Source organism: Papio anubis, chromosome 3 (genome assembly GCF_008728515.1).
Source record: "Papio anubis isolate 15944 chromosome 3, Panubis1.0, whole genome shotgun sequence".
Taxonomy (NCBI): Eukaryota; Metazoa; Chordata; class Mammalia; order Primates; family Cercopithecidae; genus Papio; species Papio anubis.
In genome coordinates, this window is record NC_044978.1 from 29149895 (window position 1) to 29294073 (window position 144179).

Genomic DNA, 144179 nt, shown 5'->3' on the forward strand with positions numbered 1-144179 from the left:
TAATCCTAAATCTATCATACCAAAATGAGAGGCCTAAAGCATATTTTCTTATGAGGAAGCAAGAACACTATCAGGGTCACTTCATAAGGACATCGAAACTAATGCTTAAGAGGCTCCACTGGCTAAAGTCAGGAGAGCTAGTGCATCTGTGGAAACAATAAAATGCAGTGACTTGAATGATAGCTTTTCAAATTTATAATTTAAATTTATAACTTAAATTTATAAGTTATAAATATAAATATACCTTATAATTTAAAATATAACAAATTTATAAGTTCATAATTATAGTGATATTGAAAAATATCAGTGACCTTCTACTGCTAAGAAACAATTCAGTATTGTTGAAATGATAAAGGGAAAGAAACCACATTTGAACTTGATTTCCTATGTGAACCTTATACTTCATTTAGAGTAATTTTACAGTTGATGGGAGAATATATTTCTTTACAGAAGTATTCCAGTGCATAAATAGTAATAGAATTATAAAATCAACATTTTTTTCCAAACACTTGGAAAGAAAACATGAATCTAGGTAATCTGTTAACATAGCAGCAAGACTTTAGATCTAACTGGTACTCTGCAGAAAATACAAGTCAGAGAGAAACATGTTAGCATAATGGAGATAAAGACAGCTAAATGCAGAAACATGATCATAACTATTTTTTAATGAAGGAGAGAGGAAGAGAAGCAGAGAGACTATAGATGGGAAGACTTAAATTTTATTTAAATATGTAGAGCATCTTTAGATTTTTATTCAAACTAAAAAATGTAACAATTGACATATTTAATATAAATGAATGATATTATGGAACAATTACTCCTTTTTCAGGTATAGTGATATTTTCATGGTTGTATTTTTAAATAATTGCTCCCTTTTAAAGATATGTTTCTACATATTTATAGATAAAATTATAACGTTGCCAAGGATGGAGGTGTTAAAGAGATGAGAATTATAAAGAAACAAATTTGGACATAAGTTGATAGTTGTAGATAATCTTCAATTATTTCTACATTCTCAGTCTTTGTCTGAGTTGATTTGTTGCTGTGATCCACAGTTTCTTGCATATTTACAGGTTTGCACCGGAAGTACATGTCTTTCTTCTTCTGGGTCTGAGGGCTTTCTTCCCCAACAGTAGGGTCTTTGTTGACCCTTTTATGGATAACCCAGAACTGTGTGGAATTAATTCTTTCAAGAACAACCCTCAGAGGTGGCAGTAGGTAAATCAATGCCACAAACCCCCAAAACACATTTCTCAGAACATCCCAGTTGGGTAGACAGGATCCCAGAACAGTAATTCATTATTCTGCACATTCATTATTAGTGTTACCCGTTCCTTGATATTTCCAAGATCCCTCATTTGTGCTTCTTGGCATCATTTTCCAAATGAACCACCTGTGCTTAAGGCCTTTTCTGAGGTTCCACTTTGTATGAACCCAATTTAGTATAATTCAAAAGTAATCCTTGAAAGCAGACACTCCAGATGGGATCCTGAAATTAGATTAGTTACTAGTCAGATGGCAACAAGCACCCCATTGCTGATGATAAGTGGGATGGCAAGAACCTATGTCATGATATAGCATCGTAATTACCACAACTCTCATCCTTAGCAAATGAGATGAGATGCAGGTGAAATGGCAAGCACTGGCTTGTGAAGTACCTCTAGCACTGGAAAGATATAATGGCAAAAGGTAATTATGAAGATTGTGGAGATGGCTTAGCGGTTTTGAAGAAAAATGAAAGGCTCAGATCATAATTATCAACTCAGGTAATGTCGTGAAAGCCAGGTGTCCTACATAGCTGCATTTAAATACATCATCTACTGGGAAGAAATTCAGGCACAGCATTTTAGCATAAGTATAACCAAGTTGCAAGAGAGAATGAATGAAAAGACTAGCAGGTCTTCCATGCTAACATTGGTTCTCACATATGGAAGAAGTGGGAAACTGAGACTTGAAGGAGGGAGCATATGGGCTAATGATCTTGAGAACCTTAAAAAAAAACAGCTGGAAGAAAACTCTCTTTAGCTGGAGAAAATAAAAAGGCTTCACCTGAGTTGCATGCCTCGTATGATGATGCTTACCCTCCTCACGATCTGTCCTTGCCTATCTCAATTTCCTCTTCACCAGTAATTAGGGTCAAGACTCAGCATGGACCATGCAAGGAAATGTGGTTCTTGTTGTAGAAGGAACTGGCTTATTTACCAAAAATAACTGCAGGTCCTGGACAATAGAAACAACATACACAAAACTTGTTCTTTTAGCAATTTGGAGAATATGTTTGGGAGTAGAGGAGGGTGGTTTACTCCAGTATTGAGATATAGAATTAAATGACTGGATAGGGAAGATTTTATTGGTATTATGACACCCTCCTAGGATTCATAATACAATGTCCTGACAAAGGGCTTACTCTGACCTCTTGCTGAGATGGCTCCTTGAAACTTAATAACGACAGTAGGTATAGAAATGGCAAAATTGCCTTCACTCAATGATGACAATAGCTTATACTGAATGCTGTAGAAATGCCAAAATTGCCTTCAGAATTGTGGAAGGGGTTGTTAGGCTGATAGGTTTGGTCATTTCAGAAAGGATTTATTGGAGGAAACCAAAGAACATTAACTCACTATGTTCCCCAAGAGGGCTGAGGGAAAAAAAAAATCCCCTTGCTAAAACTATAAGAAAATCACTAGTGAGAGATCCTATGATAAGAAGTTTCCTGGTGGGTTTCCTCTGAAATCCAGGATTGATAATAAGAGATGATGCCTTGAAATGAGGCTCCCTACTACTAATGGGATGAAAGGACTATGGAATATGAGAGGCCAGATGGTGGTAATTAACCTGCAAAAAGAGTTTTTTTTTTAAAATAATCATTTAAATGGAAGCAAGATTGAAGGGATAACAAAGCGTCCTTGACCCCTAAGTACCTGTGGTGGTGGAAAACAGACCACAGAATCCCTAAGGATGAAACAGAGACTAGGCAGAGAGCATTACTTGATTCATACAACCAAGGAGGATTAAAAGCTGAATGCTGATGTCAGTCACTGCAATGGAAAACTTTTATCCCTTGCCCAATTTCTAGGCCTGAGCCAGTTCTCTGTCACAAAACTCATCAAGACCCCTGCAAGGGTCCCTGTAGCAACACAAAGGTATCAGTTCACCAAATTCTTCTCACAATGGAACATTTGGCCATTTTCTCCAGATCGTGACTTGGATTTTCAGTCTTTTGAGGTTTCTAAAATCATACATTTAGAAATAAAATAACAACATGGGATATGCTTTAACTGGAAAGAAAAATACACCTTTTCATATATAAGCCCAATTCTGTCAGACAATTTTTGAAAACAGGAATATTTGTAGATCTAGACGGTCACATAACTGTTGATTTTTCTTTTATTCATAAGCTTGTTTTAATTTTAGCAACTGTTTTTACAAACAATGTGTATTAGCTTTTCATATTGTAATTGGCAAATGTTAAAATAAAACTCTAAACCTGTTACATTGCTATGTGGCAAACAAATTCTCAGGGCGATTACTAGAAGTGACTACCAGGTTTGAAAATGAATGCTGAAAATTTATCCAATGAAGAGTGATGAAAGTTAAGTAACAAAAAAAGCCTAACTATAAAAAAGATAAAAGAAGACCTTCCCTAGTCATCTTGGATTGTTCATGCTAAATAAAAACACAACAAAGATGTCCTTGGAGAGATCTTCGCCTCAGAAATGTACATAATTCTGATCACAGGCTTTTGGGATAAGATTTGGTGGATTTGTGTGCATTTGTGTGTATTGTGGCGTATTTTCGGGGATAATATGTAATTATGCACACAGACACATCAAGGATCACATGGATATCTGTTATCCTACTTAAGCCCATAATACCTCCTTCTCTTCTCAGAGCAGTCCAACTTTATGAAATTTGATATTTCCCTGATCTGAATGGGCCCATTTATTGCTAAGCCCACTTTTCTCTTCTGTGACCTTCCCAGTATATAAGATGCAGAAATGGGCCTTGTGGTCAATGGGAATCCCCTGTTATGCACAGAATATTCTGGAAAGCCACTTGGGTAGCCACAGATCCTTAAATTTTATCAGGCTGTTGATACAACAGTAAATACTGAAAAGAAAAAATAAACAGATGGGATCTACAATTTTAATAGGAAGGGTTGATAAAGAAATACTTTTAAATCTTGATTAATATATTAAAATATATGATCATAATTAGAGGTTGGTGTGTGGTGGCAGTGGAGAAAACAAAGGCTGTAATTTTGGAGCAAACATCTGTTACCACCTAGATTGTGCTGCAACAAAGATCCCACCATAATTTAGTGTCTATGTATGTTCAAAGTATCTCATTTATAGGCTGGAAAAATAGGAAATCTTGGTCATCATGTCTATTAGACAGACAGGAATAACCTAGTGGTAGACCCTATGCCTTTGGGTCTAAAAATATTTCTAAAAATATTAAATCAGATGCTTAAACTACTTCATGTAAGCAGCCTCAAAAATTGCCTGACACATAATAAATGTTGCATAAGCATTTGTTCTTCTTATAACTAATTGGAGATTCTAGCAAAGAAATAGGTGTCTAGAGAAGACATTTATAGGAAATCCAGACCGTTAAAGTGAGATATGAATCATCCAGAAACAGAGGAATCTCCAGAAGAGATCCACAGGCAGCAGACTGTAGCACCCTCTTCGTGCAATCCCCTATGCCTACTCAATGAAGCAAGTGTTACAGGTGTGAGGTTCCTTGTTTGTGTTTGATCCCATGTGAGTAGGCTTTGGTTGAGTGGTAAGTTGTTCCAGAAAACTCACCAATGTATTCAGACCTATTCTGACCTGTGCATAGAGGAACTTGAGAAAAAAAGGAACAGACAAACAAAAATCAAGACAGATGCCAAGGTAAAGAAGCCATAGAAGAGTGTCCAAAGATGTAGAACTTAAAAAATATAGCAGGCTAGAAAACCAAGCTACTGAATTAAATTCCCATGTAGAAGGAAGAAAAAAACTCGCAAGTTTGGCAATCAAATAACAAGCAAATAAAGGCATAGTCTATGCCATCTCTGGCTGAAAACAAATAAAAAAACGCTCTTTTGTAGTATGATGTAAGTGGTCGAGGTTTAATTAAATAGCCATAGAATAAAAAGAATTAAGACAGTTTTATTCTAGAAAGAGAACAAAAGATCTGTTCTTTGAATTTACAATCTTGCCATTAATTCCCTTTGATTTAGCAAAAGTCTCTGATATGATTTGGATGTGTCCCCACAGAAATCTCAACTTGAATTTTATCTCCAAGAATTCCCATGTGTTCTGGGAGGGACCCAGGGGGAGGTAGTTGAATCATGGGGGCCTATCCTTCCCTTGCTATTCTCCTGATAGTGAATAAGTCTCACAAGATCTGATGGGTTTATCAGGGGTTTCCACTTCTGCTGCATCTTCATTTTCTCTTGTAAGAAGAGCCTTTGGCCCACCCGCTGTGATTCTGAGGTCTCCCCAGCCATGTGGAACTATAAGTCCAACTAAACATTTTTTGTTTGCAGTTCAGGTGTGTCTTTATCAGCAGGGTGAAAACGGACTAATACAGTCCCTCAATCTCTTTAGGCCTCAGTTTCCACATTCATGAACAGAGAGAGTTAAATAGAATGGTCATTAAAGTTTCCTTTGAGAAAAAAAATGTCTACGTTCTATGGTGTGAATGAAGTCTATTCTGATTTCCACTGATTTAAGCAAACCTTAGAACAAACAGCTGAGATCATGACTAAAAGAATAACAAAAATCTATTAGGGAAAATGAACATCACAGTTCTTATTTTGCATTCTACTGGCAAGCATATATTACAGGGTGCTGAATGCAGGGTGAATAGTGTTCAGTGGGTTTGACGTGTACAATGGATTAAAGGACAATCTTTTATATCTTGTAAAACATAAAGTGTGGATCCCTAGAGATTGGGACATTTTTAGCACAATATATGAAAGTTCTAATATTCAACACTGGAAAAATGATTTCTACCTTTTTCAGTCAATAAAACCTTTAGAAATCTCAGAAAGACATTTGTTTAATATTAGGAATTTATTCACTTGTATCAAATTGAATTGTTTATTTCATGTGTCTCTCTAATTTCCTTTTCCAAAATAATAATTACAAAATAACCATACAGTATTTTGAAACTACGTAACGAGAGTGTCACATAAATGAAAAGTGATATTAACTATATTAAATTATTTTACACATTATTGATACCAACCAAGTTGCATGTTTTTCAATTTATTGTTACAATCCACACATACTGCCATGAAGGAAAATCCACCAAATTAAAATTCAAGAGAGTTGAAAAACTATTCAGAACTTTGCAAAACTGTCATTATTTAAGGAGTTTAGAGAAAACTGTGCTTAAAAAAAAATAGAAAAACAGCCAATGCACATAAAAAAGAATTAGGTTGATGCAGAGCACCTCATCTGAATGCAGAGAGAGGGAGGACACTAAACAAGTCAGATTAATATAGAGAAATGGGTTGTTTTCCCAGAATCATTTTGTAATCAGGTAATGTATCACATTATCCAATCATCCCTGACAGGAAGGCTGCTTTCTCCTACCTTCACTAAGAAGAGTGGTGTAAACAGTATCACCTAAAATTATAGCTTTTAAAATTGAATTATATGATTTTACATCAGCCATGTCAGGGTTTTTACAAATTGTTAATCTCCTGGTAAACATTCTCACATCTAAAACACAATTATTATTTATAAACAAAGTGAATGTGTTAGGAAAATGTAACAGATAGTTATTTTGCATAAATTGCCTGCTGTCCCTTAGGACTAGAAAATTAGACACTGCATCTCTAGGGCCATCCTAAAAGGAATATTGATAAGTAAATAGAATAACTGAACATTTGGTAAATTACCATTTCAATGAATTATGTTCTTCCTAAATTCAATAGGCAGCACCTTTCAGGAAATTGTAGAAACTGGGAAATGGATAAGAAAGCATTCTAAAACGAATTAAGAAAACATTGACATTTAATACTAAGAGTTTACATTTAGAAATAAAATAGAATATTTTTCTTTAAATATAACCAACTGTATACTTCCTACAAGGCTGGCATAGGTCTCAGAAAACCTAGCACTTACTCAGCACTCTCCTTGATAAAATGTGGAAATTAAAAAAAAAAAAATGCAATGCTGTAGTTCTAAGTAGTCAATAGAACCAAGAGCCTAACCCGTTGTGATGCTTAAGTAAATATATATGCCAATATAAATAAAGATCCCAAAGCCCCATATCCCAGAAAGTGAATAGAATATATTCAGAATATTTTCAATTAAAATTGAACTTTCATATGCTGAAAATGTATTATTTTTTCTTATCAAGTGTATATGTGCTTTTTAATAACTATGTACTTCCAAAGGCAATTATTTTTAAGGTTTATGAATTTTCATGGACATGTATGTTCATTTTTATTACCCCAATTTTTCATTAACTTTTATAAAATGCTTATCATTGTTCTCAAATAATTTTTAAATAATTCAGTACTTCACCTTGGGAAGTACAGCTCCTAAGTTTTCTAAGGAAAAACTTTGACATCTTCCCTACAGCTTTGTAGAAATTACATGGACAGAATTGTATTTATGTGATTTCTTCCCAGTACACATTGTTATTTATGTGATTTCTGACACTATTTAAAAAAAAAAAAAAAAACTTAAACATATGTTTGTCAAAATCCATCTGAATGCTTAGGTAAGCCACATTGGGTATGTTTTACTTCTAACTCTTCATCTTCCCATTTCCATATTATAGATTGAATGAGATCTTAAGTAACTTAGGATCTAAGAAACAGGTTTTAGATTTTCAAACAGTGTACAAAAATCTTAAATGACTGTTTCAGGCATTTGATTGTATTTACATCACATACATAGAGGAATATAATATTCTAAATATGAAGATTCCTCAATAAGTATGTTGGAATTGAATTGTATTTTAATGACGAATTTTGCCCACTCTCTCTCTCTCTCTTTCTCTCTTTCTCTCTCTCTCTCTCTCTCTCTCTCTCTCTCTCCATATATATATATAAAAACACTAGGTTTTATTAATTTCTATTAATACATTAATTCCTTCAGTAAACGTTAAGTTTTAGTACCCTTCATCTGTCAAGCACTGAAATCAACATTGACGTTGCAGAAATGAGGATTACCTACTGCTTTCAAAGAATTCACAAAATTCGTTTATCTCTAATCGTTTTAAACTGTCTATATCATATTCAGAACTTTGCAAAACTGTCATCATTTAAGGAGTTTAGAGAAAACTGTACTTTAAAAAAAAAAAGAAAAACAGCCAATGCACATAAAAAAGAATTAGGTTGATGCAGAGCACCTCATCTGAATGCAGAGAGATACATAATACTTTCTAGCCATGCTTCTGTTTTCTAATTCCATCATATCTTGTTATCTAACCAACTAATGGTCAACTTTTACTCATGGCAGCTCAGCTACCAACCCCACTTCTTTTAGGCCCTGCTTTTTCATTTCCCTGCTTTGTCACTTGCCTGCTACCTTGCAGTTATTTGAATCTTCTGCAAGTCAGTATTACAATTGGATATTCATTTATCTCTAGCCTGTGATTTTAATGAGTTATGGGACACAAAGCAGAAAGATAAGAATTACTGCTTTGGAAATCATCTTTGATAGCTTTCTGACTAGTGATGTAAACCATAGTAATTTGGCACAGCATCAATGAATGTGTAAGGGTCAAGGTTGTACCCCTACAAATGCAATGAACCAATTTGTGATACAGAATTGTCTTCTGTATACAAGGCTGAATGAATTTCTTTGGGGCTTTTGGGCAAGTGGCAGGCACCCCGTCTTGGTGGGGAAGAGTTAGGTTCATCAGGGTATGAATGAATGAGTGATTAGGATATGCATTATTTCCACCTCCCAGTGCATGTCACTGGGCCTCGCATACAGTTGGTGTTTTCCTATTTTCTTACTTTGAAGGGCTTATGAAAATTAAAACATTTCACTATCATGAAATATCACTATATAATAATAAAATTCCCTTCTTTGACATGAAAATGCTTATGTTCATATTTCTTTTTTTAAATTTTTCAATTTGACAAGACTCATCCTATATCCTTCTTTGAAATTATAATATTTTTAAAGATTTTTTTCGTAAAGTAGAACAGGCTTCAAATAATATTTCATTTCTGGTTATAAAATCTAAAGAATACAAAAAATAGAATTTAATTTGAAAAGTCTTCGAGATAAATTTTTTCCTGTATACAGAGCCATTTCTTCAGGGATAGTTCCATTATCAGGTGTGCACGAAACCCTGGGGATAATGAAACTATTTCATTTTCCATTTGTTTAGGAAGGGCTAGAAGGCTATTTATGTACTAATAGGTTTATTAATAAAACTGAAAAAGTAATAACCTCACCTGTATAGTGATCAGTGAAGCCAGAGATAATGAAAAACCCACTTTCTATAAAAGGAATTTTATGGCTCTCATGACCATCTTTGATATTTTTAATAATGATTCAATTTAATGAACTTTTCTTTTTTTTTTTTGTTTGCATATGTCCCTCTACATTTTATTTTAAACTAAACGAAAAATATTTTATTTGCATGGCTATTATAAAATGCAAATAAACCTCTTGCAAATTAATAAAACTCCTTCATGTTAGTGCTACTCATTATAATCTATTTATTTGGGGACTGTGGTAGCTACATATTTTTCAGCATATGTCCTTAGCCAAGTTTTCAATGATATCCTTCCAAAGAAAGTTGTACTTTTTGGGGTTTTTTTGTTTTTTGTTTTTTGTTTTGAGATGGAGTCTTGCTCTGTCACCCAGGCTGGAGTGCAGTAGTGCAATCTCAGCTCCTGCAAGCTCCACCTCCCGGGTTCATGCCATTCTCCTGCCTTAGCCTCCCGAGTAGCTGGGACTACAGGCGCCCGCCACCACGCCCGCCCAATTTTTTGTGTGTGTTTTTAGTAGAGACAGGGTTTCACCGTGTTAGCCAGGATGGTCTCGATCTCCTGACCTCGTGATCCACCTGCCTTGGCCTCCCAAAGTGCTGGGATTACCAAGTTATACTCTTTAATGACAGGCCTACAATAAGGTGAACTGGCTATTTCCAGTACTGTATCTCTGTTGCAGTACTATACAAAGTAGAAAATTAGGGAGGAAATAATTTTAAAAATACATTATTCTATGTGTGCTAAAATAAAATTATAGATTCTACAGCTATGTTGGTATACATGTGACTGACTATTATGAAAATTTTTTGTTTAAACAACCTGTTAATAATACTAAATTTACTTTCCATAGAAGTTCTATCATATATTAAAAACATCATTTTGTAAGATGATTATTCCTCTTTGAAAGGAAATATAATAAATAGTTTATCATTTACCTTTTAAACTTAAATATGTTGTTACCATCAAATCTAGATCTCAAGCTGTATCCACTTTTAGGCCAACGTGCCCAAATAAGACTCTACCCACATTGTCTGATAATTTAATGTAATGTATTTTAACTAGCAAATATTACCAGCCTGATGTGACTATGCCATTGTAAATGTAGTCATTCTATGTACAAAGAGTCTGGGACAACATAATGGATAAAAATTGATAGAATAATGGGTCATTATATTTAAAATGATGAAAGAGAGATGGATTTTGAGGAATTTAATTATGGTAAAATTTAGACGTGCTGCAATTAGCAAAAGAAGAAACTTAGAGATATAATAAATTCAGGATAGCTAGAAGGCAGAACTAAGCAGAACTATAAAAGGAGGCAAATGATGGTAGTTGGCTAAGCAAAAGGATTCATAAAGCATGAGACAAAATGGATCCTGTCAGCAAAAAAGGTAAGGATGAGACCAGTTAAGACAAAAATACCATAAATGCTTTTGAATAATTTTAGTTCTAGAATATGAAATGTGAATGTATATTTTTGTGAATCCATCAAATAAATATTTAAAGTATATATTTATTAATATATTATTAATTATTTGAAGTTATTTTATTAAAAACTTAAAAATAAATTTGTTTTTCTTAAAAATTGGCAGTGAGTGTACAGAAACTACTTTTCAATAAATGAACTTAGTAGCCAGAGTATCTCATACTTTAACAAATGCCAAAGGAGTGCAATATGGATCATTAAAGGTAAGTTGAAACTGTTATAAAGAATGGTAAAATACATACATGTACTTTCTACAGGGAATAAATGATTCTTTACCGTTAGAAAAAAATGAGCCTCTGCCACAGAAAATGTGAGCTAAATTTTATTCAAAATAAATGATAAATTCGGTATGCCTGTCACTGGAAAGGAAAATTCCGAGATTCCAAGAGTACTGGAGGAATTTACAAAGATAGATGATTAACATTAATTTCCAGAGGTTGAAGAAAAATCTATAATTCAATTTTGGGAATATTTTATTGAAAATTTTTCTTGATGTCTACCAGATTCATGATTCTCCATGATTCTTTGAACAAAGAAACTTTAAGAATGTAAGAATGTAAACACAAGGTGTTTTTAAATTCATGAAACAAATGTGTCCTTTTCCCATTTTTAAAATTGTTTATTCATAGTTCCCAGCGTTTCTCAACTATTTTTGGAGAATCATGGGTGCCATTTTTGGATCTGATAACAATATCTGTTCTTTCCCCAGAAAAACTTCTTACTCTTATCAGACTATTTGGCAAATGAGTTCATAATGTTCATAAATGCACTGAATTCAAGTTGATAACCACTGATGTACATTTTAAGTTTCCAGGAACAGGCTTATTAACCAACGTTATACTTGCTTTAAAGAAACATTAAAGCTTCTCTGTCAGTCTTCCCTATAGCCACACTGGCATTCAAGGAAATGTATTACATTCTGTTTACAAGCAAAGAAAATGAAGGCACAAGAATTGACCCCTGATTGAAAATTGTCTGCAGACTACCATTCTATATAAATCCACTTCAAGATACTTATTATCACTTCCCTCCTTGGAGCCTTTCAGTTTATTTTCTCATAATTGTCTAATCAGATAAAAAGTAATCACAAATGTGTTCTCTAGATTCATATTTATTAGCAATCTAGACAATCAAAGCTAATGTATTTTTTAAGCCCGTATTTTGGATTTTTTAAATGCCTATTGTGTTGTAAGATATCAGAAGATGAAAACTGGATATTTTCCAACAGTACCATCCTATGTTCCCAAATGAAGAGAAAATTCATTTATATTCCTGAATCAGGTTTTGCCTAAATAATCTAGATTTTTTGCAGCATAATTTCAATGTATGTCCCTCGGACAATGCTTATAACTATATTGAACACAAAAGAGCTACAGTTCTAGTCAATTAAAAAATAATTAAACATTATTTAAAAGCTGATAAATCTTTTTAGAATTATTAGAATTACTATACTTTTAAAACTTTACATTTTCCATTTTGAACTATGCAATGAAAATCATATATGTCTTCATTTGAACCTATAATAAATTGACAACCTTGTTATTTCAGTTCTATCCAGTATGTTTTTTTTTATTTTTTATTTTTTTATTTTTTTATTTTTTATTTTTATTTTTTTTAATTATTATACTTTGAGTTCTAGGGTACATGTGCATAACGTGCAGGTTTGTTACATATGTATACTTGTGCCATGTTGGTGTGCTGCACCCATCAACTCGTCAGCACCCATCAACTCGTCATTTACATCAGGTATAACTCCCAAAGCAATCCCTCCCCGCTCCCCCCTCCCCATGATAGGCCCCGGTGTGTGATGTTCCCCTTCCCGAGTCCAAGTGATCTCATTGTTCAGTTCCCACCTATGAGTGAGAACATGTGGTGTTTGGTTTTCTGTTCTTGTGATAGTTTGCTAAGAATGATGGTTTCCAGCTGCATCCATGTCCCTACAAAGGACACAAACTCATCCTTTTTTATGGCTGCATAGTATGCCATGGTGCATATGTGCCACATTTTCTTAATCCAGTCTGTCACTGATGGACATTTGGGTTGATTCCAAGTCTTTGCTATTGTGAATAGTGCCGCAATAAACATACATGTGCATGTGTCTTTATAGCAGCATGATTTATAATCATTTGGGTATATACCCAGTAATGGGATGGCTGGGTCATATGGTACATCTAGTTCTAGATGCTTGAGGAATCGCCATGCTGTTTTCCATAATGGTTGAACTAGTTTACAATCCCACCAACAGTGTAAAAGTGTTCCTATTTCTCCACATCCTCTCCAGGACCTGTTGTTTCCTGACTTTTTAATGATCGCCATTCTAACTGGTGTGAGATGGTATCTCATTGTGGTTTTGATTTGCATTTCTCTGATGGCCAGTGATGATGAGCAACTTACAAGGGATGTAAAGGACCTCTTCAAGGAGAACTACAAACCACTGCTCAGTGAAATAAAAGAGGACGCAAACAAATGCAAGAACATACCATGTTCATGGATAGGAAGAATCAATATCGTGAAAATGGCCATACTGCCCAAGGTTATTTATAGATCCAATGCCATCCCCATCAAGCTACCAATGACTTTCTTCACAGAATTGGAAAAAACTGCTTTAAAGTTCATATGGAACCAAAAAAGGCCCCGCATTGCCAAGACAATCCTAAGTCAAAAGAACAAAGCTGGAGGCATCACGCTACCTGACTTCAAACTATACTACAAGGCTACAGTAACCAAAACAGCATGGTACTGGTACCAAAACAGAGATATAGACCAATGGAACAGAACAGAGTCCTCAGAAATAATACCACACATCTACAGCCATCTGATCTTTGACAAACCTGAGAGAAACAAGAAATGGGGAAATGATTCCCTATTTAATAAATGGTGCTGGGAAAATTGGCTAGCCATAAGTAGAAAGCTGAAACTGGATCCTTTCCTTACTCCTTATACGAAAATTAATTCAAGATGGATTAGAGACTTAAATGTTAGACCTAATACCATAAAAATCCTAGAGGAAAACCTAGGTATCCAGTATGTTTTTAAGTACAACAATGTAACACTTCACTTTCCTAGTGATCTAAAAGACAGTATTTTAAAATTGGAAGAGTCCATTAATTCTACCAAACGTTGGAAAGTGTTAATCTTTTGGGTTTCTGCACTATATTTTTTCTATGTCTAAAAGCACTTCTTCAACTACTCACTTTCAAATAAATCCTTTCAAATAATTAAAAGATGCTTGGACAAATTACATTTGATTTAAGAACATTTTGAGTCAAAGTAATAGCATAGTAAGGCCACTTCACTTAGCATTCTTTTTCATTCTGCAATTTCAATGGCACTAGTATTACTATCACATCAGAGAATGCTGGTAAATGGTTTGGCTGCCCTGGCATTTAAAAACAGTAAATGCAATTAAGCTTGGATACATAGATCACTCTTCAAATACTTGGCAATCTTTTTAAGAAAATACAAAAGTAAAGAAAAGTACTTGGAGAAGCTTTCTCAACAACTTTGCAGAAAGGTTGGAAAAGGAAATACTTCACCAAATAATTGAGAAGAAGCCCACACAAGCCAACGAGTGCATTCATCACATTTTCCTACTAAAAATATTCTGTAACAAAATGCTCTTTCCAGTAAAGAACAACAAAGTAAATCAACTCTTTTTAAGACAAACGTGGCAAAACAAATCACTTTTCCAAAAAATCATTCTTCTAAAAAGAATGTAAAATGTTTTATCCACATATTTGTGTATCAAAGATCATAAAGATAAGAGTCATAGATAAAATTTATTTCACCTATGTACCCTGAGGATTAATATTGAGAAAATATTTTTAATTAAGATTACTGAAGTTTGGTGGTTTTATGCTACACTAACATTGATTATGGAGTCTCTCAACCAAGTGGAACTCTCTTGTCCTCTGTGAATTTTACTGGGAATTTTAGTTTCCTCTAGGATTCTTAGTATTTATTAATATTGTAAGATACATTCTTGGAACATCAGTTTTAAATGTGTTTATTGAGACAGTTAATACAGCGGAAACATGAGTGAGCGCTTTAATAAAATCAATCAATCAAACTTTTGTTAGGAAACAGAAAGTCCCATGGCGACTGTGCATACATGACTCACTGTTCGGGTGATTAAGAAGCATATATTAGCATCTTCTAGAACCATCTATAAATGCCAGATTTATATCAGAGACAACAAATGAAAAATCTCCCTTTAAAATTGTGACTTCACATTAGAGAGTTTGTTTGTCCTCATTCATGAGACACTGAGGGTTTGAGGGCACATGTGGCCTATATATATTGCAAGTAAATAATTATCCAATAGCACTTATTTGGCGAATATGTATTGCATGCCTATACACTAGCAATAAAACTGATATTCTAGTGGAAAATACAAGAAACAAGTGAATAAAAAGTTAAAACACAAATACTTGAGAAATACTAGGTGACTAACAACATGGTGTCATTTGAGAGAATTACAGGAATTGACTTTAGATAAGAGGGCAGACAAATGCCTTTCTTAAGTAATGTTTAGGCTGATTTCTAAAGCTGAGAAGATCTTAGGCATATACAAAGATATGAAAAAGCATTTCCATACAAAAGCAGTCATCCAAAAACATATGTAGTATCTACTACATATTGCTGTGCTCAACTCTATACAAGGTCAATACAAAATTGCTTTTCATTACACTTTACTCATATTTTTTATTATCTTACATAGCAAGTCAAAAATGAAACATTGGATCTAAGTGATTCTGTCTTCACAGTTTTGTAGAGAATATTTTCTACTATCTAGGCCACAAATCCTGTCTTCTTAACATCATCGACCATCAATTAAAACTAGGTCAGCAACTATAGAGGTTTAAAAAAGCCACATTAATATCCCTGACACTTCTGCTGATGTTAGTTGTACTTCTCTTTGCTCTGGTGCAGTGGTGAATGCATTCTGGAGTCTCAAGTCATTAGTGACTCTCTTCTACAATTAATACACCAGGTAAGTGACATCAGACATTACAGTCTAAACTTTATGCTCAGTAAAAAACCGTAATTCACACTAATTTATATTTTGTTGCATTTACATTGGAGTCACGTTCTATACAAGCAAAAAATATATTTTTTATTTTAACAATAAAATAAGAATATGATTCAGAATTAAAAAGCATGTTTTCTTCTACCATTTAATTAAATTATTTTTATTGGATTATACAGTTATATAAGATGAGTGGTATGATTATTATGTAATCAGCCAAAATAAGATCTGATACCAGTTCCTCTGCAGTATTCTCTTACCATACAATGTTTCAAATCTCATTCAATTTAAATAAAATATTTTTCAGCAAGAAATACAGTTCTGTGCTCCCAAATGTAACATGTACTCATGTTTTGGTCATGTATATCCTGATTTGGGTCATTGTTCTCTTAATATTATACACACGCAAAGGGGATGGACAACAACACTTAGGACCTCAAGCTCTACAGTCAAACAGGGCTCTAAATTCTAGCTCTTCAATTTACTATTTGTAACTTCAGGTGAGCTACTTAACATCCCTGCCTCTTTGCAAATATGCAAAATGGAGGTAACAATACCTGGTTTAAAAGATTATTATCAGGATTAAGTAATGTTACATACTTGATGTATTTAGTATATTGCTGGCACATGGTAAAGATTAAAAATTGAAAGTTATTAATTACTATTATTGCACATTGAAGTTAAAATTGTTATATAAAAAAGTAAAATTTTCTGATATTTTTAGCACTTTTTATATGCTGCAATCATCCAAATCCTACCCATCATTTAGGATCTCTCAAATATAAACTCATTGATAACATGAGCCATCTTGCTGTATTTCTACTCAATGTGTAGAATAATTGGAATTAACCACAAAGAAAAACTTGATCAAAGCACTCACTTCAACCTCAAAATATTAAAATTAAAAATTAGCAATATTTTAACATTTTTCAAAGAAGGTGCTATAAAATACATTTTTCTCAAAAGTTTTTAGTTACTCTTTTCAATGACTTTTCAAATGTTGGGGAGACTTCTTTCATAGAAAATTCTAATATAACAAATCACATGATTTGGTAAAGAAAGAAATGAGAGTCACCTACAAAATATTTTTTGAAAAAGTTCAATGCTGACCTATTGTTAAAGTTTTTTAATGCAACTCTCACATGATGTAAAACAATTTTAAAACTTGGAATCCATTACTATTCAGAACTACAAAATTTTACTTACCTTTATTACCTTTATAAGGGCACATTTTCAACTCAGGGTCCTCTTTTCCTCTAATCCCACTAAGGGCTTTTATCCCTTTGCTTATCTTGACTCTCACCAGGCTTGCCTCACTCTTCAGAGTTTAGCATGAATATTGTCTCTTCACAGATGCCTTTTCCCCTGCCAATCCATCACAAGTATCTGAACCAGAGTGACATGATCAAAATCAGCCCTAGTATCTCCACAAAATCAATATGTAACAACCACTCAAGGTCAAAAACAGCTCTAGGGGAGCTCTGAGTACAATTAAGAAACTGCAGCAACCCTGTGGAGCATAAAAACTGAAAGTAGCCACACAAAAAACGTAAGAAGCATTACCTGCATCACCTCATCCACCAAGAGGTCACAACTCAGGACAAAGAGGAATCTTCATAGCTGTGACTTCTCAGTCCCCAGGGGAAAAGAACAGCAGGAGGACCCTTATAGCCTAGCTGCTAAGGTACCCCACAAGCCTCACCCTTGATAACCCCCTTGAGTGCCCATCCCCCAAACCTGGAGCACATTAAATATCATATTAAAATGATTACACAACATGACCATGTGGGATTTATCTTTGGGATGCAGGAATAGTTCAATATATGCAAATCAAACAATGGGATATACCACATTAACAGAATGAAAGATAAAAAGTATAAAATCATCACGATATATTCAAAAAAAGCACTTGACAAAAATTTAACACTCATTCACATAAAAACTCTAAACAAAAGAGGTATAGAAGGAAGTTATCTCATTCACAATAAAGGTCACACGTGAAAAGCTCACAGCTAACACAAAAATCAATGGGATTATTATGGAAGCTTTTATTTTACAATCTGGTACAATAAAAGATGCCCACTCTCACACTTTTGTTCAACATAGTACAGTAAGCTTCAGAGAGAGGAATTAGACAAGAGAAAAAAATGAGACATTCATATCAGAAAGGAAAAAGTAAAATTATCTCTGTAGATGACCTGATAAAATATGTGAAAAACCCTAAAAAGTCCAGCAAAAAGCTGTTAGAACTAATTGTTTTAAATTCAGCAAAGTTGAAGGATACTAAATCAACCTATGAAAATCAGTGTCTTTTTTGGTGCCAGTACCATGCTGTTTTTGTTACTATAGGCTTGTAGTATACTTTGAAGTCAGGTAGCATGATAACTCCGCCTTTGTTCTTTTTGCTTAGTATTGTCTTGGCTATACGGAATATTTTTTGGTTCTATATGAAACTTAAAATAGTTTTTTTCTAATCCTGTGAAGAATGTTAATGGTAGTTTAATGGTAATAGCATTGAATCTGTAAATTACTTTGGGCAATATGGCCATTTTCATGATATTGATTTTTCCTATCTATGAGGATGGAATGTTTTTCCATTTGTTTGTGTCCTCTCTTATTTCCTTGAGCAGTGGTTTCTAGTTCTCCTTGAAGACGTCCTTCACATCCCTTGTAAGCTGTATTCCTAAGTATTAAATTCTCTTTGTAGCAATTGTGAATGGGAGTTAATTCATGATTTGGCTCTCTGCTTGTCTATAGTTGGTCTATAAGAATGCTTGTGATTTTTGCACGTTGATTTTGTATCTTGAGAATTTTCTGAAGTTGCTTATCAGCTAAAGGAGTTTTTGGGCTGAGATGATGGGATTTTCTAAATATATAACCATGTCATCTGCAAACAGAGACAATTTGACTTTCTCTCTTCCTAACTGAATACGCTTTATGTATTTCTCTTGCCTAATTGTACTAGCCAGAACTTCCAATACTATGTTGAATAGGAGTGGTGAGGGAGGGCATCCTTGTCTTGTGCTAGTTTTCAAAGGGAAGGCTTCCAGCTTTTGCCCATTCAGCATGATATTGGCTATGAGTTTGTCATAAATAGCTCTTATTATTTTTAGATGTTTCATCAACACCTAGTTTATTGAGAGTTTTTAACATGAAGGGATGCTGAATTTTATCGAAGGCCTTATCTGGATCTATTGCGATAATCATGTGGTTTTTGTCCTTGGTTCTGTTTATGTGATGGATTGCGTTTATTGATGTGCATATGTTGACCAGCCTTGCATCCCAAGGATGAAGCAGACTTGATCATGGTGGATAAGCTTTTTGATGTGTTGCTGAATTTGGTTTGCCAGTATTTTACTGAGGATTTTCACATCGGTGTTCATCAGGGATATTAGCCTGAAATTTTCCTTTTTGGTTGTGTCACTTCAAGTTTTGGTATCAGGATGATACTGGCCTCATAAAATGAGTTAAGGAGGAGACCCTTCTTTTCAATTGTTTGGAATAGTTTCAGAAGGGGTGGTACCAGCTCCTTGTTGTACATCTAGTAAAATTCCACTGTGAATCCATCTGGTCCTGGGCTTTTTTGATTGGTAGGCTATTTATTACCACCTTAAATTCAGAACTTGTTATTGGTCTATTCAGGAATTCAACTTCTTCCTGGTTTAGTATTTGGAGGGTGTATGTGTCCAGGAATTTATCCATTTCTTCTAGATGTTCTAGTTTATTCACATAGAGGTGTTTATAGTATTCTCTGATGGTAGTTTGTATTTCTGTGGGGTCAGTGGTGATATCTCCTTTATCATTTTTTATTGCATCTATTTGATTCTTCTCCATTTTCTTCTTTATTAGTCTAGCTAGCAGTCTATCTATTTTGTCAATTTTTTCAAAAACAGAGCTTCTGAATTCATTGCTTTTTTGAAGGGTTTTTTTGTGTCTCTATCTCCTTCAGTTCTGCTCTGTCCTTAGTTATTTCTTGTCTTCTGCTACCTTTCAGAATTTTTTGCTCTTGCTTCCCTAGTTCTTTTAATTGTGATATTAGGGTGTTGATTTGAGATCTTTCCAACTTTCTAATGTGGGCATTTAGTGCTATAAATTTCCCTCTCAATACTGCTTTAGCTGTGCCCCAGAGATTCTGGTACATTGTCTCTTTGTTCTCATTGGTTTCAAAGAACTTATTTATTTCTGCCGAAATTTCGTTTTTTGCCCAGGAGTCACACAGGAGCAGGTTGTTCAAGTTCCATGTAGTTATGTGGTTTTGAGTGAGTTTCATAATCCTGAGTTCTAATTTGATTGCACTGTGGTCTGAGAGACTGTTGTGATTTCAGTTCTTTTGCATTTGCTGAGGAGTGTTTTACTTCCAATTATGTGGTCAATTTTAGAATAAATGCTGTGTGGTACTGAGAAGATGTATGTTCTGTTGATTTGGGGTGGGGAGTTCTGTAGATGTCTATTAGGTCCACTTGGTCCAGAGCTGGGTTCAAATCCTGAATATCCTTGTTAATTTTCTGCCTCATTGATCTAATACTGACATTGTGGTGTTAATGTTTCCCACTATTATTGTGTGGGCATCTAGGTCTCTTTGTAGGTCTCTAAAAAATTGTTTTCTTAATCTGAATGCTCCTGTATTGGGTGCACATATATTTAGGATAGTTAGCTTTTCTTGTTGCATTGATCCCTTTACCATTATGTAATGCCCTTGTTTGTCTTTTTTGATCTTTGTTGGTTTAAAATCTGTTTTATCAGAGACTAGGATTGCAACCCCTGCTTTTTTTTTTTTCTTTCCATTTGACTGGTAAATTTTCCTCTATCCCTTTATTTTGAGCCAATGTGTATCTTTGCACATGAGATGGGTCTCCTCAATATAGCACACCAATGGGTCTTGACTCTATCCAAATTGCCAGTCTGTGTCTTTTAATTGGGACATTTAGCCCATTTACATTCAAGGTTAATATTGTTATGTGTAAATTTAATCCTGTCATCATGATGTTAGCTTGTTATTCTGCATACTAGTTGATGCAGTTTCTTCATAGTGTCATTGGTCTTTATATTTTGGTGTGTTTTTGCAGTGACTGGTATTGGTTTTTCCTTTCCATATTTAGTTCTTCCTTCAGGAGCTCTTGCAAGGCAGGCCTGGTGGTGACAAAATCCCTCAGCATTTGCTTGAATGGAAAGGATTTTATTTCTCCTTTCCTTATGAAGCTTAGTTTGGCTGTATATGCAATTCTGGGTTGAAGATTATTTTCTTTAAGAATGTTGAATATTGGCTCCCAATGTCTTCTGGCTTGTAGGGTTTCTGCTGAGAGATTGGCTATTAGCCTGATGGGCTTTCCTTGTAGGTGACCTGACCTTTTCTCTCTGGCTGGCATTAACATTTTTTCCTTCATTTTGACCTTGGAGAATCTGATGATTGCGTGTTTTAGGGTTGATCTTCTTGTGGAGTATCTTGGTGGTGTTCTCTGTATTTCTTGAATTTGAATGTTGGCCTGTCTTGCTAGGTTGGGGAAGTTATCCTGGATAATATCCTGAAGTGTTTTCCAACATGGTTCCATTCTCTCCCTCTCTTTCAGGTACTCCAATCAATGATAGTTTTAGTCTTTTTACATAGTCCCATATTTCTTGGAAATTTTATTTGTTCCTTTTCATTATTTTTTCTCTAACCTTGTCTGCATGTCTTATTTCGACAAGATGATCTTTAAACTCTGACATCCTTTCTTCTGCTTGATTAATTTGGCTACTGATGCTTCACGAAGTTCTTGTCTGTGTTTTTCAGCTCCATCAGGTTATTTATGTTCCTCTCTAAACTTGTTATTCTAGTTAGCAGCTCCTGTGACCTTTTATCAAGGTTTTTAGCTTCTTTACTTTGGGTTAGTACATGTTCCTTTAGCTTAGTGGAGTTTGTTATTACTCACCTTCTGAAGCCTACTTCTGTCAATTTACCCATGTCATTCTCTGTCCAGTTTTGCACCCTTGCTGGAGAGGTGTTGCAATCATTTGGAAGAGAGGAGGCATTCTGGCTTTTGGAATTTTGAGCTTTCTGTGCTATTTTTTTCCTCATCTTAATTGGATTTATCTACCTTTGATCTTTTAGGCTGATGATCTTTGGATGGGGTTTTTCGGAGGGCATCTTTTCGTTGGTGGTGGTGGTGGTGTTTTTGTTGCTTTCTGTTTGTTAGTTTTTCTTGTCAGGCCCCTCTTCTGCAAGTCTCTGCAATTTGTTGGAGGTCTATTCCCAACCTTGTTTGCCTAAATATCACTAGCGCAGGCTGCAGAACAGCAAAAATTGCTGCCTGCTCCTTCCTCTGGAAGCTTCATCCCAGGGGGGCACCCACCTGATGCCAGCCAGAGCTCTCCTGTGTGAGGTATCTGTTGACCCCGGTTGGGAGGTCTCACCCAGTCAGGAGGCACAGCATCAGGGACACCCACTTGAGGAGGCAGTCTGTCCCTTAGCAGAGCTGCTGTGCTGTGCTGAGAGTATTCCCCTTGCCAGGATCAGCTGCTCTCTTCAGAGCTGGCAGGCAGGAAAGGTTAAGTCTGCTGAACCTGCGACTGTAGCCACCCCTCCCCCAATGTACTCTGTCCCAGGGAGACGTGTGTTTGGTCTGTAAGCCCCTAACTGGAGCTGCTGGATTTCCTGCAGAGATCCCCTGCACCCAGTGAGGAGGAATCTAGAGAAACAGTCTGGCCACAGCCACTTTGCCACACTGTGGTGAATTCTGCCCAGTCAAACCTCCCAATCTCCTTAGCACTGTCAGGGGGACACTGCCTACTAAAGACACAGTAATGGCAGTCGCTCCTTCCCCCATCAAAGTGGATCTTCCCAGGCTGACTCCAGACTGCTCTGCTGGCAGTGAGAATTTCAAGCCAGTGGTTCTTACCTTGCTGGGCTCCTTGGGAGTGGGACTCATTAAGTGAGACCGCTTGGCTTCCTGGCTTTAGCCCCCTTTCAGGAGAATGAATGGTTCTCCTGTCTCATTGGGGTTCCAGGTGCCACTGGAGTATGAGAAAATTCTTGCAGCTCAGTGCCTACCCAAACAGCTGTCAGTCTTGTGCTTGAAACCCAAGACTCTGGTGGTATAGACTCATGAGGCAATCTTCTGATCCGTGGATTGCAAAAATCCATGGACAAAGCATAGTACCCAGGGTGGACAGCACAGTCCCTCACTGCTTCCCTTGGCTGGGGGAGGGAGGTCCCCTGGCTCCATGCACTTCCCAGGTGAAGCAACACCCCATCCTGCTTCTGCTCACTCTCTCTGGGTTGCAACAATTGCCTAACCAGTCCCAGTGAGATGAACTTGGTGCCTCAGTTGGAAATGCAGAAATCATCCACCTTCTGCATTGGTCTAGTTGGGAGCTACAGACCAGACCTGTTTCTATTTGGCTGTCTTGGCCCCTGCCAGGTCATAATTTTTTTCCCAGTGGAGTGACCCAAAACTTCGTTTCTGAAGGGTCTGGGCCATTTACAGTGCTGTCTGGATTGGGTTGTTTTAGTTACCCATTGACCTTAATCCCAGGGCATGGTAATACTAAGAGACACCCCAGTAGATCTCCGGTATTCCATGCATACTCTTCCTTACCACTGTTGTGGAGTAGTAGACTGATTTCATCTTGATAGTCCGGGTCAGTCACCCCAGCCAACACTGTAACTCCCTTCTTGGCCTGTTGACTTATAGGTAGGACTCCCAAGTGTTCAGGTGGCAATCTTAACTTCCAGTTTAATGGAATTGTTGCTGTTTCTCCTGGTGGCAGCATTTCTCCCTCTGGAACTAAGACCTCTAGGCCAGCAGAACTTAATGTCATGGGAACAGAAAGCAAAAATTTTGCTAGTGGATCACTAGGGGTGATGGTGAGTGGTGCCATTTCCACTTCTACCCCTTGATGCCTGCACTGATGAATCCTGGCTATGGGAGAAACAGTACCATATATTGGACACTGATTCATAGCATACACGGCCTTCTGGAGAAGTTTGGCCCAGCCGCGCAAAGTATTGTCACCTACTTGGCATTGTAATTGTGAGTTCAAAAGGCCATTCCACCATTCTATCAATCCAGCTACTTCAGGATGATGGGGAACATGGCAAGACTAGGGAATTCCATGAGTATGAGCCCACTGCTGCACTTCTTTAGCCGTAAAGTGAGTGCCTTGGTCTGAAGCAATGCTATGTGGAATACCATGATGGTGGATAAGGCATTTTGTGAGTCCATGGATGGTAGTCTTGGCAGAAGCATTGCATGCTGGATAGGCAAACCCATATCTGGAGTAAGTGTCTAGTTCAGTGAAGACAAACCTCTGCCCTTTCCATGATGAAAGAGCTCCCATATAATCAACCTGCCACCAGGTAGCTGACTGAACACTCCAAGGAATGGTGCCATATGGAGGGCTCAGTGTTGGTCTTTGCTGCTGGCAACTTGGGAACTCAGGTGTGGCCATAGCCAGGTCATTCTTGGTGAGTGGAAGTTCATTTTGCTAAGCCCATACATAACCTCCATCCCTGCCACCATGGCCACTTTGTTCATGGGCCCATTGGGTGATGACAGGGGTGGCTGGGGAAAGAGGCTGAGTGGTGTCCACAGAATGGGTCATCCTCTCCATTTGACTTTTAAAATTCTTCTCTGCTGAGGTCACCCATTAGTGAGCACTCACATGGGATACAAATGTCTTCACAGTTTTGGACACTCAGAGAGGTCCATCCACATACCACTCATCTCTTCCCCCAAATTGTTTCATCACGAATTTTTCAATCATGCTTTTCCCAAGTCCCTGACCATCCAGCCAAACCATTGGCTACAGACCATGAATCAGTATATGATGACACATCTGGCCATTTCCCCTTCCATGCAAAGTGCACAATCACAGGCACTGCTCGAAGCTCTGCCCCCTGGAAAGATTGTCCTTCACCACTGTCCTTCAGGGATGTCCTAGAAAGAGGCTATAGTACTACAGCTGTCCACTTTCTGGTGGCGCCTGCATATCGTGCAGCCCATCTGTGAACCAGGCCCTAGTCATCTCTTCCTCTGTCAACTGATCATAGGGAACTCCCCATGAGTCTATTGATGCAGGCTGCGAAGAGAAGGAAGGGCAGCAGGAGTGGAGACTATGGGCATTTGAGCCATTTCCTCAGGTAATGTACTTCAGGATCTGTTCAAGCTTGATCATATATATCCCACTTCCATTTGATGATGGAATCCTTTTATGCACGACCCACTTCTTTGTGGATAGATGGGTCAGAAAGCAAACAGTTCATGGCAAGTTCAGGTCACATGATGACTTGATGACCCATAGTCAAACGTTGAGTTTCCAACAAAGCCCAGTAACAGGCCAAGAGCTGTCTCTCAAAAGGAAAGTAGTTATCTGCAGAAGATGGCAGTACCTTGCTCCAAAATCCTGGAGGCCTCCACTGTGATTCACCTATGGGGGCCTGCCAAAGGCTCCAAACAGCATACTTATCTGTCACTGATAGCTCAAGCACCACTGGATATGCTGGGTCATATGACCTAAGTGGCAGAGCAGCTTGCACACCAGCCTGAACCTATTGCAGAGCCTTCTCCTGTTCTGGACCCCACTCATAACTGGCAGCCTTTGGGTCACTTCATAAATGGGCCAGAGTAACACACCCATATGAGGAATGTGTTGCCTCCAAAATCCAAATAGGCCCACTAGGCATTGTGTCTCTTTCCTTGTTGTAGGAGAGGCCAAATGCAACAACTTATTCTTCACCTGAGAAGGAATATCTCAACAGGCCCCATACCACTGGACCCCTAGAAATTTTACTGAGGGAGAGGGTCCCTGAATTTTAATCCAGTTTAAAATTCTGACATGCAAATGTCTCACAAACAAGTCCAGTGTGTTTGCTACTTCTTGCTCACTGGATGCAATCAGCATAATGTCATCAATGTAATGGACTAGTGTGATACATTGTGGAAGCAAAAAGTGATCAAGCTCTCTCCAGATATAAATATGACACAAAGCCAGAAAGTTGAGATATCCCTGATGTAGGACAGTAAAGGTATATTGATGGCGTTGACAGCTGAAGATAAATTGCTTCTGGTGGGCCTTATGGACAGGAATGGAGAAAAAGGCATTTGCCAAGTCAATGGCTGCATACCAGGTACCAGGAGATGTGTTAATTTGCTCAAGCAATGAAATCACATGTGTTACAGCAGGTGCAGTTGGAGTCACCACTTTATTAAGCTTATGATAATCCATTGTCACTCTCTCTAAGATTCATCTGTCTTCTGCACAGGCCAAATAGGAGAGTTGACAACAGGGATGTGGTGGGAATCACCACCCCTGTGTCTTTTCAAGACCCTGATGGTGGCACTAATCTCTGCAATCCCTCCAGGAATGCAATCTTGTTTTTCATCTACTATTTTTCTAGATAGATGACACTCTAATGGCTTCCATTTGGCTTTTCTCACCATAGTATCCTTCACTCTACCAATGTGGGGGTTCTGCCAGCTCCTAATTATAATTATTTCTTTTTTTTTTTGAGACAGAGTCTCACTCTGTCACCCAGGCTGGAGTGCAGTGGCGCAATCTCAGCTCACCACAAGCTCCGCCTCCCAGGTTTACGCCATTCTCCTGCCTCAGCCTCCCGAGTAGCTGGGACTACAGGTGCCCGCCGCCTCACCAGGCTAGTTTTTTTGGGGTTTTTTTTTGTATTTTTTAGTAGAGATGGGGTTTCACTGTGTTAGCCAGGATGGTCTTGATCTGCTGACCTTGTGATCCACCCATCTTGGCCTCCCAAAGTGCTGGGATTACAGGCTTGAGCCACTGCGCCGGGCCTATGCTTATTATGCATTCTGGCACTGGGGAAATGACCACAGGATAAGTCCAAGGACCCACTTGTAAGTAGGACCTGAGATAAAACTCCATTAATTACCTGAGCTCCATAAGCCTCTAGTTTAACAGGAGGACAACAATGATGTTTTAGGTCCACTGGAATCAACCTCAGCTCAGAGCTAGTGTCCAGTAATCCCTGAAATGTCTGATCATTTTCTTTTCCCTAATGCACAGTTACCCTGGTAAAAGGCCAGAGGTCTCCTTGGGGAAGAATGGGAGAAAGATTAACAGCATAATTTGTCAGCAGTACAGTGGGGTTCTATCTGAAGAGTATCCAGCCTCCCCTTTATTCAAGGTGTTCTGGGTCTGTAAACTGGCTCAGATCTGGAAATTGATTGAGGGGCCATGATTCTCTGTTTTTATAATTCAAATTAGTTTTTTTGTCCATTTGACCTGTAAGTTTTCTGCTTATATAAATTAAGTAGGAATGAAGTAGGCTTCCTATCAGTTTCACTTCTAGGAACACTGTGATTAATTAGCCAGTGCCAGAGTTCTACATGAGTCAGAGTATTCTAACTACTGCTTTGCCTCTTCTATCCATTATGGTAGCTACACTCACCTTGTCTTTGATGATTGAGTGCTGCCACTTGGCCCCCAACACCTGGGGATCCAATTATTCTCTTTGTATTTATAGTTTGTAGTTGAGTGACTGTGGTTCCCACTGTTAGATCTTACATATAGGGAAAGGCAATTTCAGGGCTCTTCAAAGATGCAGGTATTGCCCTCACAAATCTATTTCACAAAGCATTGGTCAAGGGTATATGTTTTGGACACTCCCAGCTGGGATGAGTAGATTTAAAGTGAATAATCCACTCCACCATACCAATCTCCCTAAGCCTTTGGATCCCTTCCTCTACATTAAATCAAGGAAGATCAAGCATTTCCAACTCACTCACAGTGGTCCATCTTTTAATCCATATTTCAGCTAACCAAGCAAATAAACTATTAGAACCTTTTTTAACTCCCCAAGCTGCAACATTAAATGCAAAATCTCTACTTATTGGGTCAAAATGAATGAATTCAGCCTGATTCAACTTTATGTTCCTCCATTATCATCCCACACCCTTAATATTTATTCCCATGACTGTTCTCCAGATTTCTGCTTATATGAATTAGAAAACTCAAGCAGTTCTTTTTGAATGTAGCACACTTGCTCATAGGTCACACTCTGAACCTCACCTCTAGGGCCCTGCTGGGATTTTAGTCTAGTTATAGATCTGGAAGCAAACAGGAGTGCTGGTGGTAGCACTCGAGGAGAATCAACATTATCTTGCCTGGCAACTGCCTCAGGCATTGCAGAGTTTATCTCCTAAGACAAAGGTGGAAAGACTGATGGCAAGATGGGTCAGGGAGGGGATGTTGCCACTACTGGGGATGGGGAAGCTGTTTCTTGGCAAAAAAGCTTCATCAGAGTTTACAAGTTCAGTGTCCTCGGCTTCATCAAGGTCCTCCCATACATCCCCATGCCAAGTTGCAGGGTCCTAATTCTTTTCTAATCAATGCCCTCACTTTAGCAGTAGATACCTGGCAAGGCTGTGCATGCACCTTTCATTGCAAGTCAGCCACTTGCATGATAAGATCTTGTGTCTGCTTTTCTACAATTTCAGCTCTTTCTCCTCCAGGAGATAAGACACTCACTCAGGGCAATCTTAGCACATTTGAGATTCATTCTCTGCTTCTGAAGCTGGGAGTCTGAATCGCTGAGTTCAACATTTTCTTTTATCACTTTGTCCACTGATCTTAGGAGCAACCAACCTGCTTCATTACTTTTATTGGTTCCCCACATATGGTCAAACGTATTATGTAACAGAGTCACTAAACTCCTTGCCTCTCAGGAACAGTGAATTAGGAGTGTCAAATGAATTTATTTTGCATAACTCTCTAAACAGTCCATGCCAAGGACTCTCAGTGTTCTCCACGCTATTAGAAGTAGAATCCTTAGTATTTTGGGGGTCTAATCATATTAAGCAGCAAACTCCAGAAACCCCAAAACCAAGGAAAGAACTCCATCCTTCATATTCTGTTCCTCTAGAACTACCCCGGTACCAAAATCTAATTAGTCAGGGTTCTCTAGAGGGACAGAAATAATAGGATATATATGTAAAGGGGAGTTTATTAAGCAGTATTAACTCACATGATCACAAGGTCCCACAATAGGCCATCTGCATCTGCAAGCTGAAGAGCAAGAAAGCCAGTCCGAGTCCCAAAGCTGAAGAACTTAAGATTTTGATGTTCGAGGGTAGGAAGCATCCAGCACAGGAGAAAGATGTAGGCTGGGAGGCTAATCCAGTCTAGTCTTTTCACATTTTCCTGCCTGCTTTATATTCTGACCACTCTGGCAGCTCATTAGATGGTGCCCACCCAGATTAAGTGTGGATCTGTCTTTCCCAGCCCACTGACTCAAATATTAATCTTCTTTGGCAATACCCTCACAGACACACCCAGGATCAATACTTTGCATCCTTCAATGAAATCAACTTGACATAGTATTAACCATCACAGTACCTATGTGAGGTAATGGATATGTTAATAAATATGATTGGTGATTATTTCACTATGTATATGTATATTAAAACATCAAGTTATAGACTTTAAATATACATGATTTTGTCAATTATATCTACAAAAACCTGGTAAAAGGATCCAGAGCAGGAGAGATATTTTGACCACAGCAATGCATTACTTTACTTCATTCCACTTATAAACAGTTGTGAGATGGGAATACATAATTTATTTTACATATGTGTGTATATATGTGTGTGTGTGTGTGTGTGTGTATGATTTAGCAATCCTGTCTTCTCCATGCAGAGAAACCACAATTATCTCTTCCACTTACCTATCCCAAGTACCTAGAATACTTTCTAGTAAGTATTCAATTAAAATTTTCAAATAAAATAATGGATAAAGAATAGTTTTAGTTTAGTTGTTCTGTTGAAGGAGGGCACAAGGAAGAAAATAATGAGTTACATTCAAAGCAAAAAAAGTTTGAAGTGTATATGAAACATCCAAGGGAGACTCCACATACTGCATTCGATATGAAGGCTTATAGCAATGGCAGCTGTAGAGTTTGTGTATACATTCGGGAATCCTTATTCCAGAGACAGGCCAGGAGGGAGGATGAAATGCCCAGTGTTCATGAATGTAGAATGGTAAGAGAACAGTACAGAAAATTGTAAGAAACACTTATCCTCAGAGGCTGGGCAGAGAAGCTTGTTTAAAAGACTGGAAAAGAGCAAAACAAGCGTGGCCTGAATTCCCAGGGAAAGAGGAACATTGCAGGAAGCAGGGATTATCAGCTGAGTCAAATGTTGCTTCCCAGTTTAGTGTTTGAAAACATGGAAAATGTCCTTAAGAATTGTCAGCATGGAAAGGGTACCTTAGCAAGAATTGTTTTGACAGAAAAGGCTGGGGTGAGTTGAATGATAAATTGGAGGCAATACAGTGAAAATAGCATGTGAAGGGAACCATTTTGAGAACCTGGATCAAGCATGAAAGAGACAGTCCATAGTTCTTTATATGAAAACTTGGATCTCAAGTATGTTTTAGAACTTCAAATATTCATATTTCAGAAAGATGGAGAAACGTTTAATCTATACACATAACATCTTTGTGACTTCTTCATAGCACCTCAAATCAAATATCACATTAAAAATTACATAGGCCAGGCGCGGTGGCTCACGCCTGTAATCCCAGCACTTTGGGAGGCCGAGACCGGCAGATCACGAGGTCAGGAGATCGAGACCATCCTGGCTAACACGGTGAAACCCCGTCTCTACTAAAATACAAAAAACATTAGCTGGGCAGGGTGGCAGGCGCCTGTAGTCCCAGCTGCTCGGGAGGTTGAGGCAGGAGAGTGGCGTGAACCCAGGAGGCGGAGCTTGCAGTGAGCAGAGATCGCGCCACTGCACTCCAGCCTGGGCGACAGAGCGAGACTCCGTCTCAAAAAAAAAAAAAAAAAAGAAAAAGAAAAAAATTACATAAAGTATCCTGGAGTAAAATAAATGAATATTTACACAAAGTTAGATGATAAGATTATAAATGAGCTTTTGTCGGTCAAAATTAGGTAAGGTTTTGACCAGTCAAATGAAATAAAAAGAAAACATAAGCCTTTGGTTTTCAATCTCTTTAGATATCTGGACCATGGTTGAAGACTTATGTCAAAAGATAGGGTGCTACTGAAAGAGATGTTCTTATAAGAAATTTGTTTTGTTTTTCTTTTGTTTTAGTTTTATTTCCTGTTATAAGAATTACAAGAACATATGTTAAAAATGATATTGGGGATCTTAATAATGAAGTTGCTGAAGGTTGGGGAGAGACAGAATATTTCTGATGGAAATTGAGATCTCTGAAAAATCAATTTGCAAGAGAATCCAGAGGACACAGAGAGGGGCTAACATTGCAGGGAGAAGATCCTCCTTTAAATTATACCCAGGGATAAGGAGAAGAAGGGTTTAATGCAGGGAGTTTATTGACTTGGTAGAGGGAAGATAATGGTATCCATTTTAATAGTTTTTATTTTCTTTATGAAATGTGATAAAATGTCATTGCCAGAGAGTTTATAGAGAGCAGAAGGAGGGGTCATTGTTTGAGTGTGGAGTAACCATATGAAATAGTTTTTTAAAAAATATTACTGGAAAATGCTTTAAGATGTGAGATTTGCATCAGCAGAGTTAGACTTGATAAATCAAGATTAATTCAACTATTCTCTATGTACTTATAAAGACCAGTGATGTTACAGATTTATTCTAGGCATTTAAACAGAGGAGACGAGACAACGGCATTGCCCATCTATAAATTAAATTCTAGTGGGAGAGAAATTGTATATTAAAAATATTCAGATATGAAAACCTTAAAAATAAACTAGTCATATTTCTCAATTCATTTAAAATTATCGTGCAAAAATACCTGGAAGTACACTTTTAAGTTCAGGATTTTAAGAACTGCTGCTGAAATACCATATTATGACCAAATGAGAAAAAGAGAAACTAGTAAAATAATTCATATAAAAATCCCTTGCTTTTGCCTCACATAGTCACATAATAAAAATTTCTGCAGTATTATAAATATTATCTGATTTTTAAAACAAAAACAAATAGAAAATATCAACATAATCAACAAACTTTTTACATAAAATAGTCATTATCATAGAAAGTTTACCTAACCTTCCAATGCCACATGCTTAGCTGATAGAGAATTTGAACCATGTGTTACAGAAAACTGGTTTTATTTCATAAATTCATCTGGGGCAGGTACCTGAATCATATTAGCAATTACAAATCATGTAAAACACATTTTCTTCACTAGCCATGGTGTTCTCTCTATGAGAAACATCTTTCCTCTGCTCCTGAGGGAACCATATAATATAAACTAATCTCACTGAAAATGCATATCAAGAATTGTTTCTTGATTACAGTGTCATGCATCATGGTGCTGTGGTTTAAAGTCTTTGTGCTTCCCTTCAAAACACTAGTTTTGGAGCACTTCTATATCAGCAACTCAAAATGTAATGTTCTGAAACCTGGCACTTGAATTGTAAACTGAGATGAATATTTCTTTGTAAGAATTAGTGCAAGGCTGTCAAGCCATTTCATTTTTTTTAATGTAGTTTCTACGACTTTTCGAGTCATCCACAAATAAAACATGTTCTCAGTACTTTTAAAGATTAATAGTTCACCGATATGTTGTGCAACAGCAAGATAAAAATTAAATGAAGGCTGATGCCAAAGAACTTCCTTTTTTTATTCTTGGATATAAAGAACAAAAAAGACTGAATATTGGCCTCAAGTGCCTTTCAACTAGCAATGAGACAGCAACTATTCTCAACATACTAAATACAAATCAAATTTATAATCTCTGTTTCAGATCCTCAAGTTATTTCGTTTTTATTATACCCAGAGCATTGAGGTCTACACACATACAAACACACACACACAGACACACACACACACACACACACACACACACATATTGCAAAAGAGGATCTGACTTAGAGGTTTAGGTAGGACCAGGCGATACACATGTAAGCAGTGTTTTTGGTTCTCTAGCATTTTCACAAGTTTTGACATTGAAAAAAATGGACATATGGACATTTTTGGACTATCATCATATGCTTACAAACCCTATTTTATTTTAAAAATAAAAACAAAGAAACATCAACAATACATCTCACTTGTATGTTGGATGATCACCCTGTGGGATTTTTTTTATCACAAGTCATTCCATTAATTCCACCACATTGTGCAATCTTCTAATAGGGCAATATGCTTCCAGCTAAGGATGCGGTCTTAGACAACTCTTTCTTAACTGATTGCATCACATGCAGGTTAACTCTATTGGGACTTAAACCTACCTAAGAAAGGTGAATTAAGTGTTGAGTAAATGATCTTCACTAGAGACTATATATCTGATAAGGATGAGTGATCACAAAGAAACAATAAACAAATCAAATAGCTTTCATATCTAGGTTACTAGATTTTATATATTTTACTGAATTAGACTTCTAAATGCCCATCATATTATTTAAGCATAATGTTGATTGTTTTAGTCAATTTTTTTCTACATTGGAAAATAATACATGTTTTTATTCTCAAAAAATAAAAAGAATTAAGTAAGCATGGATTGCTAAAACCTACAACTTTTAGCACACTCCATGTGATACCAGAAAAAATTATTTGAAGTAAAATGTTTCACTTATTAGTTATGCAAACACACACACACATACATATAAATTATATATGAAAAGTATATATATATAAATTATATATGAAAAGCTGATTGCCTATTCTTGCTGTCTCTTTTCCATTAATGAAAGCACTCTAATCTTTAATATTGAAAACATTCACAGTGCACTTTTTCTGGGTCAATATCTTACAGAGTTGGGATATGAACCCATGAATATAGCTCTAAAGTACATGTTTTTAACCAACAAATTTCTTAACAAATACTTATTAAGAATTTCATTAAAATCTACTGCAGTTTAACCCCCAAAATGTTATTGTGTGATGATCATCAAGCACTGTAGCAGATACTTTAGAGTCTCTAACAAGAAATGGACTCTGGAACCTCAGACCCTAGTGTACGGCAAGGTTGCAATGTGATGCAGCCTATAAGTCATAGGAATTATGGGGCTGTTTCTCAGTTTAATAAATGATTCTACATAAAATTAACCAAAAAGATTTCCCCAGTTCAACTGCCCTGGTTTTTCCAGGGACTGTCCTGGATTTTGCGCTGAGAAGTCTGTGTTTTGGAAAACCAGGGTGACTAGTCATCATAACCTGGCCTGGCAAAAGCAGAGTACAACCCAAGAGAACTGAAAACAGACACTCAAGCAAATAATTTTACTCAACACAGTAGCTGAAAAATATAAACAACTCAAATATCCATTAAAGGATAAAGGGATAACTAATATGTGGTATGTACACGAAATATTATTCAGCCATAAAAAGGAATGATATATTAACATAGGTGAATCTCAAAACACACTAAGTGAATGAAGCTAGACACAAAAGGCTACATATTATATGATTTCATTTATATGAATGAAATATCCTGGGCCGGGCGTGGTGGCTCAAGCCTGTAATCCCAGCACTTTGGGAGGCCGAGCGGTGGATCACGAGGTCAGAGACTGCACCATCCTGCTAACATGGTGAAACCCCGGGCTTCTACTAAAAATACAAAAAAAAAAAAAACTAGTCAAGTGAGGTGGCGGCGCCTGTAGTCCCAGCTACTCTCGGAGGCTGAGTGGAGAATGGCGTGGAGGTGGAGCTTGCAGTGAGCCGAGATCGCGCCACTGCACTCCAGCCTGGGCGACAGAGAGACTCTGCCTCAAAAAAAAAAAAAAAAAAAAAAAAAAGAAATATCCTGAATGGGTAAGCTTATAGAGACAGAAAGAAAACTGATGGTTACCAGGGAACACAGGGAGAGAAGGTGGGGAGTGACTATTTAATAGGTATGTAGTTTTCTTTTAGAATTATGTAAAATTTTGAAACGAGACAGGGTTGATGGTTGCCCAACAATGGTAATTTACTAAATGCCACTGAATTATGTGCTTTAAAATAGTTAATTTTATGTCAATTTTTAAAAATACAGTTGACCCTTGAACAGCACAGGTTTGAACTGTGCAGATCTCCTACCCCTCCTCTCCCTCTTCCTCTTCAGTCTTCTCAACATGATGACAAGCATGAAGACCTTTATGTTGATCCACTTCCGCTTAATAAATAGTAAATACGTTTTCTCTTCCTTACGATTTTCTTAATAACATTTTTTCTCCAAATTGCTTTATTGTAAGAAGACAGTATGTAATACATAAAACATATAAAAACATATATATACACATTATATACATAAATATATAGAGAGATCTCTCTCTATATATATATTACATATCTACTTCAGATCCTATATATATAAAGAGAGAGAGAGTGAGAAATTCAGTCTTGTTCTGTCACCCAGGCTGGAGTTCAGTGGCACAATCTCAGCTCACTGTAACCTCTCGCTCCTCCCAGGTTCAAGTGGTTCTCCTGCCTCAGCCTCCTGAGTAGCTGGGACTACAGGCATGCACCACCATGCCTGGCTAATTTTTGCATTTTTAGAAGAGATGGGGTTTCACCATCTTAGCCAAGCTGGTCTTGAACTCCTGACTTCAGGTGATACACACACCTTGGCCTCCCAAAATGCTGGGATTACAGGTGTGAGCCACCCTACCCAGCCATACACAAGATATTTTTAATCCACTGTTTATGTTATCAGTAAGACTCCCAGTCAACAATAAGCTCTTAGTATTATAGTTAAGTCTCGGGCAAGTCAAAAGTGATATGTGGATTTTCAACTGCATCAGCTCCCCTGACCCCTGCATTTTTCAAGGGTTAACTATACTACTAAAAATACTAGAGAGCAAATAGAAGAATTTTAAATAATCATCACTACACAGTGCTTTACAAAACAATGAGAAATTACTCTTATGAGAAACATAATTATCAGTACCTAGAATAATCTATTTGAGTTAAAATCTGAAAAGATTAATACTTTATTATAACATATGCTAGCTGCGTTTTCAAATTTTGAGATTTTTCTGTGAAAAGGGGAAAATAACTGTTTCTGAAATCATATTTTGATAGTAAATTACTAAGATATCCAGGAGTACTTCTAATTGTTGCCTCCTTTTTCTGTAACTCTGCTTGTGCTGTAGTGGCTACAGTGTTGTGAAGAGTGAGATCAAAGAAGTCACAGTCACACTTACTTAAAAGTATCACTAAATAAAAGTACTGGAAAAGCCTTTGACTATTACTGACTGAGTAGCTAAAAACCATGTGGTAATAGTGTTCTAGAAAATTCCCTTTAGGAAAGGAGTTTCATTTTTTTATGTTTAGGATTTAGTGAGGAAAAGAATGTGCAGCTATTATAATTTGCATGAACTGAAGCATTACATCTCATGATTTATTTGTTCATGGAAGCATATGAAATCAGATGTAATAGTCCTACCAAGAAACTATATTCTTACTACCTTCTAAATATTCTTATCCACTAAGCCAATGGGAAAACTGAAAATTAACCTTAATACCGAACCTGTATTACTATAAATCTCACTTCCAGGTCCCGATCTTCTTTTTTTCAGCTGAAATGCAGTTTCCAAATGCATCATTGATTTTTCTTACAACATATCAACCCATCTGTACATGAGCTAATAGGCAAATGAAACTCTAGATCCAAAATTAGATTTGGTTCTCTCAGTTTAGCTGCCAGTGCCCCATTACCAGTCCTTTGCTGACAAAATATATTACCTTAAAATAAGCACATGATGATTAGAAATTGTTTTACAAAAATTTGTCTTTATTTTGAAATATTGTTGTTTTCAGCATTGTTAAATATTCAAAAGGTTTTTTTGACAGAATATGTGATTGCTTTTCTAGTAACATTTTTTACTGATCTTCAGTTTACACTATCCCATCTACAATTCCTGAGTTAATCCTAACTATTTATCTCAGCACTCATGATAGCAGAAAAGCCATTTTATTGTGTACTACTCTGATTGTCAGGCTTGGATTTGCATGGAGTACAGCTCTGATGTGTATTCTATCCTCAAGTAAGCAATATACTGAGTACAAGCTGGCTTTTTCATTTCCTATTTAATTAAACAGTTATTTTGTTTGTTCACCTTAATTTCTCTTGACTTTATTATCTGCATAATTATTCAATAAACACTAGATAAAAGTACATACAAAGATATATTAAAATTATTACTAATCTCAGATGCCTCACATTATTAAAAAGTGACAAAATCAGTAAAAAGTAACTTGTGTGACATGTTATATGCAATATACACTATAGTAATTTTGGGGAAAGAGAGAGATGACTTCTTGTTGAAACAATGAGACAGTTCCTCAATACTTTTATGAGGAATTTGAGATGGTGTAAACAAAATTGTGGAATTGGGACTAGTCAAGCTATGTTTGCCTGGCAACAATAGGACCAGATGCACAAAATGCAGAAAAAGCTAATAAAAAAAAATGTAATAGGATATAGGATTAAAGACTTAAATGTAAAACCCAAAACCATAAAAACCCTAGAAGAAAACCAAGGCAATACATTCAGGACATAGGCATGAGGAAAGACTTCATGACTAAATTGCAACAAAAGTCAAAATTGACAAATGAATCTAATTAAGCTAAAGAGTTTCTGGACAGCAAAAGAAACTAGCTTCAGAGTGAACAGGCAACCTACAGAATAAGAGAAAATTTTTGCACTCTGTCCATCTGACAAAGTTCTAATACCCAGAATCTACAAGGAACTTGAATTTACAAGAAGAAAACAAACAATCCCACCAAAAAGTGGGCAAAGGGTTTGAACAGATGCTTTTCAAAATAAGACATTTATGTGGCCAACAAACATGAAAAAAGCTCATTATCACTGATCATTAGAGAAATGCAAAGCAAACCACAATAAGATATCATCTCATAACAGTCAGATGGCGATTTGTAAAAAATAAGGAAACCATAGATGCTAGTGAGACTATGGAGAAATAGAAACGCTTTTACACTGTTGGAGGAAGTGTAAATTAGTTTAACCATTGTGGAAGAAAGTGTGGCAATTCTTCAATTCTAGATCCAGAATTACTATATGACCCAGCAATCCCATTACTGGGTATATACCCCAATGATTATAAATCATTCTACCACAAAGACACATGCACACATATGTTTATTGCAGTACTATTTATAATAGCAAAGACTTAGAACCAACCCAAATGCCCATCAAAGACAGAATGGATAAAGGAAATATGGTACATATACACCATGGAATACTATGCAGCCATTTAAAAAAATTAATTCACATCCTTTGCAGGGACATGGATGAAGCTAGAAGCCATCAGTCTCAGCAAACTAACACCGGAACAGAAAATCAAACACCACATGTTCTCACTCCTAAGTGGTAGTAGAACAATGACAACACATGGACACAGGGAGGGGAACAACACACACTGGGGCCTGTCGGGGGGCGGGGAGCAAGGGGAAGGAGAGCATTAGGACAAATAACTAATACATGCCGGGCTTAAAACCTAGATGATGGGTTGATGATTGCAGCAAACCACCATGGCACATGTACACCTATGTAACAAACCTGCATGTTCTGCACATGTGTCCTGGAACTTTAAGGCAAAAAAAAAAAAAAAAAGCAATGAGAAATAAAGCCAGAAAGGTGAATGTGGGCTGGATTATCAAATAGTTTTAATCAATGAAAATAAGAAAATCTAAAATGTAATATGTAGGCAGTGATAAATTTTTGCAAGCTTTTCAATTTCCCCCCAAAATATGATTTAAAAAAATAATATGGCAATATAATCATGATTCATTAGGGGTAGGGAGAGAATAGAGGCTGCAAAGCCAGTTAGAAGCCTATTATAATGTTCTGTATTTAAAGTATAAATCACTAATGGAGTGAAGGTAATACATTTAGGAAAATAAAAAATTGGCCAGGAGCAGTGGCTCATGCCTATAATTTTAGCTCTTTGGGAAGCGAGGTGGGTGGATCATGAGGTCAGGTGTTCAAGACCAGCCTGACCAACATGGTGAAACCCTGTCTCTACTGAAAGCACAAAAACTAACCAGTCATGGTGGCGGGTGCCTGTAATCCCAGATACTCTGAGCCTGAGGCAGGAGAATTGCTTGAACCAGGGAGTTGGAGGTTGCGGTGAGCTGAGATAGCACCACTGCACTCCATCCTGGGTGACAGAGCAAAATTCCATCACAAAAGAAGAAAAAGAAAAAACAAAAAAAGAAAAAATTATTTACCTAGCAAAATACAAAATATTGTACCTAGAAAATTAAATATCATGGATACTAGGAGTACTGTGTTGTAATTAGGAACAATGTAGAACTCAGAGGGCAGGCTTCTTGGTGGGGAAAATGATAAATTTTAGATAGGATGACCATATGTCTAGTTTTCCTGGGTCAATCTCAGTTTATATCTGTTGTTTAGGTATAGTTATTAAGAAGACAATTAAAATATTTTATTCTCAAAAAAAAAGGTCATGGCCAGGTGCCATGGCTCACATATGTAATTCCAGCATTGGGAGGCCGAGGTGGGCAGATCTCTTAAGCCCAGGAGTTGGAGACCAGGCTGGGCAACACGGTGAAACCTCATCGCTACCAAAAAAAAAAAAAAAAAAATTGGCTGGGCGTGGTGTTGGCACCTGTAGCTCTATCTACTCATGAAGTTGAAACCATACGATCACTTGAGCCTGAGAGATCAAGACTGCCATGTGAAATAAGCTGTGATCCAGCCACTGCCCTTCAGCCTGGGCAACAGAACGAGATCCTGTATCAAAAAAAAAAAAAAAAAAAGTCATAAATTACATGGAAATGTTAATTATACTTAATAGAATAACATCCAAAATAAACTGTAGAGTACATAATAAGAAAGATGAGAAATTAAAATAAAGATAAAGATTAGAAAGAAAGATTGGAGGTGTATTGATATAGAGACAAACTTTGTTCCTGAGAATACACTCACTGAATGAAATGATGAAAAAAGTGGAGGTTGAGAAATTGCTTTCACAGCATGAAAACAACAAAGTCATTTAAGGATTAGAGAAGTTGTCAGTCACAAGAGGCAAGCCAAAATGGTGCTCTATTGTGGAACCAAAAATAAAAGAGATTTGAGAAGACAGCAGCAGACTCCTGGTAAAATAATGCAGATATCAAGGAGATTAAAGACCAAGATGAGTTCATTGATTTTATGACTTAAAATCTGTGCAAGAGTAAGCCTCTGGAATCTGAAAGTTATTATACAAATAGTATTATATCCAACTGAGTGCTTGATAAAAAGGAGCTAAGAAACTAACTCATGTGTCAGTGTAAAACAGATATTTCTCCTTGCCCTCTCCCTCCCAAATGGTGCAATAAAATTATCTGCTACTGTCAACAGGCAGCACCACATACACCACTGTCAAATGTTTCTAATTCTAAAGGTACTTTGTTGGAATGGGTTATATCTTTTATACGGGCAATATGACGGTATTTCTTGAAAGAACAGCATCTTTTGCTTAAGTATGGTGAGAACAGAATCCAGATATTAAAGTAATATTAGGTGAATGGCTAGTGGTGAGTTGCAAGCAGCAATTCAATGTTTTGAATTCGGTTTGGAATCATCAAGGTTAAAAAGACCTGTAATGCTTGAAAAAAACATATGTGTGAGAGAATAAGTTGACCATACAGAGAGACAAATTGGACTGCTGAATGCTTGAGGAAAGGAAGACTCAGTTCAAAGGCTGGGATGGAGAGTTCACAGAGGTGAGGAACATGCAAAACTCTCTGGAACTGAAGAAACAGAAAAGTGGTGGTAATGCAAACAAAAATTGAGGAGAGAAAGGTAAGATGAGGATGCAAAAGCACATTTCATGAGTTTATGTTCATCCAATTAAATCGAACAGACTTTTTGAGAAAAAGAATCTGTATGGTATTTAAAACAAAACACTATATAAAATTTATGCTTGGTGATGATAACTTTACATATCCGCAAACTCACTGAACAAACCTTATATCCAAAAATGCTGAGCAGCTGTACTTGGCATACTGTCTCCACACCTCTTCATCTATTCAGGTACAGATTATTCTTTAAGACTCATCTCAAGTCTATGTCCTTCCCCAAATCTGTCTTTGCTGGTCTAGCACACAGTAATGTCTCACTACCCTGAATACTCATAGCACTTGCTGTGTGTCTCATACATTGGAAACATCACCATCTGTGGCTCTTTCAAAGTGTAAATATTTCTTGCTTGTATTTCCAAAATGATTACAATCTCATATGAGTTAGAGACTACATAATTTTTTTTGTTTGTTTTACACCATGGTGATTCATCTCATTCCTTGTAAGTGAATTAAATGAAAATTTAAAACAATACATACACACACACAACTGAGAGATTGGAAAACTGAAAATGGAGACGTTTTTCAACTGCACAAATATTGTTAACTAACATGAAATAAAATAGAAAATGCATTTGCAGCATTTCAAAGGCAGCCAGTAAAAATACATCCATAAAAATTCTTAGAAGTATTTAATATTGATATTGTATTCTACATGGATCTTATTTAATATTTATATTCTATTCTATACAGACATCTAAAAATCTTTTACAAAAGATCTTTTCATCACATCTGATAATAATTGAAATATTTCTTTTAAAAGAATATTCAAACATATTTACTTTATAATGGTTTTGATGGGAAAAATAAAAGTATGTTTACCTATGAGACAGGAAAATATACAACAACCAATATGTGCTATCCTACATTAGTACGATACATTACAGTTGCCTTTTGGCACCTTGAAAGTACCTTTAATGTTTTCTAAAGTGAATGTTTATTATTTATGCAATTAAAATATTCATGTATTTTAAAGTACTTAATTGCTAATCTTATAAAACAATTCTAAAATTCATCAAATGAGATCTATGATCATAACTTGTACTAAAGAGGAAATATACTAGAATTGTGCAAACATTAGATTGTGCCACAATATGTAACAATCCTACATTGTTTTAATGTAATTAATCAAGAGCTCATGAATTTGATTACTTCTAAATATATCAAAAGAAGATATGATATGACAGGCCTTAACATAGCACTTGATCGTCCACAGAGTTACTGTTATATGTAAGGCACAGTGATAAGTACTAAGAATGTGTCACAGAAAGAGTTCCTGACCAGAATTTATTCACAGTTTGAATTTCTTTTTAATTATTTCTTTAGTACAGCGTTATCATTACCAGGGCCACAAGGTATAAGAGAAGGATAAGATGTGCAACGGTTTAAACAAGGGTCAGAGAAAAACTTGATCTTCTTTACTCAGTTTTAAAGGTTCTTTTTTTTTTTTTGCAAAGATATCTAATTTTGTCATAGTCAAAAATGTTTATTTTCTAACTGCAAATTCTGTAGAGATGCTGAGGTCATTTATAGCAATATATGAATTTGGGATTCCATGATGATAAAGGACACTATTAATTAAATTGGAGTGCTAAAGGAGTTTGGAAAATTTGGAAGCACCCAACTGTAAAGGACAGTTTATGGGAGAATAAGTTGTTTGCATTGTCATATAGGGTGTAAAAATCAATGAGAACCATTTAAGCACAATAGAAGTAATCTGAAAATATTAGGATTTTAGAAAGAATATTCTGTCCATGATATAGAAAATGGAATGTGGGATCTTGAAGCTAAAATAGAGCAGTGAAGATGCTTTTGTAGCTGACAATAGGTGAAAACAACAAAGGGACATGTATGAAGTGAGAAGACAAGGCCAAGATTTAGAATCCCAGGGAATGGCAAACAAACAAACAAACAAAAAAAAAAAAAAAAAAGAAGAAGAAGATTAGCAGAAGGACACCATGAGAGGAGAGGGTGTGTATGATACCTAGAAGAAACAACCAAGCAGGTAGAAAATTTTTCATCCATTCATTCATTTATTAATTTAAAAACTACTCATTGTGTACCAATCATGGGGAGGCATTTTTGTGGAATCTAGGGATAATGAATCAAATAGAAACTATACTATCACGAAATCTATTGTTTATATCTTAAGGAAAGTTTATAGTACTCTAAGTAAAGCAAAATAGGAAACAATTAGTGATCTAGACAACAAAAGAAAGAGAAAATGAGTCTAGAAAATGTGGGACCAAGGAGAGGGAGCTTGTTTAAAATAGAGCACACTGGGAAAGTCTCAGTGAATTTGACATTTGAGCAGAAACCTGATGGAGATGAGGGAGGAGGCCAGATGGATACAATGGGAACCAAGTTCCTGGCAGAGGGACAGCAAGCAGCAAAGGTACTTGAGACAGGCGGAAACTTGGGGTATTCAAAGAACAACAAAGAAGCTGTAAGGCTGGATGAGAGTGACTGCAGGGAGAATTAATAGCCAGCATATCACACCGTTGTGTCCTTGAGGTAAGGATCATGGCCTTCTCTCTGAGAAAGACAGGAAGTTTTGAAAGATTTTAAGCAGGAGTAATGTGATTTTAATCAGATTAGATTTGAAAAACAATCATCTGACTTCCTGCTATGAGGGCATGGGCAGGGAGCAGTGGAATCAAGGCATAAGGCAGAAACACCAGTCAGGAAGTACTCCAGTGACCTAAGCGAAAGAGGATGGATGTGTGGGTAGTAGCAGTGAAAGTGATGAGAAAATTATTTGATTCTGAAAATATTTTTGAGAAGACAAACAGCAGATGATGTTTCAGAAAAACAGGAAGATCATTTTTAAAGGGTAAAGGTGTAAAATAATGATTTAAATATTATTATGTGGTATTTCAAAGTGCAATGTTTTTAGAGGAATATAGAAACAAGAGCTGTACTTGCATAATCTGAAAGCGAATAAGAATTTGGTCTAGATGACTTCTACTTTCTTTAGCTAGTTCTATAGAACTATTTCTAGCTCCTGTTCTATAGTCATATATTTCAGTTATCACTTTGTTTAGGATAAATATTTTGTTTTCTTTGTCTTGTTCCAATTAGCTTTGTATCATTTCTAATTTTAAAGATGAGGGAGGGAGAGAAAGAAGGGAAGGAAGGAAGGAAGGAAGGAAGGAAGGAAGGAAGGAAGGAAGGAAGGAAGGAAGGAGAAAACCAGAGATTGAAATGTTATATAGAGAAGAGAGAACATACGCGAGTGAAAGTTGGTTAAATCACAGTCTGTCAGAATTTTAAGTCTGACAGACAAGTGCCAGTTGACAAATCTCAGGGGACTTCGCTAACTGTGAGTTGGGGAGACATAATGTTCTGAAACTATCTTTGGGAATCAAACAATCTAAGGAGATGGTGTCTAAGTCAGTCACAGTGTAGTCAGTTTCTGTATCCTTTATTCCAAGGATGCAGAATGAGGGGAAAGGACTAAGTTGCAAAACCATTAGTGATAGGAACTACAGAGTGGTGAGACAGGCTACAGACTTTGTAGAAATTCCCCAAACAGATCTTTGGCAATAATAGAAAGGTGTAAACTGAAGTTTAAAGGCTAGTACCTTCTTTATTCCACCCAATTCTATGTTTGGAACACATGGTAGGCAGAATAATAGCCCCCACTGATGCCCAGACTCTAGTTATTTACCTGGTAAAAGAAGCTTTGCTGAAGACCGTCAAAGGCCTGAGGCTCCTATGCCATATCAGGTACTGGAACTTTGTAGTTGGTATTTTTACATTGCTTCAGGGACTTAGGTTTGAAACAACCCCACCCTGCAGGGTCTTCATGAGATATGCTACTAGATAATCCAGTAAAAGTTAGATATCTTGCTCTGATGACAAACATCTTCCAATGCATCTTGTTCTCTCTGTTTCCCAGGCACCAGCACATATCTCTGGCCCTGTGCTATAGTACATAAGCAGGATTTTCAGTAACTTAGTATACTTAGGTTTTAAGAAAAGAGGTATAGATGATAAATAATGAAGTTAAAGACATGTGGAAAGGGGACACTCCATGCGTGGCCTGGGACAGCATGCTAATGGGTTTGCAGGTTATACTCACAAATGGGAAGCCAAGAGAGGACTGTCAACAGGAAGCACCGTGATCAGTAACGTAGGCGAGCACACGGATATTAGAAGAGTTTCTTTCTGTATAGGTTGAGACTGATGTCCCCTATAGGAATTACAGGAAGAGTTGCTCAGATGGCAATGGAATCAGTAGTCTTAGAGCTCCAGAAAGTGTTGCAGGCTATTTAAGGACACTGAAGTGGCAAAGTTCCCACATGGAAAGAACATAAAGAGAGAATAGAAAAGCCTCAGGACAAACCCCTCAGGAAGAGATGCACTTAAAGAAGACAGAAGAGCAGGACCTCCTATAAGCAATCACAAAAGAGCAAGCTTAGACAGACGATCACAGCCTGAAAAAATAAAAAAGAACTCTCCTAGAGGTCAAAGAGTTCAAAGAAGAAACCATGATCCACAGTGACAAATAGCTAGTGATGTCTTTGTATCTGTTGCTAGGAAAAGAGGGGAGAACCCTGATTGCTAGCATTTGCTGATTTCTGTATTATAAATATTCCCAATATGGTCAATTTGAAACATGATGTCAATTGGCTCTCAAAATTCCTCAAATTTGAGAAATCAGCTTTTTTGAGTGGCTAAAAGCCAGCTCCTACACACTATCACAACAAGTTGAACTAAAGCAAAGCTGAAAAGAATTCATTAGATTACAACTTTCATTATTGAGGCTCTTTTATGTGTGCGTTGGAGAGGGGATGGGGGCAGGCACAGAGAGAGAGAGGAGGAGTACATGAGAGGCTTGAGTACAGTGTCCTTTTGCACAGCACAAAAGCCTGCTTCATTCTTCATTCTTCATTCTCAGCCATGGCAAAAAAACAAACAAACAAACTTGAGCTTGAACAAACACTGAGCTTGATAAAACGTATGTCAATTACTTACCACACTAAGCAAAACTTCCTTCATATTCCAGGTGTTTATAGTTGTAAGTTGTATACATTTCTCTCCTGTCCATTGAATAACAGACAAGTTTTTCATTTCAGAGATATATAAAAATACAGTGACAGCTGTATTTGAAATAAAAAAACAAAATAGTATCTCATTTTAAAGTTTAGTAGTACAACACGTACAACACTGTTATGCCCAGACCGTTTGTTCCCCAAAGAAGACCACCAGAGTCCAGAGTCAAAGCCAAGCGGCAAGGATCTTTACTACAAGTTCGAACCTGGTCCCTCCATTCCAGAGTATACAAGAGGGCCCCGAACAATGCGAGCGTTTGCTTTTTATAGCCTGAAAGTTGCAGGGGAACAAAGAAATTTTTTTGGCTCCCGCGCTTTCAGTAACCTTGAACGGCTGTCCCCTTATCGGAGACTTTCCAGGTGGTGTTTGTACTGGGCTCAGGGAGTTTTGAGCCCGGGGCTGAGGAATGTGCCCAGCTCCTTTCAACACCATGTGTAATTAATACTTATAAAGGAATAAAATCGAGCCTTGGTGTTTTAGTGACTTTTTATCTTATTCCTTTTCATAATTGGGACCAAGTTATTGACATATTTGAAAAACATATATACTTGGACTGCACCTAACCTATAAACTTTTTTTTATGACAGAGACCGTAGTTTCAATATCTGAACACTGCTAAACTATAATATATCCTATGGAGATCTTCACTTAGCAATTAACTGTGTATTCCCAATTTAATTCTATTTGATATCTAACACAAATTTTTACAGGGTTTTCTACTAAAGGCATTTAATATTATTGCTAATTAAGTGGCTGAATGGAAGAAGAGAAAGGAAATAATGACTTTAAAGGACAAAATACTTGTCCATGAAAATATTCAGTACAAGTTTACATCTTCCTTAAGAATGATTCATGTACAGAAGATCATCCTCTAATAAAGCCAGACAATTTCATGTTCTTAGGTGTTTTAATTTTATTGACTGACTGCATTTAAACAAAACCCAACCACTGTGTTTCTGTTGCAGTCAGTTAACTGCACAACGTTGTGAGAATTTATATTGAGAAGAGTGACTGGCTTCATGCTATGACTTCGTATATACATCACCTACTTGGCTCATTTACCTGGCACTAGCTCACAAGGTTTCCTGTTACCCAGTTCATCTTCACATGCTTCATCTTCTCCCAGAAAATATATTTTTTTTCTGCTTTGAAATGGGGACAAAATACATTTTACTTAGGCTACTGTTTAGTGTATGTTGCTTCCCTTTTTCAAAGTACTAAAACTGCTGTTGGGCTACTGTTACTTCTTGTAAGTTTCACTAAAGTTTTTGTCATGGGCCCAAAACGCAGTGGACATTCAGCGATTTATCTCCAGATATCAAAGCCTGTCCTGTGGCCATCGTAGTAAAATATCCTTCTTTGTTATTGCTAACATCACTCTCTAGAATTTCTCATCCTTTTAAAGGTCTACTAAAGAGTCAAAAAGTTTAAGGTGTTTTGTTTTGGGTTTGGATTATATTAATTAACCCATTAGACATGCCTTCTTCTTGATAATATGTAATTTTCACCTTGATTTAATGTTAGCTGGCCTTAACTTTGTTGTTTAAGAGATTCATTAGTCTATGTTAAATATATACCTACTAATTGCTACTCACCCTAAAGCATCCTCTGTAAGGTTGCCCACAGAACTACAGTTTGATCCTAGATAAATATCTGTAATTCAGAATGTTTCACCTCATGATTTTTTTTAAATTTTGGTTTATGTTGAAACTATTGTTTATTTTTCCCACTCATGGACTCTTTTCAACATATTATCAGTACTGTAACATAGCTAGAGTAACAAAAATGCTTATTACTTATTAGTGACTTTTGAAGATGACTATTTTTCGTTTCCAAAAGTGAATTTCCTGTGTGTCTCATAAGCTCTACTTTCAGAAACACATGGCTTTCTAAATTTATTAAAATTTTGATTTCATGTAATTCAATAATAAACCAACATCCTCAAACATATTTTCATTAATTTAGATTCATAAGCCCTGCTAATACATGCCATGCAGGGAATAATTTTGACTAAAAAAAAAGTCACTTCAATGCGACTAATGCAATAACATTCAAATATAAAATTAACTTCTGCTGCATTATTTTCTGTTATTCTAATCACAAGACAATTTTTGTACCATTCCTTTTTGCAAATAATTTGTACAGTCAGTAAACTTTCCCTGACATTTTACATAATAACATTTTAATTTTGATGCCAAGTGAATTTACATGATTTTTTGGTTTGCTGTCCTAACAATATATCTACTATTACCTCGTTCTTTCTCATGGTCTGTCATCAAGCCAAATTTTATGCATTTGAAAAACAAATATACAATGATCACAGAAAAATGTAGCATTGAAGTCAAACAGTTGTGTAAACTTAAATTGCTCAAAAAGAGTTAGTGGGAAAATGACCTACTAACAGAACATCTACTAAGACAGAAAAAATATTCTAACTTGAGAAAGTTCCTAAAAATTTTATCATGCCCAGGCAGCAAAGAACCTTTCTAAAATCAGCCAGCATATCTTTGCTCTAAATTGAAATCTTTGTATGTAAAATGTATTGTCTTTTTATTATAGGTTCATTGACATCAATTAGCTTTTTAGTCTCTCATGCTATTTGATGTTGTTATATATAAAAAAAATCACCTTTAGCCACTTCTATATCCCTGAAGTAGAACACTTGTGCACACTGACAAGGAGACAATATCAGGGGAACTATTCATGTATTTAGCTATCAGGCGATTTGTAAGAAAACGGTTGTTGTTGTCAATATAAATTAATTATTATTTTGTTGCCACAGTCATAGGACTTCTTTTGCAGACTATAGTTTGCTTTATAATTTAATGTCAAAGCCAACTTAATGGTAGAATAAAACCGATCAGTAAATTTAATCCTCAACACAAGGCTTAGGATTTTAAATCTGTTCTCATCCTGGTTTTTTCCCCCCTCTTTCCAAATTTTCAGTAAGAAAATGAATAACTTTGTAGTCTTTATTGAAACATTTTGAAGTAGTCAGCTTTGTCCACTTGCTAAGAGTATGTTTTTGGATGTGATATGCATACATTTGCTTTCAGAGGTATTCTTTTTATATGTTTAGGGTAGAAACTCTGTCTGGAAAGCTCAGAACAGGAGTCGACCTAGAAAAAAATCTTAAAGCATCATAAAATGTAATTGTTATTTTCCCAGTGTATATTTTCTTTTTTAATACTTTTATAGCCACAAGATTTAACGTACACAATGTAACAATGTCTGAAACTCCATCCCTACAAACACCATTTTATCAAATATAACTTCATTAAACAACAGAAATATTCATATTTTTCAACAATAGTTAAAATATGTGTTCGCATTTTTAAAATTATAAATGGGTCTATAATTGGCATACTAGAACTGGAAATGATTCATAATATAAACCAAATATACAAAGTTTTATGTATGCTTTTTATTTAGTTAATTCTTTGCATAATCAACATAGAAGAAGTAATGTTGTAGGCAGGCAGTTAAGCTCTCTTGTTCAATCGGTTCATCATCAGTACAACTTATTAGGTAATCATATGTTTTTTGAAAAATATGTTAGCATAGCTTCTTTTTTTGTTGGGGGGGGGGGGACGGGGTCTTGCTCTGTCGCCCAGGCTGGAGTGCTGGAGTGCAGTGGCACGATCTCGGCTCACTGCAAGCTCCGCCTCCCGGGTTCACGCCATTCTGCTGCCTCAGCCTCCCGAGTAGCTGGGACCACAGGCGCCCGCCACTACGCCCGGCTAATTTTTTGTGTTTTTTAGTAGAGACGGGGTTTCACTGTGTTAGCCAGGATGGTCTTGATCTCCTGACCTCATGATCCGCCCGCCTCGGCCTCCCAGAGTGCTGGGATTACAGGCGTGAGCCACCACGCCTGGCCAGCAGGCTTCTTACTATAATTGCAGATGTGGGTTTGTCTCCGAAATGAAGTCTTATGTAATACAACATGGTTAGGTCTGGTCATATTGTATACAAAATCTTAAGTAACAGTCCAAAGACTTCTTAAAGCAAATAAGTAGACATTTAAACAAATATAAAAGTGGCATCACATGGAGAATTTACCAATTTAGGAAAATAAACCTGGATATGAGGGGTATGTAAATAAGAATGCGGTCAGGACTTTAACGGGGTTATGGCAAGAACAATGGATAGAAAATAACCATATCAAAAGAAACTATGAAAAATAAAAGTATTGCTAGGAGAATAGAAGCAAGCGGAGGGAGTAGCCATGAATTAACCTAATAGTTCTCTGCTTAGGAAATAGAGGGATATGAAAAATTTTACATCTGCTAACATAAGAAATTACCAGATAAATCAAACTATTATACTATTGTATAATATATATTATATTATATATATAAATAGTATATTATACTGTTGTATACTATTATACAAACTATTTTTAAAGCCACTTAAAATTGTGGGTAGTTTTTTTGTGTTTGGTTGTTCTTGTTGTTGTTTCAAGATAGTGGATTTGAGGCATTACTAACATTTCTTTCCCACTTGAAGGACAAAATTGTGTGTTGAGATTCATGTCATGAAGTGTTTTTCAAGAAGCAATGCAGAAACTCTACAAGAAAATCTAAGAAATCTATGGACCCCTTGAAGGAAGCAGGAGGCTACAGCCTACACTGAGTCAGGTGAACAGCTGTGAGTTCCCAGATCGTGAGAGAGGCAGAGTTTGCCTCTAGGATACACACTCCCACCGGGGACCCTGAAAGACCAGGCCCTAACCCCATGTAATGCAGGAACCGACGTGGGCAGGGTCATAGAATACAGAAGTAGAAGCAGCAACAGAAAGACACTTGCATGGACCTCAGATTCTCAGATTCCAGCATGGACTGCAGACAGCCATTCCTTACAGTTCCTCACAGGGGACGCTGCAGAGGACAGCCACAAATTTCATGTGGTGGTCATTGGTGGAAAGAAGTTCCCAACAGGGTTTCATGATATAAACTTGGGTAGGGATGAACTTCTTTGGTCAGGGCCAGAGCGAGGTAAAGTAAAAAGCAGGGTGCAAGTGCAGGAGTCATGAGTGCAGGAGGTGCCAGTGCAGAAGCCAGTGGGTACAGGAGCCAGTCGTCAGCTCTGCGGTGCACAGGGAATAGCTTGCCCTGAAAGCCACAGCTGAAATCTCCAAGGGAAAAGCTTATGACTCCAGGCAGTGGCAAGTTCTGATTACAGGCTGACTGGAACTCAGCTTGCTGCTGCCAGTGGAACACTGTGGGAGTGGATCTGCCTCGCCAGGTGCGTGGGAACTGTGGGGCTCACCACTGCCTGCTATATCCCACTCCCTGCACAAACTCTTCTGTGCAACACGGGCAGCAGTGCTCCACTCTGGAACATCATGCCAGTGACCTGAGACCCACTCCTGTCCTCCAACACCGAGGCTGCTGCTTGTCCTGCATGCAGAGACTCAGAATGCAAACCTACCTGACCCAGCCCCTACCTGGCTTTACCCTGCCACCTGCCCTGGTAGCTTAACACAAAGGACAGAATCTCACGGGAGTTCTATGGCCCCACCTATTGCCTGAGAAACCAGAGTATACCCACCCCTCCCTGCCATACCTGCCAATATAAGGCAAACACATATCCCATGGCTACTACCATAGCCGGTGCTCTTTTGCCAGCACCACTTCGTGGCTGGAGACAAATTAACACAGTCCACTACAGCATCTCTTGGTAGAATAACGCTGCACCCAGGGAGGAGAAAATGGCTGCACCATCTCAGTTATCACCACTGCCTGCACCACTCTGCCTAACCAGGAGGTCCTGAGTCCATCCACGTGATCAGTTCATTTCTACTATCACTGTCATTCAAGAAAGCCAACACAACAAGGCTATCAATAACCAAGGAATTTCACAGAATCTCTGTCACTCCCCTGACATCCCCATTGGAGTTGGTGCTGCTACCCACTGCTGGGGAACTTCAGGACAGGTCACATCACCAGATCTATTGCAGACATTCCCCAACACCAGCCTGGAGTGTGGCAAACTCACTGGGCAGCTAGACCCAGAGGAGCAACAACATTCACAGTAGTAGTCTAGCCCTCACAGCCTCCCACTCCTAGGGAAAGCGGAAGTGCACCACATCAAGAGAAAAACCTGTAGGGCAAAAAAATCTCAATGGCAAGCTTTGAGAACCAGATCTTTCCACTGGTGGAAAGCTTCCTTCAGCAGAGGCACAGTTGAAGAGCTGGTTTCAGCAGGGAAAGACTTCAGCTCTATCCCAATAGTCAGACAACCCTGGTGCACAGGAAGGGTCTTGGAGGAGAGGAAGTCTTTCTGCCCCTGTCCACAACCATAGGCATAGTTGAGGCTTCTCCCATGGGAGCTTGGCATGCGTGCAACTATAGACAGCCTTTCTGGAACACATCAGGGTGACTGCATACCCACAGGAGGAGCACCCTCCAGGTTCAGGCTTGCATAAGAGACAGAGTCACAATTCCTCTCTATTTGAAACATCAGCATTCCTACCATTGAAAACAGGTGCTTGTCTGATCTTAATAGCTGGAGCACTGGGACAGGAGTGTGTCTGAGATGTGCATAATTTTCTGCTGACCTGGCAGGGAAACTGAGGTGGCTCCAACCCTTTCCCCTGATAAAACCTCAGTCTGATTCACTGAGCTCCTCCAGCCACCTCTGTCATGCCTGGGACATCATTTACCCACCTGCTTTAGCCACAACCTATATCTACCCAGGGACACCTCCCCTACTGGCCTGAAGCCTGAACCATCAAACCAGTAATAAAATACTAGGGGAAAATAAATAAATAAATAAGTGCACAAGATGCAGGAATTAAATAACCTTTAAGAGACCTTTACCATTCCAACCCCATAGGAGATAGTAAACTTGCTCTCACACAGAGCACATTACTACTACAATCAGCATATGAGAAAGTCATCATACAAAGACTCTCTATAATGAAGGAACTCATACAGAGTCTTCTACCCTGAAAGCACCAAGAACTGAATTAGGCTATAACTACCTATAAGCATTAAAGTCTTATCCTTAAGGGGAAAACAGAAAAAAAGTCAGATCAAACATAAATTCAAGAATAGAAGTAGTCTGCCCAAATGAGAAGGAACTAGAAAAGTAATTCTGGTAATATAACAAAACAGGGTGCTATAAAACACCCAAAGATCACGCTAGCTCTCTAGCAATGAACTTAAACTAAGATGAGATCTTTAAAATACCAGATAAGGAATTCAGAAGGTCAACTATTAAGCTACTCAAGGAGATATCAGAGAAAGGTGAAAGCCATCATAAAGAAATTTAAAAAGGAGTTCATATGAATGAAAAATTATATATATACATATATACACATATATATGTATATATATAATATACATCAAAATAGAACGTTTTGAAAGCTTAGAACTCACAAGGTCTACAAAACCGTAACACAATGGGAGGAAAAAAAAACCAGTTAACAACAACAACAACAACAACAAAAAAAAACCAGGTAACACTAGGTAACAATTACCAACAACAACAAAACACTAGGTAACAATTAACAAAGAATAAAATAGTGAAGAGAATAGTACCTTACAACTCAATATTAACATTGAATGTAAATGGTCTAAACGCTCCACTTAAAAGATAAAGACATCAGCCTAGACAAAGAATTTATGACTAAAATCTCTAAATGCAACAAAACAAAAATAAATAAATGAGACCTAATTATTTTTATTTTATACTATATTTTTACTCTTTCTATGTTTGTATATGTTTATATACAAAAATACTTATTACCGTGTTACCATTGCCTACAGCATTCAGAAGAGTAACATGCTATACGTGTTTGTAGCCTAGGAGCAATAGGTTATATATCCATGTAGCCTAGGTGTGTGTGTACTTTGTACTATGGAGCTTCGTGTAAGTACACCCTATGATGTTCACACAATAATGAAATCAACTGAAGACACATTTTTCAGAGTGTATCCTTGTCATTAAATGACACATGCCTGTATTTTAAAACAGAGGTAAACTGGGTCTAACCAAAGCTGCAACTAAAGTGCTACTCAATTAAACTTCTGCTATACAATTATAAGCCCCTTGGCAGTACAGAAAGTTGAGACTCGATTAAAAGCAAAGAGAGATCTATCTTCTTAGACTCTTTTTGCCTAAATCCATAGAGGAAGTAAAATCATAAGACCATGCCAATATATCTCAACATCTAGTTATCTGTTTGGATCAACTGACCCTACCTTTATGTTGGCATTTAAGTTGCTTAACAAAGGAAAGAAAATCAGAAGAATGTGACTCCACATAAATGCAAAATTAGACACTATAATAGAAAAACCCCAAAGATATAATCATCAATAAAGAATTTTGATATATCTATTAAAAGTATCTTAAAACAAGCAGAAAAATAGATGTAATAGGAGGTGAATTCCCAAAAATGGAAACTGTATAAAGAGAATCAAATTGAAATTCTAAAATTGAAAAATATAATATCTGGAATTTAAAAATGAACAGCAACAGGTAATGATAAACATTACATAATGTCCGTTATTAAAAATATTTAAACTGAAGAACAGAAAAAAGTCTGAAATAAAATAAATAGAGCCTTTGTGACTTGTTAAACAGAACACAACAGTCAAACATGTAAGTAGAGTAATGGATAAATTACATAGAATAAGGAAGGAAAAATGATTGATAAAATTATAAATATTTGTTTCAAATTTGATGAGATAAGAGCAAACCATTAATTTGGCAAGCTTAACAAACTATTAGCACAATAAATATAAAGAATATTATCCCTCAGCAATTCATAGTCAAACTGCTGAAACCAAAGGTAAAGAAAAATTCTGAAATGCAGAAATAAAAAATGAAAACTACACTAAATGGAAAAATAATAAGCAAGACTGCATATTTCAAGTCAGAAGCAAAAGATTCAGAAGAAAATGGAACATCTTTAAAGTAATTAAAGGAAAAATGTAATAAAACAAACACTTGTCAAACCAGAATTTTATATCCAGCAAAAATAGTTTTCAAGAGAAAGGGAGCAATCTTCATGTCTGAGGATGATGAAGTATCAGGAATTAGATTTTTTCTCCTAACTGAAACATTTAAAAGACTGCATTTAATATATGTTTCATAAATGAAATGTATTACATAATGAGTATCAAGACATTGGATATCAGGAAGAGGAGGACTATGAGTCCCAAAAGACATGAAACAAATGAATTGAGCATGATGGCCCTATCTCACTGACTGGAGAAAGTTTCCAGGATATAGCACAGGGAAGATTCAGGCAGAGCTCACCCTGAGTAAAGAAGATGGAGCCTATTTGATATTTGAAGAAAAAATAGTAACAATACGTTGGGTATTTGTTCTATTTGAAGAAGTAAAATATATGACAATTATAGCACAAAAATGTAAAATGGATCTAAATAGAATTCTATTGTGATATATAAAACAAAATAAATGAGAGTAAACTGAATTAAGAATTACATTTAGTGCAAACAGGCAAAATGCTAAAGTTATAATGGAAAATAAAAATTGGCAGACTATACATAAAGCAAGACTTAACTCCATGGTGTTTATAAGAAATATCTATTAAATATATCTCAAATAGATTGAAAATGAGAAGGTGGATAAAGGAAGCATTAAGCATAACAACTATGGGGTAGTATTATTAACATTTTACAAAATAGAATTCAAGACAAAGAATTTTGTCAGAAAAAGGTGTGTCTTTTTTACAATGATAATGGTTAAGTCATCAGGAAGACTCAACCATTCCAATGATGTGATAAGTGACAGAGCTTAAATATGCACACATAAAAATTGGCAGAAATGGGAAAAAAGGTAAATCTATTGCCTTGGTTGGAGAATTTTAACATTCTCATTTCTGTGAGAATAAGAAAATAAAAGAAAGTAAAGATGTAGATGACTTTAACAATACTACCAACTAACCTGCTATAATTGACACTTCTTTGTTTTGTTTTGTTTTGTTTTCATTGTTGTTTTTTTTAATTTTTTTTATTATACTTTAAGTTCTAGGGTACATGTGCACAAGGTGCAGGTTTGTTACATATGTATACATGTGCCATGTTGGTGTGCAGTACCCATCAACTCATTATTTACATTAGGTATATCTCCTAATGCTATCCCTACTCTCTGCCCCCTCCCCACAATAGGACCCGATGTGTGATGTTCCCCTTCCTGTGTCCAAGTGATCTCATTGTTCAATTCCCACCTAGGAGCAAGAACATGCAGTATTTGGTTTTCTGTTCTTGTGATAGTTTGCTGAGAATGATGGTTTCCAGCTGCATCCGTGTCCCTACAAAGGACACGAACTCATCCTATTTTATGGCTTCATAGTATTCCATGGTGTATATGTGCCACATTTTTTTAATCCAGTCTGTCACTGATGGACATTTGGGTTGATCCCAAGTCTCTGCTATTGTGAATAGTGCCGCAATAAACATACGTGTGCATGTGTCTTTATAGCAGCATGACTTATAATCCTTTGGGTATATCCCCAGTAATGGGATTGCAGGGTCAAATGGTATTTCTAGTTCTAGATCCTTGAGGAATTGCCATACTGTTTTCCACAATGGTTGAACTAGTTTACAGTCCCACAAACAGTGTAAAAGTGTTCCTATCTCTTCACACCCTCTCCAGCACCTGATGTCTCCTGATTTTTTAATGATTACCATTCTAATTGGTGTGACATGGCATCTCATTGTGGTTTTGATTTGCATTTCTCTGATGGCAAGTGATGATGAGCATTTTTTCATGCCTCTGTTGGCTGTATGAGTGTCTTCTTTTGAGAAGTGTCTGTTCATACTCTTTGCCCACTTTTTGATGGGGTTGTTTGTTTTTTTTCTTATAAATTTGACTGAGTTCTTTGTAGGTTCTGGATATTAGCCCTTTGTCAGATGAGTAGATTGCAAAAATGTTCTCCCATTCTGTAGGTTGCCTGTTCACTCTGATGGTAGTTTCTTTTGCTGTGCAGGAGCTCTTTAGTTTAATTAGAACCCATTTGTCAATTATAGCTCTTGTTGCCATTGCTTTTGGTGTTTTAGACATGAAGTCCTTGCCCATGCCTATGTCCTGAATGGTATTACTTAGGTTTTCTTCTAGGGTTTTTATGGATTTAGGTCTAACATTTAAGTCTCTAATCCATCCTGAATTAATTTTCGTATAAGGAGTAAGGAAAGGATCCAGTTTCAGCTTTCTACTCATGGCTAGTCAATTTTCCCAGCACCATTTATTAAATAGGGAATCATTTCCCCATTTCTTGGTTTTGTCAGGTTTGTCAAAGATCAGATAGCTGTAGATGTGTGGTATCATTTCTGAGGGCTCTGTTCTGTGCCATTGGTCTATATCTCTGTTTTGGTACCAGTACCATGCTGTTTTGGTTACTGTAGCCTTGTACTATAGTTTGAAGTCAGGTAGTATGATGCCTCCAGCTTTGTTCTTTTGGTTTAGCATTGTCTGGGCAATGCGGGGTCTCTTTTGGGTCCATATGAATTTTAAAGCAGTTTTTTCCAATTCTGTGAAGAAAGTCATTGGTAGCTTAATGAGGATGGCATTGAATCTTTAAATTACCTTGGGCAGTATGGCCATTTTCACAATATTGATTCTTCCTATCTATGAGCACAGCATGTTCTTGCATTTGTTTGTGTCCTCATTTATTTCACTGAGCAGTGCTTTGTAGTTCTCCTTGAGGAGGTCCTTTACATCCATTGTAAGTTGGATTCCTAGGTATTTTATTCTCTGTGAAGCTATTGTGAATGGGAGTTCATTCATGATTTGGCTCTCTGTTTGTCTGTTACTGGTGTGTAAGAATGCTTGTCATTTTTGTACATTGATTTCGTATCCTGAGACTTTGCTGAAGCTGCTTATCAGCTTACGGAGATTTTGGGCTGAGACGATGGGGTTTTCTAAATACACAATCATGTCATCTGCAAACAGGGACAATTTGACTTCTTCTTTTCCTAACTGAATACCCTTTATTTCTCTCTCTTGCCTGATTGCCCTAGTCAGAACTTCCAACATTGTGTTGAATAGGAGTGGCGAGAGAGGGCATCCCTGTCTTGTGCCAGTTTTCAAAGCGGATGCTTCCAGTTTTTGCCCATTCAGTGTGATATTGGCTGTGGGTTTGTCATAAATAGCTCTTATTATTTTGAGGTACGTTCCATCAATACCGAATTTATTGAGAGTTTTTAGCATGAAGGGCTGTTGAATTTTGTCAAAGGCCTTTTCTGTATCTATTGAGATAATCATGTGGTTTTTGTCTTTGGTTCTGTTTATATGCTGGATTATGTTTATTGATTTGCGTATGTTGAACCAGCCTTGCATTCTAGGGATGAAGTCCACTTGATCATGGTGGATAAGCTTTTTGATGTGCTGCTGGATTTGGTTTGCCAGTATTTTATTGAGGATTTTTGCATCGATGTTCATCAGGGATATTGGTCTGAAATTCTCTTTTTTTGTTGTGTCTCTGCCAGGCTTTGGTATCAGGATGATGTTGGCCTCATAAAATGAGTTAGGGAGGAATCCCTCTTTTTCTATTTATTGAAATAGTTTCAGAAGGAATGGTACCAATTCCTCCTTGTAACCCTGGTAGAATTCGGCTGTGAATCCGTCAGGTCCTGGACGTTTTTGGTTGGTAGGCTATTAATTATTGCCTCAATTTCAGAGCCTGCTATTGGTCTATTCAGGGATTCAACTTCTTCCTGGTTTAGTCTTGGGAGAGTGTAAGTGTCCAGGAAATTATCCATTTCTTCTAGGTTTTCTAGTTTATATGCGTAGAGGTGTTTATAGTATTCTCTGATAGTAGTTGGTATTTCTGTGGGGTCGGTGGTGATATCCCCTTTATTATTTTTTATTGTGTCTATTTGATTCTTCTCTCTTTTCTTCTTTATTAGTCTTGCTAGCAGTCTGTCAATTTTGTTGATATTTTCAAAAAACCAACTCCTGGATTCATTGACTTTTTGGAGGGTTTTTTGTGTCTCTATCTCCTTCAGTTCTGCTTTGATCTTAGTTATTTCTTGCCTTCTGCTAGCTTTTGAAAGTGTTTGCTCTTGCTTCTCTAGCTCTTTTAATTGTGATGTTAGGGCATCAATTTTAGATCTTTCCTGCTTTCTCTTGTGGACATTTAGGGCTATAAATTTCCCTCTACACACTGCTTTAAATATGTCCCAGAGATTCTGGTTGTTGTATCTTTGTTCTCATTGGTTTCAAAGAACATCTTTATTTCTGCCTTCATTTCGTTATGTACCCAGTAGTCATTCAGGAGCAGGTTGTTCAGTTTCCATGTAGTTGAGTGGTTTTGATTGAGTTTCTTAGTCCTGAGTTCTAGTTTGATTGCACTGTGGTCGGAGAGACAGTTTGTTATAATTTCTGTTCCTGTACATTTGCTCAGGAGTGCTTTACTTCCAACTGTGTGGTCAATTTTTGGAATAAGTGCGATGTGGTGCTGAGAAGAATGTATATTCTGTTGCTTTGGGGTGGAGAGTTCTGTAGATGTCTATTAGGTCCACTTGGTGCAGAGTTGAGTTCAATTCCTGGATATCCTTGTTCACTTTCTGTCTCATTGATCTGTCTAACATTGACAGTGGGGTGTTAAAGTCTCCCATTATTATTGTATGAGAGTTTAAGTCTCTTTGTAAGTCTCTAAGGATATGCTTTATGAATCTGGGTGCTCCTGTATTTGGTGCATATATATTTAGGATAGTTAGCTCTTCCTGATGAATTGATCCCTTTACCATTTTGTAATGACCTTCTTTGTCTCTTTTGATCTTTGATGGTTTAAAGTCTGTTTTATCAGAGACTAGAATTGCAACCCCTGCTTTTTTTTGTTCTCCATTTGCTTGGTAGATCTTCTTCCATCCCTTTATTTTGATCCTATGTGTGTCTCTGCATGTGAAATGGGTCTCCTGAGTACAGCAAACTGATGGGTCTTGACACTTTATCCAATTTGCCAGTCTATGGCTTTTAATTGGACCATATAGTCCATTTACATTTAAGGTTAATATTGTTATGTGTGAACTTGGTCCTGTCATTATGATATTAGCTGGTTATTTTGCTTGTTAGTTGATGCTGTTTCTTCCTAGCATCGATGAACTTTACATTTTGGTATGTTTTTGCAATGGCTGGTACCTGTTGTTCCTTTCCATGTTTAGTGCTTCCTTCAGGATCTCTTACAGGGTAGGCCTGGTGGTGGCAATATCTCTAAGCATTTGCTTGTCTATAAAGGATTTTATTTCTCCTTCACTGATGAAACTTAGTTTGGCTGGATATGAAATTCTGGGTTGAAAATTCTTTTCTTTAAGAATGTTGAATATTGGCCCCCACTCTCTTCTGGCTTGTAGAGTTTCTGCCGAGAGATCTGTTGTTAGTCTGATGGGCTTCCCTTTGTGGGTAACCCGACCTTTCTCTCTGGCTGCCCTTAAGATTTTTTCCTTTATTTCAACTTAGGTGCATATGACAATTATGTGTCTTGGAGTTGCTCTTCTCAAGGAGTATGTTTGTGGTGTTCTCTGTATTTCCTGAATTTGAATGTTGGCCTGCCTTTCTAGGTTGGGAAACTTCTCCTGGATGATATCCTGAAGAGTGTTTTCCAACTTGGTTCCATTTTCCCCGTCACTTTCAGGCACACCAATCAGACGTAGATTTGGTCTTTTCACATAATTCCATATTTCTTGGAGGCTTTGTTCATTTCTTTTTCCTCTTTTTTCTCTACACTTCTCTTCTCACTTCATTTCATTCATTTGATCTTCAATTGCTGATACTCTTTCTTCCGGTTGATCGAGTTGGTTACTGAAGCTTGTGCATTTGTCACGTAGTTCTCATGTTATGGTTTTCATCTCTGTCAGTTCTTTTAAGGACTTCTCTACATTGGTTATTCTAGTTAGCCATTTGTCAAATCTTTTTTCAAGGTTTTTAGTTTCTTTGCACTGGGTACATATTTCCTTCTTTAGCTCTGAGAAATTTGATCGACTGAAGCCTTCTTCTCTCCACTCGTCAAAGTCATTCTCCGTCCAGCTTTGTTCTGTTGCTGGTGATGAGCTGCATTCCTTTGGAGGGGGAGATGCGCTCTGATTTTTTTGAATTTCCAGCTTTTCTGCACTACTTTTTCCCCATCTTTGTGGTTTTATCTGCCGTTGGTCTTTGATGCTGGTGACGTACTGATGGGGTTTTGGTGTGGGTGTCCTTTCTGTTTGTTAGTTTTCCTTCTAACAGTCAGGACCCTCAGCTGCAGGTCTGTTGGTGTTTGCTTGAGGTCCACTCCAGACCCTGTTGGCCTGGGTATCAGCAGCGGAGGCTGCACAAGATAGAATATTGCTGAACAGTGAGTGTTGCTGTCTGATTCTTGCTCTGGAAGCTTCGTCTCAGGGGTGTACCCAGCCATGTGAGGTGTGAGGTGTCAGTCTGCACCTAGTGAGGGATGTCTCCCAGTTAGGCTACTCAGGGGTCAGGGACCCACTTGAGCAGGCAGTCTGTCCATTCTCAGATCTCAACCTCCATGCTGGGAGATCCACTGCTCTCTTCAAAGCTGTCAGACACGGATATTTACCTCTGCTGAGGTTTCTGCTGCTTTTTGTTTAGCTATGCCCTATCCCCAGAGGTGGAGTCTACAGAGGCAGGCAGACCTCCTTGAGCTGTGGTGGGCTCCACCCAATTCAAGCTTCCCAGCGGCTTTGTTTACCTACTTAACTCTCACCAATGGTGGGCGCCCCTCCCCCAGCCTCACTGCCACCTTGCAGTTAGATCTCAAATTGCTCTGCTAGCAATGAGGGAGGCTCCATGGGCGTGGGACCCTCTGGGTCAGGTGTGGGATATAATCTCCTAGTGTGCCGTTTGCTAAGACTCTTGGTAAAGCACAGTATTAGGGTGAGAGTTACCCGATTTTCCAGGTGTTGTGTGTCTCAATTTCCTTTGGCTAGGAAAAGGGATTCCCTTCCCTCTTGTGCTTCCCAGGTGAGGCGATGTCTTGCCTTGTTTCAGCTCTTGCTGGTTGGGCTGCACCCGCGGACCAGCTCCAACTGTCCGACACACCCCAGTGAGATGAACTCGGTACCTCCGTTGAAAATGCAGAAATCACCCATCTTCTGTGTCACTCATGCTGGGAGCTGGAGGCTGGAGCTGTTCCTATTCGACCATCTTGGGCGCGCCGCCCCTCAACACTTCTTATACTACACATAACAAACACAGAATATGCTTTCTTCTCAAGAAAAATGGAACAGTTGCCATACTTTGGACCAAAAAACAAGTCTAAGTATATTTGAAAGATTGAAATAATATGCAGCAGTTTCTCTGAACACAATGAATTTTAATTAAATAGTAATTAATTAAATTTAATAGAAATTTAATTAAATAGTAAGTTATCTGAAAAATTTCCTGCAGTTGGAAATGAAGCAACACATTTATAAATCATCTGTGTATCCAAAAAGAAATTACAAGGGACATTTTGAAAAAAATCAATCTAATTGTGAAAATACAACATATCAAGGTGTATGAGATTCAGCTAAAGTGATTCATGGTAAATTTGTATCTTGAAGTGCATATGTTGGAAAAAAGAAATTATTAAAATTAAAATCAATGATATATGTTTTAACCTACAAAAAGAGGAAGAAATTACTTTTAAAAAGTGAAGAAAAAATATTTTAAAATATATTTTAAAAAATATTTTAAAAGATTCACGTTTTCAACACAATAAAATACAAATAAAAAACTGTATTAAAAAATTTGGCTTTTAAAAAATTAAATAACATTGCGATTCCATAATTTCACTCCTAGGTATTTGCTTAAGAGAAGTAAACCGTGTCCACAGGGAAAGAAAAAAATAGAAGAAATAAGGTTACACATAACAAATGTATCCAGAAAAGCCAATAACTGCATCAGGCAAAAATATCCATTAAAGAAAAACGTGATGAAATCAGTTGTAGTCTTAGCGTAATGTAACACGACTCAGCAATAAAATGTACAAGCTACTTATATATGCAACAACATGGATGAATCTCAAAATGGTGTAGAGTGATTGAAGTGTGGGAAGAAACTAGAAACAAAAAAAAAGGATATGCTGTAAGATTCCATTTATACACAGTTCCAAAACAGGCAAAACTAAGTTATTATAACAGAAACTGGATCATGGTTCTCTCCTGTGGCAGTAAAATTAACTTCGAACTTGAACGAGAGCTAGAAATATATTATCTTGTCTTCAGTGATAGTTATGTTGGAATATACATGAGATAACACTCATTGAACTGTACACTTAAAATCTTTGAATCTTCTTGTATATAAATTATAAACTTGATAAGGAATAACTAATGCACAGTATCAGGCTGGAGGACAGTGAAAATGACAGAATAACTTACTGAAATAGGGCAGATATAATGGAGAATTGACTTTGGAGAGATACCTTATAACCACATGGCCCAAGGGCATAGTGGCTAAATATGCATTTCAATGGAGTTTCCATCTCTTCCTCAAAATCCAGTCTACAACATAATGTCATTTATATTACTATTCACATGATGTACACCACCTTTAATATGGTTTTGTAAAATATTTTTCCAAGTAAATAAATGTGAATGTTTTATATTCTCCTTTTTGATATTGAAAATAATTGTTTTTATTGAACTGAATGAATACTTATTATAATTATTCATTATTTATTTTTACCTTATTTTCTAAAAACTCATAAATATGTGAACCACATCTTTTAAAATACATTAATTGGGGGCTTCAAACACCTTCCACTTAGCTCCCCTCAGTAGAATATGGCATTTTAATGTAATATGTGCTTAATTTTTTTTTAGAAAAAGCAAAATACACATAATACCATTAGAGTAGCCCCCACGTATCCATGAAGGATATGTTCCAGAACCCCTAGTAGATAGCTGAAACCATGAATTGTACCAAACCCTATATATACTATGTTTTCTTCTATGCATATATACTTGCGATAAAGCTTAATTTATGAATTAGGCATAGTAAGAGATTAACAAAAACAAGTAATAATAAAATAGAACCATTATAACAATATATTGTGATAAAAGTTACTTGAGTTGTCTTTTTCTCTTCCTCTCAAAATATCTTATAGTATTGTATTGTGGGCAACTGACATCACAGAAAGCCAAATTACGATCGGGTGGACTAATGTAACAACATCAAAACTATGCTCATTTCAACATGTTGTTCAGTTTCAGTGAAAAAGACTCCACTTGAATAATGTACTGTAAGATGCCTAAGCCATTCCTCTCAGGTGTATTTAAGTGCTAAGATTGTAAATAGGGAGTCAGAATCATCCTTTACAGAAGTTTACACTTAAGTTCAGCTATAGTTCTATGATTATTAATTCCAATGCCCACACTAGCTTGATAAAGAGAACTCAGTGGAGATAAAATTGTTGGTTTGTTTGTTTTTCTTTTCCATTTATATTTTAGACAGAATACAAATAAAATGCCAGATCTGAATGCACACCAGGTACTGCTCATCAGAGCTGCAGTGACAAATCAAAGGCCAGCATTTCTAGGTAGGAACAATGCAGAAGCGTTACTGGGCGTCAATTCGAATCCTCAATACACATCTTGCTGATAGATAATGAGCATGTTGAGCGGCATCCGCTTTATAAAAAAGTACAAAATATATTAAACATGGCATTGAAAAATCTTTTTTATCCTCTTTATTCAGACAACTAGATTAAAGATACTGAAATGTAGAAATTTGCAAATGATAATTAGGATATTCTGCTTGGATATTTGCACTAATGTGAAAGTGTTGAAAAGCTAAATGTGCTCTGTCTCTCTCCCTCTCTCCATCTGTCTCTCCCTATATGTGTGTGTGTGTGTGTGTGTGTGTTCTGTGTGTATACACTTAAAGATAGATTTATGCATAGATACATATAAACATGTATACTTACATACATACGTGTGTGTGTGTATATATATATAATATTACTATTCAAATATGTTATTGGTCAGATTATTTGTTTGCAAGTGCAGACAAGTGAGTAAAAGATTTCATTTCTGCCCAGTTAGTATTTGATTTTTCATAAAAGGACATATTAGAGTTCATAACAAAGGCTGGACCTGTAAATTTTGTAAAATTCACTTCATATACCTGAGAAGAAGAGCTATTATTATAAAGTAGCTTTAACTCCTTCTTACTCCTAATTCTGTTGAATAATTCACTAATAAGCCATAATTTTTGTGAAGCATACCTTAGACAGCCTTGTCTCCTCTAAATGATTTTAATTCCTTCCACAGAGAAAAGTGTATATTCAATATTGATTTTTATATTATAAGCTCCCTATGTAACCTAAATATAGCCAGTTCCCAAAATGGTTCCTTTCTCTGAGAAACAGTTTGATCAATAACATGTCACATATTGTTTAGTCTTCTTCTAGATTGAAACTTGATACAAGTATCACATCTTACAGATAAGCAATCTTCCTCAAATAATGTTTTTTTCCTATTCTGTAGGAAACAAGTACAAAAAGAAAACATTTTTCCCCAAATTACTCTGCAAACACAATATGAAATACACACTAATCTTCATTACACGGCAGAAGTTATTTAAGCTACTTAGCTCTTAGGATAACAATGATTTGAATTTGACTTTAATGTCGAAAACAACTACAGTACATTTTCCATTTAGAATGAATGTAGTTTAAATGAGGTTTAATTTTAGAACATAGTTATAAGGCACCTTCTGTTTAGAAATCCTGCTGTTTGGATGTGATTGTATTTCAGAAAATCTGCACTTACAAATTCCATTTTCTTCAGAATGCTGCCATGTGAATGAGGCTTTTGAGTAGAACACTTGCTGTTACCAGCTACCTTCCATTCACAGGGCTGCCTTGTGAATGTGCTTTCAATTAGGAAATCTCAATAAGTTCATTTTAAAATCAGAAAAACCGGATTCAACTCCGCAGCTTTGAATTATCAGGCCATTTTGAAACCCGGTTCCCACTGTTCTTGATGTTGAGAGTCATCCAAATAGGGAAAAAATAAAAATCATGTGCAAGGAGAGAAATTTTTAAATTACCCAGTTTTTAACATTTTTTGGCCAAAAGGACAGATGGTGCAGTCAACACATACAGGGTCATACATTTTTGGAAATCTAACCAGAATAGCCACCTCCTAATGTGAACAATTCTATCTGTAAGCACTTGTACCTGTACTGAAAGAAGAAATGAAGCAAGTAAGCATAAATCTGTACTGCAGTCACTCAGAATGCAGAGAAGCTTTCCTGAAAAGTTAGCAAATAAAAGAAAGAATAAAGAGCAATAAAGAAGCATCACAAGAATATCATCCTTCCATTCTAACAACTGAAAAGCACAAGAATTTACAACATAAAAATCTATGCCACTTTCAATTTGTTGTAATTCCTTCTTCATCTAGTTCAAATAAGCCCTGTTTCAGAAAATTCTCTCGTAATCATCATATTGACACTTCATCTAGACTGAGTGCTAATGAGCCAAGATTTTTCTGCCATAATTTTTACCCAAGAGCTCACACTGTCACAGCCCATCAGAAAAACAGTGTCAAGCGCACTTTCAATCTAAAAGCAGTTTCCTCTTTCAGAAGCTTGGGTTTTCAAGTGTAGGGGGTTATTTGTTCCTAAATATCTTTTTCCTTACTCTATTTCAATTGTCTACATGACTTGCAATGATATGAAGAAAGACTAAAAATGTTCCCTTCACTGTCAATTTGTGTCTTTCTTTATCCTTTCAAAATCTGATTATTTTCGTTTAGACCAAACACTTTAGAAATAATTCTCCAATGACAGCCATGTATATTCCTGACCTTAAAATAAATTATGGAAACTTTCTTAGGTAGGAAAGAAAATAATATTATGATAAAGGGAGACAAAGAATTTCTAGTAAGAAAAAAAAAATTTCAACTGTCTAGAAGCTTCTGAGATACTGAGCAAATCTATTTCATATTAATGGTACTTCCCTGACTGTATCTTCCTTTTGTCTTTTTTCTTTTCTCTGATTTTGTTAGAATCATCACTGACTTACAATTCTTTTTTTTTTTTTTTTTTTTTTTTTGATAATGTCTTCAGAGCTCTGAAGCTGGATATTATTCTAGTGTAGATAGCCAAGCCTTACTTTTAAGATGAATAATCCTGGTACTCTCTATTTAAGGTATTTTCATGGTTGATATGTTAGAAATTCAGACAAAGAGAGAATCATTAAGTTGTGTCATCATCACTCTCTGCCCTTCCAAGAAAATACAAACATACTCATATAGACTACTTACACACACAAACACACATACATACTCTTGGAAGTTTTTTTGTTTTTCTTATTGTTTTGTTTTTGCCGGTGGTTAGACTACCACTTCTAAATAAACAGATCAGGGTTTGGTGTGGTGGCTCATGCCTATAATCCCAGCACTTTGGTAGGTCGAGGCAGGCAGACAACTTGAGCCCAGGAGTTCAAGATTAACCTGGGCAACAGAGTGAGATTTTGTCTCTATTAAAAAGAAAAGAAAAGAAAAGAAAAGAAAATTGTTTTAATTAGCCAGGTGTGGTGGCATGCACCTGTAGTCTCAGCTGTTCTGGAGGTTGTGGTGGGAGGATTGCTGGAGCAATTCAGCAGTTCAAGGCTGCAGTGAACCAAGATGTCACCATTGCTGTTGAGCCCGAGCAACACAGCAGGACCCTGTCTCTAAAAAATGAATACATCAACCAGCATTTTCCTCAGTCTACCAATGTTTATCTTTAGTCTCTTTCTTAATCTGTGGGTCACCCAGTTCCCATCACAGCTATTCTGGGCATTTTGAATGGACAGCCAATTGACTTTCCCCTGAGCTCAGACTACATCAGATTGAGAAGAGAGGAGTAATACTTTCCTACTAAACTCTATGCATGGCAGATCAATATTGGACTGCATTTTAGCTATAGAATCTTAACTCCAGAAATAGGGATGTTTCCATATATTTTTGTATTTTTCTGTTGTTCTCTTTGTATTGTAGTAAAAATTCCTGTCAAAATATTTCTAAGTTGAACTGTGTAACAATGAGACCACTCTTTATGCAAGTCTAGGTGATTTAAAAAGTAAAGATATCAGAGAAGCCATGTTCAAAAAATTTGCTCAAACACACACACACACAAACACACACACACACACACCACACACACACACACAAACTCAAAAAGGCAATGAATGATACTAAAGTAAGAAATAGGATGTGGGGTAGTAAAAATAAATAATGATGTCAATTCCTTCATATGTTTATTTATTTTTTCCCACTGAAAGTTCAGTATCATGATGTTGATGAAATAATGCACCACCCATATCTTAATGAGTTAGCTCATTACAGAAAAGTCAAGTATTTCAATGTGTATTTTTTCTAAGCATCGCATACATTGACTGTAGTGCTTGCCTCGTAGAGGATTGCTATGCCCTTAATATACAACTCCTCAAATGAATTGCTAAACTTTCTGCTTCCATTTCATATCTGCCCATTCGCTCTTAAATTTACTCTAAACAAATACCTTACTTACTGCTCCACAAAACTGTCCTTATTAAGGTCATGTTGCAGATTTATGATGAGATCGGGTATGTTTGGGGTGCTGTGGCCATAGACATGTTGCAGATTTAATCATCAATTCTCTGAATTTACCTTACTCTGCTTAGCAGTAATCTCTGATACAGTTGATTACTTCCTCAGCCTTAAAATATGTTATTCACTGAGCTTCACGGAACCATGCTCTCTTTGTTCTCCTCTCTGCTCACTGACAAATTCTTTCAGCGTTCTTTGCTGTTTGACTTCATCCACTCAACCTGTAAATACTGAAATGACCCAGGGCTTGGGATTCGGATATGTTCTCTTTTTAACCTATATACAACCCCTTAGGAAACCTGATGCCATCTCATGGCTTTGAAGGCCATATATTCACTGAAGACTCTCCAAGTTATTTCTTCATCACAGACGTCTCCCTTGAATCCCAGATTACATAGCCCATTGGCTTTTTACATCTTCTTCACTTGAATATTTAATAGAACTCTCAGACTTAACATGAATGCAGCAGCTATGACTTGGTGGTAGGCAAAGATGTATACTTTCACCCTGAAGTATAAAGCTGATGAGGATGAGGTGCCTGTACAGGGACTACTTTTCCCTCTAACCCTCCCCCAAACTTCCTTCTAGGTGAACTCATGTCACTGCTTCTTAGCGATAGAATGAATACGAAAGCACTGCAGTTTCGTTATGGGCTGGGAGTAGGTATAAAGTGTGAGGTCCTGCTCTTGTCCACTGGTAGAGGGCAACAGCATCATCTTGAAGTCACAGGATGGCAGAATCAGGAGACAGAAGCAATTCAACTCTCGATCAACTCTTAAGGGAGAAGTATCTAGAATAATTGCCCGACTTGGACATCTATATTAGATTATATGTGAGTAAGAAATAAATGTTTATTGTGACAAGTCATGAGATTGTTGAGAAAATTGTTACTGCATTAAAAGTGATAATCACTGGGTTCTGGTGCAGTCCAAAAAGCAAATAAATTATTATTATTATTTTATTTATTTATTTATTTTTTATTATTATTATACTTTAAGTTCTAGGGTGCAAATAAATTATTAACTGACTTGCTCATTCTATCCCCCCTCCCCCCACCAAAAAAAAAAAAAAAAAAAAAAAACCAGACATATTTGGATCATCTGTTAGTTGCTTAGGCTGAAAACCTTGTAGTGATCTCAGACTCTCTTTCTCGCACACCCACCTCCAATTCACCTACAGATCCTGTTGCAGCACATTCTGAGTATTCTGCGTGTCTCATCACATACTTTGATCTACCCATCATCATATTTTGTCTGAAACTACTGTAATATTTTTATTCATCTTTGCTCCTTGCATACTTGCCCACCTATAATGTCCTTCGCATTTAGTGGTATTTTTCATAAGCAACTACATATTGCTAGTCAGCTTCCTAGGGAAGCAGACTGCTAGAGATGAGTATGAGAGAGATAAATACAGTGCACTGGGGATTATTACCTGTGCAAGAGATGAAGCAAGACTGGGCAGAGGGAGAAGGTGAGCTGTAATGCAGTCTCAACGAAGACCCCACTAACCCCACAGGGAGCTCTGAAATTGGCGTGGCCTTACATAGTTGTTCCAAATTTGAGCAGTTAAGATTAAGGCTTTATACTTCCATATCAACCAGACATTGTTGCAGACTGGCCCAGGAATGAGGCATGGCCTTGGGCAAGGCCACTCTCTTGTTAAGGCAATTCTAGGAGAGGACTGATGGCTGAGGATTTTCTGCTGCTAGCATTTCCGTTCCCTGAGGGAATAAAACTGTCATTCCTGAAGAGGGTCTGGAAGGCACATCCCAGTGTCCAGTACATCAAATCATGTCACTTATACGCTGACAATCTTTCAATGGCTTCCCATCCTACACAGGATCAAGGTCAATGTCTTTTTCAGGTCTGTCAAGGCCCCTTGGTGATCTAGCTCCTGACTGCTTTGATACCATTACAACAATCCCTCATTCATTTGGCTCCAGCCACTCTGGTCTATTCCTCCTCCTTGAGTATGTTCATCACAGGCCCATTTCAGGACTTTTCCACTTGTCCTCTCTTCTCCTCCACTGGCATTTTTTAAATCTATGTATCATCTGGCTTGACCATTTACTTTAATCCAGAAGTTGGCAAAAAGTGATTTGTTTTGTTTTGTTTTTTCTATGAAGGACCAGATAGTACCTATTTAAAGTCAAGAGCCAGAGGGTCTTTGCCACAGCTACTCAGCTCTGCTACTGCAGCCTCAAAGCAACAACAGACAATATGTGAATAAGTAAGTATGGCTGTGTTCCTATATAACTTTATTGATAAAAACATTTGCCTGTGGGCCATAGTCTGCTGACTCCTGCTTTTGTCAAATCTTGGCTCATATGTGGCCTCCTCTGCAAGCAGCATAGCAAGTTAATTTAAAAGCTTGGTTTGGAATCTGTTTGCTCCAGTGTCTCTTCTGGCTCTAATGATTATGACCTAGATAACTTTAGGTTACCTGTGCCTTACTTTATTATAACATGTTATAATAAGATCTTCTACATAAAGTTGATGGTTAAATGAGATAGTACATATAAAGCAATTGTAACAATGCATGGCACAAAATACGTGCTTAATTAACAAACACCTGCCCATCACTCTTAGTTTCCTCACATTGCTTAGCACTTATCTTTATCTAGCATTTAGTTAGTCATTACCTCTTCCCTTCCTACATAGAGAATATCAGTATCTCCTCCATTTCTCCACTTGAATGAAGATCTATGACAAGGACTGTGTTATTGAATTGTAATAGGGTTGTTGATGATGTTATAATGGGCTTATGATTTCCTGGAAATGCAGGAGCCTCCCTAAACTTCTTAGGATCAGACTGATCTGGGCAGAGTCTAAGTAATGTGTTCAACTTAATACATCTCTACCTTACCTTGTTGGTAAGTCATGACCCCTATTATAAGCAACTGAACTTTTAAAAATGTATTTGACAATCACTGCTTTATCAAAGTTTCAAGAGGAAAATTTGAATACTTCCTATTTACAACACTGTCTACTGTTCATATCCTAGAAAGTAGCCCTCTCTCCTGCTGGGCGCAGTGACTCACACGTGTAATCCCAACACTTTGCGAGGCTGAGGCGGGTGGATCACCTGAGGCCAGGAGTTCGAGACCACCCTGGCCAACAAGGTGAAATCCTGTCTCTATTAAAAATACAAAAATTAGCTGGGTGTGGTAGCGCATGCCTGTAATCCCAGCTACTCGGGAGGCTGAGGCTGGAGAATCACCTGACTCCGGCAATGGAGGTTGCAGTGAGCCAAGATTGTGCCACTGCACTCCAGCCTGGGTGACAGAGTGAGACTCTGTCAAAAAAAAAAAGAAAGCCCTCTCTCCTTTATCTACACATCAAAGCCCCATCCAGCTTTGGCTGTACCTCCTCCTCTAAGCTACCGCTCAAGTCCATAGTGAACTCCATCCTCCAAATGCACTTCACTCTACCCTGATCACTATATTTAAAGTGCAGTCCTTCTCCCAACACTCCCAATTTTGTATGGTGTTCCACTTCTTTATTTATGTGTTTTCATGAAAGGCTTATCTTTTAATATGCTATAGTAATATTATATAGTAATATAGTAAGTGCTATTTTCATAAGTTTATTTTTTATTGCCTGCCTCCCTAGAATATAAGTTCCATAGGGCAGGGATTTGTCTGTTTGAGTAACTGATATGTCTTGAGTACCTGAAACACTGTCTGAGATGTAGTAGGCTCTTAATAAGTATTTGTTGAATATATTGTCCTTAACACGTTGTCATTCTTTTCATTTTTCATTTTTTTATAATAACCAAATGTGTGTGTCCTTATTTTCATTCCCAAATTACACCATAAAATTGAGGATTGCTGGGTTTCTTCTCAACACCTTCCCCTGACAATGGCAAGAGCAATATTATATGATTAAAAGAAATTTAATAAACATTTTTTAATGATTAGGCAAATAGGCAAATGAATTGTGGCTTTGGGAGGTTATGTTGTCTTTCACAACAGGAACAGAACTGAAACCATGGGTGTTCGTTGTTGTCGTTACTATTTGTTTCTGTCTGTTATAGGATAGATGTACGATTTTATTAATTTGTTTTTCAATATTTTGTTTGAAGAAACAATAACCGCTAGTTGGAGATAATTATTTAGCTCCAAAGAACCTGGGTGGATCATTTGCACAAGTGAATGTTTTTAGAAGCCCTGAGGCATCAACACTGCTGTGCCAAACTAAAGATTTGGGGGAAAGAAGTTATTACTCCAGAATACTGTTTCCAACCACTTCTGGAAATCATTGAGCAACATAGAATTATATTAATTATATTCTTCTTTCTAAGAGAAAGATGTTTATTTTCCTTCTTCTCTTTAGGAGAAAAAGAAAAGGTAAATTGCATCATTGTTATTGTGAAATTGCATGGTTAAGGAAAGTTTGAATAACATATTTTTCTATATAATAATGGAGGGACTAAAAATTTCATTAAAATACATCTGATACCAATTAAATTATAGAAATGAGAAAGGTTCAGGGTTTCAAAATCTAACTTCCATCGATTTAAACTTATCAAGGTAAATTCGACAGGATTTACAACAGCTACAATAAGATTAACAATTCTAACCAAAAAAAGAGTTGTTAATCCTATTGTAACTGTTGTAAATCCTATCAAATGGATATTACTCCCTAAATGAATTAAGGTAGAGAGTTGTTTATCCTATTCATAAAGATTCCTAAAAGCAAAGATTTCAAAAAAATTTTAGTTTATCTTCAAATTGTAAGGTATCTGGAATATTGCTTTTATGCTCACATAAATTCAATTGCTTCATTGATGAATTATTGAACTCTGAGGAAGAGAAAGATGCAGTATTCTACATATAAAACAATGCTATGACTTTTAGCTTACTATAGTTTCAAAATAATGTTACCAAATATAAAGATAGTGACAAAGACACTTGCTAATATATTAAATTTCAAGCAGTAGAGTAATTCTGATAATTCTATGAGAGTCAACAGATCAATAAAAATTTATTTATAGAATGTTAGATTTTCTTCACACAACTGCTAAGAGTGGTTTAAGATTGTATATTTTGAACTCTAAAATCATTAAAAACGTAGTTTGCATATTTGTGCTATGTATTAACACTTTCTCTAAATTAGAAGATACGTCCTTTTTTTCTAAAAAAAATGTTTCCATGATGATAAAAAAATTCATTCAAAAGCACAAGTAAATTATAAATATTTATTTAAGTAAAAATCTGAAACTCAACACTTAAGCATGCCACTTCCAGTGTTATATTCTCCGATTCTAACTACAGAATAAACTCAAGTTGTTTCTCTAAGGCTTTCTGCTTCCTGGAAAAAAAAAAAAAAAATCTCTTTTTAATAGTCTCTTCATGTCTACACTTTTACTCATGTTTAATACAGACTTCCAGTAATCTTGATTATGCAAACTTAACAATGTTCCCTAGTGTTTCATGCACAGGGATAAGCATAAAATATGTGATTCTGACATAATATGCAGAATCTAAGCAAATCTTAAATGTTACAAAATATATTCATTAGCCGAGCATTGTGGCTTATGCCTGTTATCCCAGCAACTCAAGAAATTAAGGTGGAAGATCCCTTTAGCCCAGGAGTTCCAGACTTCCATGAACTATGATCATGACGCTGCACTCTAGCCTGGGTGACAGAGAAAGATCCTACTCTAAAATACATATTTTATTTATACACACACACACACACACACATATTCTTCCTCTTTTCCTCTCTTTCCTTCTCTTCTTCAATCTATCTCTTTGTTTCATCCTCCCTTCCTTTCTTCTTTCCTTTTTCTTTCTTTTTCGACTTATCAATTTTATTGTAACCACAGTTGACCAACTTATCCTTTTCAGGTGCAACTTATAGTGAGTCCAGTGTTTAAGCTCTGGAGGGAGCATTCAGCTTTTTGTTATTTGTTATTTTTTGTATGTGTTTATTTTCAGTGTCTGTAAATATATATCTTGTCTATCACTGTGATACATTTAGAAATGAATGCAATTTTTACTACATTTGTACATAATATAAATATTAAAATAAATAGTATGCTTAAAATTACATATTACAGAAATACTGGGATCAATTTCGTCAGTATTAATATTTATAAGTTAACAGGCATATGCATTAATTGATGTGATGACGATGAAGTGAAAAATTCTGTCCTGAAGATACTTGGGATAACATACATTAAGTGTTTAGTAAGGCAGATAATGGAAAATAGCAAGCTGAAACCTATCAGGCCAATATCCCTCCCCTGAAACACACACACACACACACACACACACAGAGTAATTTGGTGTATACAAGAAAATCCCATGGTAATCAATAAACAGTTAGTACCTCCCCTGGAATGGCCACTGTATATAGGACATCATTTGTTCTGGGTGGTATATCTGAGCTGGGTGGTATATCTGAGCTGGTTGGTATGTTTGAATTGTCAGTGTAACTGGACTTGAGGTTGACACTCTGTCCAGGTTATTGGTGTTTCAAGAGTGATTCTTGAACATGGGCTAATTGATAGGTCTTCTGTGCCCGGTTAATCTCCAATGGTGAATTTGTCTGAAATAGTCCTTCTATTCTAACCCTTGTATCCCAACACAAAAGGAATGTTCTTTCATTATGAAAGTTCAGCCTCATCCCAAAGTCTATGATTGAGGGTCCAATACCTTTGCTCCATCTATATCCTACCCTTCCCCAACAACGAAGAGATAACTCACAAGTAGATAGTAGGAATGTCATTGGGACTAATCCAACATGAACATATCACTCTCTTCTGTTTACCTACAACTCATCTCTATTCTCTTACCCTCACAGATCCTTACTTGCAATGTAATCCTCCCTTACACCTTCTGAACTTTGTCAGTGAGGCATGGGATGAGATATTATATCTAGAAGTTTAAAAACAAACTTCAATACCAGTCAGATATCTGGGGTTTGACCCCCTGTTCACTCCCTACTTACTAACAGTCCTTGGCCAAGTCACTTTCACTGTCTGAGTCTTATTAGTACTTTCCATTAAAGAGTGGTGACCATCACAACACCTATCTCAGGTTTCTTGTGATGTCTGACTAGTATCTCTTAGCACAGACCCTGAAACAGTCTAAGCACACAATAAAAGGTACTTGGCATCATTTTTAATATGCCAAATTTATATTACTAATGTTAAATTCTTAAATATTAATTAGCTGGATTAATCAGGTACAAATCAAGCCCAGCAGAAATTTTAAAACGCAGTGAAGAGTAGGTATAGCTAAACATGATGAGCATGATGTAAAAACATACCCAGTGGACCTTCACAGAACTATAGCTCAGCATCTGATAATTGAACTGGTATAGTCAGCTGTGTCTGTATCCTCATTTTATTCTATCTATTGAAACCATATAACCTATATCTAGATTTTCCCTGAGGTCATGATGTAGTCTCCGTAAATATTCTACCCTCTGTCATCAGCTTTTATTCCTGCTTTCTAGCCTATGGTTGCTTTTTCTGCAAGATCTAGGGATCTAGGTCTCACTATTGTCTTTTCTAGTTCTCTTCAAATTATCATTACCAGAGAGCCAATTAATCTTTTTTCATAGATATAATCCTTTGAAATTTTTTGAGAAAGTTTATTTTTCTTCACATCCTTTTATTCTTTTTTCACCATACCATAATGAGAATTAAATAATAAATACATCAAGAATTATATCAACTACAAATAAAATAATTTACCACTATTAAGCTTTATGTGATTATCTTTGTAATATTTCAACTGTATGATCCCAATTTAGCCAAGGATACTTAAGTTAGAATATGGTTTATAAATAATTGAGAACCAAACAGAATAAATATTTTAATACTGAATATTATAGTTGAAAAATATTTTAAGACTTCACTTCATATAATAAGTAATGTACAAAGAATTTTGGAAAATTATAGTTTACTTCTCGCCATTTTGCAGAATTAATGGCTAGTTTCAAAATAGGTTAAGAAATTATAATTTTTTTTTCTAAGGTGGCAGATTAGAGGCTTTTAGTGTGCCTCAGCCACTCGGAAATCACAAGGTACTGCACAAAGTAAACTCTATGAGCTTTAATTCAATATGAAAAATGAAACCCCACTGGAATCATGAAGGACATCCAAGATCACAGGGAGGAGACCATGGGCAAACAGCCCCCATGACAGCATCCAGCTGATAAAAGTGAGTGAAACCCCAGTACGTGAGAAAGGCAGAGTTTCCTCTGTGACTCATCTTTCTATTGGGGATCTGAGCAACCCAGGCCAAGGGAGAACACTTTGCTTCTCCCAAACCCTGGAGATAATTTGGGGAGAGAGATGAAGATGCTGTGAGAGAAAGACCACAGGAAAAGCTGCAAGAATTTATCCAGACCAAAGACCAAGAGTAGAACGCCATTTTTAATCCAGGTACATACAAAGTCAGCCATTCTTTTGAGACCCTGCAGTGTGGCCATGCAGGGATTTTAGTTTTGGGTCAGAGATTGGAACACCTGCTCTGGAGTGAGGTAGGGGCTTCCAAAGCCAGAACTATGGAAAGCATCTCAGAAGTAGACATTGGAACTGTGGCCTTCCCCATTGCAGGCTTGGGACATGAAGAGAGCTGCTTCAGCTTCGGTTTCTCCTGGATGACAAGACTTGCAACCAGGGCCAGTTAGGAAACCTGGAACCAGCCTGCATGTGTCATTGCTGGGTCCTGCACCCCAGAGATTGCAGTGCAGTGGGACCCTCTCTGTTCCACCACCAGGCAGAAATGCAGGCATATGGAGCATCTGCTTGCCTAGGCCAGCAGCCTGAGCCACCACCCTTCACAGACATAGATCATGGTGCAACCTCCCTGTTCCATGCCCAGGCATATCTTCAGGTATTCAGAGTAACCCCTCACCGGGATCAGCACCCTGATCTGCCCCACCCTTCTTGTGCATAGATCATGTTGTAATGGGGCCCTCTCTGCTCCACGTGTAAGCAGGTCTCCAAGCATTTGGAGTAGCCACTCTCATGGGCTTACAAACTGAGTTGCCCCACACTTCCTGTGCAGGAGCTCCCTTTTTGCTTTATACGTAGGCTTATTTCCAGGCATTCAGAGCACCTGCTTGCCTGGTTTAGCAGCCTGATTCACCCCACCCTTCCTGTGTAAAGATTCTGGTACAAGGAGACCCTCTTCACTCCACACCCAGGCAGATCTCCAGGTATCTGGAGCACCCAGTCTCCTGGATTAGAAGTTTAGGCCACCTCCCATCCCCATAAAGAGAAGTTGACATATAGTAGGTTTCCCAGTTCCATGCCTAGGCACACCTCTGGGCGCTTGGTGGCCATCTACTAGATTCCTCCTCAGTGCTGATGCTTGTGCCTGCCACTGGGGGACCTGTAGGTGCACCTGCTCAGTCCAGCCCTGCCCATCTTGTCCCTGGTCCCCTGGGCTGTAGAGGGAGCTCAGACTACTGTGTGCTCCATGAATCACCCTATTGCCTGGGGCAGAAGAGAGCTTCTCTTGGTAAATAGATCTCAGAGCTTGATCTCAAGATCGAGTATATGCTCCACCACATTGGCTGCAGCCAGCTCTTACCTATGAGGATCATCCACTGGCTTGTAGGTCAAACTGCACAACCCAATACAAAACCTTCTGACAAAAGTGCTTAGGGCTATAGAAGCAAAGCATCTCACCTAGCATTCTCTAAATTTACAACCACTGGGGAGAGGCGAAGGGAAAAGAAAAAAACAATAGTATAGAAAAAAAAAAAAGGAAAACATCCTAACAACATAAAATTAATTATAAAATTAGAAATGCCAGGATTCCCAGATGAGAAGAAGTTGGAGCAAGAATTCTAGCACAATTAAAAATCTGAATGTAGTGATACCATCAAAGGATCACACTAGGTCCCCATCAATTGTCCGTAACCAAAATGAAAATAACAAAGAAAGAATTCAAACCATGGATTGCAAGAGAGGCTGAGATCCAAGACAATGCTGAAAATCAACACAAAGAGACTTCTAAAGCAGTACAGGAAATGAAGGAAGAGATAAACACATTTTAAAAATCAATCAGAGCTTCTAGAATTGAGAAACTCACTTAAAGAATTTCAAAATGGAATCCAAACTTTATGAATAGACTGGACCAAGCAGAAGAAATAATTTCAGAGCTTAAAGATTGGTTTTTCAAACTAACTGAGTTAGACAAAAATTAACAAAAGAGACTTAAGAGGAATAAACAAAGTCTATAAGAAATACGAGATTATATAAAATGATCAAACCTACAAATTATTGGCATTCCTGAGAAAGAAAAAGAAAACAACCTGGAAAATGAATTTAAAAAATAGTTCAAGAAAATTTTCCTTATCTTGCTACAAAGGTAGACATTCAGAAACAAGAAATCCAGAGAATGCCTGCAAGATACTATATAATACAAGCATTACCAAGGCATACAGTCACTAGATTGTCCAAGGTAAAAGCTAAAGAAGATATCTTGTCCTGGCACAGTGACTCATGCCTGTAATCCCAGCACTTTGGGAAGCTGAGGTGGGTGGATCACTTGAGTTCAGGAGTTCAAGACCAACCTGGCCAACATGGTGAAACCCCATCTCTACTAAAAATACAAAAAAAGCCAGGTGTGGTGGAAGCCTCCTGTAATCCCAGCTACTTGGGAGGCTGAGGCAGGAGAATCACTTGAACCTGGGAGGTAGAGGTTGCAGTGGGCCAAGATTGTGTCATTGCAATCCAGCCTGGGCAACAAGAGTAAAACTCCGTCTCAAAAAAAAAAAAAAAAAAAAAAAAGAAAGAAAGAAAAAAGAAAATATCTTAAAGGTGGTTAGAGAAAAAGGTCAGATCACATACAAAAGGAATCACATCAGGCTAACAGCAGACTTCACAGCAGGAACCTTATGAGACAGGAGACATTGTGAACTTATTTTCAGCCATCTTAGAGAAAATAAATTTCAAATAAATTCCAAGAATTTCACATTCCAATAAACTAAGCTTCATAAGCAAAGGAAAAAATAAAATCTTTCTCAAACAAATGAATGCTAAGGACATTCACTGCCACTTGATCAACCTTACAAGAGATCTTAAAGGGAGTTCTAGACATGAAAATGAAAGAATGATACCTGCTACGATGAATCACACTTAAGTACATAGCCCACAGATCTTATAAAGCAACCACACAAGGGAAACTACAAAGCAACCAGTGAACAACTTCATGATAGGATCAAAATCTCACATATCAATATCAAACTTGAATGTAAATGGTCTAAACATCCCACTTAAAAGCCACAGAGTGGAAATTTGGATAAATAAATAAGACCAGTCCATCTGCTGTCTTCAAGAGCTCCATCTCACACATTAGACAACCTCAAAGAAAAGGGTTGGAGAATTCAATTATACAAATTAGAAATGGAAAAACAAATAGCAAGGGTTGTTCTTCTTGTATCAGATAAAACAGACTTTAAACCAACAACAGTAAAAAAGGATAAAGTAGGGCATTACATAATAATACAGGGTTCTATTAAAAAGAAGAAATCTTAAATATCCTACATATATATGTACCCAACATTGATGCACCCAGATTTGTTTTTAGAAAGTACTTCTAGACCTACAAAAATACTTAGACAGCCACACAATAATAGTGGGAGTCTTCAACACACCACTGACAGTATTAGACAGACCATCATGGTAGAAAACTAACAAAGAAATTCTGGACTTAAATTCAACACTTGATCATTTGGACCTAATAGACATCCACAGAATACGTCACCCATCAACCATAGAATATTCATTCTTCTCATCATCACCTGGGACAGACTCTGAGAACAGTCACATGCCTGGCCATAAAGCAAGTCTCAATAAATTTTTTTTTAAATTGAAATGTTACTCAATTTTAAAAAATACATACTTTGGATGTGTGTTCCCACCAAAATCTCAAATGTTATTCCCAATGTTGGTGGTGGGGCCTGATGAGAGGTGACTGGGTCATGGGGTGGATTTCTCATCAATGGGTTAGCACCTTGGTATCTTCCTCATGAGAGTGAGTGAGCTCTTGTGACATCTTTTCTTTTCAAGTGTGTAGCACTTGCGCCCCTCCCCTTGCTCCTGCTTTCACCATGTGACGTGCCTGCTTCTACCACAATTAGAATCTTCCTGAGGCCTCCCCAGCAGCAAATGCTGCTATGCTTTCTGTACAGCCTGCAGAATTGTGAGCAAATTAAACCTCCTTTCTTATAAAGTATCCAGTTTCAAGTATTTTTATAGAAACGCGAGAATAGAATAATACAGAAAATCAGTAATGAAAGTGGGGTAGTTTTATAAACATACTTGAAAATGTGGAAGCAACTTTGGAATTAGGCAAAAGGCAGAGGTTGAAAGAGTTTACAAGGCTCAGAAGAAGATATAAAAGTGAGGGAAAGTTTGGAATTTCCTAAAGATTAAATGGTTAAATGTTTGTGACCAAAATGCTGATAATGATATGGACAGTGAAGTCCAGGCTGAAGATGTCTTGAATGGAAATAGAAAACTTATTGGGAACTGGAAAAAAGGTCACATTTGAAATGCCTTAGCAAAGAACAAGGCTGCATTGTGCCCCTGCCTGAGGGATTTGTGGATCCTTTAACCTGAGAGTGATCATGTAGGGTATATGGTGGAAGAGATTTCTAAGCAACAAAACATTCAACATATGGCCTGGCTGCTTCTAAAATCTTCTGCTCATATGATGGAGAAAATAAATGACCTAGAGCTGAAACGTGTTTAAAAGGGAAACACAGCATAAAAATTTGGAAAAATTGCAGCCTGGCTATGTGGTAGAAAAAGAAAAGCCCATTTTCAGGGGAAGAATTCAAGTGGTTTGCTGAGTAACCATTTGCTTGAAAATTTTACATAAGTTAAAAAAAAAAAAAAAAAAAAAAAAAAAAAAAAAAAAAAAAGGACAGGTACTAATAGCCTAAACAATGGAGAATAAAAGGCCTCAAAGGCATTTCAGAGATCTAAGAGGCAGCCTCTCCCATCACAGGCCCTGAAGTTTAGGATAACAGAATGGTTTTGTGACCAGGCCTAGGGCCATGTGGTCCTGCACAGCCTCAGGACATAGCTCCCTACATCCTGGCCACTCCAGCTACAGCTGTGGTTCAAAGGGGTCCAGGTACAGTTCACACCACAGCTCCAGAGGTTGCAAGGTGTGAGCCTGGTAACTTCCATGTGGATTCCAGCTAGCAGGTTTCCAGAATACAAGAGTGAATGAGGCTTGGGAGTGTTCACCTAAATTTCAGAGGATGTATGGAAAAGCCTAGGTGCCCAGACAGAAGCTTGCTGCAGGGGAGTAGCCCTCACGGAGATAATCTACTAGTGAAGTTCAGAAAGGAAATGTGGTATTTGAGCTGCTACACAGAGTCCCTGATGAAGCACTGCCTAGTGGAGCTGTGATAAAATAGCCACTGTCCTCCAAACCCCAGAGTGGCAGATCCACTGACAGCTTGCACCCTTCATCTGAAAAAGCCACAGGCACTTAATGCCAACCCATGAGAGCAGCTGTGGGAACTTAACCCTGTAAAGCTACCAGGGTGGAGCTGCTCAAGGCCTTGGGAGCCCACCCCTCACAGCAATGTGTCCTGGATTTGGAACATAGAGTCAAAGGAGATTATTTTGGAGGTTTAAGACTTAATGACTACCCTGCTGGATTTCAAATTTGTGTGGGGCCTGTAGCCCCTTTCTTTTGGCTGATTTCTCCCATTTGGAGTGGAATTATATACCCAATGTCTATACCCCCATTGTATCTTGGGAGAACTTGTTTTTGATTTTACAGGCTCATAAGTAGAATAAACTAGCCTTGTCTCAGATGAGACTTTCGACTTTGGACCTTTGAATTAATCCTGGAATGAGTTAAGACTTTGGGGATTATTGGGAAGGCATGATTATATTTTGTAATGTGAGAAATACATGAGATTTGGTAGGGGCTAGAGAAGGAATCATATAGTTAGGATGTGTGTTTCTATCTAAACTTCATATTAAAATGTAGTCTGCAGTGTTGGTGTTGGGGCCTGGTGGGAGGTGATTGGGTCATGCTGGTAAATGTCTCATTAATAGTTTAGGACTTTGGTACCATCCCCATGATAGTGAGTGAGTTCTCATGCAATTTGCTCATTTAAAAGTGTGTAGCACCTACCCACACTCTCTTGTTCATGCTTCATCATGTGATGTTCCTGCTTCCCCTTTGCTTTCTGACATGATTGGAAGCTTCCCGAGACTTCCTCAGAAGCAGATGCTACCATGCTTTCTGTATAGCCTTCAGAATCATGAGCCAATTAAACCTTTTTTAAAAAATAAAGTTTTTAGTCTCCAAACGAGAGACTGGGTAATTTGTAAGGAAAAGGCTGAGTCATTATCACATTACCCAGTAATGTGAGAATGGACTAATACATATGGCAAAAATACTCTTGAATCAAAGGGGTATAAAATATAAATCCACACCAAGAAAATCTCTCAAAGCCACACAATTACTTGGACATTAAACAACTTGCTACGGAATGACTTTTGGGTAAACCATGAAATTAAGGTAGACATCAAAAATTTTTTGAAATAAATGAAAATAGACACAAAATATCAAAATCTCTGGAATGCAGAAAAAGTAGTATTAAGAGGAAAACTTATAGTGCTAAATACCTACCTCAAAAGTTAAAAAGATTTCAAATTAGCAATGTAACATCATACTTAGGGGAAAAAGAAATACAGGAAAAAACGATCTCAAGAACTAGCAGAAGAAAATAAATAACTAAAACAGAGTGAAACTGAATGAAATTAAGACCCCCTAATCCAAACAAATAATAAAAAAAATGGTCTTTTGAAAGGATAAACAAGATTGATAGACCACTAGCTAGATTAACAAAAGAAAAAGAGAGAAGATCCAAATAAGCACATTCAGAAATGACAAAGGTGACATTGCAACTTATACCAGAGAGATAGAAAAAATCTTAAGAGACTATTAGGAACACCTCTATGTACACAAACTGTGAAACCTAGAGAAAACAAATAAATTCCTGGAAACACACAATCTCCCAAGATTAAGTCAGGAAGAAAATGAAATTTTTTAATGGGCCAATATCTAGTTCCAAAATTGAATCAGTAATCAAAAACCTATCAAACAAAAAAGTCCTGGACAAGATGGAGTCACAGCTGAATCCTACCCAATGTACAAAAAGAGTTGGTACAAATCCTGCTGAAACAATTCTAAAAAATCGAGCAGTAGGACTCCTCCCTAACACATTCTATGAAGTCAGCATCACCCTGATACTGAAACCTGGCAAAGATACAATGAAAAAATAAAACACAGGTCAATATCCATGATGAATATAGATGCAAAAATCCTCAGCAAAATACTAGCAAATTGAATCCAATAGCACATCAAAAAGTTAATTCACCATAATTGAGTGGGCTTCGTCACTGGGATGCAAGGTTTGTTCAACATGCAGAAATCAATAAAGGTGATTTACCACATAAACAGAATTAAAAGCAAAAACCATATAATCATCTCAACAGATGCAAAAAAAAAAAGCTTTTGATAACATCCAATATCCTTTCATGATAAAAACCCTCAAGAAACTAGGAAATGAAGGAACAAACATCCAAATAATAAGAGCCATCTATGACACACCCACAGTCAATATTATGCTGAACAAGTAAAAAGCTGGAAACATTCCCCTTGAGAAATGGAACAAGAAAGGGATGCCCACTCTCATCACTCTTATTCAGCATAGCACTGGAGCCTCTGGCAGAGCAATCAGGCAACAGAAAGAAATAAAAGACATTCAAATAGAAAATGAAGTCAAACTACCTTTCTTTGCTGATGATATGATTCTATACCTAGTAAACTCTAAAAACACTGTCAAAAAGCTCCTAGAACTGATAAATGTCTTTAGTAAAGTTTCAGGAAACAAAGTCAATGTACAAAAATCATTATTTATTTATTTATTTAAGTAATTATTTTATTTTATTTTTTAAGTTCCAGGGTACATGTGCAGGATGCAGGTTTGTTACATAGTTAAACGTGTGCCATGGTGGTTTGCTGCACGTATCAACCCATCACCTAGGTATTAAGCCCAACATACATTAGCTCTTATTACTAATGCTCTCCCTCCCACTCTCCCCCAACAGGCCACAGTGTTGTTCCCCTCCCTGTGTCTATGTGTTATCATTGGTCAACTCCCATTTATGAGTGAGAACATGTGGTGTTTGGTTTTCTGTTCCTGCATTAGTTTGCTGAGGATAATGGCTTCTAGCATCATTTATGTCCCTGCAAAGGACATGATCTCATTCTTTTTATGGCAGCATACTATTCCATGGTGTATATGTACCACATTTTCTTTATTCAGTCTATCATTAATGGACATTTCAGTTGATTCCATGTCTTTGTTATTGTGACTAGTGCTGCACTGAGCATATGTGTGCATGTATCTTTATAATAGAATGAAAAAATCAGTAGCATTTCTATACATCAATGACATTCAAGCTGAGAGCCTAATCAAGAATGTAATTCCATTTAGAATAACCACACAGACAAAAAGAAATACCTAGGGATACATCTAACAATGGAAGTAAAGGATCTCTAGAAGAATTATAAAATACCTCTGAAATAAATCATAGATGACACAAACAAATGGAAAATCAGGCCATGTTCATGAATTAGAAGAATCAATATTTTGAAAATGGTCATACTTTCCAACATATACTACAGATTCAACACTATTCCTATCAAGCTACCAGTGTCATTTTTTATAGAACTAGAAAAAAAATTCTGAAATTTATATGGAATAAAAAAAGAGCCCAAATAGCCAAAGCAATTCTAAGTAAAAAAGACAAAGCTGCAATCATCACACTATCAAACGTCAAACTACATTATAAGGCTACAGTAATGAAAACAACATGGCACTGGTACAAAAACAAATACATACACCAAGTGAACAGAACAGAGAACTCAGGAATAAACACAAAGTCCACAAAAATAAGTAATTGAGAAAGGGACTCCCTATTCAATAAATGGTGTTGGGAAAGCTTAATAGTCACATGCAGAAGAATGAAACTGAACTCCTACCTCTTACCATATACAAAAATTAACTTAAGATGAATTAAAGATTTAAATGAGTATATTGAAGAGATGCCTGCACACCTATGTTTGTTGCAGCATTGTTTACAATAGCTAAGATTTGGAGGCAATCTAAGGGTCCATCAACACAGATGATTGGATAAAGAAAATGTGGCACACCATTGAGAACTATTCAGCCATAAAAAAGAATGAGATACGGTCATTTGCAACAATAGTCAATATTATGCTGAACAGGTAAAAAGTTGAAAACATTCCCCTTGAGAACTGGAACAAGACAGAATGGTAACACAATTCTGGATATCAATCTTGGAAAAGGATTTATAACTAAGTCCTCAAAAGCAATTACAACAAAAACAAAAACTGACAAGGGAAATCTAATTCAACTAAGGAGCTTCTGCACAGCAAAAGAAACTATTAACAGAATAAACCTACAGAATGGGAGAAACTATTAGCAAACTATGCATCAGAGAAAGGTCTAATAGCGAGAATCTATAAGGACCTTAAATAATTGAGCAAGTAAAAATCAAATAACCCAGTTAAAAAATGGGCAAAATACATGAACAAACACTTCTCAAAAAAAAAAAAAAGACACACAAGTAGCAGACAAATATATTTTAAAACACTCATCATCACTAATCATCAGGAAATGCAAATCAAAACCACACTGAGATACTATCTCATACCGGTCACAATGACTATGATTAAAAGGTCAAAAAACAAAAGATGCCATATTGCATGTGGTGAGAGGGGAATGTTTATACAATGATGGTGGGCATGTAAAGTAGTTCAGCCACTCTGGAAAGTACTTTGAAGACTTCTTTAAAAATTTAAAATGAAGCTACCATTTAACTCAGTAATCCCATTATTGATTATGTATCCAACAGAAAAAAAAAAAATATTCTACCAAAAAAGGCACCTGCACTCACAGGTTCAGTGCAGCATTATTCCCAAGAGCAAAGACATGGAATCAACCTACGTGTGCATCAACAGTGGGTTGGATAAAGAAAATGTGGCACATAGACACTATTGAATACTATGCAGCCATAAAAAGAATGAAACCTTGTCCTTTGTATCAACGTGAATGGAGCTGGAAGCCATTTTCCTAAAGCAAATTAATGTAGAAACAGAACATCAAATGCTGCATGTTCTCATTCATAAGTGCGAACTAAACGTTGGGTACTCACGGACATAAAGATGGCAACTACAGAAACTGTGGATCACTAGAGGAGAGGATGGAGGGGTGAAAGTATGGAAATACTAACTATTAGGTACTATTCTCGGTATGTGGGTGATAGGATCAATCATACAACAAACCTTAGCATCATGCAATATACCTACGTAACAAAACTGCACATGTACCCCCTGAATCTAAAATAAAGATTGAAATTATTTTTAAAAAGGAATTATGCATTATAACTCATAGAAATTAAAATATGAAATGCTGACTATCCCAAACCATTATATAAAAATTATACTTACGATGGTATTTATAAAAATTAAAATCTAATATTATTCTAACTATAAATGGAATTATTCTATTTTAAATTATTATTTAGATTTCATTTTGGGTATCTAATAAGCACACATAATAAAGAAACTATGCCTTTTTGTTCTAAAATCTAACTTCAGTAAATGCATAATTGGTGTTTATTTTATGTAAAATTTAAGTAAATTTAGTATTTAGTAAACAATACAATTGTTCATGCTTTTATAACTATCAATTAATCAAGGAATCCAAATTGTGTTGTAAACATGAATAAAAGAGAATAATAATTTAACAAATACATTAAAACAAATGCAAAATGTACCTTTTCAGATTTTGATTTAGCTAATTAGAAACATTGTATCAGACGAGTTATTCAGCAATCAAAGAAAAGGCTTGATTTCAGAAGCAAAATGATCTTGATATTCAGAAAAGCAGCCAAGCAGTAATTTCACTACTGTCTCTATGAGTGCCTTGCTTAAATTGGGTATTGATGGGTTCAGTCCCCATTGCTAAATGGATCAAGAAATCTTTGCCCAGAGCAATTAAAAAGACTAAAGGGATGATAAATAATGAGATGTCTATGAAAAAGGAAAGTGGTAACTAACAGGCTTGTCAACTAACTCTACGCCACAATATCAGCCCTAGCTGGAAAATTTGATTATGTTGTTTTGCAACAATGATCGTCTCTGACGAACAAATTGCATACCTGCTTTGTATAACCATTTAGTTATTTAATCACTGTTCATGTTTTGTGTTACACCATTTTCTGGAAACCTCCGTAGACCACAGGAGTCAAGACATTCCTAAGCCATTTGCTTTTTATATTATTCTTTTTTTCTCTCCTCTGTTTACAATTGAATTGGTGAAACAAGTTTAACAGTATTTAGACAATTCAAATTTTATGTAGTTTTTCCAGTGTCTCTGTCAATGCAGTGGTAGGTCTAGTTACCAGTTTCAGAAAATAGATGTAACCTGGTTTCCCTATAGAGCTGCATGGATGAATAATGTGATGATCAGAAGCAAGAGCCTCCCCTGCCCAAAGATTATGCTCTCTATGCTGCAATCCACCCAGCAAAGCAATCCATGATACACATCCCTCTCTACACTGTTTTTCCAGAAGGACTGGCTTTATATCACCCTCCTATGTCTCCTCTAGGAGAATACTACATTGCTATCCAATCTGTCTTTTCAATTCCCTGAGAACAAATTACAGACCTGCAAATTGAGTCAAGCCATATACAGTAGTAGCTCAATTCTGAGCTCTGTTAGTCACAGAAAAACTATTTTCAAGTCTAGTGATGTTGGTGCTGGTGGTGTTTTCTAAAAGCAAAGTAACAGGGATGTATATTTTTGTATGCCCTTGGAAAGTTTCATCTAGGTGCCCTGCACAAGCCCATCTCTCTTAAGTTCATCTAAAGTAGTTTGGTTACCAGGCTGTTATCTATTCTCTTGACAATTGCAATATAGCAAAGTTGCCTTTTTCTGATAAAACTTTTCCCTGGGAAGAACTTAGTATATTCCAGGTTATTATTTTTGAAGACATTGCTTTTATAACCCTCAGTATTAAATATGATGTCTAAGTTGCTTGCTTGTCATTTGTTGAGTAAACATAATGGCAGCCTTGTAACATGAACTAGATTGTCTATAAGCCCACCGGAAGTATAAGCAGTGGCTAATATATTCTGTTTCTAACTCAGCATTATACCTAGTGTGGAAGGGAGAAAATTATTTTCTAACATTCTCCAATGTTCACTGGTTAGTACAGGGGAAATACTAAGTCAGGAGGTGAACTGTTAAGAAAATGTGAAGTGTCTTAAAAAGCAAAAAGGAGCCGAGAAGCATATTTGCTGGAATCATTAAGAAGAGAGTTTAGATTTGTGATGTAGTCTCAATAGAGGCTGGTTAGTGAAAAAAACGCCTAATTAGCCTCTTCGTATTAGGCCCCAATGTCACCTGTAAGTATCATGATTAACAGGTAACACTGGTGTTTCTTAGGTAAGTAAATCTTAGGATATTCTCTTAGATAAACGTATATTCTTTTCTTTTTTTTCTTTTCTTTTCTTTCTTTCTTTCTTTTTTTTTTTTTTTTTTTTTTGAGACAGAGTCTTGCTCTGTCATCCAGATTGGAGTACAGTGGTATGATCTCGGCTCACTGCAAACTCTGCCTCCCGGGTTCAAGCGATTCTCGTGCCTCAGCCTCCCGAGTAGCTGGGATTACAGGCACATGCCACCATGCCCAGCTAATTTTTGCATTTTTAGTAGAGATGGGGTTTCACCTTGTTGGCCAGGCTGGTATTGAACTCCTAACCTCAGGTGATCCACCCACCTCGGCCTCCCAAAGTGCTGGGATTACAGGCATGAGCCATTGCACCGGGCCTATGAACATACATTCTGAATTATTTTTAAATGTTTAAAATAGTATCAAAATATGACAAATACGTATTTGTGTTGAATATAATCAATAATAATAAATAGCATTCACTGCACACAGGCCAGTTTATAGGACCTACAGATGTAATTATTTATAAAACATTTTGTCAAGATGCTTATAATCTCATAGAAGGAGAACATGGGAAAATGCAAAGTCCAATAATAATGCAAAATCAAGATTCTTTTTAAAAGCAGTTAAACATTTATTAAGAGATCGCTATATGTCAGGAATCTTTCTAAGTGTTTTACTCATTTAAACTTCTCACCAACTGAAGAGATATGCAATATCATTATTTCTCTTTTGTAGAAGAGGAAAGCGAGGTAGAAAGAACTGAACAATGAGATCACTTGGACTCGGGAAGGGGAACATCACATACCGGGGCCTATCATGGGGAGGCGGGGGTGGGGAGGGATTGCATTGGGAGTTATACCTGATGTAAATGATGAGTTGATGGGTGCTGACGAGTTGATGCGTGCAGCACACCAACATGGCACAAGTATACATATGTAACAAACCTGCACATTATGCACATGTACCCTAGAACTTAAAGTATAATAATAAAAAATAAAATAAAAATAAAAATAAAAATAAAAAAAGGAGAGAAGAAGAGTATAAAAGTATAGAGGTCATGATCTTTAAACAAAATGTAAAAGAACTTTGAAGTTGAGAATTAACACAGAAATAAGATGAAGGAAGGACTCACATACAGAACAAAAATGAAATTTCCTAAGGACAATTTTTGTCTTTTCTCTTATTTTTCTGCATATGTTTGTATGTATGTATTTTTAGGTATATCCATGTGCAAATTTATAAAAATAGTAACACTGTGGAATTTCTACCAGTTGGTTGTATATTTGAGGTTAAAATAAAGAAGGTTACACCTACCAAAATTAAACTCCCCACTGTTAAAGTAAAAAAAAAAAAAAAAAAAAGAAAGAAATGAAATAAGTTAGCTTGCCTATGTTCCCACAGCTAGGGTGTGATAGAGACAGATTTGAGCCAGGTAGTTAGACAGTTTTACATGAGAACCCTAATAATAAGACAGAATTCTCTATTTTAAAGATTGGTTTATTGCATGCAGGGATCAACAAAAGAGAGGTGACAAATCTGTAGATGCTTTAGAAGAGGTGACATTTCAGGAGGAGTCAAAGGATAGTCAGCTACATATTCTACCTTCTCTCATTATAGTTCATTGTTGTAATATATCTAAGTTAGCGTATCTTCTTTTACCTACTCCTTCCCCAAATTCATCTTATCCTTATTCCTTCTCACCTATGAACCCTGCTCATTCTGACTTACACTATGATTCCTTTCCTTTCCTGGATTCAAAGACAGAATTGGACATGAAGATTATTACTTTGGAAATTTGATAGCCTAAAATATCCTCATCTCCTGCAAAAGATTTGCTTCAAATTAAGCTTGCATGTGTCTATACATCAGAGTAGGAAATTTATCTTTTTAATACAAGTGGCCCATATAGTTCAGATTAAAATTCAAGACAAACAGATAGCTTTGTATTACATGGCATCAGCATGATAATTTCAAATCTAGGGAGGAAGAATAAATAAGAATTTCCCTGCTTTTGATGTCTGTGAAATAGACTTCCTTCTAAATCTGATGCTTAAATAATTGTACTTCAAACTACTTTTAGCTTTATAAACGCACCATCTTTTCTAATAACTACCTGATCAGCATTCAGAGTATTTAACTAAATACTGCATTTAATAAAATCCACTAGCCTCCAGCAACATTCCAAAGTTCCTTTCCATTGAAATTTGCCTGAGGATTCAAAGTACTGTTTCTGCTAGATTTGAAAATGTTATTTTGTGCAGTATAACCAAATATAAAAGACTACAGAATCAAAAATACAGAATATGCATTTACTAAATAGCTATAATTCAAGCAGTAATATCAATGTTTGAATTTTTTTATCTTTAAAATGCAAGTACTTATGTTTATACCAATTGTTATTCAGCGGAAAAAATAACAAAAAATAAGAGTTTTTGGGATAGTTATAGGAAAGTGAGAGAACAGTCATATTAGTGTGCTTGAAAAGTCAGAATGAATATTCTGATCTTTCTTATCCATAAAAGAATAAATGATTCATTTATAAAATAAATGTTTATTGATTGATATCATTACACAATTATACACATAGTGATGCAATGCTGTACTAAGACTTGCTTTTCAACACACAGGGATATGTTACATTTAAAGACAATAATTAACTAAATTTAACCCTAATGGTTATGAGATTACACCTGAAGATACAGAATAAAGAATCTGAGTTTTCTGTACCCATTAGTTTTGTCTTTTAAGAATATATCTTCTGACAGAAGTATCTTTCCACAGTATCATAACAAATTATTCTACTGCCCCACAGAACCAAAATGAATGCTCTCCCCACCAAGAGTTCAACCCCGTGTTGAGACTGATGACACCACACACTTCCTCATAAGTGTATGAAAAAGTTTACTATTCACATAATAAGGCTGTGTGGGTAGAGTAAGTGGCTTCTAAGCGGGTCCAAACACTGAAAGGAGAGAAAATGAAAAAGATACTTGCCTAGGGCTTTTATGGTGGTTAGATCTGGCACGAAAGGAAACAGGATCCTGATAAGATAATCAGTTGCTCACATGTAGGACAAAGAGGGAAGAGGAAGAGGTGAGGCTTACAATCTATCAGCATTCAAACATCAAAAATCAGAGTCACACTGTTTATTATACAAATATGAGCCAGTTTGGAAGCGAGGCAGGATCTGTAGAATAAGATGTCAGCAAGGGCCAGATCACGAAGACCCTTAGAGGGAATAGAAGAAAGTTTGGAATTACCTGGGACTAAAACAAGGAGATATAAAATCATTTTAAGCACAGAAATGATGCATTGTGATTTCCATATTTAAAATGATGCCTTTGGCTGCTTGGTAGAGAATGGGCTTCATAAAGGCAATGGTAAAATTAGAGAGGCCAGTTAGGACAGTAAGAGTAAGCATGTAAGGGAGACTGGCTTGCACCAGACTGGTGATGCCAAAGGAAGAAATAAGTGATACATGTCTGTGGTTAGAACCTAAAGGACTGTAGAGAGAAGAAAGGGAGAGAGTGGGACATGAAAGAACCTTTAGTCTGTGACTGTAGCAACCAGATTTATGGTTGCACAATTTATAGAGATGAAAAAATACCTTTGTTCAAATAACTACTTGTTGAATTAAAAGGTAAATTAAATATTTGTACAAAGAGTCTGTAAATGTCATTACTGACATTTATGCATATATTAAAGAACAAAATTTGTATACTTAATAATTAAAGAAATTTTAGTTGTATATTTCTTCATAAAGGGTAACATAATTTATTGTCTCATGGTAGTTCCCCCATTTCTCATCTCTAAAAATGAAAATAATCTGATGAATTGCTTCTAGAGTCACTTTCTATTCAAATTGTAGTCACTCTGATTCTAGGTGTGCAGAGAACGGTTAAGGTATAATATACAAAACACGTGTGTTGTGAAGTTAGAAGTGGAGCTTTGTGTTCAAGAATGATGGATGAATCTAAAATTCTTTCCTGAGCCTTGATTATTTAGGTTTTTGATGTTTCTGCATTGTCAGCTAAGAAGAAAATTCTGTTTTTTACAAACAGTTCTCTAATGATAACAAATGGTCAAATTCAACTTGGCAAAATCCCCTTTTTTAGAGTATTCCTTCTGGAGATTGATGACTTTTAATAGTCTCCATATGCACACCCAGTCTACAGAAGATATAACAACACATAAGATGAGTTAAAATGAACCAAGAATGCCATATTGTAAGTATTTTTTTCATTTAGGTTATCCTTTTTTCAAAGACCATGACATTTTACCTGATGTTTTAGCAGATTGGTCTGCCCTGCTTAAAAGAAAATCAGAAAGAATATTAGGAAAGAGACTTTGGAAGCCAAATAGCTTGACCTCAAAGGGTGCTGATGACCTCTGAACCAGCTTGAATCCCTTTTGTTCTCTAATGTCGCATGAATAATAAATAAAACAATATCACCAGAGGTCTACACAGGTGCCGTGTAAGCCAAAGAATGTAACAGCACAGCAGAGCTTGATTCTGAAAGCTAATAAATCAAGAAATAGTCTACCTAGTAAAACTGCAACAGTAGCATGGCTGGTTGATAGCCATGACAGCCACACTGAATTAAATGGGAAAAAAAGAAACAATTGTGCTACATTGCTTTATTCCTTTTAAAGCTAATAGAAGCAGAAATACAAGTGTTTACCATTCTTTTAGCAAAAGAGACTGTTCAAAAGATGGATGTATCCACCTGTGTTATACATAAAACATATATCATGTCAGGAAGCACTAGATTTCTCTCATGGTTAGAAGTTATGTGATTTAGAACTTATTCCCTAAATTCAGCAGTTAAGGTAGGTGAATCATTCCTCTGCCAAAGCAGAGGAGTAGAAGTGTTTTATTGATGCATTCATTTAGAAACCCCATGATACCTCATTAACTAAAAGAGCCATACAAAACTGCAACAATTTTCAGACTATTATGTCAGTCTCATTAGGGATTAAGTAAAAAGTATTGCAAACCAATTCTTGAGAATTACTAGATGGTAATCAGGTAAAGGCCTGTGGTAAAATGCTAACAAACAATGCATTTATGTACAATTGATATTTGCTTTGGTGCTTCTCTCCATTCCATAATTCATTGAAAATCTGAAAGTTGTAACCGATAAGATTTCTGAGAGTAAAAATATTCGTGACAAGTTAAAAAGTGTAAATTAAAATACATAGCTGTACAAATTTAATTAGTCCTCAATGGAAACTTTAAATAAATTCCTTTGTAGACTATAAGTAAGCAACATGTTACTTTAATACATGTATTTAAAGAAGTTTTATTAAAATATGAATAACATAAACATCTATGGTAATTTTTCTGATGTCTTTTAAAACCCATTATAATTGTTTATTGTATTTTAAAAGCTGCTAATATATCTAGATACAATATAGTATTAAGATACAGTCTCTGTAGCAGAATTCCAGCTATGGCTGTGTGTCCCTTAGCCAGTTACTTAACATCCCCGTGATCCCAGTTACCTCACCTGAAAAATGAAGTCTAATGATGGCAGCTACCTCCTAGAATTGGTAGAAGAATGACATAAATGAATACAATTAAAATTCTTAGGATAATGGTTGGTACATTGTAAACAATGATAAAATAACAGCTATATTTATTGTGTACAATCAGGACTTTTCAACTTCTGTGTGCCATGGACTCCTTTGGAAGTCTAATGAAATGTTTCTCATAATAATGTTTAGAAAAATAAATATGATTACAAAGGAAGTCAATTGCATCAAAATATACTTTAATCCACACACTCCCACACCCATAAATAAAGAGTAAGACCCCCTGAGCTATATACATTGTCAAAAAAGTCCTGTTATTCATCCCTTTAGTTGTTGTTGCTTTTTCTTGTAATCCACTCTGAATTCATAAAGTATCACTAGCCACTGACTGTGTTTAGCATATAATATTGTATAATATTGTTCACTTAGAAGGACATAGGAGTTTTTATCTTTTAATACTAATTCTATTCTGAAAATGTAGATTATATTACACATATACGTATGTGTATTCCCAAAGATTTTCCAACATATGTACATGTACAAGATAAATCCACATTACATTCAATGCTCCAAAATAGACTATTTCTAAATCAAATTATGTAGAGCTCTTTATAATATTTAAATTTTATTACTATTTTTAAATAATCAGATCAGATGTTGAGCCATAATGCCCCAAACCTCTAGAACCAAAAAATTTAAATAAACAGTAACATTAAATTCTATTTAATATTATATTTTTCAAAGCTATCACATAAACGAAAAAAGAATTGCTTATATGAGTACAGTGCAAATTGCATAAAGGTGTCTTAAATTTCTACAACTGGATATAGCAAATGGCACAAACAAGTCAATAATGGGTCAGATTTAGAGTAGAAGAAAATAGTATATGCAAGCAGATGAGGTTTATGAAGCTTTTAAAAAGAATATGAAATAAATCTTACTGAACTTGCACTGCTAAACACCGAAAAATTCAAGTAAGTGATATTTTTAGCACATTCCACTATAACACAGGTGCAAATTTAGTCAACATAGCCCTTGTGTAATAATTCCTTTAAAAAATTCTAGCAGTGGAATTGTTTTACCACTACTAATTTTAAAACCTATAAATAGGGCAAACATTTTTTATTTTACAAAAAAATGGATTGAGCAACAAATGAGAAACATGACTTGAACTGAGACTTTGTAATCTTTAGCACATTAGTCAACATGCTTTTAAAATAAGTGGCCAAATGATTATAGACGGAGATTAAAATACCTGAAAAAAGTAATTGTTAATAGTTTTAGCATTATTTTATTCACACCCCCAAAGGTACTGAAATTATTTTCAAAACAATAGAAAAACCTCTGATGATAGTATTCATTGATATGATTGCTACTAAGTGCACTTTCCAAAGGAAATATTGAACAACAACAAAATTACTGGAGTATAGAATATATATGTAATTGATACTAATGCTTGCTTGAGAGGACTAAATATTAAATGAAAATTCCATGTACTTGTCTTTTATAATTTAATTTGAAACCAAATAATTTCTTATTCAAAAACGTAAAATGGGGGCCAAGCATCATGGCTCATGCCTATAATTCCAACACTTTGGGAGGCTGAGGCAGGAGGCTCATTTGAGCTCAGGAGTTCCACAACAACTTGGCAACACAGTGAAACCCTGTCTTTACAAAAATATTTTAAAAGTTAGCCAGATATGGTGGTTTACACCTATAGTCCCAGCTACTCGAAAGGCTTGGCAGGAAGATTGCTTGAACCCAGGATGTAGAGGCTGCAATGAGCCATGATTGCAGCACTGCACTCCAGCCTGGGTGACACAGCAAGGTCCTGTCTTAAAAATAAAATAAAATGTTTATCTTTTCTTTTATAGAGGTTTTCCCTAAAAAGACTTCAACTTCTTCGAATCACTTTTAATTTTAGAGCCTCTTCTCCCTATTTAATTTAATTACCAATAAAAAAAAAGGAAGTTTATAGTTAAGATCCAAATGAGAATTTTGTGAGTAATAGTTTCTAACTGTAACCAATTTCTCCTCCAATTCTATTTGATCCAATTCAACAAAAATGCCATGGCCTGTAATTTACATAGCAAAGTTAATTTCAAACTGTCTGAAATTACACAATGCAGAATGAATTCGAGACAGCAGAACGTTTCAGAAGACAAGAAGACACTCAATCAAAATGTCTACTCTCATCTGTACTGTTGTATATCAAAATCTTAAGTGGCCCTGATGTATCAGAGCTACATATTACACACACACACACACACACCCCACCCCAGAGAAAGAGAGAGAGAAATGCATAACTTTGGGGAAAATTTTACTGTCTCAGGAAGACTCAGGAGTAAAGGATCTGTTATCTAACAAATAATATAGTATCTCCCTAAGAAAAATGCCTGTATATGCAAAAAGTTTAGTAAATTTTTTTATAGACAAACACATTTGCATTTAGCTTAGGTTGTTTGTGGAAGAGTCTATGGACCTTTAATTTAAGGGTTAGGCTTATGTCAGCCCGTTTAAAACAAAACATCTGTGCTTATCTGCCTGAGACCAATTATAATTAAAGACAACAGCTCGCAAAAGGTTAAATGCTATGGCTCCTTTTTCAAACACTGCAAACATAAAAGCATACAGTAAGCCAACTAGGCATTAAAAATACAACAAAATAACAGACACACACTCACACACACACAAATACAGGCACACACACGTGTACCCATACAGATGCACAAACAGGTTTTACTTTTAGTGTTAAACATGGAGAGTGCAACCGCTCACATCACATAAAAGCCCACACACTCCTCTGCATTATCTCTGCTATTTCTGGGTTATTTCCCCATACACGGGATAGAACCACTATGGAAATATTTTTAATCAGGTCTTTGGACGTTTAGCCCTGCATACCAAAGCAGGTTAGGCAGGGATTACTATGTGGTCTTGTCCATACTTTATCAGCCCCACGAAAGTTGCTGTGAAAGTGGTCCTATAATGGTTGTTTGACAATATCTTCAGAAATACATAGCAGGTATATTCTTTGTCTGTAGCTAATCTTATGGTTTTCTGGTCATCATTTTCTATCTTCACTCCACAATAGTTGGACTCCTAAATCTTCATTTAATCTTATGGGGTTGAGTACAGACCATGAAGCTAAACTTACCAGGATCAGAATCCTGTCTGATTCTACCGCCTCCCAGCTATGTAACCTTGGGTAAGTTACCCTAATTTATCTGTTCCTCAGTTTGTTCATCTCTAACATAGTAATCATTAATAATACCCACATTATAGGATTAGATTGTGATGAAGGTTAGATAGGCTAATATATACAAAAGTACAAAAATAGTGTCTACACACTCTCCTCAGAAAAGTGCTTTGTAAGTTTTGGATATTGTAATTTTTCATTTATTTACAAGCCAAAACACAGAGTAAATGAAGTCTACATAGCTTCAGTTCAAAATATATCAAAACTCACCTTGAGAAACACTGATTCTTCAAGATGATCCATGATAAAAGCATTGGAGAAACAAAGTTTAATATACATCTCTTACACAAAGCCATCAGCTTATTAAAGACTCTGAGAAGTTTATATCTTTTTTAGCCCACATTTCCTCAAACTTATTTGATTATATAACCCAATTTTGTCTATTTGTTTATAAGGTTTGATTTTTAAAACTACCATATTTTGAAAATTGTATTTCTCCAGTAGATGCAAAGAAAGGGAGCAAAGGGAGGATTAAAGTGAGACTGGAATGACAATAAGGATTTTTATCCCGTTTTTGCGGCAACATCTGGGAGCAGCCTGAAAACAGAAAGGGAATTAAAGCTAAATCATTAACATTAGAAAAGCTCTCTACTATGAGAAAAAGCTATTTTCTATGAGAAAAACAACAACAACAATAATAGAGTAAAAGGATATACTTTGAAAGCAGCAAAGCACTATATTTTCGCAGGATAAAATGATTTGGTGATAAGGAGGAAATTAAGAGCTCCACCTTTGAATCCCATTTGAATTTCATTTAGTCAACCCAGTGTTGTCCCAGTTATCTACAAGTGTCTAAGCCAAACACTCTCATTTCTCAATTATTTCAGTTACTTGAGGGAATTCTTTCCTACACTATGTTTGCATTGTTTTTCATGATATTAGTATCTTCCTAGATGATCTCTTTGCTCCCTTGTCAGTTAGTACCCGGATCTCCTCTCTTTCAATGATCTTCTATTTTCATTAAATCTCATTCTTTCACGCCCAATGTAGCCTACACCTGATGTGAGTAAACCTAGTAGATTATTCTCACCACTGCATCTCATATTCTCAGGCAGCGGTGAGCCTTTGCTCCAGTGCTAAACTCCATCTTAAATAGCTCCCTCTAGCTTCTTGATTCACTCCTTAATATGTAAATTTAACAACTTAACTATGAAATTTAACTGTTTTTCTTTTGCCTGAGTATGTTATCATATATGGATATCTGTTCTTGTATTATTAGGTAACTACTACAAACATTAAGAACTATAAGCATTCTTTTTTACAGCCCTGAGAATGTAAAGAATAGCCACTTCAGACAGTTTTTCAAAAAACAAACAAACAAGATGAAATGCAGATGCATAAAAGTGTTCAAGAATGTGTTTTAAGAATATTCTGAGGCCAGGTTTAAAGCAAACACTTAATGTAGAGGATTCGAAGTAAGCAATAACTCACTACATTCTATAAATTTTTAAAAATAATTAGGTGTTGTCATTCCAAGATTCAATCTTTCTTCAACTGAGACTCAGAAGGGGAAAGTGACTCAAACGCTAAGTCAGCTAGTAAGGCTGCTTTCACGACTCAAAGAGAACACAAGTAAATCAACAGTGTAGGAGAGGTTTCTACTCACACATTCATCATATAACTTCCATTCTGACACGGCACACATAATTCAATCAAACGCTAAAGACAAGCCTACCGTAACCATGACACTGCATGATTCATGATGACATTGTAGATAATGAAAAAAATTTTAGAAAGACTCCAGCAGCAATCTATTCCCTATAGTAATATGAGTAGTAAATACAACTGCCAATTATGGAGTGCCCACTGCTTTAGGGTAGGACCTTAACACAATTTTAAAAGCTCAAAACAGGTTTCCAAATAGTTATTCTTACTCCACATTAGAGAAGCCAAAACTGAAATTCAGAGAGATTTAGTATATGCCTCTAATCAATTAAGTATTAGAGCTCAAATTGGATCCTAGGTTTGTTTTATTTCAAAGTCCTTATTCTTTAAATGATCTCAAACTTCTCAGCTGTTGTGCTTGAAAAATCCCTGAATGATAATCATTAAATAAATTGGAAAAATAAAGCAAAGAAGCTCTTAGTGACAATTATTAATCTAAACTGACATATGTACAGCTAACAATAAAAATTACAAAGGGGAATAGATGTGAAATTGTCTATATCATAGACACTATGGGAATAATAAAATTACTTTTATTTGTATGAAGAGAATTGGGAAATTCTAATGAATTACATTTACATCTTTAATTACTATTAACAAGTGGCCAAATACAAACATTCAGAGAAAAATTTAGATGAATGTTTGTATTTATTTCATTCTAATTGCTTGTTATATCTTACCATTATAGTCATAGTCCCAAATTGGCTAAGCTTAAGCATAGCATAAAAAAACAAAAGACAAAGAAAAACAAATTTCATACATTTTTTGTGCAATATGTGGAAAACATTTTTGTTCCTTATATTGACATTTTTGTATTCATATTCAAGTTAAAACAGAAAACTGATTATACTAAATCTTCTTAAATGTCAAGGGAGAATACAGCCATGCCTCAGAGCACAAAAATGAAATGAAATATATTGTAATAAGCTCTATAGTAAGGATTAATACAAAGACTTTTTTGGAGCCCTAAGGAAGGAGTAATGGATTCTGCCAAGATGGAGGAGTGGGAGTTGGTAACATAAAGATCTCAGAGAGAAGATGTAATTTAAGTTATGCCTTGAAGGATAGGTGAATTCCACTGGGTTGAAAGAAGGAAATAAAATTTTAGGCAGTGAGAACAACAAGAACAAAGGACCAGATGAACAGGAAAGCATGGGATACTCATTACAATGTTAAAATTATTGGGGTCAAGAATACAGTGTTCCTAAAGGTGAAGTGGGGAAGAAAGTTGCAAGAGAGAAGTCAGTAGGAGGGATTTAAGCTTTGCACATTTTTTATTAAATGTTTGGGCTTTATTAAATAACGAAGACAAAATCAATGGAATTTTTACATAAAAATAAATTCGAACCTATAATTTCCAAAATTGTTTTTATATATCATAATTAAGAGTGAATTTGAAGAAAAAACTACAGTTATGTTTTGTTTTACTGTGGTTCACTTGATTATGTTTTGTAGCTGTTGCATTTTCTTACAAAATGAAGCTTTGTGGCAACTTTATGTTGAGCAACTCAAGCAAGGTGCCATTTTTTAACAGCATGTGTTCACTTTATAAGTCTGTGTCACATCATTTTTGCAGTTCTCACAATATTTCAAACTTTAGTATTATTATAATATTTGTTGTGCTGATCTGTGATCAGTGATCTTTGATATTACTATTGCAATTTTGGGGAGGTGCCGTAAATCACACCTACATAAGACAGCAAACTTAATGGATAAACGTGTATTCTGACTGCTCTGCAGACTGGTCATTCTCTCATCTCTTTTTCCTCAGGCCTCCCTATACCCTTAGACACCACAATACTAAAATTAGTCTAATTAATATCTCTGCAATGGCCTCTAAGTGTTCAAGTGAAAGAAAGAGTTGGACTTCTCTCACTTGAAAAGCTAGAAATGATTAAGCTTAGTGAGGAAGATATGTTGGAAGCTGAGTCAGCTGGAAAACTACACTTCTTGCAGCAAAAAGCCAAGTTCTGAATGAAAAGGAAAAGTTTTGAAGGAAATTAAAGGTGCTACTCCAGTGAAAACATGAATGATAAGAGTATGAAAAAAGTTTTGTTATTGATAGGGAGAAAGTTTTAATGGTGTGAGTAGAAGATCATACCAGCCATTCCCTTAAGTCAAAGCTGAATTAGAGCAAGTTCTAACTCTCTTCAATTTTATGAAGGCTGAGATTGGTGAAGCAGCTACGGAAGAAGTTTTGAAGCTAGCAGATGTTGGTTCATGAGGTTAAGGAAGGAAGATGTATCCATAATACAAAAGTATGAGGGAAAATTGCAAGTGCTGGTGTAGAAGCTGCAGCAAGTTATCCAGAAGATTTAACTAAGTTTATTCATGAAGGTGGTATTATTAAATGACTGATTTTTTTTTAATGTGTATGAAACAGCTTTATACTGGAGACTTTCATAGCTAGGAAAAGTCAATGCCTATCTTCAGATCTTGAAAGGATAAACTGACTCTCTTGTCAGGGGCTAATGCAGCTTGCAGCTTTAAGTTGAAGCCAATGCTCATTTGCCATTTCAAAAACTTTAGAGCGTTTAAGAATTCTGCAAAATCTACTCTGCATGTGTTTTATAAATGGAACAAAGCCTGGATGACAGAACATTTGTTTACAGCATAGTTTACTGAATATTTTAAGTCTACTATTGAGACCCACTGCTCAGAAGAAAATACTTCTTTCAAAATATCATTATTTACTGATGGTACAACAGGTCACCCCAAAACTCTGATGGAGTTGTACCGGGAGAAGAATGTCTTTTTCATTTCTGCTAATGCAGCATCCATTCTGTAGCCCATGAACTAAGAAGTCATTTTGGCTTTCAAGTCTTAATATTTAAGAAACACATTTTTCATAAGGCTATAGCTGCCATAGATAGTGATTTTTCTGCTGTATATAGGCAAAGTAAGTTAAAAAAGTAAAAATATTACCATTTTAGATGTTACTAAGAACATTCATGATTCATGGGAGGAGGTCAAATGTCAACATTAACAATAGTTGGAAAAAGTTAATTCTAGTCTTCATAGATGACTTTGAGGGGTTCAAGACTTCAATGGCAGAGGGAACTGCAGGTATGGTGAAAATAACAGGAGAACTAGAGTTAAAAGGGGAGCCTGAAGAAGTGACTCAACTGCTGCAATCTCATGATATAATGAACAAATGAGGACTTGCTTCATATGGATGAGCAAATAAAGTGGTTTCTTGAGGTGGAATGTACTCATGGTAAAGATGCTTTGAACCTTGTCAAAATGACAACAAAAATTTGGAACATGTTATAGGTAAAATCCTATCACACAGTGTCACACACTACAGAGAAACCTTTAATGAAAGGAAGAGTCAACCAATAAGGGAAACTTCATTGTTGTCTTCTTTTAAGAAATTTACACAGCCACTCTAACCTTCAGCAATGACCACCATGATCAGTCAGCAGTCATCAACATCAAGGCAAGACCCTCCATTAGCAAAAAGATTACAGCTCACTAAAGGTTCATATGATTGTTAACATGTTTTAGTAATAAAGTGTTTTAATTAAAGTTAGTATTTTTTAGACATAATGCTATTACACTCTTAATAGACCACAGTATAGTGTAAGCATAACTTTTATATATACTGGGAAACACAAAAATTTGGGAGACTCACTTGATTTCAAGATTTGCTGTATTTCAGTGTTATGGGACCGCACCTGCAATACCTCTGAGGTATGCCTGAATTACAATAGTTAAGAGAGACAATGAGAGTTTGGAATCAGAATAGAAAGAGAATTCATCTCAGTGATATTTCTGAAGTAGAACCTGAGAAGACATAAAGACCATTTGCTCATAGAGGGTGAGAAAATTTTATAATGGTTCTTCTGTAGTTTCTAGCCTGGATAACTGAATGGATGATGCAAACATTGAATGACCAGGAAACATAATTAAACTGGAAACATGTTTATTTTCAAGAGTTGAGTTTTATTTGTGTGAGTGTACACTAAGTTACTGGCTAGAAGCTCAGCATCTATAATCTGGCAATCTGTATTTGTAACCTGACTTCAACATAATTACCTCTACAACTCTGAATAAGTAAAAACCTCTTCTTTTTTTTTTTTTTTTTTTAAATTTGCGATATGAATAGAATGAGACAATCTATAAAGTTAGGCCTGGAAAGAATGTGATGAAATAATGCAATTAAATTTCCTAGATCCATGAAAGCATTTTAAAAATAGTACTCATTATTATTCTTGTCAGGGGAAAATTATGATTTAAGTAATAAAGGCAGGTAAGATTGGCCAGAAAAAAACGTAGAGAAAGATACAGAATAAGTTAGAAATTGGAAACATCGAGGATACTAAAACTTAAAATACTTCCAGGAAAACATGAACCAAATAGCCTAGAAAGCAATGTGGTCAAATCCAGGATATCAAAGAATACCATGAACTATAGGATGTTTTAAAATTCTCCAACACTGCAGAGAAGTAAACAAAATGAGAATTAAAAAGCAGGTTTAAAATGTACAATTAGAAGTATTATGAAAGATGTAAAAACAGAATCAAACCTGTCCCCTTCTTTACAACGCTTATAATCTATTCAGGAATCTGTATGCTCGAAATAGTTCAATTGATTCAAAAAATATCTATTGAAAGCCAATTATGTGTCAAAGACTGTAAAATATAAGGCCAAATTAATAATGCAGACAAAATTTGTTAATGATATTTCAGAGCAATTCAAATGCATGATGCAGTAGCCTAAAAGAACAAAGTATGGAGGAGGTGAGAATTAGAATTGGGAAGACAGTGAAGAAGTCATTCCATAAAGAAGGAACATAAGAAACAAACGCATAAAATTGGGACAATAATTGATCTTTCACTTGGCTTTTAATAAATCAATGTGCATTTCCTCCTTTTGATGCACATGTCGAGAAATAAAAAGAAAACTGGGTATAAAGCAGTTATCAGAAGAAATAAAATTGAAACAGCTTTAGTCACATATTCAGAAACAGTCCTCTTAGTTTATTGCAGTTTAATAGTATCAAGAAATCTTCCAAAGAACAGCCTTGGCATTAATGTAGTTGGAAGCCTACTTTTACTGTTTCAATTCTTTAAAAACATACTGTGTCAGAAAAATGCCGTTTTGAGTCTCATTATCAAATTTATTACAAAAATATAAATAATTATATTGGCACAAATAAGAGACCCAAAACACTCATTTTTCAAAAACAACTCATTCAGCAACACTGTTCATATGAAGGTCACCTTAGTGTTGAATTGTATGATTTTATTGCCTTGTTAAATGTAATCTGTGCAATCACGTAATAAATCATGTTAAATATATCCTATAAATAATACAGGTAAACCTCAAAATGATAAAATGAAAATGACCTTGTAATTACATGACTCATTTTTTCCAAATTACCAACTTAAGCCATATTATACTTATCTTTGAATACCAAATTCTAAATAAAAAGTTTATTTCTAATAAATGTTACATTAATTTTTAGAAAGTTGAATGTCAGTTTCTATATTTTATCTTTCTCATACAAGACTTTAGACACACACAATCAGATAAGTATTTGGTATGACATATTCATGTGCTATTTATCTCTAATGACTTTATGTTGACAGGGTATCTCACAAATATCCGTAATAATTAATATTAAAACTATATAACTGGAATGTTAATAAGATTTAATGGTGTTCAAAATAATTCAGGGACTAAGTAGCAACTTTAATGTGATTTATATGACTGATGTTTAAATGCCCTGACAATTTACACTTAATGGTGCTTCATGAGAATAAAAATTTTAAAAGATCTATACTGATTAAAAGTCTTAATTTTTCATTGTATTAACCAAAGCTGTCAAAATATATTTGAAATAATTGATTATGATCAGCAGAAAAATGATCTTAGTATTAAGTACAGGTTTTCCTATATATTTAAAAAATACTTACAAAAAAACTTTTTCTAGTCAGAAATTTAGAGAATGCTTTATAGAAATAACTGTATGGAAAATGAGGGAAAATTGTACAGATTAAACGTCCTTATAGTTTGTGGTTATTCTTATAATGTATCTTTAAGGGCAAAGTTTGCTGTTTAAAAACTCAAGCTATGAGAATTGCTTTATTGAAAATAACAGGCTAGGAGCAGTGGCTCACACCTGTAATCCCAGCACTTTGAGATGCCAAGGCAGGTGGATTGCTTGAGGTTGGGAGTTCAGAACCAACCTGGTCAACATGGTACAACCCTGTCTCTACTAAAAATACAAAAATTAGCTGGGCGTGGTGACAGGCATCTGTAATCCCAGCTACTGGGGAGGCTAAGGCAAGTGAATCACTTGAACCTAGGAGGCGGAGGTTGTAGTGAGCCAAGGTTCGAGGTTGTGCCACTGCACTCCAGCCTAGGTGACAAAGAGAGAGTTTTTCTGAAAGAAAGAAAAAAAGAAAGAAAGAGAGAAAGAGAGAAAGAGAGGGAAGAAAGGGAAGAAAGGCAGGGAAGGCAGAGAAGGCAGGGAAGGCGGGGAAGGTACAGAAGGGAGGGAAGGGAAAGATGGGACAGAAAGGAAGGAAGGGAAAATAACAATGTGGTAATCATAAAATTCTGCACCCTTGTGTGTATTTCATGAAATATTATTTTAACATATTTGTTGAAAAACATGCGGTCATGACAGGGTTCCTTCCCAACAATCTTTGCCACTGCCCAGGGTTTTATTTAATCTCTGTAAAAACAAAACACAAAATTTGGTAAAAGATACCTTTATATTTAATGTAATTGTATCAAGACTTCTAAAATAAGCTCTATCATTTTGTGAGCAACTTCCTAGTTTGTTTCCAGATATTCCTGACAAGTTTTCCATGGAAATAAGCAATACACTATAGCAGGGAAAATGTAACACCACAAGAGGTTTAACATTTGTTTTGTCTTTGAATGCAGGGACCACTTAAAAACTATTACCAGAATTTTATAAGTACCATTTTTTTAATGGACTCAATAAGTCTGGTAATGTAAAGATTTTATTAGTTGCAAGCTGTAGAGATTGGTAAATTCTGAAAAGATCACATAGATAAAAAGCACAATATCAATCATTGAAGAAAGCTGATTCATAAAAATGAAATTCTTTATAATGCAAAAAAAAAGGAACTTATTGGATCATTTATGTTAAGGTGCATCAAATGACTAAAAATAAATATAAGTTCAATCCTAAACTATTTATACTTTAATCTGCTTCAGAAAATCACTAATATTTTAGTTATATATATGGACAAGATTTTACCTATTAGTAAACTGCAAAGAAAAAAAAAAAGTACAGTGACATGCAACTGTAATCCCAGCCTCTTGGGAAGCTGAGGCAGCAGCCAGCCTGACAAACATAGCAAGACCCCACCTATAAAAAATAGAATATATTTTTTAAAAGTTTAAACTAGCAACAACAGCTCTGAAAAATGTGTACTTATAAAAATTGTCATTTTAATTGTCAAAAGTCAGCACAAAACTATTCATATTAGACTCTCTCTTCTTCTCTTTCTACGCACATAGAAAGAGGCAGATTAGGCCGGGTACAGTGGCTCACGCCTGTAATCCCAGCACTTTGGGAGGCCGAGGAAGGCGGATCACGAGGTCAGGAGATCAAGACCATCCTGACTAACACGGTAAAACCCCGTCTCTACTAAAAATACAAAAAAAAAAAATCAGCCGGGCATGGTGGCGGCGCCTGTAGTCCCAGCTGCTGGGGAGGCTGAGGCAGGAGAATGGCGTGAACCCAGGAGGCGGAGCTTGCAGTGAGCCGAGATCACACCACCACACTCCAGCCTGGGCGACAGAGCAAGACTCTGTGTCAAAAAAAAAAAAAAGAGGCAGATTATATACATCTGTGTCATCTTATATATTCTTTGTATCCTCATTATTATTTTGAAACTGGCGTTTAATGTTATTGTGCCAAAAACGTTACAGGTGACAGATCTTGTCAACACCTGCAGGCCATGGGTGCCCCATCTGCTGAGGCTGTCCCTACTTCCCACACTGAAATCCTGGACAGCAGTCATGATCCCCGAAGACGCCTCCACTCGGAGATTTCCAAGAGACTAATGGTGGCGGTGGAAGCAAAAGGAAGTAAAAGGAATGCAGTGAGGTCAGAATCTCATTGTCCTAAACCTGTCTGACAACTGTCACCCCTGCCGACACTCCCCCTTAGGGCCTGCCGACCTCCACAGAGCTGGAGACCACAACACAGCAACCCACATGTTTGGGGCCCACCCTCTATTTTTCATGTATGTATACTGAGAAAGAGAGAAAGGGACAGAGAGATACTTGGAAGCAAAAAATGTGGCTATCCTGAAATCTGCTAACTCGACATTAACATATGTTATGTAAAATTCATACACAACTTACGTCATAATATTTGAATAGAAAACCTATAATTTTTCTTTAAGCTTTGCAAATATTAGTAAATAGGTTAACTAATTTCACAAAGTTCAGCGACTAGAATATGTAGTATTTTCCAGAGTTTGACTTTATCACTATCTCCTCCCTGTCCTTCATCTAAACTTCACTTCTGAAGAATGTTCTAAAAAGTTATCTTCTATTGTTCTTATTCTCTTCCTCCAAAACAAAGAGGGTGACCTTTGGCCATCTGCCTGTTTTTCTTGTTTGTTTGTTTGTTTGTTTTTGTTTCTTTTTTTTTTTCATTTCTTTTGTTTGGTAAATAACATTTTATTGTAACACAACCACACTCTTGTATTTACTACCTACAGCTGCCTTCCTGGTATAACAGCAGAATGGGCAGTTATGACAGATTCTATATATCCCCCAAAGCAGAAAATATTTACTATCTGGCCCTTTACAGAAAGCTTGCCAATGGCTGCTCTAGAAGATGTAAAGATTCTAATGAATAATATGGATTACTAAATGATGCCACCAGGAGATAAATCGCCTTTTATCTCAAAACAGTATAATTAGGCTTTAAGAAATCAGGACATTATACAATAAGAAAGGAGAATAGAAGTCATCTAGATCTTTATCTTAGGAGTCAACTTATTGAGGCTCATAGAAAAGTTAAAACTTGACCTGATCCCACCACCAAGTGGCAGAACCAGGATGGGAAATGAAATCTTCCCAGTCCTAATTTGGACTCCTTCCCTGTCACCATCAAAACTGGAGGCAAACTGAAACAGAAAAAGGCATTTTTCAGGACATGTAACAATCCAAATAAGTAATACAGGTGAATGTGCTTTATAAATTTTTAAACACTATAAAATTATTATTATGATTATTATCTTTGCTAATAGGTTTCTTAGTTATATTTTTGCCATCAATTATTATCTCATACAGGAATTTTGCATAGCTAATCAATGGCTAACTATTTGCTGGATAATCTATGTTGAAGAAATATAATCATTCTTTTTTTTTCTAACACTGTACTATCCTGAAAAGTGAAAATTAGTGGATATTATTTATTACGTACTTCCAAAGATTTTGGCACAAAACCCATTTTAGAATATTCACTAAATACACAGCATTTAGGCCAGGCACAGTGGCTCACACTTGTAATCCCAGCACTTTGGGAGGCTGAGGCGGGCGGATCACTTGAGGTCAGGAGTTCAAGACTAGCCTGGCCAACATGGTGAAACTCCATCTCTACACTAAAAATACAAAAACTAGCCAGCTGTGATTGCACATACCTGTAGTCCTAGCTACTCGGAAGGCTGAGGCAGGAGAATTGCTTAAACCTGGGAGGTGGAAGGTGCAGTGAGCCAGGATCGTGCCACTGCACCTCACACTCCAGCCTGGGCAAGAGAGCGAGACTCATTTAAAACAAACAAACAAACAAACAAAGAACAGCATTTGTGTGTACTTTTTATTCACAATGATTCTAAAACATCTATATTATTGCCATGGACATAATAAATGAATTTCATGCTATTGAACATATCAACATTTAAAATTAATTGTTGTGTTTGTAGAAACTAGTTGCTTTCTTAAAAGAACAAGTTGAAAAAAGATAAAGGACGACAAGGAACAGAAAACCAAGTTATTTTTGTGAAAAATCAAGAGTATTTTATTCGTGATTTTTATTCCAGTTTGTATCAACTTCCCAGGACTACCAAATCAGAATATTTCAGCATATGTAGTCTAAGGTCTCACTTGGCTCTTGTTTTGTGATTAATATCAATGAAAATCCCACTAACCTGACTTAAAGTAGAAACATGCAAGAAAATATAAAGATTAAAATTTGACATATCATGATTTAAAATTTGTTCCCCAAACCAAGTTACTTTAGCATGCTCAGTGGTGTACGATTAATACAGTTGTCTTAGTTTCACATATCTCCAATCTATATTCAAATATTCCATTGCATTTTTTTTTTTTCCAAGACGGAGTCTCACTCTGTGGCTCAGGCTGGAGTACAGTGGCACAATCTCAGCTCACTGCAAGCTCCGCCTCCCTGGTTCACGCCATTCTCCTGCCTCAACCTTCCATTGCATTTTTTTAAAACAGAGAGAGATCATGTGCCCAGCAAAGTTTAACTAAGGCAAAATGAGACCTGAAACATAACAAAGCTGAAATAATATTTTGGACCTGTAGAAATATGTTGGCTTATTCAATGCCAAGAATATATTATTAGCATAGCATTTATAAGTTTAAATCTCAAAAATGAATATTATGTCAGTGTTAACAACATTTAAGTTGATATCATGAAGAGTGTAACAGAGAATAAGATAAAGAAAAGATCTGGAAGAAAGCATCTTGAGTGCCTCCCCATCACTTCATGCATAAAGTACCTAACCTTATGGGCTAGATAGTCGATGTTCTTATCCACAAGCACTGACAGTGATTCAAGTATCTTAACTTCTTGTAAGATGTGCCACTCAAAACAAACTATTAGGTCTATCCCTCTGGCAGTGTGAGTTAGAGATTAAGGAGGAGGGTATTGAGCGGTTCTTTTCAGAGAAAGATAAAGTAGCTTTAGAAGCTGCTCTTTGTTTTCTAGTGTTAGCATTTTATTACATTATATGGGAAACATTTTATCAGTGTTAATTCTATTTTGGAAATTATTTTTTATATGTTATTGATATAAAGTAACCATTTAACACAAATCTATTTTCAAAAGTCAAAGTACATTCTCATGAAGCAAGTCTACTTAATGTTTTAATTAGGTTAGCTGAAAATTTAACACTTGATTTTTCTTCGTTTAATGACTTTTTTAAAAAAGACATTTGCGTTATAAATTGTCTTAACTTTCAGTTTGCTGCTGATCTTTGTTAGAAATTATTATTGTGTCTCTGCCCTGGGGCTTTATTGCCTATTATCAACTAAACTGACACCTATTTTAGGAACTCGTTAATCCCTTTGCATATGATGTTCTATTCTAATCTGTCCTTCACAGTGAGGAAGTTAAGTCCATGCTTTATTAATTCTACATAAAATAGAATCTTAGGTAGTAGCATTATTTAATCATAGTCACTGCCAAACTAGCTTGGCTCTGTGTTACAGTGTAAAATATGTGAGACTACATGTCACAAGATAAGTTAATGTTACTTCTAAAATTCAAACTTTTGAATAATACCCTGTGCATTGTGTGTGATAACAGTAAATATGTGCAATGTCAGTTACAGTTACAGTGGCCTAGCACATATATTACACGGTTATTGTGTCCTCTAAGTTATTTAACCAGACTTTTAATTATCTTGTTAAGATTGTGCATCACTGATGACAATTTAAAATTGAGATCATTGCCTAAGAACTGAAATGCAGATTTTATGTAATAGTACTATTTAAACTCTCATATATTTAAGATCAATCATTACCAAATAAGAATATGTATAAGAATAACCTATAGACCACAAAAGAAGACAGTGCATGAGGCCCATCTAATAATCGCCTAAGGTGGAAATTAAAAAAAAAAAAATACTCTTTAAAAGCTCAACAGGTGATTACAATATACAACTACAATTGAGACCTACTGCTTTTCATACAAAGTCTGTTGCTAAAAATATATTTTATTTTTAAATTAAAGGATCTGCTGTATGTTCTTGGCTTGCATTCTGGCTACAAAAACAATAGATAAAGAAAAAAATTCCTCTCAATGTCAATTAGGGCTTAGGAATACATGCAAGAAAGAACAAAAAATTTGAAAAATACCTCCAGAGTTTATTAAATGAACAACTTAATATACTATACTAAATCTCTAGAATCCCCCTGTCATAAAATATTTAAAAATTGGAATGTAAAAGTTCAGGATCAAAAATCTGAAATTTCTACTTGCACTATAAAATTAAGATTTTTATCTTGAATATCAAAAAGAACATATAACGTTAGACCTAATCCATTTTCTGGGAATTCATCCTAGAATTACACGTGAACACTTAAAATGACTTGCACAAATGACTATTCATTGAAGTATTTTTATAATTAAAGAGTCTGGAAATTATCCGTATTTCATCTATAGGAAACTATTTATGTAAATTAAATTACAGAACATAAATAAAATAAAATACTACGTAGCTAATAAAAAATGAGGAAGCTCTCTATGTACTGCAGAAATATACTAAAATATATAGTTAAATTTTAAAAATAAGGGGTTTGTCAGTATAGATAATATGGTGTGAATATATGAAATATATAAAATGTAAAATATAAATGTGATATATAATATACATAATATATTCAGACACACTATATTATATAAAAAGTAAACTAAAAGTATGATATGTAATGTATATGATATATTAAGACCTACTATATTATATAAAATGTAAACTAAAAGTATGACATGTAATACATATGATATATTTAGACCTACTATATTATATAAAATGTAAACTATAAGTGTGATATGTAATATATATGATATATTCACACATACTCAGTGCACCTGTCCTTCACAGTTAGGAAAGCAAGCCTCTGTCTTGATTTATTAACTCTGCATAAAATACACTTTTAGCAATATTAATTATTTGTGGTAATTATTTCAGATATATTAGTTCTTGCTTGCATTATATGAAATCTCTTGATGGATACCCAATTAATAAGACGTATATATGTATACATTTTATGTGTTTTAAATGTTATATATAAGATTGATATATATAGAAAGAAATCTCTTATTCAAACAACTGCCTTAGCAATAAAAGGGAAGGGAGGTATCTTGAGAGCAGTCTGCCTTTGATATGTGAAATGAGGCAGTATAGTTTTTGTAAAGAATTTTAAGCAACAATAAAACTGACTAGAATTCACCCTGCTTGTTATTAATACTATATGCAGGAATTTTAAATGATGTCAGTGTTAAAAGATTCCTCCCTTCAAGAATGGATGTCTCCTACTGTCCTCCCAACCCCCATATGCCACTGACAAAAACAAACCAAATTCTAACCCAATCAGAATTTCGGTTAAGTTAGTTGCAACATTCATGCTAACTAGGTAAATGAGTAAACCTAGTAAACACACTATTTTCACAATTATCCATTGAGTGCCAAAACATATCTTCCAAGACAATGATTTTGGCTTTGTTTGACCTACTCTTCTTAACAGAAATTGCAAGCAGTATCACTTGGTTTTTAGGATGCTGTTGGGAATGTGATGGCAAGACATCATCAGTCCAAAGAAAGATGCTTATCTTTCCGTTTAGTAAGACAGCACTGTTTTATATTATTTATCTAAAATCTGTTTGGAAATAAACTACAAAGAAAGAGAAATAGAGTTTCATTTAGACTATATTAACAGAAATTTGATAAAGATTAAAACACATATGTCAGAAGGCCATTCCTAACAACTTGGTTTCTTGAATTATGATAAAATATCTAAAGCATACATAAAATCCTTAGACTATATTTAAACCTTAAAGCGATGTATTTTTAGGTTGTAAAAGTACAGGCATACTCATGAGAAGCTATAGAGACTTGGTATTAGAAGGCGTCTTGGTCCATTCATTCATCGATTCCTTTCTTTATCAACAAGTATGTATTAAGTTCTACTAATAGTGAGGTTGTATGAAGGACTCTGGGGATTCAGCAGTGAGCACAAGGATGAGATCTCTTCCCTTCGAAGGATAAACTGTGGAGATGACAAGAGAGAAAAAGCAAGTAGATTAATAGAGAATATGGAACATAGTTACGAACTGCTCTAAGTGCAGGAAAGGAAATAAATAACATGGGCACATAGTGGTGGGGTTGTTCTCTAGTTTAAAAAGACCTCCTCGGCTGGGCGTGGCAGCTCACACCTGTAATCCCAGCACTTTGGGGGGCTGAGGTGGGTGGATCACGAGGTCAGGAGTTCGAGACCAGCCGGAGCAGCATGGTGAAACTCCATCTCTACTAAAAATACAAAAATCAGCCAGGCATGGTGGCGCCTGCCTGTAATCCCAGCTACTCAGGAGGCTGAGGCAGGAGAATCGCTTAAACCTGGTAGGTGGAGGCTGCAGTGAGCTGAGATCACATCACCGCACTCCAGCCTGGGTGACAGAGTGAAACTCCATCTCAAAAAAAAAAAAAAAGAAGCAGTTAACAGAACAACCAAGGTCCTTGGTCATAAAATGTCTTGAGGACCACATTTAGGAGTTTGATTTTCTTTTAAGTATGACAGGAAGACATAGAAGGGCTTTAATTAGAAGAGTGATATGATTTTTACTTTTGAAGTATAGAATGTTTTGGAGAAAGTGAGAAATAAAAATTAGAAGCCTATTTTAAAAGTCCAAGTGATAAAGAGATGGTAGTAGTTTAAATTAAAGTAGAAGGAGATGGTCACAATTAAACAAATTTGAAATATATTTTAGAGTTAAAATCAATATGTTTTCTTGACTGTTTGGTGAGAGGGGGCAGAGGAATGATTGAAGGTGGGGCAAGGGATGATTGAACAGGACAATATTAAGTGAGGCTCATAGTGTTTACTGGGGGAAAGAGGAATTTTTTTTGGCATTGAGCAACTGGTTCTAACACTTAATAATATATAGAAGAATAAAAAAGAAACACATTTGTAGAGAGGTGAAACTAAGAATTGCATACATATAAAGTTGAGATGTCCAACTGTCATGTAAATAGAGATGTAAAATAAAGAGTTGGCTCTAAAGTTCTGGAATTTAGAGGAGTCACATCTTCAAATACAATTCAGTTAGAGACCAGCATGTAGTCACTATGTTCAGTCATTGAACCCAATGAGATCACCTAAAAATAGGGAACAGGGAGTAGAGGAGCTAGGTCGGAGACTTTTGATGTAATATACATGAGGAAGAGCCAGCAAAGGGAGCTGAGAAAGTGTGACCAGAATAGTTGGAGGAAAACAAGGAGAGTCTGTTGTCATGAAAGCAAAAAGAAGTTTCATAAATGAAGAAGTGGGTATCAGATTCGTTACTCCTGAGAGGGCAAGTAAAAGTAGAATGTAGAAGTATCCGTTGGATATGGAGACTTGGAAGTTTCTGTTGTTTCTGGGAGTACAAGACCTAATAGAATGTGATGAGGAATGAATGAGAGGCAAGGAAGATGGCAACAGAAAAGAAATTTGGTTTCAAAGATCAATCCGATGGGATAATAGCTGAAGGGTTGTAGAATGAAAGTAGCTTGCTTTTATTTTAATATGTGAGATACATACTTCATCCCCCTTATCCCCGGTGACAAAATAAATGAATACAAAGGGGGAAATTTTTAATAGAGCAGAGAGACTATGCAGAAGTGAAAGCCTTGAGAAAAAATGAGGAGATGGAATCTAGATTACATGTTTATATTTCGTATCAAGTGTTTTGGAATGGCAGTGGTAGGGTAAAATATAAATATACATATGTGTATATATATATTAAATTTCAGGCAGTTGCATAAAAGAGAGTTGACCATTTTGTTTATCTGAAGTGGCAAAAATAGTTTATACTTTCATTGTATGAGTAAAAGACTACTTTAACTGATAAAGTGGTTGTAATTTTGTCTAGTTAAGAAAGAGAGAGAAGAGGCTACGTGTGTGATAGGCTCAACTCTGATTGCTGGTGGCTTCACGGATGTCTCCTTTACTTGGTAATTCACCCAGACAGCACAGCTAAAGTAGAGGACAAGGATTTCAACTCAGCAACAAAACTGCAGTGATCCAGGTCAAACTTGTGGCCAGATTATCACAAAGGAGTAATTCTTTACCGTGGGTCAGATTCACAATCTTTTGGGAACTTATAAAAGTAAGATTTCTTGCCCCAATCCAGAACTTTTGAACCTTGAATGCTGAAGACAGATGAGCAGGAGGCTGGATTTTGACAAGAACTTCAGATGAATCTATGCTGGTCTCTTGGCCCTGTTCTGCAGATCAATGTTCAAAAAATGGTATTGAGAGAACCTTAGATAGATATAAAAAGCAGGGATACTCTTGGGAGGCCGAGGTAGGCGGATTGCCTTAGCTCAGGAGTATGAGACCAGCCTGGGCAACACGGAGAAACCCCATCTCTACTAAAATACAAAAGAAATCAGCCAGGTTTGGCAGCATGCACCTGTAGTCCCAGCTACTCGGGAGGCTGAGGCAGGAGAATTGCTTGAAGCCAGGGGAAGGAGGTTGCAGTGAGCCGATATTGTGCCACTGCACTCCAGCCTGGGCGACAGAGTGAGACTCCATCTCTACAAAAAAAAAAAATAAATAAAAATAAAAAAAAGCATGAGGGTGGATATTCTAGATCAACAGATTTCAGCAATAAACAGCCATGTGGTTGAGAGCTCCTAAGCACACAAAATAAGCACACAACAAAATCCAGCTGCATCTGGTCCATAGAAAGCACAGCTACTTATGGAGCTCATCAGTCCTTCCCCTGACAAAGAAAACTCATTTCTTCAGATAAAAAATGAGAAATAGATGCTTACTGAAGATTACAGAGGGGAGCTGGAGGTAATGGGATTTATCAAGCAAAGCCTCACATTAAATCAGCATCATATGTTTCTTAACTTCTCTCCTCAGCAGCTACCTGGGTTGCTTTCTTCTTGTACTTGGCCTCTAAACTCCCAGGTTCCTTTTGAAAGCTCCCCCAATATTTTGTCTTGGCCTTTATTTGTATCTTTTTTTGTATGCAGAAACATTTAACTGCATCTGAGCTACACAACTGGTGCATTCTCATTGGCATCCTCATTGTATCTAAGTTTGCAAAGGCTTGGCAAAGTGATATTTATAAACATTCCATGTGCATTCATAGAGGTGGCAGCAGAGAATTATAAACATGTTTTCTGTCGTATTTATTCATATGAGTGAGATGAAATCATTGACATCTTATATATGCTGTGTAATAGAAAAAGTTGACTATCGTTTATAAAATGAAAAACTTAGTCAAGAACAAGATAAAGGACAAACCTTCCTCATGGATGTTGGTGCAAAGCCAGAGCAGCTCAATCGTGTTCATGCTCAGCCAAGCAGCCTTTCAACTTCAAGACCAATTTTCAGGACAAATCATTCCTGTTTTTAACTAATAGACAGATACTGGTGAAAATCTTTAACATGGTCCCTGAAATGTTAGTAATTGGACTCCAAGGTCATATAGAAAAGAGATGAGCAAAACTATTTTCTAGCACTGGATTGCCAATTATGGAGTAAAAGGCAGGAATTTGGGGAGCCCATAGGGAAACTCAGGGCTTGATGAGATGAAGATGTCTCCAGAAATTGGTTTTAAGGTACATTTATCAATTTAAATTAGGAGCTGGGCTGTGAGAAGACAATCACTGGCATTTTGACTAATTGGAGGTAGATCCTCAATTAGAAAAAGACAGAGTAGCTGTAGAACTGATTTTTGAAGTAGGAAGAAGTTAAAGCTTTCTTTCTTTGCCATGTGATATTGTCAGTGCATAGATACTTTGGCAATATTTCTGTAAAATTTATAATAGTAGAAACAAATATTATAAAAAACTAAGCATGTACTTGACCACCTAATACTCATTTTAAACATTCTTCTGAAATATCATCCCTCAAATCCTTGTTTAAAAGTACAGAATAGGCCCTATGCCTTGTATACAGGCTCTTAGCAGATTTTCCAGGGACCTTTGGATAAAAAGAAAACGTTTTATAGTTTTTCAGCCTGAAGTTCAGAAATGTATTTCGAGCAATCTATGTTAGCCTGGAATATGAGAAGGAAAATGAGTACCTTCTTTATGACTAAGTCTACTCTACTCTTTTATATGGTTGTGTTATATGTCATGAAGCTCTGAGATTATTTATGTAGTAAATTGGCTCAAATAAGAATGTTCCTAATATCCAGACTAGTGTCTATGCAGGACTACTATAGCCTTGGAGTTTGGAGGAGGTATCTCCTACTTCAGATGTTTTAATAAGAAATATCAGCAAAGAAATTGGCTATGATCCCCAGACTGTTAACAGTTTTCTTAGCAAGAATATCTAAAACTTGCTACTTTTTTATACAAAGTTCTGAATTTGCTAATAAAAATAACAATAAAAAGAAAACAAGAACGCAGTCACCAAAGAAAATAATGTGAAGTGTTAGCTTGTTGGAATTTAGTATTTTTAACTGTTGAAATTTTGGTCAAATAATAAAGAAAATATATTCTACTATAATTAATCTGTAAAATATCTATTTTTTTATTCTTTCCAGAACTAGAAAAGCAAGAGTCCCTTTATAATATTTTTAGTATTAGATTTATATCCCCAATAATATTTTTATCTTTAGGGGTGAAAATATCTTTTAGTCTTACTGAGTCTATGGTAGATGACAATAGATTTTTGACAAATTTCATTAGATGTAGTCTGAAATAGGTCTTTTCAAAAAGCTTTTTTGTTTCAAAGCATATCTAAGAAAAAAAAAATCCACCTGCCAATCATTTCTATTTTTTAGAAGAGCAGTGAAATTAATGAACATGCCTATAAAATATTTTCTACTAATTAGATTCACTTTGACTATCTAGAATGCAAGGTTTAACATCATGTGTCATTAATCACTTAATTATAGTGTACTGAGCACTTGCATACTAACATTCCAATGAGATGAGAGAAAGATTAAATATTCACACAAATAAAAATATTATTTCAAAGTATGTTAAAATCCAGAAGGAAAAAGAATAATGCAATTTGTATTTCCATTAACACGAAACCTGAGCGGACCTTGGCAGACAAGGAGAATGAATAGAAGTTAACAGAGGGGAGGGTGAAAGATGCTTCCATATAAAGGGAAGAGTATATAAAGCCTCTGAGGACAATCAGAAGTTCCTTGGAGTGATTAGAGGATATAAACACAAGGAGGACAAGGGTGAAGTGAAGATGGAAAGCAAAGATTTCATCATCTAAGGACATGTAGGTCGTGATAAGTATTTTGAAATTTATCCTAACAGCAATGTAAAATGCTTGAGGATTTTAAAGTTGTAGAAGGGATACAAAAGTGGAAAGAGGCAGGGAAATTCATCAGAAATTTAATAAGGGAATTTGTATTTATAACTGATCTTTCTGACTACAGTGAAATGGAAAAATGCCAGTATGGCTGCAAGAAGAGAAATAGTAGGGCGATCATAGAGGTCAAGGGTGAAAAGGTGTAATGTATTTTTCTACTCTTTGAGAATTACCTACCAAATATACAAGAAAAAATAAAAATGGCAGGCTTTATACCACAAATATCCCACTTTCTATAATACCTTCTAATCTTATTGTATCATACATTGGTCTTGAATTTTTATGTTGTTATTATAGATGAGAGCTGTCATCAAGCCTCTATCTTAAAATGATGATCTAATTTACATCATACACGTTTATACTGTATCAATGTTTGCTTGATATTTCTGATACCCAATATCTCTTGTTTTGTAAATTGAACTAAAATTTTGGATTTTAATTAAATATTAAAATTACCTAATTATAATCAAACATAGCCATTAGATTGCATAGATCTTTTTCCTAAATATTAGCTACCCTTAGTAATATTGCCATTAAAACTTATCTTCTCAAAATGTCTTTACTAGTAATTTTAAAGTGATCTAAAATTAAGAATATTAAAATAGTTTTCAATTAAAACATTTATTTCCCTTGTAGAAGATTATACATATAAAAAATACAATACTCTTCCCAGACAAATCATTTCAAACTTGGCCTTAAACATTATCAATAGTTGGCAACACACATACAGTTGATTAGCTTAATTAATTAGAGAATCACCATGCCTTTTATTATTAAATTATGTGATGATAGTATTCTCAGCTCTCTCTTCAGTGTGAATTCTTGAGTAACTAGAGTTTGAGATCTACAATATTTTATCCAAATTACTTGCGATGGTGATTGTTTTCATTTCCAGAAGAAGGAGATCATTGTGCAGTGTATATATACACCTCACCTTATCTTTCACTCTTCTTCATTCTTAATCATGAAAGAGGTTACCAAAAACTATCTCACATTCCATATATTAAAATATAAAGAAGCAGTCACAAAGAAAAGGTTAAAATATATGTTTTGTTTTTCTTGCTCTCTCTTTTGAATTATTGTCTATGTCTGCTATAGTGACAACCCTTTCAGATCTGAAAAAAATATTAAGATTCCTCTGCCCACCTGATGAACAGATTGTCTCAAAGATGGAATCACAACTCAGTATTAATTGTTGAGATTTGCCTGATAAAGTTTGACACAGGCAGAAGAAAAAAAAACTATTCCTTCAGGTAAAAATGTACGTAAAATGTAGCAGAATTTGTTTCAATATGACAAGAAATAATGCAATTTCAAACACAAGAAATGACTAGCCATTCAAGAAAAGCCCAGGTGAAAGAACATTAAAAACTCAACAATATGGAGGCAAGATTATAATTAAAATTAATTAAAACTCTTGTTTTCTCAAACTGTAGCATTTCTTCAAATTTTAGTAAGTGATTAAAATATTCATTTTTTTTGTTTTAGTAGTTATCCTCAGTTTATTTTAAGATAATTATTTAAATCAGAATTAGTCAAGTCTCATGTAAAGTAGTTAGCCTGTATCTTATGAGTATTCAGAGGAAATTTGTAATTAATTATCATGAAGTGTCTATACTAGGAAAGCCAGTCCTTTATAAATTGAACTAATTTTTTCTTTCTAACTTTTTAAAAATTTTAATTGACACATCACAATTGTATGTATTTATGGGGTACATAGTCATGATGCCAAACATATAATGAAAAGATGAGGGCAGTTAGCATATCCATCATCTCAGACATTCACTATTTCCTTGTGTTGGGAACATTCAATAACCTCCTAGCTATTTAAAATGATGTAATATATTTTTAAAATTCTACTTTTAGGATGGCCTGTAAGTGATACGTGTTTCTGACTTGGGTAATCTTAGGATAAATTTTGTGTGGTTTTCTTCAATTGAAACAGATCCTAGATTTTTCTATTACTATTTAATCCCTTGCAATTTCCTACCCTATTCTTGACCAGTGAGCTTTAAACTCATAAGATAGCCACCTTCTGTAGGGGCAAAGTCTTCTAAGCACATTTTCAATGCCATTAGTCATCAGGCTTCCCTCCTTTAACCCCAGACTACACGCTACACAACTGCTAACTCCTTGGAGCCTAGCTTACCTACTTGCTCTCCTTAAGTCAAACTTCAGCAGTTTTCAGTGTTCCCCAATGGTCACCAAGGCATTGGCACATGAACGGAGGTAGAGAAGGAAGTAATAGAACTACTACACTCAACTAGTCTCCCAACAACGAGTCCAGTATCTATCACCCTCTTTGATTTCAGACTGATTTTGCCCTGAATTCTCACATGTGCCACTACTTCATCTCCCTGTAAGCTTAGCTCACTTTTGCTACCAGCAAATCATATGGACAACCCCCATACTGCAGAATCTCTTAACCAGTCCCAAGAGAGATGTCTGTGGAATCACTTCTAAAATTGCATAATAACTTATATGTTTGAGAATTAATATAAACTATATATATACACATACACATATGTGTGTGTGCATGTGTGTAAAGTACCCGAGTTCCTGAAAAAGGCAAGCTCTCAACATGTGAGTGTTCTCTTTTTCACTATTACGGTGGAGAACAAATTTGAGAGAACTAATAAAACTGAACCATAAATCAGTTTGATACCATCCTTCTTATAACCAGAGAGCTTTATTAATGTCAACATTTACAATCATAAGGAAATCGTTCCCTTCTATATATCCTTTAAAACATTTTCTTAGCTTCTATTATTATTCTCTATCAGTTTTTTAAAATCAACAAACATATAGTTTGGTGGCTGTTAGATGCCTGTATATGTAGATATACAAATATATCTAAACAGCTGTATCTACCCTTAAGGACTTTATTATTCCTAATAATAACTATAATTATAATAATGACAAGATGGTAAATATAAGTATATATAACTACAGATGATTAGTTCTAATATAGAAAATATGAAACAAACTGCTGGGACTTTTTCTAAAATTTTTATGGCCAGATTTAAAAGATACCATATAGGTACCCTCATGAGATCTGAATAAACCAATAAAATAATGTAGAAAAAGTCATCTGAGGTATTGAATTTTTGGTGCCATAATACTGTAGTATATTGTCAATAAATATTTCTGGAAATTATTTTTTAGAAGATTTTGAAGGAGGGAATGGATGAATCTGTACACATACTACGAGGCTTTATGTTTGTTCCTGATCCTAAATTTATTTTTTTCAGTAACATGGTTTTAGTTATTCTGTTTCTTGCCAGTGTGTTCTAAATTGTAAATCTACCTATAAATACATCACACTTAATGTTCCAAATAGAATTACTTCTGGCACATAATATAAATGGAAAGATATAAATATTATAATTGGGTCCTTTTTCCAAAGTATAAAAAGATGACTATAATGTAAGGAAAGAGTTACTTCTTTAATCTGGTACTATCCTTAACTTTTGTCAATTTTTCATATGAAATATACATTATAAGACAGTGAAGAAATTATAAAATTTCACTTTAAATATAGGATAGTCATTAATATAAGTAAATATAAACATGTTCTCTCACTTTGCCGATAAAGATCACTTTTTATGGATCACTGTCCTATCTTTTAACCTGGTTTTTGCTGGCCCCATATCTGAAACTGCCTCTTCGTTTCTACCTAAGAACTCACTTAACTTTCATTCTTTGACATTTTTCTTAGATTTACTTCTCTCTCACAAAGATATAAAGTGTATATACAAAGGGTATAAGCTAAATTTTCTTGACTTCATTCCCTAAAATGACTATCATTCTTAAAAATGTAAGGACATAAATTGGTTTTTGCTGTGTGGCCATTGATTCTTCCTATCCATGAGCATGGAATGTTTTTCCACTTATTTGTGTCACCTCCAATTTTTTCAGCAGTGTCTCTAATTCTTTCACCTCCCTGGTGAACTGTATTCCTAGATATTTTATATATTTGGTGGGTATTGTGAAAGAGATTGCATTCTCGATTTGGCTCTCAGCTTGGACATTGCTGGTGTATAGAAATGTTACTGATTTTTGTATGTGGATTTTGTATCCTAAAACTTTGCTAAAGTGTATCAGATGTAGGAGCTTTTGCACATGGAGAATGGGGTTTTGTAGGTATAGAATTAAATCCTCTGCAAACAGATATATTCTGACTTCCTCTCTTTCTACTTGGATAACTTTCATTTTTTTTCTCTTGCTTGCTTGCTACAGCTAGGACTTCCAGTATTTTGTTGAGTAACAGTGGTGAAAGTGAACATCCTTGTTTTGGTTGTGTACAGCTTTTGTCCATTCAGTATGATGTTGGCTTTGGATTTGCCATGGATGGCTCTTCTTATTCAGAGTTATGTTCCTTCAGTGTCTAGGTTGTTGAGGATTTTTATTAGGAAGGTATGTTCTATTTTGTAGAAAGCCTTTTCTGTGTATATTGATATAATCATGTGGTTCTAGTTTTTAGTTCTGTTCATGTGATGAATTGTATTTATTGATTTATGTATGTTAAATCAACCTTGCACCCCAGGGACATCTTTGTCAGATGAGTAGATTGCAAAAATTTTCTCCCATTCTGTAGGTTGCCTGCTCACTCTGATGGTAGTTTCTTTTGCTGTGTAGAAGCTCTTTAGTTTAATTAGATCCCATTTGTCAATTTTGGCTTTTGTTGCCGTTGCTTTTGGTGTTTTAGACATGAAGTCCTTGTCCATGCCTATGTCCTGAATGGTATTACCTAGGTTTTCTTCTAGGGTTTTTATGGTTTTAGGTCTAACATTTAAGTCTCTAATCCATCTTGAATTAATTTTCGTATAAGGAGTAAGGAAAGGATCCAGTTTCAGCTTTCAGCTTATGGCTAGCCAATTTTCCCAGCACCATTTATTATGTATGTGTATATATGTAATGTATATATATGTGTATATACATATATACACATGTATACACATATATATGTAAAAAGCAGGGGTTGCTATTCTGATTTTAGACATATATATACACACATATATATACACACACACACACTTATCTGTGCATGTTTGTGTGTGTATCCAACACAGGAGCATTAGGATTCATAAAGTAAGTTCTTAGAGACTGATGTAGATAATTAAATAACTATGAAATAACAGTGGGAGACTTCAACACCCCCCTGATAGTATTAGATAGATCATTGAGGTAGAAAAGTAACAAGTATATTTGCGAACTGAAATGGGACCCTTGAACCAATGGACCTAAGGGAATGTAGGTCCATTCTCCACCCCAAACAACAGAATGTACTCTCCACCCCAAAACAACAGAATGTACATTCTTCTCATCTGCACATGGCACATACTGTAAAATATATGTATATTTTATATATACATATTATATATACATATATACATATATGAATATTTTATATATACATATTTTATATATACATATAGGTATATTTTATATTACATATTTATTACATAATGTATATATGTGTATATATCATATATATGTAATATATATATACACATATGTATGTAAAAAGCAGGGGTTGCTATTCTAACTTTAGACAAACAGACTTTAAACCAAAAAAATGATTAAAAAAAAAAAGACAAGGGCCTATGTATATTTAGAACAGTTAGGTTTTCTTGTTGAATTGAACCCTTTACCATTATATAATGCCCTTCTTTGTCTTTTTTGATCATTTTTTGGTTTAATGTCTGTTTTTTCTAAAATTAGATTAGAAACCCCTGCTTTTTCATATTCTGCATTTGCTTGATAGATTTTTCTCCATTTCTGTTATTTGAGCTTATGAGTGTCAATGCATGTGAGATGAGTCTCTTGAAAACAGAATACAGTTGGGTCTTGCTTCACTATCTAACTTGCCCCTCTCTGCCTTTTGATTGGGGTATTTAGCCTGTTTACATTCAAAGTTAATATTGATATGTACAGATTTGACCCTGTCATCATGTTATTAGCTGGTTATTATGCAGACTTGATTGTGTAGTTGTTTTATAGTGTCAATAGTCTATGTATATAAGTATGTTTTGTGGAAGCTGGTAACAGTCTTTTCTTCTCATATTTAGCAATCTTTTAAGGATCTCTTGTAAGACAGGTCTGGTAGTAATAAATGCCCTCATAATTTGATTGTCTGAAGAGGTTCTTATTTTTCCTTCACTTATGAAGCTTAGTTTGGCTGGATATGCAACACTTGGTCAGAATTTATTTTCTTTAAGAATGCTGAATATAGGCTCCCAATATCTTCTGGCTTAAAGAGTTTCTCCTGAAGTTCCACTGTTAGCTTGATGGGTTCCCTTTGTAGGTAACTTTCACTTCTGCCTAGCTACGCTTAACATGTTTTATTTCAAGTTATGCTTGGAGAATCTGATGACGGTGTGTCTTGAGTCTTTGGGATGATCATCTTTTATAATATCTCACAGGTTCTCTGCATCTCCTGAATTTGAATGTTGACCTCTCTAGTAGGTCCATAAATGTTCATGGATAGTAACCTCAAATATTTTCCAAGTTGCTTGCCTTTTTTCTCTCTCTCTCTTTCAGGGACATCAGTGAGTCATAGATGTGGTCTCTTTACATAATCTCATATTTCTCAGAGGCATTTGTTTATTCTAATTTATTATTTTTCTTTATTTTTTGTCTCACTGAATTATTTTGGAGGAATGATCTTCAAGTTTAGAGATTCTCTTCTCAGCCTGGTCTATTCTGTTCTTAACTTGGGGTTGTATTATCACATTACTTAAGTTAGTTGTTTAACTCTATTGTATCCGTTTGCTATTTTCTTAAAATGGCCATTCTGTCTTTCAGCTCCTGTGTCATTTTATATTCCTTGGATTGGGTTTCGACTTTCTCCTGAATATCGATGATCTTTGTTCCTTTCATATTCTCCATTATATTTCTGTCATTTGAAGCCATTTCAGCCTGATTAAGAACCATCACTGTCGTGAGAGCTAGTTTGGTCATTTGGATATAAGGCACTCTATCTTTTGAAGTTGCCAGAACACTTTGTCCAGATGGTGGCAGTGGGATCTATGCTCACTCACACATGCTAGCAGCCACATGAGGACAGTGAAGTGTACACACATTGGCTGGGATGGAGAACTGGCAGGAGCAGGGTTGCTGGCATCCATGTGTGTTTGCACCGGCCGCAGCGGCACTGGTGAGGCAGGTGTGGAATTGTTGGCATCTGTGGATATGTTTGTGTCAGTGATGGTGATGTGATGGGGTGTGCCTATGCCAGCAAAGGGGTGCACTCATGCTGGCAGTGGTGGCATGGTGGAGCACATGCCCACTGGCATGCCAGCAGGGAAGGCAAGGTCCACCCACACATGTGCACCAGCAAAGTGGTAGAGGAAGCTGTGGGTGAGTACATGCCGGAAAAGCAGTGGGAGGAGATTGGAGTCGGGGGTGCGTGTGGATGGACTGATGCATGTCAGCAAGGGCCAGAGCTCTCCAAAGGTCATGCATGATCTACTGGCAAAGGAGTTATAATGAGGGCTCCAGCTTCACTGCAAGCAGGTGCAGCCAGGCTAGGGCCCCAGGAGAAGCCAACAGACAGGAGAGTGCTCAGACCAGACTGGCACCATCCCATGGTCAGGACCATCCTGCTCTGTCCAGGTCCAACTGTCACCCTAAAGCTAATGTCTCCTGGAGGATCAGGATCATGGAAAGCCTTGGGTAATACACATCCCTAGCCATGCTCCACTGCAGCTGTTCCCACAGCAAACCTTTTGGACTGCACACAGGCTGGAGTCCTGCATCTGCCATCTCTCTCAGCAGATATCTCTGCCAGCTCAAGTATCCATGGGAGTCACGGGGTCTCCTGCTGCTAAGATGGCAGAGGTCCATGCAGGAACAGGCTGCTCTTCACCTGTTAAACTCACCCCTTCCCCAGGAGTTCCTGTGGGCCAGGAATGAGTCCTAGTACTTGGTAGTTCCATGCAGGAGGGTTCCTGGCTTCCTGCCTTCAGCCCAGCATCTGTGTCCTTCCTCTGTCCACTCTAAATGCCTTCCCTCCAAAGATCTGATCACAGTGTGTAAGTCTTCCTGATGGACTGGCCTCTCAGTGTGAGATATTCTGCTGGTTGCATCTAGTTGGCCATCTTTGCTCCTACCTATTATTTCTTTTGATTATTTATTTTTAAGCACTTTTTATCTATTCAAGAATGGAATGAGAATGTTCTAAGTTTAATTTGCTTTGAGAAAAATATATTATTTATTCACATTTCTACACACCATATATATTTTAAACATGCCATATATGTAGTTTAGTCTGAGATAGAACCATTAACTCCACATTATTTCTAAATTTGGCTTTTTACTTAAGGCTGGCTACTGATGTATTATTTGAATTGTTTATGAAAAGCTTGTATAATTTATGTAATCATAAAAACACATGCAGTACAGTTAGGGTAGAAGAGATACTGAAAAGCATTTTAAAACAATTTTCAGTAATCTTCATAAAAATAGAATTGGGCAATAAATATTTAAGACCCTAAATAAGAGAGATAAAGAACCTGAAAAAACTCTAAAACAGCTCTTAACCCCGATATAACTTGACTTTAAAATTATACCTATGTCTATTAAAAACAACTTCTATCAACAAAAGTTTAGTTGATCAAAAAAAAAACTCTGCTGTCTATAGACAAGAGATTTAGCTACACTCCACAATGATGCAAATAGAGAATTTGGGGGCTTGCATTATATTGTTCTGGGAGGAATTCAAAACAAAATACTTCAGTATGTATAGTGTGTTATGTGAACCACCTTATTTAAATCTTAAATATGATTAATTAGCATTAAAATATTCTTATTTAAATCACTGCCATATGACTATACACAAAGTTATTATAAGAAATCTTAGAAATATATATATAATGTATATAAAATGTTTGAAGTATGTGATATATAAAGTAAGGTGGTAGATAAGGGTCACTTATTATAAATATAGTGCTTACGTAATTTTACACAGACATACTCCTATGTAACTCTCACTCCGGAATAATCATCCACACCCCTTTCCAGTCAACCCCAACACACACACACACACATATACACACACACACACACACACATATACACACACACACAGTCTTAGCTCAGGCTACCATAACAAAATACTATAAACCAGGTGGTTTAAACAAGGAAATTTATTTTCTCACAGTTGTGGAGGCTAGAAGTCCAAGGTGTCACCATGGTTCATTTCTTGCAATGTCTCTCTTTCTGGCTTGCAGAAGAGCTGGCTTCTCCTCACTGTGTCCTCACATGACAGGAAGACAGATAGAGAAAGCAAGCTGTCTGATTTCTCTTCTTGTGAAGACACTGATCTCTTCATGAGGGTCCCACCCTCACTACCTCATCTAAACCTAATTATCTCCAAAGATTTTTATCTCCGAATTACATCACCTTGAGGGCTAGGCTTTTTTTTTTTTTTTAATTTGATTTTTAGTTCTGGGGTTTGTTACATAGGTAAACGTGTTCCATGGTAGTTTGCTGCACCTATCCACCCATAACCTAGGTATTAAGCCCAGCATGCATTAACTATTTTTCCTAATATTCTCCCTTCCCCTACCCCACCCACCAACACACCCCCGTGTGTGTTTTTCCCCTCCCTGTGTTCATGTGTTCTCATCATTCAGCTCCCACTTATAAGTGAAAACATGTGATGTTTGGTCTCTCTTGTCAATGGGTTCTGCATCTATGGATTCAAACACTGTGGATTGAAATTATTCAAGAAAAAAACAATAAAATATAACAACACAACAGTAAAATATACAAACTGAAAACATACAGCATGACAACTATGTATGTACCATTTACATTGTATCAGGTATTAAAAGTAACCTAGAGATAATCTAAAGTATACAGGAGGAAGTGTATAGGTTACATGCAAATACTGCACCATTTTATATAGGGGACTTGAGCATCCATAAATTTTGGTATCTGCAGGGGGTCCTGGAAGCAATCCCCCATGGATACCAAGGCAAGAGTGTACTTTCAAATATTTTCTTAACTGTGAACTATAACCCTCTATCTTTACTTTCTATCACTTTAAGGATATTTTTAAAGACAGAGCAATTTGATTAGTTGCTGGGGTGTATGGTACTTTTTAAAGAAAATGCCAAGCCACTTATCAGAATGGCTGTACTATTTCTTGCTTCCAGAGAAGCCAGAAACAAATAAAGAAGCCTATGATTGCCCTAGCATACTGTTTGAAAACAGAGTAGTAATGGGATATTATGAAAAACATATGTGAATAAATTAAACAAATTAGATAAAATTAACATATTACTTGAAAATCATAAACTACCAAATCTCAGTCTAGAAGAAAAATCTCTGTAGCCCTTTATTAAATAAATTAAATCAGTTTTTAAAGCTTTCCTACAATAATGCTAGACCCAAATTGCTATATATGTATTAAAGTTTTGAGGAAGAAAGTGATAAAAATTATAAGTCTTCAAAAAATTGAAGAAGAGAGACTATTTCACAACTTATATTATGAGACCACTTTTCATGACAACAAATCAGGTATCGATATTCCAGAAATACAAGATCGATATGATATTAAAAACTCAATCAATGCATTTTATCATCAATATAGTTGGTCCCTTAATAGAGTTTAAAAAATAAAAAGTATATTCTTATTCCAATAGATATAGAAAAAACATTTGACATTTGACATAATACATTTTTCATTCTCAACAAAAACCATCACCAATTCTTAACAAAAATACAAAATAATGCTGGGCGTGGTGGCTCACGCCTGTAATCCCAGCACTTTGGGAGACCGAGGCAGGCAGATCACTTGAAGTCAGGAGTTCGAGACCAGCTTAGCCAACATGGTGAAACCCCGTCTCTACTAAAAATACAAAAATTAGCTGGACATAGTGCTGTGTGGCTGTAATCCCAGCTACTAGGGACGCTGAGGCAGGAGAATTGCTTGAACCCAGGATTGATCTTTGAACCATCTGATCTTTGACAAACCTGATAAAAACAAGCAATAGGGAAAGAATTCCCTATTTAATAAATGGTGTTGGGAAAACTGGCTAGCCATATGCAGAAAACTGAAACTGGGCCCCTTCCTTATGCCTTATACAAAAATTAACTCAAGATGGATTAAAGACTTAAACATAAGACCTAAAACCAGGCAATACCTAGAAGAAAAACCTAGGCAATACCATTCAGGACATAGGCATGGGCAAAGATTTCATGACTACAACACCAAAAGCAATGGCAAAAAAAGCCAAAATTGACAAATGGGATCTAATTAAACTATAGTTTCTGCACAGCAAAAGAAACTGACATCGGTGTGAACAGGCAACCTAAAGAATGGGAGAAAAATTTTGCAATCTATCCATCTGACAAAGGGCTAATATCCAGAATCTACAAAGAACTTAAGTAAATTTACAGGAAAGAAACAAATAACCCCATCAAAAAGTAGGCAAAGGATATGAACAGACACTTCTCAAAAGAAGTCATTTATGCAGCCAACAAACATAGGGAAAAAAGCTCATCATCACTGATCATTAGAGAAATGCAAATCAAAACCATGAGACACCATCTGAGGCCAGTTAGAATGGCAATCATTAAAAAGTCGGGAAACAACAGATGCTGGAGAGGATGTGATGAAATAGGAACATTTTTACATGCCGTTGGTGGGAATGTAAATTAGTTCAACCATTGTGGAAGACAGTGTGGTGATTCCTCAAGGATCTAGAACTAGAAATATTATTTGACCCAGAAATCCCATTACTGGGTATATGCCCAAAGCATTATAAATCATTCTACTATAAAGACACATGCACACGTACACCTATGTTTATTGCAGCACCGTTCACAATAGCAATGACTTGGAACCAACCCAAATGCCCATCAATGATAGACTGGATAAAGAAAATTTGGCACATATATCCCATGAAATACTGTGCAGTCATAAAAAAGGATGAGTTCTTGCCCTTTGCAGGGACATGGCTGAAGCTGGAAATCATCATTCTCAGCAAACTAACACAAGAACAGCAAACCAAACACCACATGTTCTCACTCATTAGTGGGAGCTGAACAATGAGAACACATGGACACAGGGAGGGGAACATCACACACCGGAGCCTGTTAGGGGGGTGGGAGTCTGGGGGAGGGATAGCATTAGGATAAATACCTAATGTAGATGACGGGTTGATGGGTGCAGCAAACCACCATGGCACATGTATACCTATGTAACAAACCTGCACATTCTGCACATGTATCCCAGAAGTTAAAGTGTAATTTTAAAAAAATGAATTTAATAAATTGCCCAATCTCCCATCAGGACCAGAGAGACAATGAGGACCATGAGAATTTGTCCCTTGATATATAAATAATTTACTACCTCATGTAAGTAAAACTAGGGGACTCAATCCATTGTTGTTCTAAAAACATAAATACCAAGGAGCCACTGGCTTCTCTGCCCTGTACAAAAAAAAATTACCTTACATAATGGAGAAAAGGAATACTATTCTGATGGTGTAACAACAAAATAGGAGCTTTGTGGTCCCTGACACCGGAGAGGTGCCACTTTAGCTTTGATGTGTTAAACTAGATTTACACAACAGGCTAATAACTTCCAGTTTGTTTAAGCTGCTGTTGATTTGGCTATTTATTTTATTGACAAAAAAGCACAGTTCTAATATAGGCTATGTGGCTAGATAATACATGTTTCTGAGCCAAATGAATGTCTGAAAAAAGTTTAAGAACTGTAACTGTGTGTGTGTGTGCCTGTGTGTGTACATGTAGAAATATGCAGTATATCTGAATAGAAAAGATACAAAATGGAATATGTTGAAGAAATGATTCTATGGCTTTGATAACATATTTAATAAATAATATAAACAACTAGGAAGAAAAAAATCAATTTCACAGTGAAAGATGAGAAATAAAGCTAATGAATATGAAAATATCTGTAGTTTTGGATTAAGCTCATCTCTTGAATTAAAAAACCAAATGTATTATTACTATTTGTGATCTCTCAGTATTCTTTTTTTAAGCAAAACTTCGTACTTTTATTTGTATTTCACTAGTGTTTTTTTCCTATGTCCCTTTTTTATTCCAGAATCAAGCAGACCACCATATGACATTTACTTGTCATATAGTCTTATCTTCCTTTGGTTTGTGACAGTTTTTCAGGATTTTCTGATTTTTTATAGCCTTGTCAGTTTTTAGGAGTATTGGTCAAGTATTAATATTTGATAGAGTATTTTTCCAATTTGGGTTTATCTTATATTCTTCTCATAGCTTAACTGACATCATGTATTTTTTAGATGAAGACCACAGAGGTGAAGTATCAAGGGCACAAGCTATCACCATGACTTATTATTGATAATGTTAACTCTGATCACCTGGATAAGGGAGTGTTTTCCAGATTTACTCACTGTAAAGTTGCTTCTCTTCCCCTTTTCATACCGTACTATCTGGAAGCAACTAAGTAAGGGCAACCCACATATTAGAGGGGCAAGGCTGTTTAAGGTCCACCTCCTTAAGAGATACTATGTACCTAAATTATTTGAAATTCTTTTATATAGAAAATTTGTCTCTTCTCTCTCATTTGTTTAAGTCAAATGGATATTTATATCATTTTCTAGTTGGGGTTATAATATAATTCTATTTTATTTATATTGTTGCTTTAACTGTTCCAACTTTGGCTATTGGGAGCTCTTTCAGGTTGACTTCTGTGTCCCTTTAACATGTCCACATTTTGGTATACTTTTTTGTTTTTTGGCACTATGACATTTTCCAGGTTCATCTTGTATATTTCTTATCCCAGATCTAGCATCACTATTCTCCAAAGAGTTCTACTTTCTTATGTTGGAGAATAAATTAGAAAGCAAGATCTAGATACAAGGTATTCTTATTGTCACTAAGTTATAATTGCTTCTAGTTGCTGTCAGTGGAAAGAAGAAGGAAATATGTGCATGAATACTAACCCGTGTATACCTATAAATATAAGTATTTTTGGATCTATTCCTCTGTATCTATGTTAATTGAGTCAAGAGTTAATACTGATGTCTTCATTCTAATCTAGTACCACATGTTTGATTCCAGTCTTCCCCTTTTTCTTATCTGTTACCTTCTATTTCAAGAATGAGATACCTGACTTCCGCTATCTGCCATCGATTCATTCACTGGTTCAATTCCAGCATACATTACAACAGCTCCAGAATGTTAGTTAACTCACAATGGAATGCGTAATCACTTTGTCAATTAAGGCACAATGTTTACGTACAGCCACATCTATCTTTAGTCCTACCATTGCCAGTCAAAAGAGTTTTCCAAAATTATTTGGATCAGCACCATCTTTTCTCACCACTGAAGTTAAGACATTTGTACACAATTGAAATACTGTTACACTCTTTTGTCACAGTTTGTAGGATTCCTTAACACATGCTTGATTATTTTTGCTAAGTTTCATCCTACAAATTAATTCAATCACTCTAAAACATCTCTTATGCTTCTTCTCATGAAACTCTTTTCCCTCCACAATCTCTGGCAAACATTAATTTGTTTTCTCCCTTTTCCATAATATCATATAAATAGAATCACACAATATGTGAAAGTCTGACTTCTTTCTATGTAAAATTCTGGCTTCAAAAATTTATGTAAAACTCACCATATTTTTATATAAATCAGTAGTTCATTACTTTTTTCTTGTTTAATAGTTTTCAACTGTATGGATGTATCACAATTTATCCATTCATATACTGAAGGTCATCTGGGTTACTTCCAGCTTGCAGCAATTATCAGTAATGATGTTATAAATGTTTATATGCAGGTTTTAGTGGGGATATTAATTTCTTAATAACGTGCATAATTGATGGATTATATAGCAAGGCTATGTTTAAATCTAGAAGAACCATGAAACTGATTTCCACTCTACCACTTTACATTCCCATGACAAATGATTGAGAGTTCCTGTTCCTCCATGCCCTCACCAACTTTTGATATTGTCAGGTTCTTTTGGGATTTCAGCCTTTCTAACAATTGTGCAGTGATGCCTTTCATTTTAGTTTGCACTTCTCTAATGACAAATGCTGTTTATACCTTTTTATATGATTTATATTTGAGTTTTAAAAGTTATTTGTGTATTCTCAATATAAGTTTTTTAGCAGGTATATTGTGGACACTTTTAAATGATAATATAATGCATTTTTATTGAACCACAAAAAATAATCAATTAGAGAATAGAAAAACTGCAGAAAAATTTATCAAAACTAAGAGGTTTTTTGAAAAGGTACAAAATTGACAAACTCTTAAAAAGACGAAGAAAAAAGAGAAAATAATTGAAATCATAAATGAAAGACAAGACATTACAATGTCTCAAGAAATAAAAAGTACCTCAGAAATAAAAAAGGTTATAATATGCTATTATGAACAATTATATGCCAACAAATTAGATAGCCTAGAGTAAATAAATTCCTAGAAACATGAAAATTACCAAATCTGAATCAAGAAATAGAAAACTTGAACAAACTAATATACCCATAACAAATAAAGAAATTCAAGTAGTAATCAAAAAACTCCCAAAAAAACCAGGACTAGATTGCTTCTTGGTTGAATTCTACCAAACATTCAAAGAAGAATTTATGCCAACCGCTTTAAAACTCTTTCATAAAGTAGAAGTAAATACTTCCAAACTCATTTTATGAGGCCAACATTACCATGATACCAAAGCCAAAGATACCATAAGAAAAGAGAACTACAAGCCAGTGTCTCTGATAAACATAAAAGGAATAATCTTCAATAAAACAATGGCAAACCAAATTCACCAGTACAAATAAACGATTACACACCCTAACCAAGTGGGGTTTACCCCTGGGGTGCAAGATTTTTTCAACATACAGAAATCATTTATTATTTCCTTTAAAAATTGTTCACAATGAAAAATTTGGAATTTTGATAAAATTCAATTTGTCATTTTAAAATTTCATGCATTGGATTATTTATATTATATTTAAATATTTACTGACAAGCACAAAGTCATGAAGGATTTATTTTACTTCTATTTCCAGAAGTTTTATAGTTTTGTAGTTCATATGTAGCTCTATAATGTGTTTTGAGTTAATTTTGGTGGCAGCTGAAAGAGCCTATCTAGATGCACTTTTTTTCCATGTGGATCCAGTGTTTCCCACATAATTTGTTGAAAAGAATATTTTGTATCCATTGATTTGTATTTGCATCTTAGTCAAAGATTATTTGATTATATTTGTATTGGTCTATTTCTGTGCTTTCTATTCTTTTCCAGTAAACTTTTTGTATTCTTTTAGTAATATCACACTGTCTTGATAATTATTGCTTTATATTAGTAAATTTTTAAGTCAGGACAAATTAAAATTGAATTTAACTTTTCAGTCTTGTGTTGGCTGTTGAGGGGTTTTTACATTTTTACATTATCTTCAGACTCAGTTTACTGATATACACAAAACAACTTGGAATTTTGATTGTCATTGTGTTGAATCTAAAGATTAAATGGGGAATAATTGACATTTTAATAATATTGTGTTTCCTAATCTATGAATCCAAATATCTCTTTACTTACAGAATTTTGATTTGTCTCATCACTGTCTTATTAACTTGACATACAGATTCTGCACTTTTTAAAGATTTATACCTAATTATTTTATACTTAGTTTCATGCTGTTGTAAAGTGATGTTTTTCTAATTTCAAACTTCAGCAAACAATATAAGTAGACAATTGACTTTGTCTATTCATGCATGAGACTTGTTCAAAAATATGCATAGCAGTTTATAAATAATAGCTCCAAAGTGGAAGTAGTTCATGTTTCCACCAACAGGAGAATGAGAAAACATAAGTAGTATACTATTTAGTGATAAAAAGGAACAAACATAGATCAATATTTTGCTGAGTGAAAAAGATCTTGAATAAGATTGTTTATACTGTGTGGTTTCACTTATATGGAGTCTAGAAGAAAGATAAATTAATGTTTTTTAAATCAGAAGAGTGGCTGCTTTTGCTCAAGGGCTACAGAGAACTTTCTCGGCTGATAGCAGTGTTCTGAATCTTGATGGGGTTTGGGTAATGCAGGAGTATTTTATTTGTCAAACTCATAAGATGGTAGAATTGTGATTTTTCTCTCTTGAAAAGAAAAGGAAAACAAAAACAAACTACATAATAATTTTGTGGCTAAGATGTTAGGGATAAATGTTCTGATGTCTCCAATATGCATTGAAATGCACCAAATAAATAAGATGAATTAATGGATGGATAAAAAAGATAAACAGATGTCTGAATATATAAGGAAGCAAATAGAGCAACAATTTTTATTCTAGAAGTTAGATTGCAGATATATGTGAGCTCTGTGTGCAAACATTTAAACTTTTCTTAGCATTTTTTATAATGAAAGGTTGGGGAAAATAATAAAAACTTCTAGAAAATGTACATATTTTTCCATATCACAATTGGCCTAGAGTTTCGGTAATGTTTTCCACTGACTTGTTAACACAATCTTTCAACTTGTACTTTGTGATGGTTAATATTGAGTGTCAACTTGATCGAAGGATGCAAAGTATTGTTCCTGGGTGTGTCTGTGAGGGTGTTGCCAGAGGAGATTAACATTTGAGCAGCGGACTGAGAGAGACAGACCCACCCTCAATCTGGGTGGCCACCAACTGATTAGCTGCCTGCACAGCTAGGATAAATGCAGGCAGAGGAACATGGAAGGACTAGACTGGCTAAGTCTTCTGGCCTCCATCTTTCTCCTGTGCAGGATGTTTCCTGCCCTCGAACATCAGACTCCAAGTTCTTCAGCTTCTGGACTATTGGACCTACACCAGTGATTTGCCAGGGGCTCTCGGGTCTTCAGTCACAGACTGAAAGCTACACTGTCAGCTTCCCTACTTTTGAGGTTTTGGGACTCAGGATTCCTTGCTCCTCAGTTTGCAGATGGCCTATTGTGGGACTTCACCCTGTGATCATGTGAGTCAATACTCCTTCATAAACTCCCTTTTATACATACATCTATTCTATTAGTCCTGTCCCTCTAGAGAACCTAGACTATACATACTTTCGCTCCTAAAGTATGAAATAAAAATATAATCTCAGTCTATAAATGTTCACAGAAAAAGGAAACAGTAAGAAAGTGGGCTTGAACGTTTGAGATACTTCAGTATTCTACAAATTTCATATTGTCAAGACAAAAATCATGGCCTAGATGATATTCAAAGCAATGCATCTTCATATTTATAACAGTTAATTATCTTGATACAAAGTCTCAAAGCAGATGGATATCTAGGAATATATCCAAAAACAAACTCAGAATATGTCCCATGCATGATATAGTAAAGCCATGGGACACAAGCAGTGGAATCTGTCATCCCTGCTAATAAGATTTCAAGCTGGTCATCTGTATCACATCATTCTAAACTAATAGACTCTAGTTTTAGAGCTGTTTTAGGTACAAAAAATAATTAAAGGGAAAGTATATGAGCTCCCATCTATACATTCTCCTCTCACAGTTTCCACTACTATTAACATCTTGCATCAGTGTCATATATTTTCTGTAACTGATGATTCATTATTGATACATTATTAGGAACTAAAGTTCATAGTTCATATTAGATCTCATTCTTTATGTTGTGAATTCTCTAGATTTTGACAAATGTATAATGATATGCATTTACCATTATAGTATTATGTAGAAAGATTTCACTGCTATAAAAATCTCCTGTATTCTACTAGTTTATCCTTTACTCTTTACCCTTAAAACCCTGGCAATCACTGATCATTTAACTCTCTCCATAGCTGTGCCTTTTCCAGAATGTCATATAGTTGAGATGATATGGTATGAGGCCTTGTTAGATTGGCTTTGCTCATTTAGCAAAGTGCAGTTGGGTTCCTCTGTGTCTTTGGGGCTCATTTTTTTAATCACCGGATAATATTACATTGTATGGAAGTACTGCAATTTGTTTTATTTATGAATAAGGCTGCTATAAACATTTATGTGCAGGGTTCTTGTAGCATAAGTTTACAACTCATATGGGTAACTACCGAAAAGCATGATTGCTAGATCATATGGTAAGAGTATGTTTGGTTTTCCAACAAAAGTGAAATTATCTGCCAAAGTGGCTATATGATTTTGATAGCAGCAGGAGACAGACAAATTCCTAGGCAGATAGGGATTGGTCCCTGGTAAAACCCAACCTTCAAACCAAAGACAGCCTGAAGCCTGAAAACTAAGCTGCCAGCTCCAGAGAGAATCCCTGACCAGAGTTACAATCTCGATGATGCCTTTCAACCAATCAAATGGTGCTGTTTCCAGGACCACCCATGGACGAATCAGCACACATTCTCCCATTCTGAGCCCATTAAAACCCTGAACTCAGCCACACGTTGGGCTACCCATTTCAGGCCCCCTCTCACACAGAGGGCTACACACTTTAACTCCCCTCTCATTGTCGAGAGCTTTTCTGTTAATAAAATTCTTCTCTGCCTTACTTATTCTCTGGTGTCTGCATACCTCATTCTTCTTGGACATGGGAAAAGAACCCGGAACCCGCTGAATGGCAGGAGCAAAAAGGGCTGCACTACGGGAGTGAACTGTGGCAACCCTTCTGTGGGCCTAGACCTCAGGACTTCCCAAGCCAGAGCTGTAACACACACCTGTTCCCAGGGCTGTGAATGGTAGGAATGTGAGAGAGACCTGTGGTGTTCCCTGATTACTCAGACTTCAGGACTCCTCGAGCAGAAGTTGTGACATCCTGTTGGTGTTCTGCGATTGCTGGCATCTTGAATCTTCAGGTGCCACCACATTCCCCTCATCTGGGCGCCAGTGCCCAGCCAGGAAGCCTCGTGGCACACCTAGTCCTGCCGCAGACTGAGCGTGCAGCTGCAGTTGTTGTGGGATCTAGGCTGGGGAACAAGCCCAGCCTGTGCAGGCGCTTGGAGCTGCCCACTGCACCACAGCAGCCAAAGTGCCTGACTGTGTGCTGTGGCCAGAGCCCTTGCTCACTCACTCACACACGCCTCGCCACTCTGTTCCTGGCTTACCCACAGGAGCTAGTAGCACAAGCCAAGCACAGCCTGCCAGGCCGAACACGTCTGAGCAAAGCAAGGGCATAGGTGCCACTGGCCATAGAGGTTTCTGGATGGTGAAATGGCGCTGAAAAAAATCCTGTGTCAATTTTGCATTTTTAACTGCAATTTTTAAACAGCTTTTGTTAACTATAGTCACCCTTTTGGCAAAGAAAAGATAAATGCTTGAGGTGATGGATATCCCGATTACCCTGAATTGATCATTACACACTGTATGTCAGTGTGAAAATATCTCACATACCCCATAAATATGTACAGATTTTATGTACCCATTATGGTAAAAAATAAAAACACAAAAAATACAAAAATATTTAGACTCTAAAAAAAATTGCTGTTGCTACACATTTTTGTTAGCATTTGCTGCTCTCAGTGTTTTGGATTTCAGCCATTCTCATAGTCATGTTGTAGTATCTAATTGTTGTCTTAACTTGCAATTACCTAATGATGTATAATGTTGACCATTTTATCATATGATTATTTTTTTATCTGTATATCTTCTGTAGTGAGATGTCTGTTGATATATTCTGCCAATTTATAATTGAGTTGTTTTCCTATTGCTGAGTTTTAAGATCACTGTGTATTTTGGATATCAGTTACTTAACAGACATGAGTTGCAATTTTTTTCCTAGTCTGTGGCTATCTTTATATTCTCTTAACAGTGTCTCACTCTGAGAAAAAGATTTTTAAAATTTTAATGATGCAAAATTTATTCTTTTTTTTCTTTTATGGAGTAAGCTTTTGGTGCTGTATCTAAAAGCTCATTGCCATAACTAAGGTAAAGTGTATTTCTTATCACTATCTTACAGAAGGTTTTAAAGTTTTGTGCTTTACATTTAGGTCCATGATAAATTTTGAGTTGCTTTTTGTGAAAAAGGTAAGGTCTGCAAATCACATTTTTTTTTTTTAATTATTCTTTCTTCATTGAATTGTCTTTGACCCTTTTTCAAAGATGAGTTCCCTACATTTATGTGGGTCTATGTCTGGGCTCTCTCTTCTCTTTTAGTGATCTATTTGCCTATTATTTTGTCAACAACACATTTTCTTGATTACAGTAGCTCTATAGTAGTCTTGGCATCAGCTTGTATCAGTCCTCCAACTGTGTTATTCTACTTTAATATTACGTTGGTTATTCTAAGTCTTTTGTTTTTCCATATAAAATTTAGAGTCAATTTGCTGATATCCACAAAATAACTTACTGGGATTTTTGTTGGGATTGCATTGAAGCCATAGATCAAGTTGGTAAAAACGGACAGCTTAATATTTGATTCTCCTGTCCATGAATAGGAATATATTACCATTTATTTCGATCTTTGATTTCTTTCATCAGAGTTTATATTTTTTCTTACATAGATTTTGCACATATTTTGTCATATTTATTTCTAAATATTTTATTTTTAGATGCTAACTTAAATAATCTTGTGTTTTTAACTTCAAATTCTAGTTGTTTATTATTAGTATAGACAAAAATAATTGATTTTTTATATTGACCTTGTATCTTGCCACCTTCTTACAATTTTTATTTGCTATAGGAGGATTTTTGTGGATTCTTTGCATTTTTCTGCATGTACAGTTGTGCCATCTATGAACAAAGACATGTTTATATTTTCCTTTCTAAGCCATAAGCATGTTATTTTATTTTATTATGTTAATGTATCATCTAGGACTGCCAGTACAACGTTGAATAGAAGTGATGAAATGAGACGTCCTGACTGGTACCTGATTTAACATAAAACACCTAGTTTTTCACTACTGAGTATAATGTTAACAGCAGTATTTTGTAGATCTTCTTTATCAATTTAAGAATGTTTTTTGTATTCTTAGTTTGCTGATTTTTTTTTACAAAATTAGGAATGAGTGATAAATATTGACAAATGCTTTTCTGCATTTATTAATATGATATTACTTTTCTTCTTTATCCTGTTTACATAATGAATTATAATAATTGATTTTAAGGTATTGAACCAGATTTTATACTTGGAATAAATCTCACTTGATCCTGGTATATAATCCTTTTTGTACAATGCCAAATTCAAGTTTTTATTATTTTGTTGAATATTTTTACATCTATGTTTATGAAAAATATTGGTCTGAAGATAAGTCCTATATATTCCCTACTGTAAAGACAAACAAAAGCTGAAATATTTATATTTTCAAGTTTTCATTCACACAAAAAGAACGTGCACGTATTTTGAAAATTAACTCATCCACAGTAATTTTTGAGTTAGTAAGCAGAGACATTTTTAAATAATCACTAGAAGGAAATGGATTCATTAAAATGTTCTTAAATCAGAAAATGACATGATCATAATGTTTTCCTAGAAAGAAAAATATGGAGGTAATGTTTCTTGCGGTAAATAGGGAAAATGAACGTATGACAGTTCATTAGAAAAAAAGGGGAAATTAGGTGTGAAGTTACTGAAAAAGCAAGATAATGTAAAACAGTCTCAATCATAATGTCTGATTTAATATCAGAAGGAGGCAGAAGGCAATGCAATGGATTAACAAAGATATTTTAGCCTTGATAACTGGAAGAACAAGCATAACTCATGAAGGGAACACAGTAGAGGAACTGGTGAAAGAATAACAGATTCAATTTTAAGATTTTTATACTTGAATCAGGGTCAGGGAATCTGAATGCAGAGTTATGGTAGAAATTAGAGATATATAACTAGATCTCCAAAGAAGACAGGTTGATATTTGTCTTCCACTGCATTGCACCCCTTTCACACCCACTTCCAGTGTCCCCTTCAATATGTCTGAAATTCTGGGGAGGAGTATGAGCTGGAGACATAGATTCAAGAGTCATGTCTCCAGTTCATACCTTTCCTCCAAATTTCAGACACCAAGTAAAACGCTGATTATTTTAACATGATATTTCAAAGGTAACTCAAGGTCCTGGTGTTCCAAACAGAAGTCATCTGTCCCCAAAATTTATTATGCCAGGAATTCTCAATCTCTATTTATGGGACCACCCCTTTTTCAGTCTGTCAAGTGTGACACTAAGAAAGCATGACTTCTCACTCCCTACCTCCTACACACAACTTGCTGAATTTACATCTTAACTCATTCTCATTTCGCCCTTCCACTTAAGGAATCCTATTGCTCCCTTCTTTCAGATTTCTCTCCTCTTTGCCCTTGCCTGCAAAAGACAGCTAACTGACAGCAATATATGTATCCCACACTTGAACCCTGAGCTGAGTTCAGAGTGGACCTTTTCATATGTACACATATCCCTCGGCCATTTGAAATCTTATTATGGCTCATTTTCTCAAGATATAAATACTTTTAGATTGCCCAACCAAGAAATTTCTTTTACTATATAACCATCTTACCATAAATCTATAGGGCATTTATTTGTTTCTTTTATGCATCTTTCTGTTAGTTGTTACCTCATAGTGGGATATATGGCAAAGTTCTGTAATACAAATTATAGCAACTCTAATTTAGCAATTTTCCTTATTCGTTTTCCACTATTTTAAAAATAATGTTTCCTTCTTTAGAGAGACTCATGAGAGATCAAAGCAGAGGGCATTGGATTTAAGCACACACATATGTATACATATTTTAACAGGTTATCAATTATTTTAAATTATTCTTACTACTCATTATTAGGACAAATATGAGGAGCAATACACCTTGAAATAGCTAAAACCGTGGTAGTAACAATATTGATACTGGTTCTTCTAAGTAGAAAAATGTATTACTGGAAAACAATAATTTTCAAGGCAGATTGAATAAAACTCAAGGATAAAACATTTGTGTAACTTTTTTTCAAATTAATGTTATTCAAGAACATAGCTGAGATTTATTTTAACAAATAATATCATAAAATAGTCTAATCAATTCCTACTAATCTTATTTTGCAATTTAAGCTATTTAATATTTTATACTTTCTATCAACAAAAAGTAAAACTGTAGGCTAGTCAGTGGATTAATATGTGCTTATGAATTTTAAATTTCCCCTTTATCAAATACATGAGAAATATTGATCAGGATTTGTCTCATTAAAATATTCAGTTTGAATATAATGTTACTTTTCGTCTTGGTTATTTATTACACTTTACAAAGCACTTAATGTATTTGTGTATTCATTATAATTATGTTATCTAAATCCAAAAATATTTGCAATGCTTCATGACTTTCTTTCAAGGACAAAATGAAAATGTAAAATTCTGAATGTTAATAAAAAGCTGTCACGTATTTTTTTTTCAACATGAATTGTAGGAGATATCAAATCAATGTGGAATTTAGATTCTGTTGCCTGCATTTTTAAAAACGGTGTTACAGTTTTGCTTTTCAATGTCAACATTTACAACATACCAAAAATTACATGCCTGAGAACTATGTAAAATTGCAATGAGAAATTTTAGATGGAACTTACAGATACGTAAAAGGGAGCATGGATTTTCAAAAGTTTATTAAATGCAATATGAGTAAACACAATTCAAAACCTTAAATGAGTTCTGAGTATATACATTTCTTTCCATTTAGGATTTTACCTATGTAATTTCATAAGAACTGCTAACTTCCAGGAAAAGCTGTTTTACATCTTCCCTCAGGAAATTATTCCCAACGTATTTAAACCTGTCAGCAAATTATCTTCTCCAATGACTCATGTTAGAAGTTAAATCAAATTATTCTTCTATCTTCATTAAAAATAAATACTATTAAATTTTTTCTATAAAATATACCAGTATACACATACAGAATTCATTCTTGGTGCTTACTTTTTCAATCCTTTAATTCATTTATCTGGTTAAATCAAACTCTTCAAGCATCACTAAGAAATCTATGTAGTAAAATTGAAATTCCATTACTTTCTACTTGAAAGCAGTATATAAGATTTTGAGCTTTTGTAATGCCAGATAAAGCTTAAATGAGGTTTTAAGACCAGATTACTGTTGTAGGTGAAATCCTGAGTGCCTTTGAACCGGTGCTTACTATGCTCTCCACCTACATGAATGTGCATTTAATTCACAGAGGAAAACACTGATTTATTAATTAAAAAGGTTTATAAACTCCTTGTTAACAGTCAATTTACAGAAGAAAGAAAGCATTTTCTGGGAATACAGAATAAACTATTTGAACACAAAGCACTGGTGACCTTCTAAAACACTAGAAAAGTGAAGTTGGTATCTTCATTTGCTTAGATCAAACTATCGCTGAAAAAACACAACTTATATATTAGAAACATCAGACAAGTTAAACAACTTTAAAAAATAATGTCTTAGTGAACCCCAGGTTAAAATACTGATACTAAGCAACATTTTAAAACTGAATAAGTTTCGGAATCTGAACAGATTCAAAGTACCTAAGGAGATTTAAAGATTCTGGGATAGTTCCACAGCATTATAGCATCCTCCCATCACACATACCTTTTTCATAAAGACTTCATCTTCCAAAATACTTGCTTACGAAGGAAGAATTATCAGATATATGGGAAAATAAGT